Consider the following 105,286-nt stretch of genomic DNA (forward strand, 5'->3'; position numbering starts at 1 on the left):
TCAAAGCATGCCTCTCCTGGCAAGGCAGGCAACAGCCTCTGTCAGGATGGGCTGGGAATCTCTTTCAGCCAGTGCTGCTGCTGGCTTCCCCATGACCCAGGAAAGCCACAAGTGGATGGCCAGCAAAGGCATACATACTCCAGCATCTGGTGAGGCTCTGGCATGCTCAGCCATGGGCTCAGTGACAGCTGGGCTCAACCCAAAGTGCTGATTTGGCTGAATCCAGGCCAGGATATCTCCTACACTTCCAGCAAACCAAGAGGCTGAGAGTGACACAGACTTGGGGATCTGATGGCAAAGGCAGCATTCCACAAGACCCCTACTCCCTCCACCACCCTTCATGGGGCCACCCTGGCCTGAAGAGGAGTGGTGGGGTTGGGGTCTGGGAACACCCTCTCTGTGGCTTCCCTCCTAATAATGAGGGGATGACGCTAACTGTTCCTAAGGGAGGAATGTCCTTTCTTCCCTTGCCATGTCGCAGCTGGCTAAGTACAGGCCTTCAGCTCAGCAGCCTCCTCATGGCTTGCTGCTGTAAAGTGTGCCTTCCACATCTGGCCTGAATGTTCTACAGCTGCCAGGCCTGCCCTCTCTCTCTTCCAGCCCAATTGGGCCAGGCATCACCAAGACAGTGAGACCAGAAATACTGGCAGAGGCTGGGATGCAGTGGGAGGGGATAATGCTTTGTCTCCCACAGGGATGGGCTGGCACAGGGGACTCTCCCACAGGTGGAGGAATCCTGGGGTTGTCTGTCATATGCCTCAGACCACTAGAGCGGTCTTGCTTATATGGTTATAGGGCTCTTCCTGGTATAACTGTAAGGACCTCTGCTCATACAGCTATAGGGGGTACCCCTTTATACTCTGACAGGGATCTCTGCCCCAGGAGGCTGCCCACACTCATGCAGACATTTCTTCATACCCTTCTGCAGAGCAAGAGAGGAGGGGTTCCAGTTTAACAGTCTGCAGTTTCATGTGGAAGCTTCCCCTGCCCCTCCCACCCTCGGGACTGCCTTTATGGCCACATCCTTGCTGCCCAGGACTTTGATTTGCTGCCGTGAAAACGGCACGGGCTGGGTCATGCAAGCAGAGACTCTCGCTGGCTGCCCCACAGAAATGTTGCCAGTCCCTGCAGACCTCTCCTGCCAGTCCTTGCAGACCCGTTTGTCCCCCAAGGGGTGCCAGGCCGTTCCTCCAGCCGCCAGCAGCGCCGGGAGCACCGGGAGCTGGTCCGCGCTGCCGCGTCCCGGGCCAGGGGTGCGCGGCGCTGCGGGCGCAGCGCAGGTGTGCCGGCAGGTGCGTGTGCATCCACTGCCCTCTGCTGAGCTGTGCGGGCAGCTCGGCGGGGCTCAGCCGTGCGGGGCTGCCGCGACCGGACAGACACCGGCCACGGGCGCCGGCAGCTTCGGCAGGGGCTGATTTCGCTCTTTCTGCCCCTCTCATCTCTCACCGGGTGTTGTTTTCTGGCCCCAGTCCCCCGATGCCTCACTCTCAGCTCTTGCCCCCGTGCCACTCCCAGCCTTCCTTGCCATACCTTTCTTACTTTCTCGCTGAGCTTGGTCCCTCTCTACCCCTTTCCCATTATTCACTTGAAGTGTATATGCAGTTATCCTTCCAGCTTTTACCTCCCCCAGCCCCAGCCAAGTAGATCCATCTGAACTAATAACCAGGAGCTGGGAGGCACAAAGGAGCTGCCGGCAGCAGCTGGAGCTGTGGGATAGTGGTGTACCTGCCCAAGCCAGCCCTAGCGAGTGGTGATGCAGCTGCCAGCAGCACCCATGCTCCCCTGTGCCCTGCCCCAGACTTGGGAGGCACTTCTTCCCAGCCTTCATGCCCAGCTCATGCAGCAGTTGATTGCAACAAACCAGTGAGGTCTGGCCAGCCATGGCGCCCTGCGTGATGCTAAGAAGCATGTCAGCAGGGCCAGATTCAGACTCTCTGCAGCACCTCTACTTTTCTGAGGAGCTACAATCACATGCTTTGATGCCTGGAGGGTCTCTGCTGGGTCTGGGGTACATTAGCTGCCAGATATATTGAGGAGAAGCTGCTCCCCCCTCCACATACCTTCTATTCCCTTGCTGTCTCTCTGTAAACAGGCCACTTAATTCCAAGTCTGCAGAGGAAAGGAGTGGGAATCTCTGGTTATGTCAGCACTGGTAAAACAAACAGTCGCAGCCACAGCACTGCGATTGTCCCTATGGGAATTTTTAGCACTGTCCTTTTATGATTTTGTCTTGGGCCAGCTTGCAGTGATCCAGACAATTTTTGCTCATGGTTTAGGAGTTAGCCTGGGTCAGGGACAATCCCAGCAGGATCTGGCACACAGGCTGTCCATTTGCAGGATGCATTTCACAGCCTGAAGGAGGGCTGGTCCATGACAGAAGTCCCCAGGGGCAGAGAGAATTCCCGAGTTTGTTTAACTTAGCATAGGGCTGTAGAGAATCCTTCCCAGAGAGATTGGGAAAGGATACTTTGGAAATGCAGCCACATTGCCCCTGACATGTCTGCTCTAGGCATTTATAGGGGTCTCCGGGCACAGGATTTCCTAGGCCAGGGACAAGAAGTGTGATTCTTTTCTGCAGGCATTGTGCAGTTGGGGTTAGGATGAACATTAGGGAGCGTTTCCATGGCTGGACTGTGGGACTACAGGAAGGGGAAGGCTAGGGACAGAATCTGTTGGTGGGACAACATCCATCCATGACACCGGAGAGCCTCAACCCATTTCACCCCAAACCTGTCTCCCACATACATCAATAGCAACAAGATTTATTCACACATTCAGTGAAACACTAGAGTGACTCCAAAGGACTCCAAAAGACCCCTGGGTCTTTTCAGGCATCACTTGCCCTCTGCCATCATGGTCACACAATACCAGCTGCATTTGTACACTTGCTGAGCCTGAGGGGGTGAGGATGCACACACACACACGTGTGTGTGTGTGTACATGCATGTGTGTGTGTGCTCATGTGTGTCTGTGTGTGTGCTCATGTATGTGTGTGCACGTGTTTGTGCTCACATGTCTGTGTGTATATGCACGTGTGAGTGTGTGTGTGCTCACATGTGTGTGTGTGCTCACATGTGCGTGTGTGTGCTGGGCAGATGCCCCTGGCACGCCGTGTGCCTGTTTTTGCGCTGCATTTACCATCTGCATTTTGGGGCATGTGTGGGATCTGGCAGCCTGATGCGGGTGCTTGGCGTGGGCAGGGGGTGTTTTTCTCAACACCTGCCTTCACCTACGGCTGCAGTTTTGATGCAGAGGAAGACAGGCTTTTGATGTCTGCGTGCGTGTGCTCTGCGGGCATTTCACACGCCCTGCGTGAGGGCTGTTTGCACATGCATGTGTGTGTGCACGTGTGTGAAGTGTGAGATCAGTGTCTCAGATGGCCGCCGCTCCTGCTGGAATCCCTGCCTCCCAGGCCGAGTTATAGATGAATACACTTGAAAGCATTTTTTCCCCCTTAGCCATCAGATTTCACTGGGAGAAGAAAAGGAACTGGGCACTTTATCTTCATTAGCAGCTGGGAGGCTCTTGGGGCAGCTTTAGGCTGGGTGATGCTCCCTCCGCCCCAGCTCTTATCCCCTGTCCTCACTCATTAGCCCTTTCCAGAGGACAAAGGGGCTGGCTGCAGCTCTGCCATATCGCTGCTCCTGCTGACCACCGAGCCCTATGGCTTTCTCCAGCTGTCCCTAGGTAGCAGGTCTGGGAGGAAAGGGGAGACATCCTTTTCCTTCCTGTCCTGGAAAACCCCAGAATAATTTCAGACTCCAAGAAGCTCCTGCAGTTGCAAGCTGCTGCCATCTCCGGGTTTGGAGCTGGCTTAGGCCAGCACTGGTGCAGGGTCTGGAGCAATTGGGGATTGGCATGGTGGGGCTGCACGGCCAAGCCCCCATGGAAGGGCTGCAGCTGGGCAGGTTAAGGGCAGCCCTTTCCTTCTGGAGCTGCTCATCCCTGGGAAGCAGTCATGCCTGCATCCATTAATATCCAGTAACCATGACAACTGCTGTGGAGCCGCCATCCTGTCCCCAGGCCAGCCACCACAGGGTTCCTTTCAGAGGGGTCTCAGGACAGCAGCTTTCCTTGAATCACTGCTGTGTGTGAGGTGGTCTGTGGGCTGCACATTGCCCCACTGCCGAGGGCTGGGGTGTTCGGAGGGGATACAGCACCATTCCCTGCAGCGTGCCAGGGCATCCCTAGGCAGGGCCAGGGGTGCTGCTGACAGGAACTGGGTGGGATGCTGGGGCTACCATGGCTGTGGGGAAGACTTTAGGAGAGGACAGGAGCAGAGACAGTGGCTGCTCCCCTCTTGCAAGCCCAGATGCTAGGGTTTCAGTGAGACAGAGAGGCAGGGGTGTTGGGGGCAGACTGCCTTAGGTAACATTCCTTCCCACTTAAAAGAAGCCATAAATCACTCATTCTTTATTAAAAGCTCTGCCTGACCGGGAGAGAAATGTCAGGAGCATAAATCAACTCTACTGCTCTCTTGCAAGGGTCCTGGCTTGCCAAGGACTGCTCCCTCCACTGTCCCCAGGTAGAGCACAGCACAGCACATCCGTACTATTTATGCCCACTCCCATGGACGAGGGATGGGGTGCAGGTCAGGGGCCAGTGATGTGAGCTGTTGAAAACCTAGGCTTTCTGGGCCAATCCTTACCTGGGGAGATGTAAGGAATAAAAGCAGGGCCTATCTAGGGAGTATGGGCCCAACTCCTTTGCTTCCCCCTGCTTCTCAGGGCCACAGGGAGAACTGGGCAGTTCCCCGGCCCTCTGGGTGCAGGGATGCTACAGAGGTGCTCATGCAGCTGTGGGCAGAGAGCAGCCCCTCCTGGAGCCACCAGGAAAGAGATCCCCTTCTCCTTCCACCTGCCTGGCAGTGAGAAGGGCTGGCCTTCCCCAAACACACAGCCTTTGCTTAGGAACTGGAAGGTGCCAGCTGAAGTCTCTGGCAGCCTGCAGTTTTGCCCCAGAAGATGGGGACTGTCCCCGTTTTGCTGTTCCTGCCCACCTTGTAGCAGAGCTGGGGGATGGGGTGTTCAGCAGTTAGGAAAACACCCCATATGAAGCCCAAAGATGAGCTGTATGGCGGAAGGTGCCCATGCCTGCCTCTTGCCTGCATAAGGCCGGGCAGGGGGATAGAGGTAGGCAAGAACCCGAGCAGGAGGAGGACTCACACAGTTAAAGCATCTGTGGCCACTGAGGTAGCTGCTCTTGCTTCTCCGTCTCCTGTTTTTCCAGTTAGATGCGTGGCTTAATATAGCAGCACTTATGTTGTAAAACATCACTCATAAAGCAGAGAGGATGTGCTGTGTGGGAGCGTGTGGGAGCCAATCCCCAGCTGCTTTTTGATGTCGGCCTGGAAATTGCAGCGTCTTGGCAACGGCTGCTCGCTGGGTTTGTGTGCAGCAGGGCCAAACCTGCCCCGGGTGCGAACCCGCGGGGATCTCTGGATGGGCTCACAGGGTTTCCACCCACTGCAGGCTCTCTGTCCAGGGTACAAGGGATGGGAGCTACTGGGGGGTGCTGGAGGACATATGTGCACACCCCTGCAGATCTCAGCCCGGTGCCATGGGAGCCTGCCCTCAGCAGGTATGGCTAAATCTGGAGCCCAAGAGATGGGCAGCAGCCAGCAGCAAGTACCCATTGGCACTGCCAGCACTGACCGTGGATGCTGAGGAGGCAGCTGTGCATGCTGATTGTTTCTGCTGTGGTGGTGGGGGGAATGGCTGCCTTGGCTGCTCCCGACAGCACTGGCCTCCCCCCAGAGCGGGAGCAGGCTAATAAAGGAAGCTGGTGAGGCAAAATCAGACCAGGCTCAAGTAGTTTGCACACAGCCAGGCTTCCACATGTGGGAAGGCTGAACACTGAGGGCTTCAACCTGCATGGAAGCAAGGGCTTGACTCAGTGGGGTAGCACCAGGATGCACCAGGCAGCCAAGGATAGCTCATCTTCTTATCTCAGCCCAGGCCTCAGCTGGAGAGAGAATGGACTGTGAGGAGAAAGAAAGATGAGGGGGAAGGAGCTGGGACCTTCTTGCTTGGGAACTTGCCAGGACTCTTCCTTCAAAGGGAAGGAAGTCCTAAGCACAGGGCCACAGGATTTCATCAACCACTTGCTGCAAACCCTGAAACCCATGGGGCTGTTTATCCTGGCACAGGAGAGCCTGTAAGATGCAGCCCTGGTCTGGCCCAGAGAATGTGGCTTGCCTCCCTGCAGCAACACCAGCAGCAGGGCTGTGACAGCTCTCCAGGGCCATGCTCAGTCCCCCCACAGCCCTGGAGCTGCTCAGGCTCACCAGGTGTCTTGGGGTCCCATCTCAGCTACTCACAAACCTGAAATCAGGTCTCAGCCCAAGGGCGAGGAGACATGAGCAGGGCTGGGAGCTTGCCACCACGGCTCGCTGGCACCCCCAAAGGGTCTGATCTGTTAAGTGTGTCTCCCAGCTGGCCAAGGTGCCCGGTAGTTTCCCACGTTTCCTCCCACCTGCCACCCATCATATTTTGCATTTCTCCCTCTATCTTATCTCCTGCCAGCTCACCCCTTTGCAGCTGGTCTCTTGTTTTCCCTCTGTCCTGTCCCTTGCTCCTTGGCCTCACCTGCTCCAGCTCCAGCCCAGCTCCCATGCCGAAGGGCCTCGAGGCAGGTTCCTGATAAGGGCCAGACCAAACAAGAACCTTTTGTGCCATGCTGAGCTCATCCACAGGAACTGGGAGAAGACCTGGCCTGGGCAGGGCAAACAGCAATGTTCAGAGGGACAGGGTGGTTCAGTGCCTCCATGTGGTGTCTGACATACCACACGATTCTGCCTCAGTTTCCCAACTTCTCTGAAAATCTTTCTTCTGCCCCTGCTCAAAGAAGCTTACGTTCCTGGAGCGGGGCGGGGGGGGGAGGGGGAAGGGCCCATGGTGTGGGCTGAGCTGGGGAGGGAGGGCACACGTCGTGCTGAGAGATGCTGTCAGTGCTGAGCCCTGTGTGCACAGCGGGCCTGGCAGCCAGCAAGTGGAAGGAATAAAATTCTCCCCCCTCCCGACCCGCTGCCGGGTTAATATTCCCTCTAACGACAGACGGCTCCTTTTATCCTCTCTCGCACTCCCGCCAGTGATTTAATCTTGGAACAAGCCATGATTATTTCCTGTACAGCTGCCTCCCTCGCTTCCACCGCAGACCAGGCTTGACAGCATCCCACCAGGCAAGGAGCAGACTCTCCTCCAGGCCCCCAGTCTGGCCATGACCGAGGGCAGACAGACCTTCTCCAGCACTCTGCCTTCCCAGCCTTACACTGGGGTGCCATGGAAAGATGAGGGGCAGTCGGTGATGGGACCCTTTCATGGGTCTGGCAGGCATTAGGGGAGCAAAGAAGGTATGGTGGATTGCATGTGGAAGGTGGTGGATTGCTTGACCAGGGGATCTTTCAGGTCCCAGCTTCATGAGGCATGTCTGGGGCTGTCACAGGAGTCTGGTGGGTGTCAGACTATCTTTGGGAGTTATCATGGTATCATCACAGAAACAATTACCCCTGAACCCCTCAAAGCTAAGGCAGCTGGATCTCAGCTGCCAATCCTTGGTGCAGGTCTGCTGAGGACTGGCAAATGCGGGCTCTTCTCTCAGAGGTCCTCATGGTCCTTTTGATCTCACAGGGCTGCAGTGCTTGAGCAGATACACCTCGAGCACAGGGCCACAGGGCACACAACCTGGAATTCTCCATCACTGGTCACAGCAGAGTTGATGGCATGGCCAGCAGCAGCTCCAGAGGGTCAGGGGATCCTTGGGAACCCACACACAACTAAAATGGGCAAGAACCACTTTACATGAAGAGCTTGGCAGGAGCTGGGACTCGTTCCATCCTCTCTGTAGTGAATGCAGTTAGCCCCAAGCCCTGGAAAAATGTGAGGCCAGAACACCACTGAGGACAATCTCCTTGTGGTGCTGCTGGGGAGAAGGCTTCCAAAAGACTGTCAATCTCCACTGTCTATCCATTGCAAGCAGTCAATTACTGCTGGGCACGTGGGGCTAATGAGGGTCACCACTTGTCACCAGAGCATATGTACATGACATCATGCTTGTCCTTCGCATGTACATTACCTGGAGGGCTAGGGAAAGCCAGGGTCTTTCCTTGCCGGGAAAAGAAGCAGGAGACCAGGTCTGGCCCAGGGCCACCCCAGGAGCATCAAACCGTGGGGTGCAGCTCCACCTGGTGGACAGCCAGCCCCCCAAGTGTCGCCAGGCCTTTGGCCGCCAACGCAGACAAGGCAAGCCAAGAGCCGGAGCTTATGGCTCTGCCTTCCCAGCCACCATTGGGAAACAGAGCCAGGGGATGCAGCCCCTTCCCAGCACTTCGGAATGCTGAGGCAGCACTGACCTGTGGATGCACTTGCTGCTGCAAGTATGCAGCTGCACATGCACATGCACACAGCCGGGGCAGGGAGCACCAGGAGAGCTGATGCAGAGCCAGCTGTGCCCCTACAACCTGCCCTTGGCGTACTGAGCGTCCCACGTGCCTGCAGGACAGCTTAAAGAAAGGCAGCTGCCTGCCCTCCAGATGAAGCAGTCCCGAGGGACTGGATTGTTCAGCTCCTGCCAGCCAGGGAGATGTGGGAACAGCTCTCACCTGGAAACCAGGGGTGCTGGGCTCAACAACCAGCATCTACATCATCCTGGATAAATCTTTACTGACTGCCAAGGAGGACACTTGCACTGATGCTTTTGTTGCCTCGTGCTCCCCTTTGGCCTCTTCGTCCAGGATTCTCCACCCACACAGCATCCTGCGGCATCCCTTCCATGCCAGCACAGTCCTGAGCCCCTTCACTCCAGCCGTTTCACTGCCAGGAGGCTCCAGAGATGCTCCGAGCTTCTGGCCAACTGGGAGCTGCTGGGTCTGTGCAGGTGACAGAAGGCAAGAAGGAATCACAGTCACCAAGTGGACAACCAGAGGCTTTCCCTCAGAGCCGTGCGATGTTCCCACAGCTATGCCGGTGGCCCTGACAGCCATGCGGTATCCCCAGAGCGGAGGGGCGGGGAGAGGCAGGGAATTACGGGGGCGGGCTGGGCACACGGCCGCTGGAGACACATCCCGGAGCTGCGGGGGAGCCGAGCGCGCTGCGGGGGCGGCTGCCGCGAGAGGGCAGCGCAGCCCCGGCCCGGCCGCCCCCGAGCCCCCCGGAGCCGCCCCCGCGCCCGGCTCGCCCGCCCCCGCCTCGCCCCTCCGGGGGCTCCAGCGCAGAGACCACCGCCGCCTCCCCGTGCCGGGCTGGCAAGGAACCGCCCGACGGAGCCTGAAGTGGCTGCAGGGAGGATAATCAGCCCTTCATCTACCTCTATCACCCTGCGGCTGTGTGGATTTTCTCCTGCCACAAGACCTTACAGGTGTGCTGGCAGGCATTTAAGCAGCCCGTGGCGATACTTGGTACTTCCCAGTTATTCCTTCCTGTTCCACTCAGCGCTTAGAGGTTCTTCCCTAAGGGCTTTAGTGGCGGCAGTCCTGTGAGGGATGTAGGTTGGAAGCATCCCCTTGGTGGCATCAATCCTCACCTCTGTGTCAGCAAGGACCGCCTTGCTCTACCACCAGCAGCCCAGTGCTAGGACCCGTCTCTCTGCCCATAGATTAGGAAGCAGAGACGTGTTTTCATGTGGATTCAAGCCCGCCTCTGCCTTGCATGTTTTCCACGCAGAGAAGCTGCATTTCTCCAGCTCTCTGAGCCATTCCCATCACCACCGTTCAGCAAATGGCAGGACAAAAATAGCTTCTCTCCAGGGGCTGCAACAGGGCTGCTCAACCTGACTGTGCTCTGCTTCACTGTACTGTGTGAATCCAGGGCCGACTGTGGAGCAGGGGCTGCACAAGCTACTCCAGCCACCATAGGTAGGCACTGCTCCCTGCCCTGAGCCACACCAAGCAGGTATTGCAGGGTAAGCTTTGGTGGGCCCACAGCTGTAGCCCCCTGCCCTTGAGGGCTGGGACAGGAGACAGCTGGAAGGTAAACAGGAATGGAAAAGGGAGAGCTGCTTGGGCTGGGGCACCCAGCAGCACAAGCCAGCTTTCCTCCCTGGGCACTGCAGACATCCTGCCAGCCAGGTCCTCTGAGGCTTCCCAGCCCCAGGGCCACCAACACAGGCAGGACTTCTGCTGGAAGCTGTCTGCTGTGCAGCCTGGGGAGGGGGAGCATCAGGGCTGTCAGACCTGCTCACCGAGAGATGTACTGAGGCTGAGCTCCGTCTCCATGGGTAAGGCAGGGCAGGAGCTGGCTGGGCAGCTGCTGCCAGGGAGACAGTCCTTTCCCTGCCTGCCTTTGCCAGTACAGACAGACCACGGCACAGCAAGTGAGCTATTAAAGAACAGCTCTAGCCAGCCAGCAAACACATGCTCATTCATTATTCTGGAGCAGGCAGGGGGACGTGCCAACTGCTTTAAGCCAGGACCCATCACAAGCCACTCTCCAATGGCTCAGTAGCCTGGAAGCTGACTAGGGGGCCCTGGACCCTCCAAAATGCCTTTTATGTCATGGGGCTGCTGGAAGACCTGTCCTGCCCCAGGTTGAGAGTTTTTGTATTTCTGAGCCAGAGCTCCAGCATGGGAACATCATGCCAGAGACAGTTTGGAGAAGATGTGACAGTTGGCATGAGCCTAGCCAAGGCCTGAGCTGCCCCCCCCATTTCCACCTGAGCCAGGCAGACAGAGCTGCACAGCTCTGTGTGCTGGGAGCCTCAGGTCAGGTGAAGCAGTGAGGGACTGCCAGGCACCCGCAGGGAGCTGTGTGGATCCTGCAGCCCAGGGCTAGCTCACTCAAATACTTTTTACAGTACTACCTACAGGACTAGTTTTACACCAGCTTCTCTCCCCTGGTGCTGCTGTCTTCCCATCTGTCTCCATCTCTAGAGCCCAGTCAGCTGTGTTGGGAACCAGAGTGCTTCATCTTCCCGTCTGGAACACCCTTGATTCAGGACAGGGGTACCCCTTTACATAGCCTAGATTAGGGTCTTGGACAAGAAAGCATCCCTTTGTTGGTGCTAGCAGGTCACTGAAATATGTGTTGCCCTGCTAGAGTGACCCTTAGCCACACAGGATCTGTGTATGCCAACAGTGTCCCCACAAATCCACCCCACCAATAGCTGAAGATTTAGCCAAGGGCAGAAGTCTGAGAGCTTTGAGACTGTGCCTGAAGATCTACCTCATTCCTCCCTTTCATCTGAGGGCATGTCATTCCTGCTGCCTGGAGTGGGACTCCAAATTCCTTGGGGAAGGGAAATGCTGCCTTTCCCTCCTGCTTTATGCCTTTCCCTACCAGCTGACCAAAAAGAGGCCAAGAAGAGATGGTCTCAGGGATGTAGCTTGTGCTACAGCATTGCCTGCCAGCCTCAGGGCTTGAGCCTGAAGAATAAAACTAAAGGGTGGGGAAAAGATCCTCCTCTTTCACATGGAAGTGCAGCTGCCTCCCATGTAAGCTGCAAAGCTGCTTCTTTACCCACATAAGGAACATCCTGCTGTTCTTGTGGGGCTTGGGAAATTCCATAGTGCTTGCAGGAAGCTCTTGCCGCTGTCAGCAATGCTGTCTTGGAGAAGGACTAGGGGCCTGCTGACCTCCTCTACCCCAGAGCTGCTGCCGCAGCAGGACTCAAGCTGCAAGCAAGAAGGGAATAATGCCCTGGAGCTTTCTGCTGCTCATAGCTGAGGCCTCGAGCTGCATCACTAAACAGCCCTGAGCTGGATTTTTAAAGAGGCTTCAGCCAAGTGTCTCCTCCTGGGAGTGGCGGGAGGTGCACGCACACCGAGCAGAGTGGTGCAGCCACAAGTCCGGCCAGGGCTGGGGAATTCTCTGGCCTCTGCTGTGCAGTCCAGCTCATCACTGCCAAATAAGAAAAAGCTTATGAATGAGTTCTGGGAAGCCAGTTTGGGAGAGCTCACACAATGTGGGGCAGGCTTCGTGTGAAGTGATCTGAGAGCAATTTTACTTCAACAGGAACAAGAGTATGCAGAAAGGTCTCTGCTTCCTCACCTGAAAAATTCAGCTCTGGGTTTCTGATGAGACCACATGTGCACACCAGAAAATCCTTAAGCATGCAAAGAGAGCAAAGACAACATGCTCCTTCTGATACCCCCCCAGGGCTCCCCCATCTTCTTGGCTAGGTTGAAACCAGCTATGTATATCTAAAGGTGCTGACTTAATTGTCATCAGGAACCTTGTCCTGATTTTTTTCCTCTGTATTTATAACCCTTTACCAAATCCTTATGGTTACTTTAGCCCAGCCTAAGCTGGCCTTGAGTAAGTAATGCTGGCCCAGATCCACTTTGGTTCTGGCCACTCCCAAAGCAAACCTCTGCCTGTGAGTGTCTGTGTGTACATGTGCCTGTTCTTTGCAGATGCCACTGCAGGGATGGCGGCTGGCCACAGTGCAGGATATGTGGGAATGAAACTTTGCTCTACTTCCCTGCCATGGCCAGAGGGCATAGCCTCTCCACTGCCCCCAGAGGGGCAAGTCAGCCCGGAGCATCGGGAGGCCAGTCTAGAAGCCTGAAACATGGCTCTGAGTCTGCGCTTTCTTTGCAAACACCTCCAGCATCAGCAGTGCAGGAGGAAGTGGGGAGGGAGAGGGTGGGCTGGTTTAGCTCCTCCCAGCTGATAATTCATTACCGTCTGTTAGCCTGGATCCATCCTGCAGCAGCTACATCCTGGCAATGACATGTGTTCATTTCATACATAAAATGCTGTATCAAAATTCATCCTTGAGATATTCCCCTTGAAACCTTTTCCAGCTGCCTCTCCCAGTGCTTCGCTTGTGGGAGCAGTCCCTGCAATTGGGATGTTTTGTTCTTAATGGATGCTTGGCACCCATCATAGAATGCAGCTCATGAGAAATACAAGGGGAATCTTCCTGCACGGAGCAGAGAGGCAGCAACATCGATGGCATGCTCTGATCCATAGGGGGAGAAGCAGCAGCCATGCTCATGCACGTGGCTGGTTTATCGCACACCATTTGCAAAGATGTAGAAATGCAGCATCTCTTCCCCCCCTCCTTCCCTATGGGTTTGGGAGCTTTGGGCAGCAGAGATGGCTGGTCTTGCCTTGGGAACATGGAGGTGGTCTCATCCCGTTTCTCTGAGGTCGCTGACTGCTGCCTGATGCTGGTGACTGTCAGCCTGGTGGTAAATCTTCCTTCCACAGCTGAGCAGGAAGAGGCAGGGTGGGTGAAGGACCCCATGCTTGCACAGTGGGCCATGTGAGTGCTCGCCCGTGGCACCTTCTGACTCCCTGTGTGGCCATGCCTAGGGCTGGGCTGGTTCTCAGGAGAGATGAGGCTCAGCCACCAAGCCTAAACCTTTCATATTGGCTGCCAAGTCACAGCCAGCCTTGCACCCACCCCAAGCCTTCTCCAGCTTCCCTCTGAGCAACCGTTATTGATCCTCACGCCTCCTCAGCCTTTCCTCTAGCGTTTTCAAAGGATTCTTCCCCACCGTGTACCCCGAGCACCGCTGGGCCAGGGGGCTGTGCTGGTCTGGGAAGGTTCATCCCTCCCCTTGTAGGTAAGAAAACAGAGCAGGACTTGGCAGACACAGCTGAGTTCGGAAGCCCTCCCTAGACCCTTCCCATGTCCCCTGTCCTCTGGTCTCACCCCCAGACAAAGGGCTGGGGGTCAGTGACAGCATCGCGGGTCCCAGCCCGTCCGCGCTGGCGGGCGCGCCGAACGAGCCCCCCATGGGTGAAGGTCACGCCGGGGCGGCGGCCGCCGGGCACAGCCGCGCCGCGCTCTCCCCCCTCGCCGCCCACCGGCGAGGGGCGGGCGCACCGGGGGCCCGTGCGGCGGCGATTGGCTGTCGGCGGGGAGGCGGGGAGCGGCGGGGCCCGGCTGGCTGCAGCGGCGGGCGCGGAGCCCAGAGCGGGCGCGGCGGAGCATCTTCGGGCACCGCGGCCCCGGTGCGGGCCGCCTCCCCCGCAGTTCCCGGCCTCATATGGGCGGTGCCGGCGCCCCGGCCCCCGCACGCCCGTCCCGCTCGGCGTTAGCATGGGCACGGTGCTCTCCCTCTCCCCCGCCGCCTCCTCGGGCAAGGGCGGCGGCGGCGGGGGGCTGCTGGCCGAGAAGGCGCCGGGAAGGGTGCCGGGCAAGGGCGAGAGCCGGCTGAAGCGCCCCGGCGTGCTCATCTCGGCGCTAACCTGGAAGCGGCTGGTGGCCGCCTCGGCCAAGAAGAAGAAAAGCACCAAGAAGGTGACGCCGAAGCCCGGCGGCGGGGCCCCGGGGGTGGCCCCGGGCCAGCCCGACCCGCTGGTGGTGCAGCGCAACCGCGAGAACTTGCGCAAGTCGGTGGTGGGGCCGGCCGACGGTGCCAAGCAGGGCCCGCTGGCCGTGCCGGTGCCCACAGTGCCCTCGGCGCCGCAGGAGCTGCACCCGGGCTCCGGAGGGGGAAAGCCGCCGCCGCCACCGCCGCCGGCCGGCAGCCGCCCCCCGGGATCTCCGCGCCGCGTGGTGGTGCAGGCGTCCACCGGCGAGCTGCTGCGCTGCTTGGGGGACTTCGTGTGCCGCCGCTGCTACCGCCTGAAGGAGCTGAGCCCCGGCGAACTCATCTCATGGTTTCGCAGCGTGGACCGCTCGCTGCTGCTGCAGGGCTGGCAGGACCAGGGCTTCATCACCCCGGCCAACCTGGTGTTCGTCTACCTGCTGTGCCGGGAAGCGCTGCGGGGCGAAGACATCGGGAGCCAGGCGGAGCTGCAGGCCTCCTTCCTCACCTGTCTCTATCTCGCCTACTCCTACATGGGCAACGAGATCTCCTACCCGCTCAAGCCCTTCCTGGTGGAGGGAGACAAGGGGCGCTTCTGGGAGCGCTGCCTGGGCATCATCCAGCGCCTCAGCGCCAAGATGCTGCGAATCAACGCGGACCCGCACTACTTCACGCAACTCTTCCAGGACCTCAAGAGCGAGGGCGAGGGCGGAGACGGGTCCAAGCACTGGACGATCAGCCTGGACCGTTAGGGAGGTACCAGGCCCCCGGCGCCGGGGGCGGAAGGGGCCGCGCACCGAGGGGCGGGGGAGGCGAAGGACTGTCGGATTCCCCCCCCTGCCCCCGCATCCTCCTCGCCTTCCCCCTTCCCCGGCCGTCAGTTCCACGGAGACGCTGCTTGGACCCTCCCTGCTCCGGATCCGGCTGCCCTCCTCCCCCGCCTCCGACCTCAGCTGGGGGCTGCGCTCCGGAACACCGAGGCGGCGGCGAAGACCGGGGAGGGGGAGTGGTGCCGCTCCCACCCTCGCGAAGCGGGGGAGGGGGAGGCTGCGGAGGAGCGGAGGCTCCTGGATGTGCTTTCCCTAGAAAAAAAGGGTGAAAAAAGGGGTGTGGGGGCCGGGGGCAGGAGGGCTGTGGGGGGATTTTGGGGTGTGGCGGGCGGCCCAGGCAGAGGGTGCATGTGAACGGTGCGGGTCCCGCGCCTCCGCAGCGCTCCCGGCGCTGTCCGTGGTGCTGGAGCTGCCGCGCCGGAGCAGACAAAGGCGGGGATTGCGGGCACGGCTGGGGGGGCTTCTGTGGGCGACGCCTTCCTCCCCCCCGCCCACGTGTGGTATATGGGCCCCCTCCCCCAGCATGGGCGACTCTGCCCCTCACCCCGCGGGAGCCGCCCGCATACCCCTTTGTTCGAGCCGCTGGGGGGGCGCCCAGCCCCTCCCCTCGGGTAAATCCCTCCCGTGTGCCCCCCGAAACAGGGGGTGATGCCTCCCTCTCCTTGGCTTGCTGCGGGAAGAGGGGTCTGTGCCAGAGGTGGCCTAGGGTGTCCAAGCGCAGGGGGCCTGCTATGGGGGGGGGGGGGTGTCTCCTCTCCTCTTGCTTTGCTTCACTGGAGAATAAAGAGGTGGCCTGGATGGGCCTGGCAGTGGCTCCTGGACTTGCTGGGCTGTGGGGTGCAAGGGCAATTGGGATAACACCCCAAGCTCCTGGTCATGACCCACTCCTCCCCAAGAGGGACAGGGGGCCCTGCTTCCCAAAGGGGGTTTCACTCCCTGGTGTGAGTTTGGGGTCAAATTTTCAGCCCTCTTTGTGCCCAAGGCCAGTCCTGGTCCACCTGAGTGTCTCCTGGACCCTTGTGAGTTCTCCTGGCCTCCTCCATTCCAGATGGAAATTCCTGATGCCTGTCTGCCACACTGAATTTAAACAGGATGCCACAGTTTATGCCACCTCCATTTTTTTTTTCTATTTTAGTTTTCTTTTTCCTGAAGCTATGCCCTCCCTCACCTCACTCCTCCCCACCTCTGCTCTGCAGGGCTGGGCTCCCTTTTTCTGTTGGCAGCAGCAGGCTGTGGGAGCTGTGCTGCTTTCCCTGTTACCAGCCCTGTGCTTCTGCAGACCTCCAGGGAGAGGGGTGGAGCATGAGAAAGCTTTGCCTTTTTTAAAACTGGTTGCTACGCTTCAGGGTGCTGAATTTTCCAGGACTCCTTTAGCAGAAGCTGCCGCACATGCTCGCTGGCTGGGGTCTGCATCCAGTGCTTCACAGCCCCTCTGAGCCAGGCATTTGGGCTCCCCTCTGCTGGGAAGAGCTGTGCTGGCTCTGCAGGTCATGGAGGGTAAGCTGGATTCTCTCTACCTTTGTGTGCATCAGCAGAGCTGTTAATTAGGCCCAATCTGGCTCATTCAGGCAAAGCTGAGCTGCCAGGAAGACAGCACAGATGTCCCTGTGACGGGGGCTGACCTGGCAGGGCACTGGGCGAGGCTTTTCCGTGGCTGTGTAAACACAACAAGACCGATGCTGCTCCTGTCCTCCCTCTCCTAATGGATGCTCTTGTCTGTGCCTTTAGATTGACATTCATGTGACCTTGTAGCAAGTGTCTGGGCCACAAGGCATTCCCAACCCGCCCCAGATTTGGTCATATCCCCATCTTGTCATGGGAAGGGTAACTTTGGCTTAAACTGGTGGAATTGGAGCCTTATACCTCCTATAGGGCTGCTAGGAGAGCCCTGACTCTCCTGTACCAGTGTTTTAGAGCAAGGGAAACTGAGGCACAGTGAGATGAATACAGCAAGGTGGTCTGCACCACAGGGTGACACCTGAGCCATTAGTACCAGCTATTTCCACCCTGAGCTGTGGTGTTTGTCCAGTGATTTCTATTCCCTGCTGTAGGGCTTTATGGAGTCTCCTCCCAGAGCTGAACAACCTCCCAGCACTGGAGGATTTTCCCACCCTACAGATCTCCTTAGAGACACTCACAGGGTTATTCCAGCTTCAAGCCCCAGCCTTTTAAGTTGCTTCCAGCTGCATTGAGGCCTTGTCTTTCCCCTCCTCCCTTGTATTTCATTGATTAAGAGTCCTAGGCCTCACTGGGGGATTTAGGAAGAGCTAATTGCAGACTGGTAATTGAAGACAGCTTGGAGTCTCTGGAAATGTCAAGGAATGAGAGAAGAGCTTAGATGCTCCCATGCATTTAAATATACATCGTTGGCTCAGCCAGAGTCTTACTGGAGGGAGGCAGGGAGGGAGGCATGTCTGGTTTTCCCTACCCCAGAGGACCTTGTAGCGCTGCTGGGGGGAGCAAGGCAGGGGTAGCACTAATCTTACCTTGTCTGGGAGCTTCTGCTCTCCCCAGGGCAAAGGAGACATGTGAGAGAACACAAGTAGGGCTGGGTACTGAGGGGGAGAATCTCAGGCTAGGAAGCTTGGTTTTTGCCTTTTTAAAACCGTGCTTTGACATGCCAGACTCCTGTGCTGCTGCATGACTGATGGTCTGGCCTCAGGAGCCAGCTATTGGACAGCAGCAAGGGGAATGGATAGAGCTTGTGTCCAAAGTGGTGATCCCTGCAGCGCTCCCTGAGGAGCGGTGAGGAACTGAGACAGCCCGCTGTGCTGCCAGCCACAGGGTGTCTGGGGTTGTAGGGATGGGCAGATTCACATCGGGTTTGGGACTTGGAGGTAGAGCAACAGGGCCAAATCAGTGATCAATCGCCACAGAGATCCAGGTGAGAGATCCCGGTACTTTCCTAGTCTGAAATTCCTCCAGCAGCAGCACATCTCCTTTCCATGCCTCACAGTGGGTGCCCCATCTGCTCCACACTGCAGCAGCAGAGGTGGGCACTGCAGCCCGCGGTGGGTTCAGCCCCTCCTGCCCCAGGGAAGTCTCTTCTCAGGCCAAAGCACCTTATCTTCCTTCCTAAAGGTGCATGGGGCTCTTAGAAGAACCCTAAGTGGCAGTGGATCCCAGGGATGAATAGTCACATGTGAATAAGGGAGTTTCTACCTGGAGTCATGGAAAAAGCTAAATGGGACTTTCCTTGCCTGACTGCTCTGTCTGTGGAGCAAACTCCATGGGCTGGATGAGCTGGCCACAGCACTGGGGCAGGGAGAGCTAATAGGCAGCTGGAGCAGCCAGCCTGGCAAGCCATGCCTCTTCCATGTCAGACAAACAGCAGGGGAGCCGTGGTTTTACTATTAAGAGTTGTCACCATCCCCCAGAATAACTTGGAGATGCTCCATGGGAGGAAAATGTTCTGGATGATGCAGACCCAACACCTGCTTGGCTGCTGAAGGACCTGCCTTGGCCCAGCTTTCTGCACAAGCCTTTCCTCGTTTGCCTGCAAGGATGATGGATGCTGTTCCTGAGGCAGAGGGGAGTGGGAGGTCTCTTCTGCCGCTGTGGGAGCCACTCAAACGCTGGCTCCACTGCAGCCTTGGGCTGCTGCTACTGTGTTGAAATGGGGATGGCTTGTGGGTGCAGGTTTCTGCTCCGTGGCACTTCAGTCACAGCTGCTAACGGGGTGCCTGTGGGGGAGCACGTGGGCAAAATGACCCAGGGAGATGGCAGCAAATGGCAGAGAGAGGGTCAGAGGGTCCCAGACTAAACTCACTGATGAGGTATTTGTACTCAGGGAAGCGCAGGATGCTGCCACAGGGTCTCATCTGATGGAAGACACATCCAGGTTGGGTGGAAGGCTGCAAGAGCTCTGCATGTGCCTAGGGTGGCCCAGTGGAAGGCATGGGACTGAGAGAGGTGGGATGGCAAACATCCACTGTAGCCAAAACGTGGCCTGTGGCCTTGCCTGGCTGATGTGTTTGGAAGTGAGGAGCACAGACTGGGAAGAGCTCAGTGCCAGGAAGCTGGGGCAGGTGAGGAAGGGGAACTGGCTACCTTGGAGCCCTGCTTGGTTAATCCTTCTGCCACAGAGCTGGCAAGGCAGAGGCCAGGGCTGCATAGTCTGGGCCATTACCTCCAGCTCACTGAGAGCTGAGTGTGGAGGTTTCCCTGTGCAGTGTCCCCTGCCTGTCTCACAGTCCTTCATCACTTCTGAGGACTTAGCTCCTTAGGGCACAGCCAGGCAGAACCAAGCTGTGACCAGGGCAGATGTGGGGAGTCTGGCCCAGGGAGTGAGTGTCCCCTGGGCTGGAACAGGGACTGCTCCCTCATCAGGAGGCCTGCATTAGAGCATAATCTGGAATTAGTGCATTAATCCAGCCCTCCTGCTACTCAGCTCATGCCCTCAGCAAAGTCCACACCAAGGTCTCAGTGTACAACTGGGCAGCAGCAGCACCAGGACACTCTCCCTGGCCACCCCTGATGGGCACACCAGAGAGGTGGTGGCAGCAGGGATAAGGTTTGGGTTTTTGGTGGCAGTACAGCCCCAGCCCTCAGCACATTGCCAAGGGAGAAAGCATCTTGTGGAAACATCACCGTTGCTTTCTTGTAGGGACTTCACATGGGGTTTTGGAGCCTGACTGCCTGCACCTGCAGGCTCTGGCTGAGCCACACTCAGTCACAAAGCACTTTGCAGGGAGCCAGGCCAAAAGAAGGTGGTGTCTGGAGAGAGGATGTGAGTCAGCAGCTTGGGTGTAGGGGGCTGAGGAGCCAGTGCAGCTGGGACGAGGAGAGAAGGAAGTAGGTGGGAATTAGGAGAGCTGGAGAGGGTGCAGGAGTGGGCAGGGAGGCAGACTGTGTCCCCCAGGGCAGACATGGCCTGGCTGTACTGCAAAGGCTCTTCCCAGCATGAGAAATGAAGAAAGTGGCAACATGACTTCACTGAAATAGGAGAGGAACTAATCCATTCCCCATCTGATGCCCTACAGAGGGGCTGGAAGATTTTGGAGGAGTTGGAGTGGTCCCCCTATCATGCTGGCAAGAGGTCAGGGCAGCCCTCTTGCCAGCTGAGTAAAGCCAGATACAAAGATACATTTGTTGGTTTTTTTGTTTGTTTGTTTGTTTGGGTTTTTATTTGTTTGTTTTTGTTTTTGTTTTTGGTTTTTTTTTGTTTTTTTTTTTTTTAGTAGGAAAAAATATCCTTCTTCCTTTAATCACAGGGCAGCAGAGGAAGCTGCTCGGCCATGTGCTCTGCTCCCTCAGTCTTCCCAGCACAGGCTGAAGCCCTTTGGGACTGTGTTCCCCATTTCACCCTACACAGGGCACCCAAGGACTCCCCACAGGTAGGTTGGAACCCACAGGTGCACTGAGTGCAGCTGTCAGCCACACAAAAGAGGCTCCCAGCAGCTGGTGCACCCCACAGCCAGACACGGTGCTCCCCCATCTGTCCCCGGGCTGGGCACCCTGCTCAGGGCCGGGGATGGTGTTCCACGGTGAGCTGTGCTGAGCCCGGCCCCGCTTGCCCATTGGCAGGATTTTGCTGCAGTCTGCTCCGAGACGGTGATTTTGGTGACTGAAGAAACCTGCAGAAAGCAGCAGTGCTGGTGGATTGGGTCAGACAGGGCTCTGGGGAGGGGGGAGGCTGGGTTGGGTGAAGGTGGTGCTCTGCTCAGCCCTCCGATAAGCTCAGCATGTGAGGGGAGGTGGCTCGCAGCGGGGCCTGGGCACGGGAGCATCCCGAGTTGCCATGGTGACGCCGGCTGCATCCTCAGGCAGGCGAGAGCATCTCTGGTGCGGCCCCGCACGGGTGTCGCCCCGCTTCCTTCCCGGCTGTCGGCGGGCAGGGCAGCGCTGGTGCCCGCTCTGGGCGCTGTGCAGGGCACAGAGGATGGGCCCGTGCCAGCTGAGCTCCGAGCAGGGCGCAGCGAGGCGCAGCTGCCGCCTGTTGCACGGGGTGTGTGCGGCGGCCCTTCCCCTCCCGAAAAGGGAAATCCTCCTTTTCCCTGCAGTGTCCCGCCTCCCATCCATCAGGGATCCGGGCTGCAAGGTCGGGCGTGAGGCGGGGGGCGGACTCACCTGGGCTTCCCTGGTGCAGACCCTGGCAGAGGGACGGGAAGGGGGGGAAGGGAGGAGCTGCTAGTGACCCACATCCCTTAATCCGTGTCCTGCCCTGCGTCACGCAGTTACCTAAGCCCCAAAGCAGGCTCCTCCGGCAAGGGCACAGCCCTCTGCCCGTCTCTGAGGGAGCCAGTTGTGGCCATTTCCCCCATTTTGTCCTTGCAAAGTGAAACCTGAGGGCAGGGGATGTCTCCAGCCTATCTTGGTGCTGGTTGCGTGGGGGTAACTACTCCTTTTCCCCCTCACTTCATCTCCTGCCGTTCCTGGGAACCAGTCTGTGCAACACTTGGAAACCCTGGAGGTAGGGACAGCCTACCGCCCAGTCCCTTTTGCTCTCATGAGTTCTCTGCCAGCAGCATCAGGCCCTCCCACTTCACAGCCTGAGCCCTCCCCAGAGGACCAGAGGATACCAGATCCCACTCCCTTAAGCTGATTAGGGCCGTAGGGATGCATCGGAGCAGATGCCACCAAAGCTGTGAGAGTGACCAGACCCTGGAGGGATGCAGAAGGGGCAGTATGGAGCCCCCAGATTTGGGAACTGCTGTGGTCTGGGGCATGAAGGGAGAGGAGGTGGGGGCTGACCACTCCTTCCATGGGCTGGGGAGTTGCCCCTGCACAGCCAATGTGATCCCTGTTGCAAGCCTGGGAGCCTGAGAACAGCATATGCGGCTTTCCTGAAGGGGAGTCTCAAGTAATGCAGAGGTTTCCAGCCCTGTCCCATCTCTTGGGGATTGTAAGAACCAGAGGTGATGCCTGGAGAACAGATGATGCAGACAATGGCCACATCCTTCCCACCCCAGCCCTGAAGGTGTTCTGGCTCAGATGGGAGAGGATTTGCTGAGTGATTCCCCCTCTTACCAGCTCCCTTCAGACAGGAGAAGACACAGGTCACAGCACCTCTCTGGTTTATTGAACACCAATCCCACCCCCAGCCAGTGCAGAGCTCAGCGTGTCCAGCTCTTGTGCATCCACTGGGCCAAAGTCCTGCTCCAGAGGATGGGGGCAGCTCCTTGAACCCAGGGGAAGAGACCCAGGGCTGCCCCTTGATGCCTGGGGTTCTCAGGCCTGCTGTCATCCCTTCTTCTGCTCCACCACCCATGCTGCCTTGTCCCTGGGATGTTCTCATTTATGGAGAGTGTCCCACCAAGCCCTGCATGTGAGGAGCTAAAGCTGGAGTAAAACTGGAACATTAATCTAGGAAGTGATGAGCAGGACACGGGCTCATGTGCAGGGTGTCAGGGACTGTCTGTGGTGTGATCCTTGGGCACTGGGGAGAGGGCAGAGCTGCAGAGACCAGGCTATGCTGCCTCCAGGCTCTGGCCTTGCCCTGTGGACTGGCAGTGAGCCCCACACTTGTCCCTGGTGCCTCCCACCCCAGAGCCCTGCCCTGGGTCTGAGTGAACCCATAGAAAGCATCTGCTCTCCAGACCGAGGCTTCTCCTGAGGTCTGAAAGAAGCTGCCTTCAGGCAGCAGGTATAGGAGAGATGGAGGAAACAAAGCCTTTGGAGACAAAGGTGAGGGGACCAAGTGGTCAAGGAAGGTCTCCTTTCCTTGTCCCTGCTCAGTGGGACCCTCATTCATGGACACAGCTGCCCTGGGACCCCAGCTCTTGACTCTGCAGGAAACGGGGAGGGCAGGCACAGGCTGGAGGCAGAGCTAAGGGCACTCATGGCATGGGCAGCATGCTGCAAGGGAAAGGCGGGGCAATGTCCCTGTCAGGAGAGGAGCCCATGGTTTTTCCTTCCATTCACACCCTGCTTTAGGTATCCACATCCGTTTCCAGGATCATGGATACTTCTTCATCTTAAATTTAGATGGCTTCCCTCCTCCAGCCACCTACATCAGAGAATCAATCCAGCTATCCTGCAAGCACCCCCCACACCCCATCAAACATAAAAGGGGGGCAAGTGAGAGCAGGGCACAATCCCATCCCCCATCCCTCCCCTCTGAGCTTCCCAAATCCACAGCCCCATGCTGCCAGGGACATGGAGCATCCACTTGGCACAGCTGAGACCCTAATGGTAATGGTTGTTCATGTTGTTGAGGTGGGAGGCTGCCATGGCACTGAACGAGGCTGAGGGCTGGAGCCCATGCCCAGGGTAGAGGGATGGGCTGGAGCCAGGCCAGTAGGAGAAGCCAGCTGGTGTCACTCCCGAGGTCATGAGGTTGAGTTTGGAGATGCCCGAGAAGGGCAGCGGTGCCAGGTTGCCCTGGAATTTGTAGAGAGTGTGATCAGGGGTGGTTGGCTGGCACACCTGTGCCAGCCCGTGGAAGTCGAACTTGTAGGCGTAGCGCTTGCCATGGACCTTGGTCATGATGTTCTTGTCGTAGTAGTAGCGCAGCGCCCGGCTCAGCTTGTCGTAATTCATGTTGGGTTTGCTCTTCCGCTCGCCCCAGCGCCGCGCCACCTCGTCAGGGTCGATCAGCTTGAACTCCCCGTTTGTGCCTTCCCAGGCGATGCAGTTCAGGTTGGCCCGGTCCGAGAGCAGCTCCAGCAAGAACTGCCACAGCTGGATCTGCCCGCTGCCTGCAAGGCCGGGCCCCAGAGAGGTTAAAGCTCCCTCCCAGGGCACAAGGTGAGGGACAGGATGTGCCCCAGTCCCCTTAACCCACTGTTATGTTGCCCTCTCCCACACCCAGGTTTTGGCTGCACCTTGTTGCATCTTCCCTGCTTTAGACACATAAGATGGTAACAGGATTATGCCTCCTTTACAACATCCCAACCCCATCCTACACCCCCAGATAGGAGGAGAAGATGCCCCTGAACCTGGAGATGGAGTAGGAGTGCTCAGAGGCCAACACAGGTTGCAGTGGGTCTGGATCCGGAGTCCCCCCCATCCCTCCCACCCACATTCACACACCACTGAAGATGAATATCTGCTTGCTTGCTTTTGTGGGAGGACCTGGCCTTGTTCTTTTATAGGCAGCCCCAAGAAGGACATGTCTTGGCAGAACCCAGATTTATCCCAACAGAAATATTCCCCACTGCTTGAGACTGGGCTGGTCTCACAGCCCCTGCTCTAGGGACACTGTGCCCTGCACACATGTCTCCGTGGTCAGCTCAAGTCAGGGTGCAACACTGATCTGAACTACACCACAGAGAGACACAGACAGATGTAGGGATGGGAGAGACAAAGACACAGCATGACCTACTGTGACTTTGAATCAGGCATCAATGATGTTCCTTATTTCCAGAGGAAAAATGTCTTCCCTGAGCCATGGCCATTGCATCTGCAGCTTGCACCAAGGAGTATCCTCAGTGGGTGCCCATGGTGCCCCTGTGCCAGGCTGTGCACACACTGGAGCCTGGCACACCTCGACACACCCATGGTGAGGCACAAGGACATGCTCCATGGAGTCTGGCCAGAGGTCACAAGAGAAGAAGGAATCTGGACCTTGGGCAAGGAGGACTCCTACTGCTGGGACATGGCCACCCTGCAGAGCAGCCCTGCACTTACCTGGACACCCCACTGCCTCCTCTGAGCAGCATCCCCTGCACATCCCTGCTCCTGGTGCCAGTCCTTGCAGCACAGTCTCTTTCCAGAGCAGAGGATGTGCCTTTGCAGTTATCCCTGTGCTCTTCTAACATTATGTTGTCTAAAGGTGCTTGGATCCTATACAGAGGTTTAGCACCCATGACCTCAGTAACAAATCCTATAGCTCTGCTACATTTCCCACAAAAAACCATCTTGTTCTGCTTGTTTTAGATCCACCTATTTTATCTAGTGCTCCCTGTATCTTGCTCTAGAAGAAGCAGGGAACAGCCATTCCCCCTCCATTCCCCCTCCATTCCCATTCCACCAAAACCCACTCAGATCCTGATCCAGGCAGTTGAACCCAGGTCTTTCTAAGGTATTGTATTTCCTAATTTCCCACTCTGGGACCAAGGCAGGTGATCTCTCCTCCCTAGGGCGCATCTGCAGCCCTTGCCTCTTCTCCATCACCACAGCCCCCACCCTGGCCTCCAGGTATCTCCCACTCGTGGATGTTCCACCCCATGCAAGGAGGTCAGGGAGGTGTTGAGGGGTGCATCTGGGTGGGGTAGTGAGGCTCAATTCTGCCTGCCATGACAATGCACCTGAGCGCTCCCTAACGAAATATCCAGGCATCCAAAAAGATTCTTCTCACTGCGGCACAGTGTTTAGAGTATGGCTGGGCAGAGCCTGCAGTGCAGAGGCAAAAGGATTCCCCCAGTTCCATCTTTCTCCCCCTCCCACCACTAAACAAGGGCTCCATTTTTCCTGCTCAGAGGAGTCCCTGCCTCCTAGCAAAGATGCAAGCTACATGGCCCAAATACTACAGTGCTGTCTCCACGATGCCCAGTGCTGCTGCACTCCCATGCAGGTTCCAGGCTGTGCCCTGGCCAGCACTGGGAGCTCCAGCCTGCTCCCTGGCCAGCACTGGGAGCTCCAGGCTGCGCCCTGGCCAGCACTGGGAGCTCCAGGCTGTGCCCTGGCCAGCACCGGGAGCTCCAGGCTGCTCCCTGGCCAGCACTGGGAGCTCCAAGCTGTGCCCTGGCCAGCACTGGGAGCTCCAGGCTGTGCCCTGGCCAGCACTGGGAGCTCCAGGCTGCTCCCCGGCCAGCACTGGGAGCTCCAAGCTGCTCCCTGGCCAGCACTGGGAGCTCCAGCCTGCTCCCTGGCCAGCACTGGGAGCTCCAGCCTGCTCCCTGGCCAGCACTGGCCGATGTCCGTGGCCCCTGTGCCGGTTATTCCAGATGACTCCAGTTCCCGGGGTCATATCACCTCCGAGCTCTGTCCGAACCCCAGGATTTCACTGGCAGTTCCCTCACGAATAATGTCTCAACTCTCCTCTCCACTCGCAGGAGCAGATCTTCCGAGCCCGGATTAGCCCACCCCACTCCCGGGATGGCTGGCAGCTCCCTCCCGTCGGATGTCCCGGAGCTCCTGGGAGACCGGAGTTAGGACCCTGCACTCTCCCTGCTGCGGGGCTCGGGGGAATGCGTTCCCCGCATCTCTCTGATGCCACGGACGGGAGCTCCGACCGTCGGGGTTGGCCGCCGTCCCCGTGGGAACAGGCGGCGGGATGCTCCCAGCCGGAGGGAACGGGGCCCCGCGGTGGCCGCGTCCTGCAAGGGCAGTGCCCGGCAAAGGACGGGAAAGGGTCTCCAAGAGATAATGCGAGTGCCCCTGCTCCGTGGCGGCCAAGGGGAGCGGGGCCTGTCCAGGGGAAGGGGCAGCGGTGCTCTTACCTTTCTGCACGCCGGGGCTGAGAGACCCCCACGCCTGGCTCTTCCCGTCTTTGAACAAAGTTTCTCCGACTGGATCTGGGGGGAAAAGGGGACGCGGGCGGTGTGGAGGGAGGGCTGGAACCAGGCGGGACCGCGACAGCCCAGCGCCCACCCGCGGGCAGCGTCCCCGCAGCCCCCGGCCGCTCCCCCTTGCCTGCCCCGCCGCTGCGGCGAAGCCAGGAAACGCGTCCAGGAAAAAGGAAATCCGATTTCCGACCCAGCCGGGGAAGCTTTTAAATAGGAATAGACGATCCCGTGGGCTGGGGTAGGGAGGAGAAAGGGAGCGAGGGAGAGAGCTGTGGGGCAGGGGGAGAGGGAGAAGAGGCGGGTGGGTGGCAGGATGGGTGACAGGAGCGGCAGGTGGAAGCAAGGATGACTGTCGGCATTTGGGGAGTGGACTGCTGTGGAAAGGAGAGAGAAATGGATAGATGGATAGAAGGAAGGAAATGGGTGAATGGATGGAAGGACAGAAGAGACGATGGCGAGTGCGTAGGTGGAGGAAAGAAAGTGCAAGAGATCGATGGATGGAAGGGCAGGTAATGGATAAGATTACAGGAAAACAGGCTGATGGAAGGGACATTAGGTGGATGGAAGGGTTGGCTAATACCAGGGATGGAAAGGGGGATGCAGGGGCAAGTGGGTGGGATGGAAGGATGCATGGAAGCACAGGGGAAAAGTGGGTGGGTGGGTGGAAAGATGAGTTGGAAGAAAAGAAGGGTAGATGAAGAGATGGAAGGACAGGGTGATGGTGGGTTGATGAAGGATGGGAAGATGAGTGTGCGGGTGTGGAAAGCTGTGAGGGCAGCTGAAAGGAAGAAGGAAGGGATGGTTGTGGTGCTGGAAGGCAGGAAGAAAGAATGGACAGAGGGAGAGGGGATAACAGGGTGGGCGCTGGAAGGAGATGGGGCAGAGGAGAGCCCCAGGGCCTCAGCGGGACAGGGTGGGCAGGGGCTGGGCGCTGTGCGGGGCACGGCGCTGCGGTGGGGCAGCGGCCGAGGGATCCGCCCGTACCTGGCAGGTACATGTTGAGCAGCAGTGGCACCGCTCCGGTGCCGTGTCTCATGGCAGCTGTGGGGGCGGCCCGCGGGCTGCATGTTTTAATATTCCTGCCCCTATTATTATTATTATTATTCCACTTTATCAGGGAGCAGCTGATGGCGAATAAATGGCAGCGGGACGGGCAGGGGACGGGCAGGGGCCGGGGGAGGCGGGGGAAGGGGGAGTTTCCAGGCAACTCGCAGGGGCTGGGGCCCCGGCTCCAGCAATTTCCTCCGCTGTAATTAAAGCGGGCGCTGCCCCCCCCTCCCTCCCCCCGCTATCGGGCCCGCATCAGACTTTAATCACGGCCGCGGGTTTCTATGGAGAGCGGTTCGGGCCGCTTCCTGCCTCTTCCGCCTCCTTAACTCTTCGCAAACACGGCACTGACATCCCAGCTGGGAGCGGGCCCGGCCACTGCCTGGAGACCGCCCGGGCCCGGCCTCCGTGCGGCATCTCCTCCCTGATGCCGATCGCCGGCAGCGCCTCGGCCCCCCGCCCCTCGCTGCGCGGCACCGGCGGCAGCGCCGGCTCGGTCCCCCGGCGTCCGGCTCTGCGAGCCGCACGGCTGCTGGCCGGGGCGTCCGCGCCTGCCCCTTCCCAGCTCCAGCATCATCAGCGCAGTTCTGGGCTCTCCTTGCGCTTCACGGAGCCCTGGGGCGGGCCAGGTGAGTCCCCGCCAGGTCCCTCCACCTCCAGGACAATGGTCATGGGGTTCCTTCGCAGTGCCCAGAGATTTTGGGGGGGTAAGTGCATCTCCAGCAGTTGGTGGCGCCAGGTCATCCCACACCTCTGCCGCCTCCCTGGCTCCTCTGTGCTCTTCTGAATAGTCCCAGCCCCAGGGACAGCTAAGCCTGTGACCATCCCACAACACCCAGCCCTGTCCTGACCTGCTGCACATCTTTATTTGGATCCATAGAAGCTGGGAAAACCCCAACACCCAGACAAACCATGATGGCCCCATCTTCATCTGCTTGTCCTGGGCAGCGCTGGGTACCTTCTGAAGACAGGAGGACATTTCATGGAGAAACTTATGATGAAGAAAGGTGATACCAGCTCCAACAAGACACATCTGGCCAAGGTTTTCCCTGTCACCCATGGCTCCAGCTGTTATATGCACTTGTGGGGTGCTGTTAGAGTCTCTGTCCCCCAGGTCAGGAGTGGACCCTCCACAGGATCCCAGAGCTTGAGGCAATCAGGCAGTGTGCCAGCAGCTGTCACCAGTTCTACTCCATGAGTCCAACACTGTACAGCCAAGCTCACAACTTCTGTAGTGCTTCACTGACATCTGGCAAAAGGATGAGCTCTTATGCTGGATTTAGCTGCCTTTCTGGAAAGTGATCATTGCGATATGAACCTGATGGAAATCAGGATACAGCCATGGTAGACTCACAGTTATTATTTATACTGCAGCCAAAATATGCCTGCCCTGCATAAGAAGCTGCAGCCCAAGGAGAGCTATGCTCAATTGGGGTGGCACAGCCCAAGAGAGCTGGTGTCTCCTCTTGGCAGGGGGTGTCCAAAGTTAGGAAACAGGGGGTCCCTTGGTTACTGAGCTCCACCTCTGCTCCAGGTGCTCCACCTCTGCTGCCCATCTCCATCACGGACAAAGAGCAGATGCTGGCAAGGGGAGACATGAGCAGAGACCATGGTATTCCTCCAGAAATTCCCCAGCAATCCTGTTTGGAGGTAACAGCACCTAAAAAGCTTCTCTTCCCCCAACTTGTCTCCTGAGCTCCCCTGAACCTCTCAATGGGGTGTCCAGCTCTGTAGAGCCCAGCAGCCCTGGCTGCTCCCTGCATCCCTCTCCTCTCCCGCCCCTCAAAGTGCACTCTCCCAGCAGTGGCTCCGCAGCCTCCCAGACTTGCTTTCGCTGCCTGAGTCACTGAAACAAACCTCAGGCAACAGAAAACAAGCCCTGGAGACAGCGGGGTGAGGTGGGGAGAGTACCAGACCCACCAACCCCTCCTCTTCTGGTGGCCCAGGTGACCGTGATACTCCTGCAGCAAACCTGCATGGTGGAGGGCATGGAGGGGGGGTCTGGACTGAGGGACATTGCATCATTCCAGAGTGGGGAGGGGTGGGGGTGAGGTAGGGATCAGGCTGAGAAATAGGCTTAGGGAAACAGGAGCCAGAGAAGGGAGTGCTTTGGGGGGCACTGGGGATGGAGATGCCTGGGTCCCTGGGAAATGCAGTGGGCAGAGGGCTTAAAGTGGGATGTAAGGGGACTGGGGTCTTTGAGTGATCTGGGGTCAGAGGTGTGCAGAAGGACAGGGAGTGTCAGATCCTAAGAGCTGGCAATTCCTGTGTCCATGTGGAGCCTTGGGGACCTGAGTGATGTGACCCCAGGTTCATGGGGCAGACCCAGAGGATGAGGAAAGAAGGGTATATGAGAAATCCAGGAAACAGGGGCCCATGTCCATGGGGGAACAAGGGCCTGGGCTGCGGGTCTGAGGGGAATCTAGGAGATGAGGCTTCAGGTCTGTGGGGTACTGGGGATGGAGCCCAGACATGTGGAACACCGAGCTGGAAGCAGCTGCAGGTCCCTCCAGCTGCAGGAGGCAGTCTGCCCCCCACCCCCCACTCCAGTGCTCTCCTCCCACCCTAGGTGGAGCAATAAGGACCCTAAACTTTACAATGACCCCCACAGCCCACCCCTACCCCCCCACCACAGCCCTATGCGCAGTGCCCGGGAAAGCTTCACCTGTGAGCCGGCGTTGTGGAGCGGAGCCGAGCTGACGTGGCCCTGGGCTGGCTGCACCTGGCCAGGTGTGCCGGAATGTGTTTGTGCTGGGGGAGAGGCCGTGCTGGGTGGGGCCAGTGGGGACACGGAGGAGACAGGGGAGGGCTGGGGGCACTCCGCAGCCAGAATGCCATGTGGGGTGGGGATACACAGGCGCTGGGTCTTCTGCACAGCAACTGAGGGCTGGAGGGGAGAGGGGGCATGCAGGGAAACACTTGTGTGCTGAGTCGTGTGCAGCTCACTCACACACACACACACACACACACACACACACACACACACACACACGCACATGCTGACACATACACCAGGGCCACATTTCTGGGTGAGGGGTGTGCATAGACTGACCCCCAACCCAGTCTCCCAGCAGCCTTCTGGGACACTCCCTTTCTCAGGGCCAAGCATGCTCGTAGCAGGGTGGGCAGCAGGGAACCCAGGCATCTGAGGCACTCAGAGCTGTTCCACCATGCATCCATGTCCTGGGTGTGGGGAGTGCCTCAGGACCAAAAGCCTGAGCCCCAGGAGGGCTTTGGGGTGCCAGAGCAGGATAGAAGACAAGGAGGAGGGGACAGGAGGAGGAAGCTGGGTGCAGGGAGCACCTTGGGATGGGCAGCCTGCACCCCAGGCGGGTTCAGAGCCAGATGGAAAAGGAGAAGGCTGGAAAGGGTGCTGGAGGAGGAGGAGGAGGCTGGGTGGGGCTCCCAGTGTCCCGGAGCCGGATGCTGGCACGGATATGCTGGCGTGGCAAGGCTGGGGGAGGACACACACGCCTGAGAGCATCAAGCCAAGCCCCCTACCACCTGTGGAACACTACACACAGACCTCCTTCCCCTGACTCCTGCACAATCTGCCTCCCTCCCAGCCCCTCTGTACCAGCAGCAAATCTGACACAACTGTGCCCCCAGACCTGACACAACTGCGGCTGCCCCATCCGTTGCCAGAGTCCCGTCCTGCCCCACATGACCCCTATGTTCTTCCTCCTTCCCAGACCCGCAGCAGGCAGGGACACCCTTCTCTCTTCCAGAGGGGTGCAGAGGAAGGGGATCTTGAGTTCGCAGGCTTTGTAGCAATCGATTTCCCTGGCATTGATCCTGGGAGGAGAATCCAGGGTGCAGCCCTGCTGGATACCTCTTCCCAAGGCACAACCCTCTTGGTGCCCTCTCCCAGCACTCTCTTTACCCAGTAAATTCCCATTTTCCCAGCCAGATGCCACAGCAGTGGAACTGTGCATGGAGAGGTGGGGTGCAGAGAGCTCAGTCCAGGGTGGAGCTGGCCATGAGCCCAAAACTGCCTGGGGAAGGGGAAACCTTCCAGGTTGCCACCATGGTCCTCTCAGCATGGCAGCCCCCAGAGGAGCAGAGCAGAGGCAGGAGCACTCTTTTTTTGACAAATGCCTTTATTTGCTACTGGATAGAGGTCTATTGCACAGCAGCCTGGAGGCTGCAGGGCACACAGCCCTGCCCCTGTTCAGTGCTGGACACGGCGGATGGATTGGATCTGGTTGGTATGGGCCTGGCTGCTGTATTCATTGTACTTCTTGAACTCGCCGTTCTGTCTGTCCCGCTCCAGCACGTACTGGTAGCCCCTGTATCCTGGGTACTGGTATGCCACCCACCTGCAGGCAGACCCTTGGCTCAGAGCCCCAAGCCAAATCATCCCATCCCATCCCATCCCATCCCATCCCATCCCATCCCATCCCATCCCATCCCATCCCATCCCATCCCATCCCATCCCATCCCATCCCTCTGTGTGACTTGGGAGGAGAGGGACAGAAAATACCCAATGGCTTGTATTTTAAAGGAAAAGGTAGCAGGAAGGCATCCCTTTGCTGAGAGGGTTCCCCTTCCACATCCTGGGGTCTGTGCAGGTGTTTTATGCTAGGAGGTTCTTGCTGAGCCTCCGCTCCTGGCAGCCCCAGTCCCTGCCCCACCGCCGCACTCACGCTCCAGCGTTCACTTTGATGGATGCCACCTCCTTGTTGCCCCAGCCCATGGCCTGCAGCGAGGGATAGTCGTCACTCAGCTCGAACTTGTGACCCTGGAAGTTCTCAGCCTCATAGAGGATGACTTTGCTGTCATTGTGGTTCTGCGGAGAGAGAGAGCTGGAGGTCAGCAGGAATGGGTTGGCTTGCCCAGGGATGGGGGATGTGGCATCAGTGTGACGCACACCAAGGCACTTTGAGAGGCCAGGGATCATGATCATCTTTGGTGCAATGCATGGGGATGTCCTTTAACCTGGCACCCCCTTCATTGGGACACCCCAGAACTGCCCCAAGGGTGCTGCTCTCATGTCCCTGTGGTTCCAATGCACAGCTCTCAGTGAGAGTTAGTGGCTACAACCTCTGGACCCACACGGACTGATGCCCTCAGCATCACCACACTCCCCAAAGATGCAGGAGGGTTCAGGGCAGGGCAGGATGCTGAGAGAGGTTCCTTCAGCTCTGTGGGGCCTTTCTGGGTGCTGGACACGGTGGGGTTAATGGCTGGGACACTGAGTGATGCAGCACCGTCCCCCGTGCCCAGCCCCCACATGCATCTATCTGCACCGAGGAGCAGTCCTGCCAGCAAGGAGTGATCTTATCGCATCCCCTTTATTAAAGCCTGAACATATCTGCCTGGTGATTATTAAAAGTTGGGGGGGGGCCCCCGCTTGGAGGCGCAGACGTGCCGCTGCTGCGAGCACCAGTGTCTCTGCAGATGGAGCGATAGAGCCGCGTCTGCCTGGGCACGCCTCAGGTACCCCGGCTGGGAGGGGGACGGGCCCGGCACTCCGAGCATCCCTGCGGTCCTGCCAGCTCCTCTCTGTTCATCCCATCTCCGGGAATCAGGGCTCGTGGACAAGGCCTTGGAACCCCAGCCTGGGAGGTGGCTCTCCAAAGCACAAAGCAGGAGGAGTTGGAATTGTGGTTCAGGCTAAATTTTAGACCTAAAAAAATCCCAGGATCTTTGCAGGGAGGTGGGAGCTGGTGGGCGCAGCTACTCCTCCACTTCATGCGTACCTCTGTGAACACCTCACCCCTCTATCCCATGCCCCATGTAAGTCATCTTCCAGTCTGTCCCTCATCACCTCCACGCTGGGCTACCTGGAGGAGGCTCTGCCTGCCCTGAGCCCTCCCTCTGCAGTGTCCCAGTAACTCACTGCGCATTTGACAGGCCGGAAGGAGAGGAGGTGCTCGGTTCGGTAGCTGCTGTTCCCGCTCCAGGCCTCCCACCGGGGATAGTCACCCTTCTCCAGGATAAACTGCTGTCCCTGGTACTCAGGGTACTCGAAGCCTACCCAGCTGCAAGAAAGAGAAGGAAAACCCTCAGGGATATGTGACAGAGTCCCCAGGAACAGTCAGGGGTCAGCTTCTCCTTCCTGGGCAGGGGACAGAGACATCCTGGCAGGTTATAGGTCTCTCACATATGTTGGGGTCCTCACTAGCAGCAAATGTCCCTTTTGAAAGTGGGACCCCTCTCCCCAGAGCCATATCATTGCCTTCAACCTACACATTGCCTTGGTAAGGTCTCCCCGATTAGCAGATGGGAAAACCCAAGGAGCACAAGCAGGGAGGTTGCATGATGAGGCTGTGTCATAGCCGAGGAAGAACTTGGGTGTTCGGCTCCCTGGCAGCTCCCAACAGCTCCCTGGGAGCAGTGGGTTTGCTGGAGCGGGGTGTGCCAAGGGGCCGCGGGGCTGGCAGGGCACTTACGGGCCAGACTCCACCTTGATGGAGCGGATCTTGCGGAAGCCGCGCTCCATGATGCTGGGGCACTCCATGAGGAACTCGCAGCGCTTGCCCTGGAAGTTCTCCTCCTCCCACACCGTGATCTTGTACTGCCCCAGGGTGTCCATGGCTTCACTGCTGGTCATACGGGTCGCTCGGCTGCTGGCAGAGCCCCACGTATCACCCCAGGGCACCCACCATCAGCCCCCTGCCACCCTACCGCCTGCTGCTGAGCCTGGGATGCCCGTGGTGCTGCCCTCACACATCCCACGCCACTGGCCCCTTGCCCTCCCAGGCTGGCAGGGGGACACTTCCCATTCCCTTTCCTTCGGTGCTGGGGGATTTCTGTCCAGTGAACCCCAAGTTGCAGGGGGAATTTGCAGTGCCCCATCTCTCCATGTGATGTACCCAGGACTGCCTCAGTTTTTCTTCTCCTGAGCTTCCTGTGATGGCTCCAGGAGTTGTCTGGGTGCGGTGGCACTGTACCCACTGCTGGGAGGCGGCGGTGACCGCAGCTCAGATGCAGATGCAAGTGTAGCCCTGGGGCAGAGCAGCCCGGCTCCTCCATCCCTCCTGCCAGGGTCCCTCCTGCCCGCACAGGGCACCCCCGCTGTGCCACACAGCACCCCGCCACTCGCCCTTCCCTAGGGTGGGCGCTGGGTGGGGGCTTGGTGAAGGGAGCGGCAGTGCCCGTGCACGGGGGTCCTGGGGGCTCACAGCTGGTACTTACTTGGTCGGAGGGCAGGGCACAGAAGCGAAGGTGGCGGTGCCGGCGCCGGCTTTTCCCTTCGCCCTTTATAGGCGGGCGCTGGAGTGCCGATGGTGCAGGCGGTCAGGGCGCTGTGTCAGCAGGCAGGGATGGGGGGACGGGCGGCTCGCCCACCCCAGACTCCGGCTGTCCATTCCACTTAGGCAGTGTGGCGAGAGCGGCCCCCCCGCGCCCAGCGAGGCTGACAATGAAAGTGCTGGGCTGTGTTTGCGCAGGGGCTCAGGGCACAATGGGCAAAGGGCCTGACGCGCCGCTTTCCTTTCTGCCCCCGGACAATGTCCCCGCTTGGCCCAGGGATTAGGGACCCAGCCTTTCCCAGGGCATCCGCAGCCTTTGCCAGGGTTGAGGCTTGTGGGAAGGAGGTGCCAGGGTGAAGTGGGGATTTACCATCTGGGAGCTGAGGGGCACTAATGTCCTCATGCTGGAACACAGGGCTTATCTGGGGCTGCTTCTGCCCCTCCATGTGAGACTCTGCCACCGTGGGTTCCTTTTCCAGCCAGGCCCTGCAGGTGTTCCTGTGTTGGCTGCAGACGTGGGCGCTCATGGACCCCAGTTACGTGCTTGTAATGCCCTGGAGCATGAAAAAGAGCTCCCTGTGCTCCCACTTACCTCCCACTTGGGCAAGGGACACTATGCACAGCAGGAGGGGACCAGCTTTGGAACAGAGCTGTGTCCTTCACCTGGACAGGAGGACCATCCCTGCCTGGATATGCACCATGCCATGCAGCTATCCCCAGTGTCTCCTACCAGTACCTGGGGTGGACGAGGTCAACACAGGCTGGAAAGGAGGAAGAGTGCCCTGTTGAGCTGTGAAATCCTGGGTGTCTAGGCAGCTATATTTCTTGCAGCATCCTTGTGTAGTCTGTGGTGAGGCCGGGCACTCCCCACCTTCAGCTGGGCAGGTGGCATGCTGGCCACTGGGCAAGGGCCGGATCACAACACCTCAAACCTTCCCAGGAAAATTCCAGCCCTTCTGGGGATCCTGGGCATGGAGTCAACATCACACGACACACAGACATTGCTGGTTATGGAGAATGCAGTGTGAGCAGCTGGGGGTGGTCAGTACGCCTGGCATCAACAAGAATCGGGGACTGAGGGATGACAGCAAGGACGGGTTGGGGGTCGGACTCGGGGGTCCCCTTCGTGACTTTCCCGCTGCTCGACGGCCCCGAGGCTCGGTGCGAATCCGCGCCGATGCCTGCGGGCCCCAGCAGAGGGTGCAGCCTGGCAGCGCCTGGAGCAGGCTCCAGCTCAGGGACATTAGTGGCCCTTGGTAGGGGACAGGTGCTGGGGAGGCGACCCTCAGCTTGCGTTGCCTGAAGTGCTCCTAGCAGGGAGGGGGAGACCCTCTTGCAGCTGTCTGGGGAAGCAGAAGGTGGAGGGAAGGACAGGGATGCTCCCTGAGAAGGAAGAGCACCCTGGAGCAGCCTAGTGGCCTGGGGACATCTCTCAAAATGCTGGGAGACAGGTCTGGGCAGCATTTAGGGAATCCATCACTTTGGCAAAGATGCAAGAGGCAAATGAGGCAAGATGAGGCAAGATGCAGAGCTAGTGCACTGCAGGGTGTCCCCACGGTGCTGCCACCCCTTGCCTGTGCTGGGTGAACGGAGGTGTAGGGCACTGGTTAGTTTGGGGTGCTTGAGGCATCAGGGCAGGTGGGGACACTGAGGTGCAGGGCACTGTGGGGTGTACTACAGAGCCCCAGTACGTGAGGCACCACAGAATACACAGGATGCTGCAAGCTGTTCTAGGATGTGGAGTGGAGTGTGTGGGGCACTGTATGGTGTGCTACAGCATCCATGGGGCACGGGGGTGTGCCATGAGGAGCATGCATCCCCGTGCAACATTTTGGATAAAAGCACTGGAAGGTGAATGGTGCAGAGGAGGAACCCAGATGCAGGCTGTGCCCCTCCCCTGTTCCTCAGCACGTACTCACTGGGCTGTGCTTCACCTCCTGCTTGGTACATTCAGGGCAGCCATGTGGGAGCAACAGCCACATCACAGGGCACAGTGGATCAGTGGGGTCGCTCACAAGGAGCCTTCCCTGACTGCATCCCAGAATGCTGATGCAGCCTGTCCTCCATGGGCCATCTCCAGGTGGTCTCTGTCACCAGCCAGCATTCCCCTGGCTAGGTCACCTGCAAGCCCCCACCACACCTGCCCAGCCGGAGATGGGGCAGAGGGAGGCTGGTGCGGGGGCAGGCAGTGACTCTGCTCAAGGGCAGCTGCTAACACTGGCTCTGGGAGCTGGTTAGCACTCGCCCAGGGCCTCCTGCATAGGCTAATTTAATAAGGGCCCCTCGTAGCTCCCAGCTCAGCCTGTTCCCTGCACTAGCAAAACAGATCATGTTTCTCAGTGCCACTGGGCACAGCGTGGCAGCCCGGGGGCACGGTGGGAGCACAAGGTCACCCAAGTGCTCCATGCCAAGCCCAGACCATGCCAACCATGGGGCTGGACCCCATGCCTTGTGCAGGCACTGGGCCCAGGACAGTGCAGAGCCCAGGGAGCCGAGCAGGCTGAAGGGCAGCCACAGGAGAGGGGAGGCGGGTGCTACCTGAGGAATCCTGAGGTGACGCCGTGTCCGTGGCAATACACAACTGTACCCATTGATGTTAGGAATATCTGGGCTGGCTGACCAAGGCAACACAGCTGTGTGTGGTCCATCTGGCTGACACCATAGGCTGAGCCTTGGTCACACCCTGCAAGGACCTCCTAGCTGCTCTCTCCTTCTCCCCAGGCCTGCTGGGGGCTGGACCGGCACCCCAGGGGCCGGAGGTCTGGGGGCTGGGCCAAACAGGAGCAGATGGAGCTGGTGCCGGCCCCTGTTTGTCTTTCTTCCAGTTGCCTGGTGCTCTGTTTGTTCTAGGGATGGCTTCCTGCTGTCAGGGCCAAAACAGGTGGCTTTTATTTGCAGGGTCTGGCTGATTAGATCAGGGGTGGTGTATCACTGCCCCCACACAGCCCCACTGCTCTCTTTTTCCTCTGCTTTCTCCCCCAGACTAATTTCTGTGGGAAATCATCCTCCTTGACAAGGATGCAAACACCTTCCCTCTCTCTCCAGTCACCTGTGCTTTGGGGCTGCTCTGAATATGGCCACACCAGGACTGGTTAATCCCAGCCAAAACCCCTACTTCCACTTGTTGAATCCTGGATCCCATAGCCAAGAGGGTTGCTGGGATCCCCAGTGCTACTTGTCCCCTCCAGAAGCTTTGCTGGCCACATGAGCCGTACGTGTACAGGCACACATCTGCCTCCTCACGCTGGCACTGCCTTGCACAGGGAGCCCTGGCACTGGCCAGCTGCCCCCCACACGCAGCTGTGTCCCCTGTGCACAGCCATCCATCCCTGCAGCCAGAAGCTCCTGGCATGGCAGAGAGCCTGGCAGATGTTCTGGGATTAGCTCCCACGCAGGTGCACACGCACACCGTGGGCTGCCAGCTGCTCCGTGCCACTGACACCAGGGCCATCCCAGGCATGCTGCTCAGCCCCTCCTTGGGACTGCGGCTGCCCACTCTGCCCTGCGGCACCCACAGCTCTGCAGGTGCACCTGCAACAACCCACCAGGACAAGGATGCTCCCAGGGACACAGGTTCACCCTGTGCCACCATTCCCCACCCAGCTCTGGCTGTCCCCAGCATGGGGGTGTGCTCAGTCCCCACAAACTGCCCGGGGAGCTGTGGCTCACCTGCCTGCTCCCCACTGTTCCCATGGGGACTAATCCCACCTGAAGGTCAGGGAGGCTCCGCCAGCTGCTTTCCTCCTGCCTGTGGATTACAGCCTGGGTGTGAGCAGGTGGCAGAGGCTGCCTCCCCAGCTTAGCCCAGCCCTGGCAGGGAACTGACAGCAGCACAAAACCAAGCCAGACTGCTCCAAAAGGGAACCCAAAGTGGCATGTCCCTTTCAGCCTGAAGTGTCCCCTCTGTCACACCCTACCCAGCTGGGGATGCCAGGCACTGGGGCAGAGGAGCCAGTATCTGGTCCTCTGGTCCAGATCCTGACTTGGAAGGGAGCCCGCTGGTGCCAGCCACTGTGACCTCCTGCTTGTTACCACAGGTGACCTCAGCCTGGCACCTCCAGGGCACCCCATATCTTCAGTGCCCTGGAGAAGCTTGCTGGTCCTCACAGAGTCCCCAGTGCAGACCAGTTCCAGGGCTGTGGTGATGGAGACAGGGAAGCATGTCCCAACCCACGCCCAGCCTGGCCTGAATGCAGCTGCTGATGCATCTCCTCCAGCACATTGTGTCATTTTGGAGAGATCACAGGGTGAGCACAGCTTACCAGATGCCACTTTTACCTATAGCAGCTAGGGTGTTGTCATGGAGGTGCAGAGTGCAAGATTAAGGCTGGCAGCCCCTGGCAGCCTCAGAGCCAGGGGATACCAGCTCAGCTGGCACATGGCCAAGGTCCCACTCCACCCCAGTGCTCCTCCACTGTCCTGTTGGCCACGTCTGTAGTGGCAGGCACCCCAAGCCTGGGTGATGCTCATGCAGAAGGCAGATGTAAAGGTTGGCAGGGGTGGGTCCCTCCTCCAGCAGCTCTGAGGATCAGCACAGGCGGGGGCTGAGCCAGGCACTGCCACAAGAACAGAACATCCTGCCTCAGAGCTCCTGAAGCCAGCAATAGCTGGGCCAAGAGCAGCAGCCCTGGCAGCCTGCTCAGTGTCCATCCCCTGGGCAGGCTGCCCACGCACTTCCCAGAGGCACTGGCTGGGAAGAGAGGAGCCACATCACTCACCCCTTCCCTAGAGGCCCCGTGGGAGGATGGGGCTGATATGCTCCAGGATGCAGGACTAGTGTAAGCTCTGGGTTTTTCCTCCCCTGGTATCTTGAATCCTTCATCAGGGCTCTGATCATCCCTTTCTCTCATGGGGGTTCAATGATATTTTTTGGGGGCATTTGTAAAACATGTCCCCTCACCCCCGTGGTCTGTGGGTGCAGGGAGGAGGATGCCAGGCTGTACCTATGCTGTCCCTGATACTCCCCATGGCCAGGAATGGGTTGGAGTGTGCAGAATTCCTGTAGTTTCACCACAGCCTGGGACCCACCTGTCCCCTCCACCCTGTCTGACAGAGGGGGATAAGCATGTCCCAGAGCCCAGGCAGACTGGAGACTGCCTCTTCTTATTGTCTTCAGCTGGGGGTGGTGTGTGGGATGGATTCATCGCCTGGTGACTATCTGAAGCCTGGCAAAGGGAGTGCAGGACCCCAACACAGCGAGAGAGTCCCTGTGCTCCTTGCCCAGGTCTGGCCATGCCAGGAGCAGACTGGCCTCCAACATTAGCTCATCCCCAGCATCACAAGCAGCCTGTCTCCTTGTGTCTGGGTACCCACAGTGGTAGTGGGACAGACTTTGAGGGGCAGGGAGCTCCTGCTCTGCCTGGGCACCCCCTTCAGGCACAGCAGAGATGCACCAAACAGAATGAGTGGGGTCAGTTGAGGTCTAGGGATGCTCACACCACTCTGGTTCTCAGCCCCTGAGGTGCCCACAAAGCCCTGTGGGCTGGTCCCCGCCGGGGCACTGCCGTGCTGAGGACAGCCAGCTGCCTCTCCCACATCCTGAGGTAAAGCAGTGCCTGCCCCAGGATGGCACACCCCATCCGGGCTGGGCAGGACATGAGCAGCCCAGAGGCTGCCAGAGCAGTGCACACCTCTGCTCCCACCCACATCCTCCACTGCACACACCAGGAAAGAGCAGCAAGCACAGCAGGGGCATGGCCAGAACCAGCCGTTCAGCCCAGCAGAACACACACACGTGCACATCCAGGACAGGGATGCACCAGCTCTGCTCTGCTGCCAGGGAGGGCACACACATGGAAACACCTATGCAAATACACAGGCATGCATGCACATACACACCTGTGTGAAACTACACCTATGTGCAAATCCAAACCTGGGCACTTGCATCTCCCCAGTGCTCCTCCTGCACCCTGCCCTCTCCATGCAAATCCTCCTGGTGCGGAACTGTGCCATGGAAATCCCAAGGTCCCCAAAGCTGTGTCACTGGCCATGCAGAGCCTGGGGTTTGGGGAACAGCACTACTCAGCACAGACAGCAATACCCCACTGTGCCCCATCCCATGCCAGCCTTGGTACCCTTGATAGCAGCACTGGCTCTGACATGTAAAAGTGAGCCTCTGGCTCTGCCTATAATGAGCAGAAACTCACCCTTGGGTGCTAATCCTGCCAGAGAGTCATTCCTCAGCTAACACAGCCCTCGGGGTAATGTGGCTTCTGGGGGCCGTCCCACCTTTGAACAGGTTCACAGCTCCCCAGTGGCACTGGGCTGGCAGAGCTGGGGCAGTGAGAGCAGGCTGGGAAGGTGACAGATAGGGCATGAGGCAGCCCAGAGGTGCTGGAGCAACCAGGTGAAAGCAGAGGCGGCATGGCCACATTTCCACAGCCTTGCTCTGCCAGATACCATCTCCACCAGGCTCTGCACCCACAGGGACACACGTGCAGCAACTGGAGCACATGGACAGCAGGGTCTGGCTTTGCTCACGGTTATTAATCATGTTCTGTTTGATCCCAGCCTGAGCAGGACAGCTGCAGAGGTTGTGCATATCAGGGGATGTGTTGTGCTTTCTCAGCTTTTTGACTTTGCCAGTATTGGTAGCAGGGCATACAGAAACTGGAGACGCAGCCCCAAGGGCCCATGACCCCAGTGATGGCCAATCACTGCATCATCTTGGAGCTGTTCCCAGGCTAGGATAGACCCTTAGCTCTGGAGGGATGTAGGGAGTGTGGAGATGCTCTTTGATTTTGGCCCCTACCTACACCACTGGATGGAAACTTCCCAAATCATCTGCCCAAACAGGAAGCCTTAGTGCCTCATCTCTGCCCCTTGCAGGGGCACCCCAAGGAGCGAACAGGATTCTCCTGCTCTGGGACCAGGGCTGCTGAGCTTTGTCCTGCGCATAGCTGTATGGAGGTGAGGGAAAGCAGCAGGAATCATCCTGTCCCTTAGCACACTCCTGAGCTCCTTCACCTCCAACTTCTTCTCTATCCGCACTGGGTGGATGGGCTGAGCATTTTTGGTGGTTGCAAAGAGGCTGCAGATGGGCTCAGGATCCACCTGTAAACTCAGAGCATCCCTGAGCATGGTGGGACCAGAACTGGGTGCCTATGCCTGAGGGCAGGGCAGAAACAGATCAAAACAGCCAGAGAAATCGAAGGCAGAGCCCAGAGTAGACAGTAGGGGGGTGAGGGATCTTTCCATTCCCAAAAAATATCCTGAGGTGGGAGGAAAGCTGGTTTACTGTCCCATCTCCTAGCTCTCCATGACTCCCTGCAGCCTCCACGGTGCAGGGAGCAGCCCCAGGCTCTGAATGTCTCCTCTGGCTGCTGGGGGAGAAGGATGGGACAGATGTGGAATGGGATAGGAGTCCAGGTCAAGCACTTGTGCTTGGAGCATGGCAGGCAGTGAGCAGGGCTGTCCTGTAAGAGACCCAGCACCACCCCTCCATACCCTTCCACAGCAAGCATAGGCAGAGGGATTGCCACTGGCAGGATCTGGCACCCGGCCTGCAGACTTAGGGTGCACAGCAGGAAACACCTGCCCTGGATAGTCAGACAGCCATGGAAGGGCTGGGAAGTGCAGCCTGGGAGAGAATGAAGGCAGAGGAAGGTGAGAAAGGATGTGACACCCCTCATCCTCTGCCCTGCTCCTTGCTCCCTGCTCCTACCCTCCCTCCCTGCTGCTTCACTGTCAGCAGCCAAAGCTCCCTTGGTGCCAGCAGACCATTGAGACCTACCTGGGTGCTTGGCAGAGCCTGACAAACTCCACCCTGGGCCAGCACCGTGCCAGGGCTCTCTGTGCCTGCCATGGCTCTGCAGTGCTGCCAGGGCCAGGCTGCCCTTCCCCGGCAGGCTGCTACAAGCAGCAATCAGCCACGTAGGCAGGATCAGTGTGCCTAGTGTGTTACATATGCATGCCATGCCATGGGCACATGGACATGGGTCCTGCACGTCACCGAGTGCCAGAAATGCCGTGTGTACCAGTGTCACCTGGGTCCCAGGTCCCACAGCGCCATGTGGAAGTCCCATGGCGTTCACGCACGCTGTGTGTGGATTGCTTCATCTGTGTGCGCTGGCTGCTCACTGCTGCTTGTGTTGGGGTGAGATTGCGTGCTGTGCACGTCCCTTGTGCCCTTTGCTCCGCACGCAGCCTGGATGTGGAGCACGCAGGAGCTGCAAGCAGGCTGCGGGAGTGCGGGGTGCCGGGCTGCGCGGCAGCCCTGCCTCGCAGATGGGCTGGACCTGCCTAACGCGAGCCGAACGAACAAAACGTTCAGGTCAGGTATTGCACGTGGGGCTCGACGCCAGGCAAGTGCAGAGATGCTCCGACTTTGGATAGTGCGGGCTGGAGGGGTGCTCTGCCCTGGGCTGTCAGCAGCCCCTTCCTCCCGAGCTGGGTCCTTGCAGGCTGGGACACGGTGTCCTTTGCTGCACACGTTGCTCCAAACCAGCTCCTCTGGGGGTAAGGTCTGGAAAGTGGATGCTTGACACCTACTGCCTGGGAAAGCCAAACAGAGCAGGGGCAGGTTAACTGGCACGGCAGGGTGGAGAACAGGGAAGAAAAGAAGGAAGGAAGGAAGGAAGGAAGAAAGTAAATGCAGGAGGGGAGGAGAACAGAAAGGATTGGAAAATACAAGTGAGAGAGAAGAGTTAAGGAAAGGGGACAGGCTGGACGGTGTCCCCTGAGCCCGTCCCCTTCCTTCCCGGGAGTTCGGGTGTGTGACCGGACTCCCAGCACTTGCCTCGGAAAAGCCCCCAGGATGTTCTCCATGCCCAGCACCCTGTTCCCAGCCAGGCAGGCAGGATCCTGGCCAAGGTGTGCTGGGCTATAGCAGCTCACCTGGCTCCGGTGACACGCTGGCAGCTGTCAGGTGAGTGGCTTCGCCTTCCCCTGCTGGCTCACAAGCAGAAAATGACGGTGACGCTGGCTGGATGGGGCTTTTATAGTCCCGATAAAAATAGCGCTGGCTGGCCGGTGATCGGGGGGCCGGAGAGATGTGACTGAGCAGAGACAGGCAGGAGGGCTGGGCTGGCGGCAGCGAGCCTTCTCCCCAGCACACCTGTCACAGCTCTGTGTTTGCTCAGAGCAAATATTGACCCAGGGAAGGCAGGCTGGGCAAGGGAGGCGATTAGCCCACCTAGATTAGAGGCAGAGCAGGTCTCTATGCAAACTCTCCAGGGCTGCCTTTGTTAATGGGAGCCTGATGGGCTGATAGGATCCAGGAGCCTGGGTGCTGGGGTGGTGGGGAGGAGGAGGAGAGGGGGAGAGGAGGAGACATTCATTAACCTGCACTGGAACAACACCAGCTGTCACTTTTCCACCCACCTGCCTGGCTCACTTTGCAGCAGAGATGAGAGGAGAGCAGGGGGCCAGGGGAAGCAGGTGTGAGGATAACCTACCTGGGCAGCTCTAGGATGGCAGTGGCTTTCTTGAAGTGTTTTGGGCTGCTGAAAAGTCAGGGAGTTGTGAAGTCTCAGGGCAGAAAAGTAAATCTAGTGCCTACCCCAAGCAGTCTGAGTGACAGTGATAGAAAAGTCTTCTTTGTTCTTACCGCAGTCCCTCCACTCATGCTGAAAATCTCAGTGGCACACCAGCACAATGTTCACACACCATTGAGAGCAATCCACAGACTTCTGAGCTAGGCAGCAAAGCACAGCTCAACAAAACTTTGGGAGCACTCTCTTTGGGAGTGTTCCCTGCATGGCCACACAGGCCGGGAGCCAGCTGTCCTAATGCAGCAGCAAGAACACGATGTGTTTGACTCCATGTGCACATGATTCCCCGTGGGTCACTGCATCCCAGAGTCACAGCACCCTTGTGTCCCAGCTGTGTCACTGCCCAGCAGGTTAACCAGTGTAGATGTCCCTGTGCTGGCTCTGGGAGCAGAGCTCATGGAAGCCAGGAGAAGTTCAGACACACTCCTACCGTGCCCAGCCACGCTGCCCAGCCCTGACAGCCCTCTGCTGATCTCAGCCAGTGTCAGCAGGAGCTGGGCTCTCTCTCCAGTTAGTCTGGCACCCACAACTCCTCGGATAACAGAGCATGAAGTGCAGCAGCAGTGGCAGGAGAAGCTCCTTTGTGCAAGTGCAGTGGCCTGTTTGTTTGTGTAGATGGGTGTGCTTGTGGGTGGGGAAGGGGGTAACACTCCTTTAACCCCCACGGTGTACACCTGTTGGAATCCTGGTCCTAGGTGTGCTTTAGAAACCATCACCATTGCTCCCTCCAGAGCTGGAGTGTACTTGCAGATTGCAGTAAACGGATTCCCAAATGTAAGAGGATAGTGGCAGATCTGTAGGAACCACTGCCACCCAATTCTTCTTCCTTGAAGACTTGACCCTCTCACACTCAGGATTTTGAAAGGCAGGCTCCATCCCTCCCACCTCCTGCTGCCTCTGCAGGCTGAGGGAGCCCCAGGCCTGACACTGGGATGAGCTGGAGCGATGCCAACCTACTGCCCCTGCTCATCCTGGTCCTTTTTCAGCAGTTTTGGCAGCAAAAATACTCTGGGTTGTGGTGCAGTGAAGAAGTGTGATGTTCCCCCTCCTTTTGAGACTGTACAGGCTGTGATGTTTGGACTTTTCTCCTTTCCTCATATGGGAAGTGTGCTGGACAGGACTCCCACCCCTCCCTGCCCCAGCATGCAGCAGCATAGCAGAGCTACAGCTCCTGGCATAGGTTGATTTGCTGCCTCCTCTTTCTGGAGAAGCAAAAACCCCAAATACCACAGGTGCTGCTGCAATGCCAGCAGCCCTCTCCAAGCCTGTATGCTGTGCCAGAAATGCTCTTTCACCCCAGCCTCTCTCCTGCAAGGGCAGAGCTCCACGATTTGCTAAATAGCAGCAAATACTGTCCTTGCAAGGCTGCTTTACAGAAAACAGGAGAAAAGCAGGTCCCTTTAGCTTGCAGAGTGCCCTGCACTGCACTGCTACCCTGGAGAACATATTGCACCTGTTGTGGCATCTCTGGGGCAGCACCTACCAGTTTGTGCCCTTCCCTGTCAGGCAGGTGGGCAGCACTGGGACTGAGCTCTTAGTATGGCTGGCCTTGGAAAGGCAGTCTCAGCCTCCTCTTGCAACAGCCAAGGACTTGTGCTGCCTCACTGTCCCGTGAAGACTGACCGGGTCACATCAGAGCACATCTTGTGTCTATCAGGAGCCAGCATGGTGCCCTGGCCTGGTCTGAGCATGGCTCCCAATCCCAAACACCAAAAGTGACACAGCTCAGCCAGCACAGCCCAGTATCTCAGAGATGGGAGGGCAGGGGTAAAGGATCTGTCCAGTTTTGGTTGGACAAGGGTTTTGGAAGGATCACCCTCACACTTCTGCTCTTCAGACACTGCAAGCTGGTCAGGGCTGGACTTCTCCAGGTTCCTACCTCATGCACTGTACAGAGGGAGAAGGGGCTGCTTCCAACCAGGGAATGGTTGATTCTTTGTCCTCTAACACTGCTGCCTTCCCCACACTGACACAGAGACCCACCAAGGGGGGCTTTGCAGGAGATTCAGGTTCCCCAGCTGCAAAGGGACAGCAAAGCCTAGCAGACACCCTGTCAGGGAAGCCTAAGAGCAGCTTTGTTCCCTTTCCTTCCCTTCCCTTTATCTCGCACACAATGGCACGATTCAGCAGGTGTTAAATGTTTTAATGGGATTCAGGATAGCTTCTGTTGCCCACCTGCCCCAAGGCCATTTCACCCCTCCCTGGGAGCCAGGAGTAACAGCCCAGAAGAAAGTGCCTGTTGTGTGGTGCATTAACTGCCTGATCACTGAGTGCTCCCGATAATTCGCACAAGGAGAGGGGGAGTCCCATTAGCTTGCCAAGCTCCTGCTCAGCCATAGGCGTGCTGCCTGTATAGCTGCCGGGAGCCTGGCCTGGCTACCGACCCCAATCCCATGGGAACATCACCCATTTCACTGCCCAAACACCAGGGGGAAGAAGCAGGACCTGCACCTACAGTATTTCTGTTGGAGAGATGTGCAATAGAAACGTAGCTCTGTTGAGCAGTGGCCAAATCCAGACCTGGGAGACAGTACAAGAAGCTCAAACTTCCTTTTGCCTGAGACCCAAATGTCATTAGCAGACACGGGATTTCTCCCCTCTTTTGGTGCTGAGCTGGGCTGTGAGTCTATACTCCCACAAGTTCATTGCCCTTGGCAGTGGCTACCAACAAAACCTCTGGCTAAGAAAAAGTGCCTCCCTGCCAGCTCTGCACATCTCTGCCCCCCCCTCACCTCCCCATTGCCCCAAAGATCCGAGAGAGAGAAGCCCCTGGGTGAGAAACCCACACTGTAGGCTCCACACTATGCAGAGCTCACCCCCAGCACTATTTGGGAAAGTTGCTGTCTCTCTTTGCTAACAGGACAGTGATGTGGCCTGGTCAGACATTGGAGTGTTTTCCAAAACTAGGGTCAGGGTCTAGTTCCCAGTCTGAGAAGAGGAATTAGGAATTTCCCAAACCTGGAAAAGAGGCTGTCCCTGGTGAATTTATATTTTAGGATGAGGATAAAAGAAGAAAAGTGTGTGACAGCTGCTACTCTCTTTGCATACTGCACTCAGAGTGGTTCTGGTTGACAGGCACCAGAGAAGACCTACAACAGAGGTGACACACCACCCATCATCTCACAGCCTCTAAAAAGAGCTGAGAGAAGAAAAATTTCTCTCTCACAGGTGTAAATAGCTCTCAAATCTGTTTCCCTGACTCACCTGTTTAAGGCATCTTCTTTGAGACCTCACCTACTAGAGTGATGCTTATCAAACAAGTGAATTTCCCTCTAATAGTGCTCCAACAGGCAAGCAGAGTGTGACTTCTGTTTTCTCCAGGTCCAGGCTGGCAGCACAGGAAAGTGAGGAGAACAGGAGCTTTAATGGCATAAAAAATTCCCTGCACATTTGATAGCACTCAGGTTCTCACAATTTCTTTTTGGATGTTACACCAGACTAACACACAGCATTTCCCATGTCAGCTCCTCCAGGTAGTGGATGCAATGGTGCAGCTGCAGTGGTGCAGCCTAACGAGCATTAGATCACACAGCAGGTCTGAGGATGGACAAACTGACTGACCCTGTCTTCACTGCTGCATGCTGCCCTTGGGTACCCGGATTCAACCTGCTTTAGGGCAACAGCGAGTTTCTGCCCCTGCCTTTGCTATCCATTTGGGAACTTTCTTGCAGGACAGCAGAGCATCTGCAGAGAGCAAATCCTAGCAAGGAGTCTGGACAAAGAATAATCAGTCCAAGTGGACTGAACAGCCAGGCCCTGCTGCTGCCTTGAGGTGTGAAGGAAGGAAGTGATTCTGCATTACCTGTTCAGCACTAGGCAAAGCCCCAAGGAATACAGAAAGACTGCTGTGATGTTAGGAGACCTGGCATGCAGAATATTGGGAAGGGAGGAGAGGGTTTGCACTTCTCATGAGAAGGATCCAGGACCCATGTGAAGGCCCAAGGCACTCAGGCCGAGTTCAGGAGCTGGCAGTGCCTCGCTGTATCTCTGACAACAGGAACAGCTCAGCCCTGGGGCTTAGTAACAGTTACGCACACAGGGCTCCTGCACAGAGAGGAGCGCTGGGGTGAAGTTGGGTGAGCTGCAGTACCCCAGGCACAGCAGGCAACTGCCCTCTGCTGAGCGAGGCAAAAGCCTTCCACAGTGCCTTTTGCACAGTCTTCTCTTAAGATGCGAAGGAAGATGCAGCTCTGGTCTTGGCTGGGTCCTGGTACTGGGAAACAAGGCATGAGGGTTTGGAGGGAGACACCAAAACTGCACCCTCACCACAGCTGGGTGACTGCGTGAGCCTCATATTGCAGAGTCCATAGTGCAACGACAGAACAGGGGATGTGCACAGCTTGGCACAACCACCCTGCAGCTCCTGCCCGGGAGCAGCAGCTGGAACCCAGCACCAGCCTGTTCTGTGCTGGCCACTGGGATTTCTCACAACTCACGCTGCCACCTCCCGGCTGTGACAAACATGCTCCTTCACTGTGACACCCCTTGCAGCCTGACGGACTCGGCAGGCCAAGCCAAGGCTCAGAGGATCCCCCTCCCTAGGTGACAGCCTTGCAGTTTGGAAAGGGAAGACCTTGTCCAGGGCTCCCAAAGGCAGACGCATGAATTACGTATGTTACACACGGTGTCGGTGTCTGAAGGTCAAGTTGCTTTTATTGGCTTGCCGCGTGTACTGATTGTGCTGCAGCTGCCCCCTCGGGCTGCTCGCTGTAAAGGGAACCTGCAGTCACCACTGGAGCAAGGAGGGGAGGAGGATTCAGTACCTGCATCCTGCTGATCCCTTCACCTCATTGCCCAAATGTCAGTCCTTCCTCAGCTACATTCCAAAGCAGATTCCACTCCTCTCAGCCGGTGCAGGCTGAGGATAGTGGGAATTGTCATAGTGGTTGTCCATGTGCTCCCTGTAGCATAGAGTTCTTTTCCGATGATGTGGCCAGCCACAGAAAGGAGGGATCTCATGAACTTTGCTGTGGAGTTGTCAGAGGATTCAAATTGGTGCTGAGAACATAATCAGGACATACCTCCTCAGAGAAAGCCAGCATTCTGAGCTAAGGTCATGGTGTGGGAGGGTCCGAGTTGCTCTGGACATCACAGGGATGAAGAATGGAGAGAGCTGATGTGCTTGAGGAGCTTAAGCAGCACAGTATCCAGCAGTTATGCTCTGGAGGGTGGGGTTGCCGGGTTGGTGATTCTGAAGAAGAGATGGCAGCTCTGGAGATGACATCTACATCCAACAACCCCCTTCCATTAACCCTCAATCCCATCTCGCTGCACTTCTGCCCAAGCTAGGGCAAGCCCTTATGCTTTTCACTCAAAAGTGAATTTCACACAAATCTATTCTCCCCACCAGTGGCCATTCCCTCTACTAAATTAGATCCCACACCACCTTGGACTATGAAAACTTTGCTCCCTTTCTGCTATCAGAGGCTGTGCTGCCTGCTCCTTGACCCTTTTCCCAAAGGACCATCCTTTTGCTAGGCTCTCCAGAGCCTCAGGCCTACCATTCACCCATAGGGCCCTACCCCAGAGCTGTATGAGGGTCTCAAGTCCACAGAAAGGCTGTACTGTTACCACCTCTGCTCTGTGGCTCCGGACAAGCCAAGAGGGGGCAGAGACTTTGGAAGTGGATTCTTCATTTTGCACAGGCAGCCTTGGCATTGATAGGCAGGGATTCAGCTAACCCACATGGTCTAGAAAATGGGCTGTTCTTCAACCTGACATGTTAAAGACAGGTTCTGTCCCCCACCAGAGCACAGATACACTCTGCTACCTTCGGGAGGCGTTGGGGGGTAAAGCAATGACCCTGGGCTGGGCTGTCAGCACCACCTCCCCATGGCTGGCTTCGATCAGGATATTCTGCAGTATGTTTTCCAGCACGAGCTCCACAAGGTTCCCAACAGCTGGCTGCCTAGAAGGACAGAATTATAGCAGAGGACAGCTATCAGAAAGCAGATAAGGCAGGCTGCTTGCTGTGACTCCTGCCAGGAATCATCAGGCACAGCAGTGGAGCATACACTATTTCCTACACACTGAGACCAATGAACCAAAGACTTGAGCAATGGGTTGCTGACCCTTGTCCCAGAATTGTCACCAGCTGGTGTCAGGCTCTGACCTTAGACAAAGCTGGGTGACTATAGTTTTACTGGTTTCTCCCTCCAAGCTGTGCTGTAGCTGCTATTAGTAAATAATGCTTGTAGCTTGTAGAAGTCTACAAGGGAGCAGCCATAGCAAATGCAAGGTGGTGGAATACTGCAGTGAAAATAAGAGGTAAGGTAAGCACATACTGCACCCTAATATCTAATATGGCCTAGACTACCTGAGAGTAAAGTAGACATCATTCACTACCAGCATCCTGGCACTGCCCATGGCTCAACCCCAGACACAGTAAACCTCTCCCTACAAACCACATTTGGGAGAGGGTGTCTAGGTGGGCATCAACTTCCACCCAGGCAACACATAACATACCAGCAGAAATGCTGCAGGGCTGAAGGAGAAAAGGATTTCTGGCCAGACAGTGTGCTGCCATGGCTCTCCTGACTGTGCAGCTCTTGGCTTTTACATGTGAGATCTTCCTCACCTACTTATGATCTCCTTTTCCATCAACTCCTTATGGTGAAAAGTCTTGCAAGACTCTGGCAAATCACTGGGAGAAGTTTCCTGATTAATTTTTTTCCTCTCTCCATCCTTCTCAAGGTCAAGATCTGTCGAAGAAGAGACCCTGGAGGGGAACGTAGAGCCCTGTCTACTGTCCTGGAGCTCTGCTGATTTTGCAGACTGGAACTGGGAGAAATATGGAATAGGTTCATCTTGGATTTTTCTCACTGACCTCTGGAAGTGGCCATCCTCCAAGAGGCTTCTAGGAAGAAGAAAATAAAGGATAATTCCAGCAAATTTGCCTATCTGTATGACCCAGAGGATTATTACAAGACACCACAAATCAGAGGAGATCACTGACTGATGTCAGTGTTTAGTCTGTAGCTTCTTGCTTTCTGGGCCTAAGGGAAGCAGCAAGAGGCCTTAAGCAGTGAAACTACCTCTGTTTTCCCAGTGCTGGTTCTTTACAATTGTGCAGCTCACAAACCGAATAGGTGCACCCCAACGCAGCCTGCTCCCAAGATAAGAGTAGGTAGAGTTCCCTGGTTCCTGGGAACTCTGGAAAGATGGGCTCAGCTCCTGGCTGGGAAGGAAGCCCCTGCCTTGGCTGTCACTCCAGGATCAGAGCTCATAGTCCCAAGACAGCTTTTAGCAGGTGGATCCCCCATTCTGGCAACAAGAGTGCACAGATTCCTCTAGGATTAGCAGAGAGCTGACCATGCTGCACTCATTCTCTGGAGGACAGGGGCTCCAAACCAGGTGAGGGTGAAAGGACACACACCTGATGACACCTGTGAGTATGTCAGTCACCACCTCCAGCTCTTGTTTAGAAGCAGCAGCCAAGGACGGCTGTTTGAGCTCCACGTCTGTCCTGTTTCTGTGCCTACTTCCATCCACCAATTTGCTCTCTGAGGGCTGGGTGCTGAAAGGGCTGAGAAAGGAGGAGTTACTCAATCAGTGGCAGCATTACAGAACCAAGCTTTCAAAGACCAGCACCCTCCTAGCACTGCAGCAGCATGTCAGGCAAGCAGGGAAGGGGTGGGAGATGTCATATTTCTGACATGAGCAGGGACACTGTCATAAAAGTGGAACACTGAGCTCTGACAGCTGAGGTGGAGAGAGTAACAGGTCATGTCAGCTAATGCTGGGGAAAGCAAGACACCTTTTACTTAATTCTGAGGCACTGGAGAGGAGTAGAGTAGAGCACCAAGTTCAGTGCATATCAGAGCATGGACAGCCTTGGCTCAGATGAAGCTGCCAATCCAAAAAACTCTATCTCTTACCGGGATAAGAAGTATCTGTGAAAATCCAAGGCAAAGTTGCTGAGGAAGTCCTCAATAGCGTAGGACCTGGCTGACACATCTAGGTGTAAGGACAAGGGCATGGGAGGCTCTGGTTTGACCCACTCCTGGCTGGTGTCTTTGTCCAACAGCCCCTTGTCATTGTGTCCAGGTGGCTGACTGGGTGTAGGGTGGCTTTTAATAGGAGGTAATGTCTGTTGGAGGGAAAGAAATGGCAGGCATATAGTTGGTCCTCTGGCCACAAGTAGGCTGGTGTAGGTTTGAGCACAGGCATGAGAACTGAAAGCCCAGCAACCAGACCCACTAGAGTGGGTGTCAAAATTATCTTAACACCACAGTATAAACAGGCATGAGCAGCCATAGTGGAAATCAGGTCTCTTTCTTTCTCACTGACCAGTGTGCCAGCCCCAAGTGTCAACAGGGCTTCAGGGTCTCCCTAGGGTACTTGGGGCTGTTGTTCTCCAGTCCATCACAGTGGAAGCTCTTGCAAGCACACCGGGAGTGCTGCAGGAGAAGTGACGTACATGGATGGAATGCATTGGGAAATTGTCCTCCTCTAGACCTGAAGGGAAACCAGGAACTGACTCCAGCCACACTACACGGGCCAGCTTGGGGTTGCATTACCAGCAGTCAGCTTGGGGGAAATTTCTTAGAGTAGTAGCCAGGATGCCTGGGCCAGAAGGACACCACAGAGACCTGGAGAAGTCCTTGGGCATCACAGGACTTCAGTGATCTATTAAATGAAACTGTTTTTACCTTTCTGCAGCCATCCTTATGCTCATCCAGTGAGTGCTTTGACCTGCATCACTGAGCACACCAAACAGCACAGGGAAAACAGACCAAGCTAGAGTTGCCCTGGACTGATTCCTTCATGCAGAACAGTGCAAGGCATGCAAAAGCACCCATGGGGTCTCAGGAGCACTGTTACAGCCTCACTGTGGTGGCAATCCTGAGGTAACAAGCTACATCTCCTTGTTGCCTCAGTCCTCTCAGGCCAAGCCTCCCCTCAACTCCCCTAAATCTTTCCACATCTTGGGTTAGCTTTGAGCCCTGTCATTCCCACAGCACATCTTGCTGATGGCTATAGGCACTGCTGGCTCTTCCTTGGGGCCCAGGTAGGTCTGCAGAGCACTCACTGGGACCTTGTTTCACACCTTCCCACCACTGCTGGAAAAACTGTCCTATAGCAGTGCATGCAGTTGTGCACTTGAGTGAGAACTGATGAACCAGGCAAATTGAGCTTTAAAGCTTTCTGTGTATTTAAACTAAGACAGTTCCTGTCAGCAGCTTCTCCTGAGGAACAGAGCACAGCTCTTCTTGAGGTGAGGACAAGGTCTGCACCACGTTCTGCCAGGGTCCTGGTGCTTTCTGCTGTGGCAGACATTCCATTGTGACCCCAAAATGAAACCAGTACAGGTACCAATTGCCCTGCCTCTGTGCATTTTTTCTGCTTATTTGAAACCTTTCCCCATTTCTCCAGTCATGGGTGCACGTTTGATGCCAATTTCAGTTCCCATTCACCTCAGCTGGAAAGTTACTGGCCAGAGAACACAGCCAGACAGTGTGATTCTTCTGCCTCCTCCAAACAGTCTGTCTCTCAAAGCCTTGAAGCTACAAATCCTGCTGTTCTCTCTGTCCAGACTCCCACACTGTGATATCCAGCATTTGCCTCTTTTCTAAAGCAGTCAGTTTGATTCTACCACAATTGAGATAGGCCTGATTTACCTTGTATTTCCTGATCACAGCTGATGATTCAGGAAGATTTGCTGTTTCAGCAGAATCTGATAACCTCTGAAAAATAAAATAGAACATTACATTTAAAAAAAAAAAAGAGAAGAAGAATTACCATATGGGGACGATACAGAGCAGAACAAGACCTTAGGATTTTTTTTAAACTTTGTGCCAGCTGAGAGTTAATGATCTTATCCTCCATTCTTCACTTAGACCACATTCTTACTGCTAGCTACACATTTCTCTCCAGTGTTTATTCATGGTTAAAAACCCAACCATTGGTTTCCAGAGCCACTGGCTTTGTTTTTCCAAAGGCTTCTCATGCACTTTCAAATTTCAGATGGTCACTAGAAATTTCAGCTTGTAAGATGATTCTTGGCTAGAAAACAAGATCTCATTTTCTTCCTAACCACAGATCAGTTTTGAGGTCTTTAACAGATCAGTCTCATGTCCTCTTAACAACTGCCAAGGTTTTCCTAAAGAATGTTTCTTGTCAACACTAGCTGCTGTTTCTTGAGCAAAGCTAAGCTGGTGCAAGGTTGTGAGAGCACTTACCACTGAAGGTGACTTTAGCTTCTTCTTAATCCCAAGGTCCTTCTCTGTGATGGTGAATTCCACAGCCTGCCGTTCCTTCTCCTTTTCCCACTCATGCAGGTCCCTCTCATACTGAACCAGGGACTCCTGGATGTACACCTATGAAACAAACCATAACTGAAGGGAGCAGGGCTAGAAAAGAGTTGAAAATAGCAGTCCTTGGCTCAGGTCTATGCCGGTTTGTCCCCTTCAGGAGGTCTCAGGAAGAAACCCACTTGCTTTCCATGTATTCCAGTGGCAGGAAGAGGAAAGCACAGTGGTATTTTAAATCTCAGTCAGAGAAGATATACTCTCTTGCCAAAGAAAACTTGGAAAGTGTTGAGAGGGACACTACTGTTGGTCTGTTCCCCCAATATTATCAAAGCAGCGAGACTTGTTTTTTACAGCTATCAAGTTTTTGGCATCCACTGAAAGTCATTCCCATTCAAACCATCACTTCTAGCAGCTGGGCTCCCCCCACAAAGCCATGCATTGCACAATTACACTTCATCTAGTGAACCACAGAAGAAAGATGCTTAAAGCACCAGGAAGGATGAAGCTAGGTGTCTTCAGAAGTGAGAAGTGTGTATCAAAGAAGGATTCCTTCAGCTGGAAGCAGCAGACAGCTGACTGCTGGGGTCAGCCATTTGGGAACCACAGTAACATGCCCAGGTCATGGTAACTGGGTCTCACCTCACACACCAGATTTATTCTGCAGAAGTAGGGATTCCCTGTAGGCTGCAGTGTGACGAAGCAGGGGATACTCTCTCCAGGCTGTGCAACCCCTGACTCTGGAGCAACCTCCAACACCTGGGCAAAGGGCGGGAGGAGGAGAACAAAATTAAATTAAAAAAGAAAAAAAAACATATGAACTATTTCACTGTCCTGAGACCTTCCTGTGTGCTTTCTCTTCTCAGGGAACACACCTCTTCTCAGAGGTATGTGGCATGAGAGAGATGCAGTTGATATATTCCAAGAACAAACATAGCCTTTGATGGTGGACAGAGTCCTGAGGTTTGTTATCGCATTTTGTAGTTCCAACTTCACATAACCTCACCAAAGTCTTTGGATTGCCCTTCTGAATTCCTGTTGTTCCCTCTGTCCTAACCCTTGCCTTCACTTTTCCTTTCATCACCTAGGAGAAAGTCAGTTTCCTAGAACTGAGTGTTGTGTTGAAAATGGAGCTGTAAGGTCCTTTCATGGCACAACAGAGACAGCCAGGAAGGCTGTAGATCGAAGAGGACTCACCATTTCTTTACAGGAGTTTAACTGCCAGGTAAACACCACTGCCTTGCTCTTCGAGATATTGTTGAGAAAGACAAGTCGACCAGCTTTGGTGCAGTCTGGGATATTTCCAAGGCAAATCCTGTGATGGGACAAGGTGGCTGCCTGCAGGAAACAAGGAGAAACCTTGAGAAGGAACAGCAGGGAAGGAAGATGGGACCTAGCCATTGGGGAAGGGGAGTCATACAGTCATCTCTAAGTCATACTCTAAGTCCAGCAATTCACAGATAATATTAACCAGCTATCTTTACTATAATAACTTGAGAGAATGTAACAACTCTCACAATTTTGCTCTCGTTACAGTGACTTTACATCAAAAGGCCAGCTGTGTTGCAGTAGGATTGAGTGAGCAATGAATAAGACATAACACTGGTAGTGGACAGGAGAGGATCTCAGGAGCACAGAGGACCAGTAACGTCCTGATTCTCTCCACAGAACTGGCAGTCCAGGCCTTTTCCTACTTCAATTGAGAAACATGAGGTGTGTGCTTGTGCAATATCCCTATCAATCTGACTGTGAGTTTTAGGAAATTGATCCCTAATACACCTTGCCACTAGTATGCTACTAGTTTGTCCCATTCTCCAGGCACAATGCAATCTCTAATTAAGTACAGTAATCATTAGTACAGTACAGCAATCATTAGAGAAAGAAACTTGATTTCAGACAACAGAGCCTTGCAGAATGCCATCTTCATTGTCAGACTGAGGCAGTTTCCAATCACTTTCTCTTTGCTGTTCTCAGGAATATAATTTCCCTGCTGGAAGCAAAAGAGCATGTGAAGCTGTGGCTGGCTCCAAGGAAGGCATGCTAATGTCATACAGGTTCAATCTTTTACCTGCCAGGAGAAAGCCTCTGTTGCTGCTGTGTAATGCTCATTCACTGTGCTTGGATCTGTGGGTGAGTTTAACAACAGATTGTCCAGGCTGGCAGGCCAGCTCTAGCCAGGCCAGACAAGCTCCTGCTGAGCCAGCAGCAGGTCAAACAAGTGCATTCCTCTGCCTGTGCCTGAATAGGTGACCATCCATCCTGCAGTCAGCATTCAGGTTATGAATCACCTGAGTTTGGCTGGGAAATGGTGGCAGCCAAGCCCTGACAGAGTATGGCAGGAATATAATGGTCTTTTTGAGAATGATTTAGGAAAGAAAAAGATGTTATAGCTGCACAGAACAAAGGCAGCTGTGATGGGAAGTAACTTCCAAGGAAAAATTACATGAACAAACCCAAACTCGTTTTTGTTCTAATGGCTATGGAAGTGACAAGCTGGAAGGAAGACACCTTTCAGTTCCCATGAGTTAAGTTCTAGATCACCTGCTGGAAGGGAAATATCTTGTTCTGTCTCATGGTAAATGAATTCTCCTGAAACACAGACTACTGCAAGATGGTACCACTTGTAATTTTCAGTCTCTCACACACATTTCTGGACTGATTATATCACTTATATCCCACACTTGGGACTTACCTGACCAGGCACAGTTAGCTTGGCAGAACCTGGCATGACTGCAGAAGAAAAAAAATGTCTGGATGTAGCAGCCTCTCCTACAATATTTGGATTGTAGCCTACTCCCTGGAAAGTAATCTGGGTTGAGTCACCCTCCAGGATGTCGATGAGAACATCAACCTGCCTCGGACAAGACAGAAGTTTTAAGTCCAGAGTTGTATTTGGGAGAGATGTGCAGTAAGTAAGCATACTTGCTAATGGACTGGTCTAAATACACCCCATGCATGGATAAAGACAAATCCAGTCTTCTTTGCTCTTTCAGGCCTTGACCTTTCCTGCTAGCCCAGGAAAGCTGCTTAAGTAGTCAATTAGCCAGTTACAGTATGAGATGGACAGAGACTCCCTCTTGGAGCAAAGGTTGGAGTTTTAAAGTTAAATTTATTCATTTATCCATGCATTCACCACAGACTGAAGCAACAAGTAGTGCTACAGCTCTGGCCTTGCCTGCCTGCTGCAGCCCAGGACAGAGGTCTTTGGGAAGGCTGTTTTCAGAGGTTTGCAGCAGCATACACTGTAATGATAGAAGATACTGACTTCAGTCACTTTGATGGGAATTTCTGGAGGCCAACAATGAACCCCACAAATCTGAACAGATACTATTGATATCTCCAGTTACTGTTTGATACTTGAAAAACATATACTGGGATAACTCTGGGTATGGAAGATATCTCTTCTTGGGAAGAAAAAAATTATGAGGCAAATTTATCTGCTCCACTTCAGATCAGACCAGCTCTCAAGACTCTTTGCTTCTTGGAGGCATAGAGCTCAATTCAGCTGTAGCATTAAATGGACCAACCACCGGTAAGGAACCTAAAGAATTTTAGGTCAACAAGAGAAATCAGTTGTTGAATGTTTCAGTCATGAGGAGGCTCTTACCGTGTATGTTTTAGCTTCCAGTGGTGAGAAGATCCACTCAATGTGCCCCGCTTCACCAGGGGGGATTTCTCCTCTAGGAGTTAGGCAGACAAACACAGGATGCTGAAAATTCTCCTCCTTTATCTTCACAATGTTGTCCAGCTGAACCTCAAATGTCACAGGCATGGAGCCACCATTGTAGAGTTTATAAATCTGAAGTGAGTAGGAAAGAGCAGTGCTTTTTATACTAGATACAAGTTAAACTAGTTAACACTTCCCCAGAGGATGCTGATAAGCATTAATATTTAATTAATCAGCTTATCTCCTAAGAATGAGGAGACCTCATAGTGTCAAGATTTAACACTAAGGCTCTGATAGGTAGCTGTGCTGAAGGTTTATCACCAAACATGTACATTGATAACCAAAGTGCCTCTCCAAATGGTGTCCTGCCAAGTCAGACTAGGGGAAAATTAATACAGATTAGCTAAAGGGATCACTGTAAAGCGGATTACATATAATGCAAAAACACTTGTATTAAAGTGCTCTTAATTAAATTCAGACTTTTTCGCTTCCCAAGTAAATTAGGCAGAACAGAATCAATAAGTGTTTTTGCTGAGTAAGTGTTTAAGGAAGTTAAATTAATTTACTAAAAAACTAATTAGGGTTTATTTCTAGAGTACTTGGAGCAGCTAGGCAAGTTTTCACTCAGATACAATGCAAGATAATATGTGAACAGCCCAACATGCCTCATAAGCATTGTGATTATAGAGTAGACATCAAATCTTGTCAAACTGCAGATGGTGAGAAGTACTTTCCCTGTTTCTGTCCCAGCAGCTATTTCCAAACTCTGCCTAGAACTATCCTCAAAGTTATCCTGCGATGCTTCACTATGGAAGCCATTCCATTTTCTGAGCATTGCCTCAGACACTGCCAGTCCTTGGGACACAGCAGTAACTAGCTCCTTCCCTACACTTGCTGCTGGGTTTGGCTCCAAAATGCTCACCTGTGTAGGGGGTTGGGAGCGCCCAACAGCGACGGGTGCGAAGACGTGCTTAGTGGACGCAAAATGAACGTACCGCTGGTCGTGTTCCACTGTCACACCGCTGAAGGTCAGCTACAGCGGAAAGAAATGCAGTCACTTTCTCACAGGGCCTTGGTCCCATCACTAACAACTGCATAAGGACCCTGAAGTACTTTGCAAATGGAAGGCCACACAGTTACAAACTTTAATTGGTAATACCAGCATAGCGGGTCCTAAGGAAAAAAAATCAAGGAGATGGAGAACCTGCTCCAGATTTTCTCTGAAATGTTCCCTTCTTGTATCAGAAAGACTGTACTTTTCTCTCTGCTCTGCCAGCATCAGCATCAGTGCTTCTCTGTGCAAGTGCATGGTGGAAATTCCCGATGAATGAAAGCGTCTGGACTGTATATAGGAGAGTGTGCAACTTTCACAGCCAAATACTTTGGAAAGACAGGATTTAGGTAAGTATTGGCCTCCTCTTGGGAAGGATCATCTGGATATCCTCTAGAGTGCTCCCAGAATGTGTCTATCAGCCCAAAAGCTATAAGCAAGTCTAAAAGCAAGAAGATTCCAGCCGAACTTTAAGTGATCAAGTGATGATCAACAGTATCCTGTTGGCAAAGCAGCTACCAGGCACTCCAAGCAAAGTGGAGATATTTACAGAGTTATTTCACAGAAAGGATTGTGCATTCACACAGGCTCCTGCATTTTGAGAAAACCACAATCAGGCTGAAGATGCACTGATGATGCACTATTTCCTGCAGGATCACCCCAAAGTACCCCTGAGCTGTCTGCTTTGAGGTGGAGGCTGCAAAGCAGTCACCTAGTAATGTCTGCATGGGCTAGTAGGAGCCAAGTTGCTGCAGTTCACAATAAATTAAGCCTGAAGCATGGCTATTTTTCAAACAGATGTGTAAAAGACAGAAAAGATAGACACTTGCAGGAGATACTGTATCAGCTACTTTAAAAAGAGCAGAGAATGACAACTCCTTTACAAAAACCCATGGGATCTTTTTAAAGCACTACATGAGTATTCAGCCTCCTGAGAACCACAGCTTGCCAGATGAAGTGAAAGTAGGAGAAAGACAAAAGCTTTGCTTTCAAACTTCAAGTGATAAAGGGATAGGAACCTCCCTGAGCTTTGGGAGTGAAGCATCCATTTATATAACTTTGATCAAAAAGCCACCTTGCATTCCAACAGACCAGAACTGCTCAGAAAAAACTGTCATCAGTTTCCACCTGACACAGGATATGGCATTTAGAGGATTATCAGTTAAAGAGAGACAAATGGAGAAAAGTGAAGACTTGCTGCAATCAATTCTCCTTCTAGAGTGCACAGACTTCATCCCACAGTGAAGACTTAAGAGTATAAGAGGGATGCCGGCTTCCCCAGGGAGAAGAGCTGCCTGGAGAACACATGCTGCAGGTGATGACATCTCACAATACCAAACTAGCAACTATGAAGTGCAAACACTTGCAGTTCATAAAACTTGTGCACTCAGGAATTCTCTCCAGGGAGTTCTGTGAGCCAACCTACCTCAGCCTGCAACACATGCATCTGGCTGGGCTTTTCCTACTAAAACTGCTGGGAGCTGCAAATTCTGTCTGACCAAAGGATCTCAGAGCTCTGAGAACAAGCAGTCTCACAGGTGAAGAGGCAAAGGACAATCTGTGAAAGCATTAGCCAGTGGGAGGCCTTGTTTCCCTGCTACACAAGGATAACACAGAATCCTACAGATATCTCTGCCTACATCCAGAAGAAATTGCCAATAGGAAATCAGTCTGGGTTCTTCAGAGTACCTATAAATCATCAGAGGCCTAAAAATTGGCCGCTAAATGGGGAAAGAACAGAGAAGAAGCTTCTCCTGAAAATTAAGTTGGGGAAACAGAGGAGCAGGATGTCAAAATCTATCCATGTAGGTAAAGTCATCACAGAAGTAAATTTAAACCCAAAGGAAAAACAGGCATTGGCTTGCAGGTGGCTAACCACACAGCTCTGAAGCCAAATAATTTGGAATTTGATAGAGTAACCAAGCAATACCCAAGCCAAATGGGCTCCTCCTCTGTTCATTGCTGCTTTCGGAAATTTCCAAAACTTAACTTTTGGAGTGACACTACAGCATTTGCTCAAGATTAACATATGCTAAAGGTTAGCACATGCTCTGCATATTTCACCAGAATCACAGGTGAGGATTTGCTCAGCCCTGGAATGTGAACACAGGGCAGTTTCTGCCCCAAGAGCTGGAAAATCTGTGCACTTCATGTCACGACTGCAAGGAAAGCAGGCACACTGTGTTCAGCCCCTCAGCTGCCCTCTCTGCAGAAGAAGTATCTCCTATTCCTACTTGCTGAATATCAGCAGTTCAGCAGTGGCACTGCATCTCTGCAGGTTGCAACCACCTGCACTGCTCTAGGTCCCTGGACTGGCTTCTGCAGCTCCTGTTGCCAGAGCAAAAAGGTACCAAGGGATCTTTTCATCCCCAAGGTATCCCACACTTTTCTAGCCCCTTCTGCAGTGACAGCATGATGGAAGGTGTGGTCCTCTGGTAGTCACCAAAGCCACTGGCTATATGGCAAGAGAGGATGTATGCCCTATAGTCTTCTGGTGCTCCAAAACCTCTTCCCTCACTGGCCAACTGGTGAAAGGCTCACAGTCACTCTCAGGATTGTGCCAGGCAGGCAGAGCACAGGGAGCCTGTCCAAGGGCTTTGAGGGAAGGCACAGTTAAGCCACTGTTTGAACAGCTTGGTCAAAGGGTTGGATTTTCAGCTGACAACAGTCCTGAAAGAAAAGAAAAATAAAAGAGATATGTGAACACAGTGGTCTCATAGGAAACTTCAGAGACAGACAGAAAGGCTCAGCTGGGCATGAGTGGTGCCTGGCAGAGCACAAGGTGACTGTGACTCTAATTGACAGTTTGAGAGAGGGAGAGAGAGAAATTAGTTCCAAGCCTGAGGAGATGCTCCAGGAAAACACACCACAGATCAGCTCTGGGATGCTTTAGAAACAGCGAAGCAGGAAGAATGAGTAAGAATCATCTCTATCATTGGTAGGAGAAATATGTGGGTGGACAAAGGCTGCAGCCAACCAGGAACCCAGGGAGTATGTTCTGGGCTTGGGGAAAGAGCTGACCCTGTAAACCCAGAGCTGCAGGATGTTCTGCCACCCTGTGCAATCCCAAACTACCATCACAGTAGGGGATGGTGGTATATTTGGAGAAAAGCACATTCCAGTGGGGGTTGAAGCATACAGAGGGTTGAGGAGTTGGAGAGATTCAGGAAAGCTGCATGGGAGAGAAGCAGGATGGGCCACAGATCTGAACTCCAGGAACTGCATGGAACAACTCACAGTGAGGCAGATGAAATGAGGGGAAGCATGCATAGGAATCCTGATCATAAGCTACACCAGAGTGTGGAAAACATGCAGGGACCATAAAACCTGAGAAGGCTGTTTTGGACTTGGAGTTGTCTTGAAGGAAGAAGCAATTCTGCACTAACATTAATAGAATACAAAGGTTAATAATAAATAAATAGTAGTCCTCTTGCTGAAGAACCCAACAGATGCAACATCCAAGGGCCATTCTGCCAGTGTACTGCCCACATCACTCTGTGCTGAAACCACAAGTTTGTCAGAACATCGTTTTTATGACTCTGCTTGGTCCTCTGTTACTGCCTGGCTAGTGCAAATTCCAGGGGAAGGCCACAGCCCCCTGTACACTATGCAGCTTCTGGGGAAAATACCTCTTAATTCAGTTCCAACCAATTTTGTTGTTCTGCAAATGGAAGGAAGGGACACCTGCTATCTTACCAGAATCTCATGGCCATAGGAAATCTTCAGCAGGACAGGGAGGCGATCAGTGCCAATGAAATCATGTCTAGCAGTGAAAAAGGAGAGGAAAACAGTAGAAATCAACCTGGTGCCCAGAATGATAGAGTCAGTCACACAGAACAGAGTGATTAATTTTAGAGACCATTCACTTCCCAGCCAAAGAGTTGCTGCTGCATAAGGGCTGCGGGGAGGTGGGGGGGAACTCACTTGTGTTTGGGTGGGAGTGAGCGATACAATCTTGATTTTAGTCAAACACATATTTAGGGATGCAAATTTCTAGGCCAACAAAATGCCAGTATTTCTCATATATGGTCTGCTTTGAAAAGGAAGAGTTCAGATTTCTTCATACCTTCTACAGGCACGCAAGGGCAAGCAGCTCTAGCTGATGACAAAATAAAGAATATCACTACATAATCAAAAGCACAGGAAGTGCAGCATCTTGTTCATCTCCTCAACTGTCAGGTCAAGGCAGACCACTGTCTCCAGATGTTACACTAAATGACTTCTGCTCTGCAGTGTCAAAGGACATTAAAACATTCTCCTGAGGAAGACAAGCTCTGTGGGGTCCAGAAACTGGACATGTTCAGGAACTTTTTACTTGCCCAGCCTCTGCTGAGGAACATGTGATGAGGAAGGAAAATCTAGCAGGGAAACTCAGGGCCTGATGGCATGCGTTGTTCTGGCACACAGCATGAAGCTCTGAAGAACAGGTGCTTGTCATCACCTGTGTGAGAGCTGGACAGATTTCTCCTGCCCTGGAAGAAGTGTTCCTGACTTTGGGGAAACACTGAAGAGCTGGTTATCCTGAATGCTCATCTGGTGCAACTCCTGGGGGGTAAAGTCAGCATCTTCCGCCCAGCGCTCCACGTCCATCTTCTGATCAGAAGGAAACAAGAAGGCCCTAGGGAACCAATCAGCTGGTCAGCAACAAGCAACTTCCCCAGGGCCATGGTCAGCATATTCAACCCAAATGGGCTTAGCCCAGCTGCTGGCCACATGACATTTCATCAGGTCTGATCTGCATCTCCCTGATTGCTTCCCCACCTAGACTCATCAACAGATCTCAGCTGCAGCTGTACCTACAAAACCCACCCTATTAATCCGCAAATTTCTCACAGCCCTTCAAGCACTTCCAGACCCCTAAAAAGAAGGCTGAGCTCCACTGAGCACTGCTTACCAGTCCACAGGTACCACACCCTTGTTTTCCAGCATAAGCATCACAATGGTAGGTTCTGAGTCCACTGGGGCAGACCCAAAGTCAAAATCCAGCAGGAGAGGGGTATACACTGGAGGGATCAAGCATGTGCTGGTCACAGGAGAGAAAGAAGATATTAAAATGGAACAGGAGGAAGGGTCATCAGGGCAAGACAGGGGAAATGTCATTCCACATTGGTTATCTTCCTTATAATTCTTGTCAGACCTTATGTCCCTTATGTCCTTGGCCCTTTTGAGTGAAAGGATACTGGGCATAAGGCAGACCTGATTTTCTTTTCAAAATCTTTTATGTATGTCTAATGAGAGTGAGTGACATAAGAGAGTTCTGCTTAGCCTGAAGTCTCTCTTTAGCTCCCCAGTATTAGAAAGTCACTGACACACTGGAGCAGGCCCAATGGCAGGCCACTAAAATGGCTGAGAGCTGGAGCACATTGGCCAGGCTGGATGAGACTCTGAGCAACTTGGTCTAGTGGAAGGCATCCCTGCCCATGGCAGAAGGGTTGGAACTAGATGATTTGTAAGGTCCCTTCCAATCCAAACCATTTTATGATTACAAAGATGGACAAAGGGACCTGGATTTGTTCAGCGTTATGAAGCAAGGGGTCAGGGATGGCAACTGCACAAGTTGCAATACAAGATATTCTGATGAGATACTAGGAAAAAGGTTTTTACCATGGAAATGGTTAAACAGGAGCTCAGACAAGCTGTGGCTTCTCCATTCTCAGAGATATTCAGCACTGAATTGAATAAGGTCCTGGGTAACCTGATCTGTATGTCCCTGCTTTGAGCAAGGGGCTACACCAGAGAGCTTTGGAGGCCTATTGCAATTAATTATTGTCTGTTTCTGTGGCTCCTTTCAAGGGAGCTTAAGAAGGGAAATGGAGGTGAGCAACTGCCTGCAGCAGTTAGGATGGAATAACAGGGTGCCACACAGCAAGGAGCTACAACACGTGCCAATAAACCACAGCATCTCTGTCTGGCTCATGCAAGGGACTCAAAGATCCTCTGAGCTATTTCCTCATCTCACCTGTGCCTTGTGGGAACTTTGTAGGTGAGCTCGCCAGGAACTGGGTCTCGCGCCAAGAATTCATTCAGTGTGTCCAAGGAGAAGAGCTTCCAGATGTGCATCCTGCTGTTACTGCTGGCAGTCCCTATTGTACAAGCATCTGTGATGCACAAAGTTGGGTAGACGCCTGTTGCAACAATGCAGCAGAGGAACTGCTGCTGCTTCTCTTTTGCACTTGCAAGATCTGCAGCTTGGGAGAGAAAGAAACACCAGAAAGTAGTCATGTACCATTAAGGGACTGCTGCCTAGGTCATTTTGACTGCAACAAAGAGGAAAGAGGACCTACCAAGAACAAAGAATGGGCATTGTACATAATCTTGTTTGGCAGCTTCTCAAAACCCCTAAACCACTGACTTCTAGCTGTACTTTAACTTCTGCATTTAGACATCAACAAAGGACTATGAATGCGATCCTTTTTAACAGTGCATTTACAAAATTTAGTTTTGCACTATGTGAGAAAAACCCATTTTGATTTAAGCCTACAGCTTAAACATTCTATGAAGTGCCTCTTGTTTTCACACTGAAAAATCATAAACAGTTATTTATATCTTGTGCTCCAATTTCATTCATATGATATTACATTTTTCACCTTCCAAGCTGAAAACTCCTTGTCTTGCTAGTCTCTTCTTTTACAAACACTGTCCCCCATCTCTCAACATCCCAAAACATCCATCTCACCTCTGGCTGTGCAAAGAGCATATTTGATTAACCAGGTGTAACACAGCCGACGGGCTGGCCTTACTTTTACTTGGACACAAACTTTTGATCTTGCGGGGACTGTTCCTCTGGAGTGTTCCAGCTCTAGAGCTGTAGGATACAAGAAGCAGAATAAGCTCTTGGCATTACTGTCTCTCACACCACACATGTTGTGGCACAGAGATCAGTAAGTCTACCTGAACTCTAGCCACTGCCACCCCTTGTCTAACAGGATTAGCTTCAGGTGTTGAACTTGGGATTCCCAGACTACAGCTGTAGGCAGCTCATTGGGAGTACCCAGATTGTCTCTGGCCAGCAAAGAACAGGGAACTTCCCAACTGGAGGTCCTCTAGAAAAGCAGCTAAGAGCTGAGCTCCAACATTTCTTCTAAGGTCCTTTATTTAACTTCCTCCTCTGCTGGGAAATTGTATCTTATTTCAAGGTCCAGATTGGTCTAACTTCAATTGTCAGACCTGGATTATGCTTTTTCCAGCAAGATAGAAAAGTCACATCCTATGCAAAGGGGCAGACAACTTAAGGTTTGAGAGAATCAGTGTAAGCCAACCAGCAAGCAGTCTGACCTCCAAGTTAATTCTAGACTGGTTTTGGAGAAAAGAGGGAAAAACTAAGGTCCTGTCCCATGTTAATTCCTTTACAGTACCTGGTAGATCACTGAGGACCTCCTCATGGTCACAGGGCCCTGTGAAGAGTCGTTCCACACTGAGGATGTAATTCAGAGTACAGATCCCATCGTTTAGGAGTACAATACTGCAACTTTTCTGATCACCAACTAGAATATTTCCAAGGTCCAGATGCTCCTTTTGTGCCTGGAATACAAACCCACCATTGAGGTCACTTTAACATGTCAAGCACAGTGTTTGAGTGTAGTCACCACTTATCTCACCACATGCTGATCCCTTGGCACGTGCAGTGCAGTGCAAAGGACTCCCTGCTTTGTGTAGGACCTGGCATGCCCTGGGAGATAGAATTTTTAAGGTTAGAAAAGATCTCTAAGATCACTGAGTCTAACCATTGGCCTCACACTGCCAATGCCACCACTAAATCATGCCCCTGAGTACCACATCTACATGTTTTTTAAATACTTCCAGGAATAATGACTCAACCACTTAATTTGGCAACCCATTCCAATAAGTGACAACCCCTTTCCTGAAGAAATTTTTCCGAGCATCCAATCTAAACCTCCCCTGGTGCACTTTTAAGTCATTTATTCTTGCCTTATTGCTTATTACTCAGGAGAAGAGACCAATACCCACTTTGCTACAAACTCCTTTCAGGTAGTTGGAGCACTATAAAATGTGGAACACATCTACAAGGACTCAATCCCTCCTCCAAATGCTTTCTCCTACTGTTTTTTAGGCTGTTTGCTGGGTAGGATGTAGCATATTCAGGGCTGTGAGAACATTAGCTGGTCAGCTGCACTTGGGTCCAGGCTGAGAGATATTTGCTGACCCTTTTGTAACTACTTAAAGAGTGCCCCTCTCTTTTGGCTAGTTTTGCACTCACATACAATTTATAATGACTACATATCTTGAAGACATTATCACCCATCAATCAACATGATTGACATTGGGCAACGACTTACAAAGTTTTATTTTATTTACCTCTGGTTCATTAAGAAACATGACTAAAAATGAAAGTGGCTGCAAGACCTGCAGATAACAGGAGGAAAGCCACGTGGAGGTGTACTGGCTATACCACTTTAAAATGTCCACTACATTTAGAAATCAGACTAATAGCAAAACAAATGGAGAAGGAGAACAGACAGAATGAGAGGAGAGAACCATGATTCCCAAGGAGCCAAATTACTTGCTTGGTTCAGTCTGGAACAAAGAAATCCCAGAGGATTTGTTAAGGTTGTATTTGAACTGGCAGGACATCTACAACACGTTGCCATTAGGCCACTAGAATGAGTACTATCATTTACTCTGAAAACAGTGTCTGGGAATTTTGCTGTGAATCCTTATTGGCTGCCTCCAGTACAGATTATGCAAAAAGGGAAAGTCCAAGACCCCCATCCCACCCTGGTGCCCCCTACTAATACTCAGTGGGCCCCCGTTCCTTACCCTGATGGTGCCCAGTGCCCCTTCTCCAATGATCCGTAAGACATAATGGACATCTTTGGGAGACACAGGGTCTGGGCTTTTCCACCTCACAAACACCATAGCGTGCAGCACATACTTGGTTTTCTTGTCAGGAGTAAAAGTCCATGTCTGAGCCTGCAATCACAAGAGGGAAGAGTACTCACAGAACCTCCAGTACAGAGATAAAGCCATACACCTCAACAATTGCATTTAATGCACAGCCTCTTCCTCCATTATAGCTAACCTAGTTCTCTACAGAAACACCAACTCCATCCGTGTCAAAGATTCACACTGGGAATGGACATCCAGCTATTCAAAGCCAGGCTGAGGTTGTGTTGTAGAGAGCAAACTACAACTGTGGTAGAACTTGAACTTACCATGGTTTCATAGGGCTGGAGGATCCCTGCAGTGGGGCTGACAGACAGGATCTTACTGTCTGACCGACGGATCTTCCATGTGAAAACCATGGGTAGACTTGTGCAGTTTTTAATGGTGTACATTCGTGTAGAGGAGGTCCCCACATGGAGAGGTTTGAAGTAGAGAATTCCATCACCTTCTAAGAGCAAAAGAAGAGACTGCCCACAACTCTGGAGAACAATCTCCTGTGGAATTAAGAGAAAAAGTAACAGATATTAGCTAGATGTCTCAGCTGCCTCTGGAGGAACCTTGCAAAGATGTTGTTTCTTCCAAGAGGGAAGCAAGAACAAACTGGATCTTAATTAGGAGGTGAAGGGCTTTAGGCTGTGCTTTCAAGTCGGGCCTTTAGCATAATACAGTGTATTCCAAGAGATGGAAATGGAAGGAACAAGGGGTAAAGGATGTTTGGCACCACAAAGGCCTTTTTTCTGCAATGATGACTCCATAGTAAATGTTGAAAATATTCTTTCATTCCTATTTCCAAAGAGAAAAATCGAAACTAACCATTAGGAGATGTAATAAGCATCACAGTGCAAGTCACTGTGAAAAGGGAAGACTACAAGGGAACAAAACTTTGCTCACCATCTTCCACTTCCCTCTCCTTACCTTGGTGTATGCAGGATAAGAGTTCAGCTCCAAAGGCAGGACATGCTGCTGCAGGACTGTGTTAACTGGGTGAGTGGAGAGAAAGAAGATCTGGTGGCCTCCTGGAATGACATGTCCTAAGCTGGGCTTGACCAAAACAGAGGGACAGGCAGTTTGGTTCACACTAAAGGTTATCAAAGAGGTGCTCGGGTTGGACAACAGCATGCTGCAGTAGGTATCAGTGTCACAAGCCACAGAAGGAAAAATCTGGTGGAGACAAGCAAAAAGGGTTGCTTTCACTGGGTTTAAAAATCAGTTTAAAGAAAATGTTTTCATTATATTCAATTCCAGGTTCCAATAAGCACTATCCTGAGTCTATGGAGAACTTTCTAACTGCTTCTTTTCAAGAAAAGAAATGGAACCACCCAAGGGTACACAAGTGATAGTCTTTTCCCTCCCCACAGTGGCCCTCGTGGGCTCATGGTACTGGTGAACCTATTTTCCATCATGCCATGCTTTATGTCCATCCAGTAAGTGAGTTGCTTGCTGGTGCCTGCATGGATAGTGACATCCTGGATGAAGAATTCAAGCAGGCTAGAATTTGCTCCACTTCATGCACATCAAATAAAGGCTGCATGGCCTAGATTAGCTCAGGAGATTTCATAAGAGGTTCTCAAGACTATTCTTACGTCTTAGGATCAGATTTCACTTTACCTCACAGGAAAAATAATTTACTGTGCTAGAGAAACAGCAGGAAGAGAGAGAGAACCTTCCCCTCTATCTTACAACCACATCTCTTTCATAACTGGGGATTCTGTTTGCCCAAGTGCATGCAGTTTTTGAGGCTCCTGGGAGGGGACTGAACAACTTTTTTACCTACAATGTCTACCTAAACAGAAAGGAAGGTGATCCCAACAGCTTTTCTCTCAGAGCTAATGAGATGGTCAGTATAGCTGACATGGTGGAAGCTGGGAAGCTAATACAGGAGAAACAGATACTGCTTTTGTACCACTGAAGGAGCCTCCACACCTCAGAGACCACCAAAGACACATCTCAATGCAATGGGAGACAAAGTAAAGAATTCAGAGACAAACAGAGTGTTCTGCAAAGATCCAAAGGTCAATCAGTTACCCACTTTGGGGACATCCAGGACGTACTGTGGAATGATGTGCTCCTGTTTTGCTTCATATGTGTGTGCTCTCAGCCTCACAGTCAGGCACCATGACGGACAGATGGTGGCATCATTCTCAATGTTGGTGTAGTGTCTCATCACCTGCAGACACACAAGGGACAACACAGTGTGTGCAGGAAGGGAGTGTGGCAAGGTGCCTTCACAGAATCACAGATGAATCTGAGTTGGAAGAGACTGAGCGCACATACTACCTCAAGCAGCTGCTTGTTCAATGACATTCCTGGGGCTAAGGAACTGACATTTTCAGGGAAGAAAGACTGACCAGTGCCAAATGAGAAACAAAGAGAGAGAGACTGGAAATGCTAAGTTTCACTTACCAGGACATTTCTGGGTGCTAAATCTTCTATAACTGCAGTCTTGTGTAAAGTGAATCCCACTTCACTTGGGAGAGACAGTGCCCTCAGCAGCTTTTCTTGTGGAGGCCCAGACACAAAGACCAAGTTCTTGCCCATCACCCAGCTCACAATAACCATTCTTGTGCAAGCTCACATCTACACTAATAATGGAATAATTCATAGTAATTCCTCCTTCAGTGAGGTGTACCATGCTTCATGTTTCCTAGGGGTTAAGAGCAAGTGTACCTGTGCACAAGCATGAGCTGTGACTTGTTCTGTCATTTGTGTGCCAGGACACAGGTGAAAGAGACTTTAACCCATCAGGGTATCAAAACAGTGGCCAAAAGAGTTAATAGAGGTGCTACTTTTTCAAATTCAAAATTAAGAATTTAAACTGAATTTTAACTCCCCTAAAATACTTTATTCTGCAAAAAGTTGCTTGCTAGGTCATCTCTGGTCTTAGTAATTCCTACTCACCTTATAAACAGCAAAACCTTCCAGCTCTGCTGCATAAAGACTGTTGAGCTGAGTGGGCCTGCAAAAGACATAGAAGGTTGAAGACTTCAACGGTGGGATGTCACAGATTTCGGGGTGCACTTGGAAGGCACTGCCATGGCTTGGAGTCCAGGCAACAATGATACTTCCTTTGGTGTGGTTGGTCACACAGAGAGAAAGAGATTCTGCCTTGTGTGGTGGCATGCAGCATCCAAAATCATACACCCTGGGGCTGACACTAACATGAGCAGGAAACAAGGCCAGGTCACTGCTTACACCATCGTAGAAATATTCAGCCATGGCATTGGGTTCCAAGTATTCCTTGGGTGGCTGGTCCTCAGAAATCTACAGGATGGAAATATCTCAGTGTGAGTAGGCAAAGTGTGCCTGTGGGAGACACCAGATGCTGACTGCCTTCATGAGCAAGAGGGCATGCAAGATGCACTTCAGCAAGAGTTCCTAGAACAGCTCAAAGTCTAGGCTTCAAGGAGGCTTCTCTTTGTAAGCCTCAATCTGAAACTAAAGAAGAAGCAAAAAATGACTCTGTGATTGAGTTAAAGCCAGAAAGAAGCTTTGGGGCTGAGATAGGGAAAAGCCAGCTGACAAAGATAGTGTTGGTGTGTACTGGGAACATCAACAGCATAAATACTAAAGAAATCAGTTTGGCATTTGCAAGCCCTTTTAGATCTGTCTTCTGTACAACAGATACGCAGCATATATAGAGATGAGCTGAAAGTGTCTTAGATTACAGGGAGGGCAGCTCATACCTCAGGGGGCAGCATGAGGGCTCCCTTTTCATCCATCTGCAACTTCCCATTTTTCAGCATTTCATTCAGGATATCAGGGGGGTAGAAGGTCAGTCCCCTCACCATGTTGGTTCGGTACCAGGAGAGGTGCCTTTTCTGAAGAGTGGTTGGCTTAGCTGTGTCTGAATGGCAGGTACCAAAAAAGTCCACATAGAGGGGTTCCTGGGAAAACACAATTCAGGATAATAAGAAATAAACTGTCCTGTGATTGCTTTGAGAGTTTCACCACGCCAGTATCTCGCTTCCAAAACCATGCTGGGAAAGGCTTAGCATCTGCAGTTTTAGGCTGCCATTTACTTTATGTCTCGATGTGAAACAAGAACTTTCTTGAAACTGGAGTGAAAATTGAAGGCACTTGGTGCACAGCTATGCAGCTAAAGTTAGGAGAGAGACCTAAACGGACAAGAGCCACAGAGGATGCATGTCACCCTATCCACAGGTATTACTGACTGTCCACATCCTATTGCTGATAGGAACCTGCACCATGGGGATTCTGCTTAACAAGAGTCCAGATCCTGCACTTGGGTCACAATAACCCCAGGCACCATTACAAGCTTGGGGCAGAGTGGTTGGAAAGTTGCTCATCAGAAAAGCACCTGTGGGTGACAGCTGACAGCAGCTGAACATGAGCTAGCTTGTGCCTGGGTGGCCCAAGAAGGTCAAGGGCATCCTGGCTTGTATCAAAAATTATGTGGCAAGCAGGACCAGGGCAGTGATTGTTCCCCTGTACTCAGCAATCGTGAGACTGTGTCTTGACAATTATGTTCATTTTGTGCCCCTCAGTACAAGAAAAACATTGAGGAGCTGGAGTGTGTCCAGAGAAGGGCAATGAAGCTGATCAGGGGTCTGGAGCACAAGTCTTATGAGGAATGGCAGAGGGAGTTGGGGGTGTTTAGCCTGGGGGAAAAAAAAAAAAAAAAAGGCTCACAGGGAATTTTATTGCTCTCTACAACTACCTGAGAGTGTAGCTATGTGGAGGCTGGTCTCTTCTCCCAAGTAAGAAGTGATAGGACAAGAGGAAATTACTTCAAGCTGTGTTTGGGTAGTGGTTAGATTGGAAAATGGGAAAAATGTGTTCATCAAAATGGTTGCCACCCCAGGCTGCCCAGGGATGTAGTTGAATCATCATCCCTGGAATTATTTGAAAGACATGTAGATGTGGCACTTGGGGACATGCTTAGTGGTGGACTTGGCAGTGCTGGGTTAATCGCTGGACTCAATGATCTTAGAAGTCTTTTCCAATCTTAATGATTCAATGATAGCAATCAATGAAAATGCAGTGGGAAGAGCTTTGCAGGGACTAAGTGAGACAGGCCAGTCCTGTTGGATTACACTCGAAGATGCCCCTAAAGTGTCACAGCAATGAAACCACCCTTTGCCTCTCATACCTGGTGGTGGACAAGGCACACGACTCTGCGGTGATAATTCATCGGGTGAGAAGGTCGAAAGATCACCTTCAGTGTCAGTGTTGTTGCACCCTCCAAGACACCACAGGGGCGATCCAAGGAGAAGACACTCCCTTTGCAATCAATATCAAATTGATAATAGGCCGGGACATCTGACGTGTTGCTGATCTTCAGTGTCCGCATCATACTTTCTCCAAGATTGATCCAGTCAAAGTTCACAGAATGCTGGTGCAGGGACACAGAAGGACCTAGCACAACATGCAAGATCCTGGACCTGTCACAGCTGTTTATTCCAACATGTCACAAGACACTGCTGCACTTAACTGATATTCCCAAACAGATTCAACTTTTCAGCAAACCCCCTAGTCCTAGCAAACGGCTGGACATTCACTTAAAACAGTGAAGCAAGTAAAAATCCCAAAGGGTACACCAGGGACAGCCAGATTCCAGCAGGAGTTTAGTCTGTAACTGCAGGCTATGATAGCTCCTAGTCCTTCCCCAAGCACTAACCTTTTCCCTCCAGTGGTAAGAAGCTGACAGGGAGAAACAGGAAAGGCTTTCATACCTTTACATGAACCAGCCACTTTCAGAACAGTCTTCAAGTGGCATGCAGCAGATGTGATAGTGAAATAGTCAGTACTGTGCTCTCCTACTACTTGGGGCTGAAACCGTATGCGCAAGACCAGCTTCCCTTTGGCAGGAACAACATCATGGGACACATCGCAGGAGAAACCATAATCATGAAGCAGAGGGTCTTCTGCTTGTTCTATTCTAAATGGTGCATCAACCTGCAAGTAGAAAAGAAACAGGTTAACCAAGGAGCCAACACGAGCCAGGATGACTCTGAATGAAGGACAAATCAGATAAGAACCATAGTTTTCAGCAGTGCTGAACACCACCAAGAACACCAAGGCCACCACAAAATCACTGTGCAGCAAACCTCTGCCATCTTGTTCTGGTGGAGAACGGATGGCAACAAGCTCCCTCAACATGTTCAGAAATTAGCAGGCTGCAGCAAAACTCTCTGTGATCTCTGGGGTTGGAGTGCCTCTCCTGGTAGGTGGAAAGATGGCTCAAGGTGTCCTAGGGGCCAAAATAGCATAAATGACTGCTGTGACCAGGAGAATATGCAGGCAGGTAAATTATTTCCCTCTATCCACAGTTCCACCTTTTTTATGGGTCTTCTTTTCCCAAAAAAAACCAAAGCTGGTGCTCTGATACTTTACTCAAGACCTTTAAAAAACTGTCCGGATCCTTGCCTGGCAATGCTGAGCATCACTGCAGTGTCTTTTAATTAAAATTAGTGTGTCTTTTCCACTCCCAAGGGCCTATGGAGGAGTCAGCACTGATGTCATCCATGTCAGGAGTCTCTGAGTACACCCATCACTTAAGAGGCTGGGATGGGCTGAGCTGGCACAGGTAACAAGTGCTCAAATCCATTTGACTTTTTGAGCAATTCATTGAGCTGCATTCCACAGAGGGCACTGAAAGATCCATCAGTTACCTGGGACACACACACACACACACACACACACACACACCCCAATTTGAGAGTGACACAATTGCCACACAGGATTTATGGACTGGTCCAGGGTGGGCAGGAGAGCTGCAGGATGCAAAGGACATGGTGATGTGGACCAAGCACAGCAGGGAAGCCGGGGGAAACTGCAATACCACACAGCACATGGCTAAGTTGCTAGCATTGTAGCTGGAAGGCAAGGGTGAATGGCATGGTTGGTAGGGGAAGGCTCATCACCTCTGCTTCATTCATATTCACACTTAGGTTACTTTCACAGCATTAAGGGAGATACACAAGACCACATATCCCAGAGAAATGTGTCAGCTTGCTAGCTTCTCACAAGAAGTCAATCTCCCCATACCACAGACATGTTGATGATTTCCACACACTTCTCCACAGTTTTCCCCGCTGGTACTGATCCAAAACACAGGGCATCCTGAAACTTTCCAGGCTGTACACCTTCAGACTTCTTTCCTGTCACGCTCACACACAGGCAGGGGTATTTGGCTGTTAAAGAGAATAGTATACTATATTAGGAAAGACAGGTGGAACCTTTACTCTTGAATATTCAACACTCAACTGGACAAAGTCTGAAGAACCTCAGATGAGTCTGAAGTTAGATCTGCCTCCAAATTTGGCCCTGATTTGAACCAAATAAACTCCCTTCTAGCCCTTCATAATCACATTTCATGATTGCCAGTGGCCATACAAGTCACTTCAGGCATGGACTTGTTAATTAAATCATTGCTTATTTTAGCTTGCATCCAGAAAGCTTTAAAAATTTCCCTCTGCTTCTCTGTCTAGCACAGACGACAGGAGACACTGATTGCAGACAAAGCCAGAAGTTTGTGGAGGCTTTTTCCAGTGAATTCCTCTCATTTCTTCCCCTCTGTCAACTTAAACAGGCCTTGGAAATGCTGGTTTGGCAAAAGCATGCCACAGGGCACATTGGACCCTCTGTCTCTTCAGATAACACTTCCAAATTGGCAAAAGTACATTAGAGAATTCCACAAGGCACTTTCAAACTGTGAGCTTCAATTGCTCGTCACTGGGTTGAGCCAAGTGTGACAGAGCCTCAGCGTACAGACCCTCCATATATCCCTGTGGAATGCTATTCTGCAGTTAGGGGCAATACACATTTCTTTGAGTGTTAAACGCAAGACAGACTCACCCAGGGCTTTTAGCTTGATTGTCCTCATTTGTTTCACTTCACCTCCAAACCAGCATGTTGCTGCTGCATAATGCACCCCAGCCACCTTGGGCTTGAAGATCACCTTGACCATGCACTCACCACCTGGGTTCAGTGTGCCAAACATAGGATCCATGGAGAAAGGACTTGATGTCTCCCAGGCAAAGATGCTAACAAGATCACTAGGAAATGGAGATACATTTTAAGCAGATCAATGGATCATTTGCTGCTTGTGCAATCGTGCATAGGGTGGGCCTTTCCTATTAGGATATTCAGTTGGGATGTGAAGCAACCAGTGCTGAATTGAAGAATCCCAAATGTAGCTGGACAAATACGTGATGCTATGAAGAAATCTGTCTCTAGTCTCTGCAAATGCTCTGTTAACACTTTAATGAATTTTAGTTATTAAGCTAAGAACTTTATTATTGACTATAAGGTGATAGCAAGCCAATCAGTTCCACAATTAAATATTTGCTTTTCCTGTATCTAAATTTGCAGCAACTTAATTTAAATGACTATTTGTTCCTCTGTTATATGCTCAAGTGAGAAAAGAGAATTGAGCCATTTCCCTAATACCTTAATCAATTTTCCAGAACCCCTTTTACTTGTTTGATTTCTGCAAAGAACATGATATGCCATCAGCTTTTTCTATTTTATTGATCTAAGCTACGTGCTGCTTACCATCCTTACCCTCCAACATCCTGGGCCTATCACTTGTAGCAAATTTTTTCTCCAAGTGGAGGCTGAAACACTTGAAATGGTTGGAATCCCTCCTCCTTGCCTGGGAGTTTCACTGCATTTCTTTCTACAGTACTGTCCTTCCTCATTAAAATAGGACAAACCTTGGTAACTGGGAGCCCCTTGCTCCTAAATTACTAAAATGTTTCCAGCTGGTAGCTCATCTCTCCTTGTTCATGTTGGGCAGGTTGCCTTTGGTTAAACAAAAGCCCAGGCCTCTCCAGTGAATGTGGGGTGTCCTCAGTGGGACACTGTGCTGGTCCCCACCCAGTTCCTGTGCGTGAATGGTTCTCAACATATGCTGGCAACAAACAGATGTGAAATGCCAAGATGTGCTCACAGTGACCTGTATTACCATTCTCCTGCCTTTTCTGCCATGACCTTAGGGAAGGCAGAGTTTTGCCTGTTGTTAAGGCAGCCAACAGAACTAATAACCACTGGAATGAGCTACATTCACAGTCCAGGAAAGTGGCAAAATACCAGACAAAACAGAAAGAGTGCCTGCTTAGCTGCACTCACCCGACGTTGCGCACAGGAAACGCCGCCTCTGTAGCACTGTGGACAGCACAGACAGGCACCTGGACAGCGGCCGGGATGGACAGACAGAAGCGTGGAAGCATAGCATGCAGGGTAACAGAGAACTCACCCTCAGCCTTCATAAAGAAGATGTTGTCTTCATAATCCATCTGCACAGAAAAGCAAAGGGAGACAGCTGTTAGATGGATTCCACCTTGCAGGGGCTGCAGCTCCACCCATGAATACCTGTCACCTTCACCACTGCAAGTGTTGGGGAAAATAATGTTGGCAACAGAGGCACCAGTGGAGGCTTCTGTGCAGGACAGAGAGCATATGAATCACTCAGAAAAGGCAGGCAGTGTGGAAGGTACTCGGGCATACTCCTCTGTCAGGGAACTCACAAACACCGTCAAAGAGAGCAGCTGAAGGCCACATTAGTTTCACCTGGTTTGGTTCAATGCAGATGGATTCCTTTCAGTGTTTTCAAGATCCCAGTTCAGCTGAACTGAAGCATGTACCACTTTTCTTTGAGCTCCATGAGCACAGAAGTATCAATCTTTGACTAAATGCTTTGTCAGCTAGAGATCCAAGCAGATAACACACAAATTAAAGATGCAGCGTTGACAGCACTGTGTACAAATAGCCTCAGGACATCTGCTAACAAGCCAAGATAGAAAGAATTGAAAGATATGTGTTTTCTATGCTTCCCATTTGTCAGCTCTCCTGAGTAACACTCATACAGGTAAGGAGAAACCTTGGACACTGCAGCACACACAGTCCTTGCTCTCTCTAAGAAAGGCAGACTCCTGCTTTAACAGTTTGTCTCTGCTGCAGACAAACTATTCACTGAAAATGGAACAAAGCCAGCAGCTTATTTCATAAAGGGAACACTGAACAGTCATCAGAAAATCATGATACTAAGAGAGCAGGGTACTGGGAATTTGTCCAATGACCATGCTCTATGGCTAGGACAGAGGTACACATCAAAGACATACAGCTATCGACAGGAGCCAGAGATCAACACTCAGAGCCAAGACAGACACTACAAACAACTTGAAAAATAAGAAAAAGGTCTGGATAAAAAGAATCATTGCTGTTTAAAAGAAAAGCTTACAGAAATACCCTCCATCCAAAAGAAAGGAGGCTCCTGACATATTCCCTTAGAAAACTGGTAGCCCTTGAATGTAGAGGCTTTGGACTCTCCTGTAGGAAGGCAAAAAGTGAACCCCTCAACCCAAGGTTCTGCACTAAAGCCACCCAGATGTGTTTCCTTGGGATCAAACCAGATGTGGACAGTTTAAGCATTTTATCTTACTGAGTTGAAAGGCAGAAGTAGTATGTGAGAAACTGGGAATAACACTTTTTGCGAGGATTCCTCTCATAACTACTGGCAAACTTTGCAGAGAAGTCAGGGATGAGGGCTCTCTCAGGCAACAAAGATGTGGAGAGATCAGGAAGGCCATTCTGCCCACTCCTTCTATGCTAGAATTTCCCCAAAGACTCATGCATTCAAGTGAAAACAAATCAGAAAGGACACAAGAGGCAGAGGCCCACTGCTCTCCCTGAGCACTGAGAGCAGTTGTGATGTTGCTGCTTTACCTTTTTACTGGGCCGGAAAACGATGGGCAGAGTTACAGACATGCCAGGGTTCAGAGTGATCGGCTGCGGGAAAACAGTGAAGAAGAATGGCGTGGAAGGAGCCCTAGGCAACAAAATCAAAACAAGAGATTTTATCTGAGGGTGGGCAGCTTAAGTTAACAGAAAAGAATAAATAACCAACACTTCCGGACCCCACACTGGACCCCAAGGGTACTTTGGCAGCAAAATAGTAGAGAGAGGCAGAACCCAGCTGTCCTGAAAACCTATTCCCAGCTTGAAGTACCTACTCCTTCCTTGAACAACATTTTATGTTTTCAGGACATGCAGTATGAGCAAAACACATAGGGCAGACACATTTGAGTTTCAGGGCAGGGAGGGTCACAGGGACTGCTGGAATGGCTCAACACCCAGAGGGACTCCGGGAGCAGGTTTTAGGTCACACTAGTGACTGGCTGGCATACATCCACAATTAAAATCTCACTAGACTGGAAATGCCTCACAGACAGAAGTATCAGCAAAACAGAATTTAAAACAAGGCATTTAATTTAACAGACTTCTGCCAGGAACAAGGCCTCTGTTTCTGAATTAGCAGGTTTCTGTCCTGCAACGTAAGGGTGCACACATTGTCTCCAGCACAGCACTCAAGGGGAGAGAGGGAAGGTGAATCTGAGAAAACGTGCTGATGTGACTGATACAGCAGGAGGAGTGAAGATGCAGAGAGAGCATGAGGAGTACCAAGGACAAACAAACTTCCCACGCACCTGTAACGCAGCTTCTGGACTTTCCCATGAACATTTTTCAAGGTCAGGTGTTTGATCATCTCTTTTCCAAGTTCCCAGCCATGCCAACTGAGTGTTTCAGGCACCTCAATGCCCCAGAATACGACTTTCTTCTTTGCCTTTCTTGCGGACACTTTAGGGAAGTAGCAATTCTGGACGAAGGGAGGAGAAATCACTCAAACAAACAGCCCTTTCTCTATGCTAAGGGTTTCTGACTCTAGACACGGATGAGAGGAGCCACCGTGCGGCAAAACTCCAGGAGTCTCCAAAAGCCCTGCTCCAGGGTCCAGAGAGGACACCTCCTGGCCACAGCCCAAACAGCAGATACTAAAACGTGTGACGAAGGACGATTTTTTGCTTCTGTCCTCACCCTGCCTGCCAGACAATCCACCCAAGTCAGCAGCACTCTTTGCTCCTCCACTCACCTTACTGTCATAGACACTCTTCCGAGAAGAGTCAGAGGTTTCGGGCTCGTCAGGCACCTGAGCAAGCATCTGAGAAACAAGAGGGGAAAGTCCTCACACATGCTGTCCCCTCACCCACAAAGCCTTCGCTGCCAATGGCCGGGCACTCCAGCGACCCGACGGCGCTGCTCAGGCTGCTGGCGGCGGAGCCCTCCCCGCAGGGAGCAGCTCGGCTGTGTCCCCAGCTCACAGCCCCGCTGTGTCCCCAGCTGGCAGCCCCGCTGTGTCCCCAGCTCGAAGCTCGGCTGTGTCCCCAGCTGGCAGCCCCGCTGTGTCTCCAGCTCGAAGCTCGGCTGTGTCCCCAGCTCACAGCCCTGCTGTGTCCCCAGCTCGCAGCCCCGCTGTGTCCCAGCTCGCAGCCCCGCGGTGTCCCCAGCTCGTAGCTCGGCTGTATCCCCAGCTCGCAGCCCCGCTGTGTCCCCAGCTCGCAGCCCCGCTGTGTCCCCAGCTCGAAGCTCGGCTGTGTCCCCAGCTCGAAGCTCGGCTGTGTCCCCAGCTCGCAGCCCCGCTGTGTCCCCAGCTCGAAGCTCGGCTGTATCCCCAGCTCGCAGCCCCGCTGTGTCCCAGCTCGCAGCCTGGCTGTGTCCCCAGCTCACAGCCCCGCTGTGTCCCAGCTCGCAGCCCCGCTGTGTCCCAGCTCGCAGCCTGGCTGTGTCCCCAGCTCGCAGCCCCGCTGTGTCCCAGCTCGCAGCCCTGCTGTGTTCCCAGCTGACAGCCCCGCTGTGTCCCAGCTCGCAGCCCCGCTGTGTCCCCAGCTCACAGCCCTGCTGTGTCCCAGCTCGCAGCCTGGCTGTGTCCCAGCTCGCAGCCCCGCGGTGTCCCCAGCTCACAGCCCTGCTGTGTCCCCAGCTCGTAGCTCGGCTGTGTCCCCAGCTCGCAGCCTGGCTGTGTCCCCAGCTCGCAGCCCCGCTGTGTCCCCAGCTCGCAGCTCGGCTGTGTCCCCAGCTCGTAGCTCGGCTGTGTCCCCAGCTCGCAGCCTGGCTGTGTCCCCAGCTCGCAGCCCCGCTGTGTCCCCAGCTCGCAGCTCGGCTGTGTCCCCAGCTCGAAGCTCGGCTGTATCCCCAGCTCGCAGCCCCGCTGTGTCCCCAGCTCGCAGCTCGGCTGTGTCCCCAGCTCGAAGCTCGGCTGTGTCCCCAGCTCGCAGCTCGGCTGTGTCCCCAGCTCGCAGCCTGGCTGTGTCCCCAGCTCACAGCCCTGCTGTGTCCCCAGCTGGCAGCCCCGCTGTGTCCCCAGCTCGCAGCCCGGCTGTGTCCCAGCTCGCAGCCCGGCTGTGTCCCCAGCTCGTAGCTCGGCTGTGTCCCCAGCTCGCAGCCTGGCTGTGTCCCAGCTCGCAGCCGGCTGCAGCCCTCTCCAGAGCACGGCTGTCCCCATGACCTGCGGGTCACGACTCAGCCCGGCCCCTGTGGAAGCGCTCTCCTTGGCACAGCCCTGCCCACTATCGGCCCGCGGGGCTCAGTACGGCCAGGCTGTGCTCTGCAGCCCGGCCTGGCCCCCTCGAGCCCCGCACGGTGCGTGTGGCAGGACCTGTTCCCCACGCGAGCTCCTGCCCAGCTCCCTGGGCACGGCGCGCTCCAGCATGACCCCGCTTGCACCCGGAGCGCAGCAGAACCCGGGCCCCGAGTCACCATCGCCCTCGGGCCTGGCCGACTCCCTCGATCCCAGCCCGGCCCCCCAAAGCAGCGGGAGTCCGGCACACCTCGGGACCGGGACCGGGACCGGGGCCGGGGCCGGGGCCGGGGCGCGTTGCCATGGAGAACGGACGCGCCTGCAGCGGCTCCCGCAGGGGCGACGGCGGCCGGCTCGGGTCAATCCCCGCGGGCAGCGGCGGCCGCCAGGGGGCGGCGGAGGGACGCGCAGGGAGCGGGAGCGGGGCAGGGAGCGGGAGATGGAGCGGGGCAGGGATAGGGACGGGGAGATGGAGCGGGAGCGGGGCAGGGATGGGGAGATGGAGCGGGACAGGGATGGGGAGATGGAGCGGGATGGGGAGATGGAGCGGGATCAGGGCAGGGAGGGGGAGATGGAGCGGGAGCAGGGCAGGGATGGGGAGATGGAGCGGGAGTGGGGCAGGGACAGGGAGATGGAGCGGGAGCGGGGCAGGGATAGGAAGATGGAGCGAGAGCGGGGCGGGGAGAGCGCAGAGGGCTGAAGGAGGCGGTGAGGAGTTCTCAGGGGTGCAGGGAGGAGACAGAGATCAAGGGCAGATGGGACGTTCAGGGGCAAGGAGATGGCGGAGGGCGGGAGGAAGAGGGAGGGTTGCAGGGGTGCAGGAGAGAGCGTGGGGCGAGGGGTGTTGAGGATGAGTGCGGAGGGGACGGCAGCATAAAGCTGAGCCAGCAAACCGGGGCCGTGAAGTCCGTGGGTGCCTCGGATGGATGAGCGAGGATAGTGCGGGGATTGCAGGGTGGCAAGGCTGCAGCAGGCTAGAGAGTGCTCTCATAGGGATGGAGTGACACCTTAATGAGCCAAGTCACCCTAAGCTCCTTGGAGCGTTGGTGGCTCAAGTAACAAGTTATCATTGCCAAAAGTAGTTATGGGGCCAAGACCAGCAAGGGCAGAGAGGATGGGAAGCCCTGGCTGCATAAGCCCATCAGGTATCATTCTCATTATACCACCACCACCATGGGACAGTCCTACATCTTCCCAGTGCCCTGGATGACCCTCAAGGAGACAGGACCTTCATTTTTCTGGTGGGGAGGGACAGATAGTGCCTCCAGGGTGTGCAGGCAGCTCCGTGGTGGAGAGTGGCTGTATCAAACCACACAGGGAGGGTGCCCAAGCAGAGGCAGGAAGGAGATGCAGCTTTAATGGCATTTGTCAATGTTCACAAATGAGTCATCCAGCTAAACAGCCCAGCTGTAAATCAGCACTCTAATTCTTCCAGCATCAGTTGCGTCCCCTCCTCTGTCCCCCTAACTCTGGACAAGTGCCTGGCTCCTCCAGAAACAACCTCATAAATAACAGCAACAAAACAAACCCTCCTGCAGCCACGGTGGGCCTGAGTGCAGCAGGCTCGAGATGAACGCCTCCCATCCATCACTTTAATGATTGTACTCTGCAAATTAAACCTGTCACGGCCCATCAAGGTGAATGTTTTAAGCCTGTGACATGCCTTCAGCTCCCCTCCTCCTTCCTGGCACTTTTGTTGCTTTCCTTCTTGCCTTTTCCTCTCTGCCTCTACCATTCCTGTCCCCCCATTTCAGCCCTGCTCTAGTGTGTGCTAGTCCCTGTGGTCTCCTGCTGAGCCATGTTGCATTTCAGGTGATAGATGTCTTTGGCCCTGCTGCTGCTGCAGCCATGAGCTGGCAGGTACCAGCATTTCTGTGCCCAGCCCTGTGTTTTTGCTGGGAGCTGACACAACTCTCCTGGAGCAACGGGTCTCTCCTCCTCTGTTGTTCCCACATGGGAATGGCAGGGAATTAGGTACCAAACTTTCATGCTTCCCCATCCCTTCTCCTTTCCTTGTATTTTCCCCTGCTACACCACATTTATTTCTCTCTTGCCCCACGTTACACCAACCACAGCAGGCTCCTGGCACCTGCTGCTACCCTAGCTCATACCTACCCCCTTGCAGCAAGGGCTGCAGCCTCCCCAGAACCAGAGGTCCCCACGGGGCAATTCCAGGGGTCTAGACACCTGCATGTCTTGAGATGGACAGCCTGGGAGAGGGATCCTGGGCAGTGAGGATGCCATGTACCCAGGGGGGACCTGCTGAGCTGCCAGCAGCCACTGTGGGTCACTGTGCCCCCACACAGACCATCATCCACCCGTCCGTGCGGCTCCGTGCTCCTCTCTCCCGTCACCTGCTTGCCCTGCCCACCTCTCTGTCCCAAAACCATCGCCTCTGTGCCCCTGCCCAGGGTGCTGCCCCCCAGACACTGACAAGCTTTCCCCAGCCTTGGGATGTGGGACAGCCCCGCACCAGCGCTTCCCTGTCCCTTCCAGCACTGACTGCCAGGGATGTCCAGGATTCCACAGGGGCTGTTGTGCTTCAGCAATTCCCACCCCCACCACAAGTCCCGGGCCAGGCAGCCCTCCCTGCCGCTCTCAGGCAGAGACAGGCAGAGGAGAGGACAGGAGGGACATCGTGGTCTTTCTGGGAACGGGTCACCCACCCCGGCCCAGCCTGCTCCACCCCTGTAGCCCCTCGCGCACTGGAGTGAAGCAGGGCTGTCTCCTCTGCCTTCACGGCCATCTCAGCACCCCAAGGGGAGACCCAGTAAGTGCACAGGAAGCATGGGAGATCTATAGGGCCTTCCAGAACCCTCCAGCATCCTGTGAGGACATGGGCAGCCTGCTTACTTAAGGGGAGTCAGTGCTTAACCCTAGTGTTGATTGGGAAGTGGTAGAGGGTGTCAGTCACCATCCTGCTACCAAGGGTCGATTTCAGCCCTGTCAGAGTGTGCAAGTTCCCAAGAGCATAATGAAACAAGCCCACAAAAGAACTTGGAGAGGTTAAGCATCACCATGGGAAAAGGGGAGCTCACCACAGCCTGAGCACTTTCCTGCCTCCCTTCCCCCCTGCTTATTTGAGACATTGCCACATCAATGAAAACAGGCTAACTGCTGCTTCTCAGGACAGTTTTGCCCTACAAAGCACAGACCATAGCAGGGATGTACAGGTGCAGGAGGAGGCAAGGCAGGCTGGCATGCAACATGGCCATCCTTCCCAGCTCTTCATGCCACCAAGGGGAAGGACAAGCTGGCACCACACTGGGATGTGCTTCTCCTGGCACTGTCAGATCCGTAGGGAAGTGGCAGTGCAGTCAAAGAAGGGTCTGGAGTCTCCCTCTTCCAGCTGTGCCAGCAGGCTGCCAGCTGTCCAAGTTTGCTCTCCCCACCTTTTTCCCCAGTGACTTGGTAAGACAGCACAGTAGCAGGACAGGGGATTTTCCCATCCCCTAAGGAAAAGCACAGGCATCCAGATAACAGCTTTATAGGGGAGGGATCTGGGGAATCCTCCAGATACACACAGAGGAATAATTACAAGTTAAATAGGATCCAAACATACATAAGTTAAAGCATAGCAGGTGCCCTGCAGCCCCCTGCTCCTTCCAGGCACAGTCTGTGTCTGCCAGCAAAGAGAACAACACCCCAACACAGCCTGGCCACTCTCCCCAGCTGGCTCCATTTGCCTTTCACAACACAGAGCCGATCTTCCTCTCTGTGGCACCCATCTCGTCCTCCTCCTCTTCCTCGCCCCCCGAGCAAGACGAGTCCGGGCCATAGCTCAGCTCGGCGGTGCTGCAGTGCAGGAAGCCCGAGTCAGGGCTGTGCCCCATGAACTCGGGGCTTTCGGCAGCTTGTCCCTGGGGCTCGCTGGGCAGCAGCTTCTCACAGGTTTTGCTGAGCCCTCGTTGCTTCTCAGCTTCCAACTGAGCTCCCTGCTCCTTGGCCTTGCGACTCCGTTTCCACTTCATGCGGCGGTTCTGGAACCAGATCTTCACCTGCCAAGGGAAAGCCCCAGGGGAGAGGATGTATCCTGCTGCATCCTGTCCCCACTCACCCCCTCAACATTCCTGCATGGAGGGTCCCCCCAAAACCTCTTCATTGTGGGGCATCACGTGGTGCTACAAGTATGTACAAAGAGGCTGAGGTTGTCATGGCGAGAGGAATATTGGGGGCTGCTGCCTTTCTCCCCTCCAGCCTCCAGCCAAGGATATGCACAGGGACATTTTCATATTAGTCCCACAGAAAGACCCCTCCCACAGCATGCTGAAGGATGGGAAGGCTCTGAAACCCAAGCTGGGGCTGCCAGCTGAAAAGAGGAGAAGTATTTCTGGGGTGCCCTTCACAAGAGAAGAGCCTGGAGCCCACCAGGCAGATCTCTGCAGGAGATGCCCTGGAAGGGGCACTGATGGGAGTAGTGGGGAGTGGGGCTGATGGCGTTAGCATTGCCCATGAATTTGACTTGCCCCCATGGCAGCTCCATGGTGCTATGCTCCATCCCCCCAGGGCCAAGGTACCTGTGTCTCAGTGAGCATCAGCGACGTGGCCACCTCAAAACGCTTGGGTCTGGACAGATACTTGTTGAGCTTGAACTGGTTCTCCAGCTCCAGGAGCTGCTGGCTGGTGAATGCTGTGCGGGGCCGACGGCACTTCCCCATCAAACCAGACTGTGGGGCAGCTGTAGAGCAGACAGTGGGGGGGGGGGGGGGGGGGTGGTCAGGGGACAGCAGACTGGTAGGGGGACAACCCTTCAGCAAACTCAGGATGAGGAGGAAGGTGAATGTCTCCATCATCTCCCACCCCAATAATGGCTTTATTGCCTGATAGGAACCAGTGAGATATGTTATCGGGCCTCGGTGTACAACTGGGATCAGTGCTGTGACTGAAATTAATTCTCTTTTTTTATTGCTGGGCCGCACAGGTGGCAGCTCAACGGCCAGGGGCTGTGCTGGGGCTGCCCGGGAGCTCCACTATCTTGCCTGCAGCCCTTGAAGGCAGAGCGGCACTGAATCAGGAGGCAGCAGAACAAAGGGACCTTTGAGAGTCCAGCATGGGGTGGCTGCTGCGCTCTGTTTGATCCTTGCTTATCTCCTCTGCACTGGCTTTATTGTCCCCCTGGGGTTCAGCTTTTACTGCTTCTCCCAGCACCAGCGGCAATCAAACCCAGGGGTTTGCAGCTGGGAATAAAGTGCTGGAGGAGCAGGGAGAGGTGTGGGGGAGAATGGGGGAGGTGGTGGTGGTGGGCACTAATGCAAAAGGGCCTTGGCACATCCCTGCTGACACATCTTGGGCAACAAGATCCTGGAGCATCCTGGCCCCAGAAGCGTGTCGTGCTTGGCAAGGGCCACTCCAACTCACCCACTTTGCTGGGCATGGGGTACCATTCATGTTATCTCCCCCAGATTCCAGCTTTGATCCAACCTGCCCATCTCCTGAGGTGTCCACCGAGCCCTTCACAAACACAGCGATGACGCATGAGGCAGGAATTTATGAAAGAACTATTAACTGATCACATCACAGGTTTGATCCCAAGTACCTGGATGCTCGGTCAAACAGACAGAACGCAGGCTGTGCAAACAGCTCATGGGAGCAGGATAGACACAACCCCTTCTTCTGCCTGTAGCCCCTCAGTGGCAGGAGTGACAGTCTCTGGGACCCACCTTGTAGCCACTGGGCAGTTAACAAGGGACTGACTGAACAGAGACACACTGTGCCAATGATTCTGACATGATGCATTATTTTGCATATGAAACATATTCAAGGCTAAAACCGAATGAGGGGTTCAAAAGATTTCCAGGACAAATACAGATGAAAGATGTCTCAGCTCTGCAGAATTCAGCAGCCATCTCCGCTCTGACTGGCTGTGGATGTTCGGGCTGTACAAATCCTCCATGGAGACTTGGGACCAAACAGCTCTGTAAAGGCTTCCTCTGGCTAAGAAAAGGAGGTGTTATGGGAACTGGCATCTGCAGGGATGGGGCAGCCCAAGCTAACACCCTCTGCAGCTTCTTGGGGAGGGAAACGCCAGAGATGCATCAGAGAGAACTGGAGGGGAAATTCATTGTGTTGGTGGGGGCACAACACAAAGCAGCCCTGGGCAGTGTCCAGCAGCCCAAGGACTCTGGGTCCCAGTGAGCCTCCTTTGCTGACAGAGACAGGGGGGTGGCTGGAGGGAGCCACCAGAATCCCTCCCTGCAATGAGGCTGCACTGTGCAGTTTGGCTGTACCAGGTCAGAGAAAGCCCCTTTGAGCAGTTCCTTTTTCTGAGCATGGTCTGTAGAGAGAGAATGTTTTGGGGAAAGATAAGGGAAGAGGTTGTGCCCTCTCAGCATCCAATAATCCAGGAGTTCTGTGCTTTCTGGAGCTGGAAGGTCCAGGAGTGAAGAGACATCATATTCCCAGTCTGAATTCCCCACTCCAAAGCAGAGAGCCCAGGGCTCAGCTCCTAGATCATTGTGTCCTGGTTCCAGGGAGCACAGAATTCCTTCAGATCAACCTGAAAGGCTCCTCTGTGCCTCCTCTAGCAAGGTCATATGTGACCGACTAAAACCAGATGCAGGAAGAGTAGAGGCAAGGAAGTGCCTCACAGAAGAATCTTAATCCTGAAAGCAATGCAAGTTTGGTCTGTCCAGCTTCAGAGAAGCCTGGAAGGCAGCCTACTTTGACAACACCCTCAGGAGACTCATTTTTCCCCAGGTGAGCTGCTGAGGACTGCTTGGTCTATCAGGGAAAAGAAGAACAGAAAGTTTGTCCAAAAGTCAAATAAACCCAAACAGGATATATCCCAAATAACTACCAATCCAGGGGATTGATTTCTGGAGTGTGGTCCTGCTGCCAGCCCTGATTTCTCCTTCTCAGAGGCCAATTCAGCTTCAGTGCAGTGTGCCCATTACAAATATTAGAGCCCATTACAATATGTACAGAGCCTGACTTCCTTGGAAACTCACCCTGCCTCCTGCCCCAGTGCTGACAAAAACAACAACAAAAAAACCCACAACCAAAACAAAACAAAAAAAAACAAACCCAACCAACCAAAAAAAAAAAAAAAACCAAAAAAAACACCAAAAAAAAAACCACCAAAAAACAAGCCTCAATCCCCTCTGTGGTGCTGTCATGCAGTTTGAGCCACCACCATACAGACTATAGAATGTGGCTGGCCACCTAATCTGTGACCTCTTCTGACAATACACCCTTCAGCAGGTATAATTATCCATCACCACTGCTCCCCACTGTGACTCGTTCAAGATTTGGCCTCCACACCAGGTGGAGTAAGCCCAAGCCAATACAGCTGACCTTCAGCCACCCACAGCAGCAGGTTTTCATGGACGTGAATGATCAGCATCTCTGGCATCAGCTCTGCTGTTACCTTTCCTAAAGGGTCTTTTGTGTGGAGAGAGTATGGCAGAAGAGGATCTGCAGATTCTCACTGGGAAAAGGAAAAAGGAAGAAGGTAGAAGCTGAAACTGCCAGCATGCTCTGCTGAGTCCCATCCCTCCCTGTCCTGTGGCAGGCTGCCACATGGAAAAAGAATTCTCCCAAGGGGTGCACAGCAAGCATGCGTCTCAGGGCTTACCTTCTGCAGTCAACTGAGCCATAAACCCATCCCAATCACAATCAGCATCTCAGAAAGTATTACCCTTTGGGAAGACTGTCCATCTTATCCAGCTTCTACCAGAAGATCAGTGACTCACCTTTGCTTGCCAAAGGATTTATTTTCTGCTCAGCCATCTCCTCCAGCACTCCATCCAGGATCAGAGCTTGTCTCAACATCCCTTCAGCCTGGCAGGGCTTGGACCCCCTGATGGGTGCCTGGCATCTGGCTAGAGTATCAGTAAATAAATGGCTTGGCCTGGGGCCAGGAATGCCCTCTGAGTCTGAGGCCAGGAGCTCTGCAAGGCAGCTGCCTCCTGGATAATTAGATAAAGCTTATAAAGAATTGTTGGTTTATTTGATACAGTTCCGCCTACTTGATAACAAGGGTAATCCTAGGTTGATATTAACTCACTTGTTTTTAATTTGGTTTGTTTAACTATAGTTCACTTAACTTTGTGGTCTGCCAGATAAAGGAGAGGAAATTAACACCCTGACTGCTTTAAGTGTTTCTCTGTGTACCAGGGCTGGAAGGGAAGGAAGTAGCCTCAGCATCAGGGTCATCATCAGAGGTTTTTCTGATCTGCCAGCAGCCCTGGCCATTATCAGTGGGGCAGCATGTGTAAGGGCACTTGCTAGCTCTGCAAGCCCCTTACTTGCTCCACCATTAAACTTCAATTGCTGCTTGCCAGCTGTTTCCCAGCCCATATTTCCAGCTGACGCCAGACCACTGTACACCTGGTGAGCCTTGGAAGGCATTGCTTTTTGAACAAGTTTGATAAGATTTATCCTGCCTGTTCTCCTACCCCAGCACAGCCCATCAGCAAGCTCTCTGCCATCATGGGCAGGATCTGATCTGGGCTCCAGGCCTTCAAGTTAGTGAGTGGGTGATGCAAGGAAATGATGTGCAAGGAAAGCCATATAAGCACCGGCTCCGTCAGAGGGGATCCTCTTCTCTTCCTGAGAGTCTATAGCTGTATGCCACTGCTCCCCACTCTACAGCTCTCAGCTGCAGTGGGTCTCTGCACTGGCTCCCACCACTGCACCACATTTCCACACTGACAAGGCAAATAAATCACAGCTCCCAGAAAAACTAATAGGCCTGGCACTCCAGTGCCCAATGCTACCCCTGGGTAGTTCAGGAGGTGCTCAAAACCCCAGGATAGGGATCCAGGATGGGGATAGCAGAACCTGGGCAGGCAGCATCCCTGCTTGCTGCAGCAAGGGCACGCCTGCTCCTGCACCCAGGCCTTCCACAGCCCCCTCAGTCCGCATTGCAGCACAGGCAGCCACGCAGCACATGCAGCTCTGCACAGGCAGCTGGTGAGGGAGACACTCACCCTGCCTCACAGCAGGGCACTGCTCTCAGTGAGCCCAGCAGCCCAGCCCAGGCCAGGTCCCTGAGGGTACAACTGTCTCAGACTGCCTGCCTGGCATCCTTCCTCCCCACACACAGGTGATAGCAGGGAGAATGTGTGCAATGAATACCCACAGAGCTTACAGTTCATGGGCTGTCTTGCTGCTTCCCCCTCCCTGACTGTCCCCAGGAAATCAAACTAGACCACACCTGCAAAACATTGCTACACATGCACCCAAAGAAGGAATTTATTCCAGAATTTAGTCCTGGAATTCCCTTTAAATAAATCCCAAGGGCGATTGCTCCCTGGAATGATCCAAGGTATGTCCTAGAAGGCTTTCAGATTCATCTCTTACAGCCATCTGTCCACTGCTCCTGGGAGAGTGAAACATGGCTGGCACCAGCAGCCTCAACACTGGTGCTCAGTCACTCTGGAAACTTCAGCCAGGGAGGTCCGTCCATCTGTCTGTCTAGGCTGGGTGGTGGGACAGGGACTCCCACAAACTACAGGCAGCCCAGGAGCCCTGTGCCAGCAATGGAAGTCTCCTGCCCAGCCCACCATGCTCCTTAGAGAGATGAGGAAGGGCTGTGGAGGCAGCACATCCTATAGTGCCCTTTCCTGTCCCTGTCCCTACAACATGGCCAGCACACCGGCGCAAGCTGAGCCCGGACACAGCCACAGCATGCAGCTGGAGCAGTCCTGCTAAGCACAAGGAGAAGACTTGCTGCAAATGACCCTGATTTCAGAGCTTCAGTGAGCCCGCAAGAGCAAGGGCTGAAGACACAATAGACAACTCTAAGGTTGCCAATGGACAGAAATAAGGATGTGAAGATGGGTAAGGTTCTCTTCTGCACAGCAGAAGAATTGCTGAAGTATTTAAGACACTCTGGAGAGAAAGAATCCCCACTGGGATCCCCAAAGGGCTCCCCAGAATTGGGAACAAACACCTCTTAGCAAGGACACGGACTGAGGCAGTGGTCATCCTGATTTAAAAATTTACAGTTATGGCAGCTTTTGCTGTGCCCTTATTTTACCTCCACGTGTCTACTCTGCTTTGGGATCTCCAGAAACCAGATAAGTAATAACTGGGTCAGAAACTGCTTTTCTTCCCTTTGAACTTCCACAGGAGCCCTGCTCAGTGTTTCCCACAAGACCCTTTGACATTCTGGCCAGCACATTCTGCAGAGTTCCCTTCACAAGCAGTTCTCATGCTAATAGTTTGGGATTTGTTTCCTTTTGGTGAGGTTTTGGATACAATCAACTGAAGATCATATCCTGCCTTTGAGAAGAAGGTGGCTGATGTACAAATATCTCTATGTTATCCCAGCAAGAAGCTGCACTCAGGGCTACAGGACCAGATGCAGTGGAGCATTCCCACTCTGGTGAAACACAACCCTGTATGAAGCAACCAGGATGCTGAGATACACCAACAGACCCAGACGCTTCAAAGATAACATAGCCTCTGCAGAGGAGTAGGAAGATGTAATAAATAATTAAGATTTCTAACTAATAAAGATTTATTTTTATTTGTCTTAGTGACATGTTTAAAGACTGCACATAACCCATAGCACTGGAGGCTTATTCTACACCTCTAGATTTACACATGGACCTTTCCTAAAGTCTAGGGAAAGCCAGGTAACAGGAGACAGCGTGGGGAAAAAATAGCCTGTTTCCCATTAACCTGACCAGGAATAGCTTGAGGTAGGAATAATATATGTGCTTTTTCAAGTAATTATCTGTAAATTTTTGTACTGTTATTTATCCAGCCTTTTAAAATTATTGTTATTTTGCAAATGGGCTTTCAGATTTTTAGGATTTTTTTTTTATGCTAACAAATCTGGATACTCTGACGGGGCTTCATGAACCAATTACTCTCGGTTTAATGTCCATCTTTCCACCGACCAGCACAGGGCAGGGTCCGGGCCGCACTGCCAGGGGTGCCAGACCGCAGCGGGACAAGTGCCTGAAGTCAGCTCTTGTTCCGTGCGTGCCCTGCAGGACCCACCGCAGCAGCGCGGGAGCCGGAGCCTGCCCGCAGCGCTGGAGGTGCCCAGCAGGAGGGAGCGGGGCAGGGCTGGAGCCGAGCACGCTGTCGGCTCCCGCAGCTGCCGCCAGCAATGCACTCACCGGCCCCTCAGCCCCGGGAGGCGAGCAGGACCCGGAGCGCCGGCCCGGCCCTGCACGGGGCTCGATCCGGCCGCGCATCCTGCAGGACTGGGGCGAGTTCGTTCCCAGCCGCACCGAGAGGGATTTATTCGTTTCCCAGCGCAGGTTTTTGCGGCCGTTGCTTTCTTTTCGTTTCCTCCCCGCCCCGCAGGAGCCCAAGGAGCCCGCGGCGCCGTGCGGGGCTGGCAGCCCGGGTAGGCGCGGCTCGGCTCTGCCGGCGGCGGCGCGGGCAGTGCTTTTCGGGGCTGTGCCGGAACGCCGGGCCGGCGTAAGGCGAGACTTTGCCCTTCGGACATGTTCCCCAGCGCCTCACAGCCCTCGGAGGTCTCCGGAGGGCGAGTCATGTCCCCCCAGCAGTGGGACACCTCACCTCCCCACTGCAGCCCTGCCGGGCTAGGAAGCGGGTCTGGGTACAGGGAGAGCCACGCATCGGGCTCAGCCCGGAGGGCTCCATGTCCCTGCGGGGTCCCGACCCGAACCACCGGAGGGCCTCGAAGGGGTGGGGTCGGGAAACCTCAGTCCCGGGTTGCCGAAGGGACCCGTACCCTGATGTGGCGGCGGACGCCCGCAGAAGCTGGAAGGGCCCAGAGCCGCGTTCCGCCTGTCGGGAGGGTCAGTCCCCGGGTCACTCACCATTGAAGTCGGAGAGCCTCGGCACCAGCATCCCGGCTCGGATCCAGTGCTCCAGCGGGAAGGAGCCGGCCACGGCCGCCTTCAGGTGCTCTGCGCCGGGCGGCGGCAGGTGCGGGATGCCGGTGTAGGCGAACGCGGGGTGCTGGCCCCCCAGGGTGGGGAGCGGGTACACGGCGGGAGGGTAGAGGGTCGGCAGGGCGCCGAGCCCGGGGCCAGAGAGGTGCAGCAAGCCGGGCTTGGGGACGAAGCCGGCCGGGGCGAGGGGCGCAGCGGCCGGGGGTGCCCGCGGTGAGGGGGTGTCGGAGCGCCCGGCGGGGCCGGGGCTCGACGCGGGGCTCCCGGGGCTCAGCCCCGGCGGGGAGGCGCTCCGCGCCGGCTCTTCAGCCAGGAGCGCTTCGATGCGGAAGTTTTGGGACTTCTCCATGGACTTGTGCATGGCCTTACCCCGTGCGGAGCCGTCGAGCCCCCGCTGCCCCACCGCTCCCCTGCCAGGGCGCAGCCCGGCCGGCCAGCCCCGGGCGAGCCCCGGCACCGGCGGGCATTCACCCGCGGGGCCGCGCCGCGCTCAGCGGGGCTGCCCTCGAGGGCAGCCCTCCTCTCCGCTCCGCCTCCCGGGCACTCGCTCGCCCGAAGGCGCTGGGGTGGGTTTTAACCCCCTCTCCACCTACCCCAGCTCCCCATTGGCTCCGCTCCGGCCCCCCGCCCCGCCGCCCTCCTCCGGCTCCTGCAGCCCCCGGACACGGCATTGGGCGCACGCCAGGGACTGACCCGGGCTGCTCTGCCCCTTCCCCAGCCCCTCCACACCCAGAGGTCCCCCCAGGCGGCAGGACCCACCCAGGGCTCTGAGCCCATTCTCCTGATCCAGAGCCCCATGGCAGGGAAGCACATCGATGGTTGCAGCAGCCATAGGAGGAGGAGGTCTGGAGAGACCAGACAGGCTTCAGCACATGTAGGCAAAGCCCTGCTGGGCTCCTGTGCTGCGCTGGCACCGTGGAGCCCCCAGGCACTTGGAGGGCAGAGTGCTTAACTGGGAGGCCAGAGAGGTGCTCACTCACCAGCAGGCTCCTCTGTATCCTGTGCGCTGGGATCACCTGTGCCCAGCTGTGCTGTTTCCCATTGCATTGCTGCAATCCAGGGAGATCAACAGACCTGAGCTGGACACACAAAGGATCGCCACCTGCCATCACCCACGCCTGTCCAAGATGCCAACCCAGCAGGTGCACACAGGCAGATTGTTACTCCCTTGCCTGATCTTACCTTTCCTAAGCAAGATACAGCTTAGAGAATAACACCTGGGAAGGATAGAGAGGAAAGCTTTGGCTGGTCTGGGAAAGATGGGTAACAGGAGCAGAGCTGGTCCAGATCCCCTGGCATTGGCCTTCAGGGCCAGGCAAAGTGCATGTGAGTGCTTTAGGAATCTCTGCCATTAAAGGTCTGCACATGTGTGTCTCTGGTTCCAACTTTTTTGTGTCCTTTTGAAGCAGTGACAGAAGCCTCTGATTTTTTGTGCCCTGTGATGGCTCCTGCTCTTAGGAAGGAAAGTAAGGCAGTTGCTCTTGCCCTGTCTAAATGTAATAATGGCTAAAGGAGATCCCTGTCCCTGTATTTCTTGTCCCTTCAGCATTTCCAGCGCTGCTCTATTCCCTGAGCAAGAGATGGGTCCACCCCACTGAATCCTGTGTGTCACAGAGGGGGCAAGCAGATGCCCAGAGAAGAGAAAGGCAGGAGCATATGGGGCTTTCCTCAGCCTCTTATGCTTTCTCTGCCCTGTAACCCCAGGGACTTCTCTTCCCAGCACCAACAGAGTCTGGTATGCTGCCTGCGAATCTCCCTGCATACTCATCACCCTGCTGAAGGGAGCTGCAAAGTTCCAATGTGTGCAACAACTTCTTCCTTCAATTTCCTGAGCCCAGCACCAAACAGCTTCACTGAGTGGCCCAAGACCCTTCTGTGGGAAGACACGCAATATCCCTTTTCCAGATGCTTCCCTGGGAGACAGAAGGGCAGGAATGAGCCCCATGGAAAGCTCAGAGCTGGATTTGCTCAGAAGGGGATTTGGGGTGGATGTCACCCCAGTGACAGGAACAGTGCTCCTTTTCCCCTCAGCTCAGCTGTGCATGCTGCTCCAACCTGTCTGTCATCAGAGAGGCTGTAGGGTTCCCCTCTTCTCCCCCCACTCCATCCCCCTCTGCTCTCCCAGAACACAAGCCAATGTCCCCCAAGACAAAAGGACACCTTTTCACAGGCAAAAAAGACATACTTTCTCTCTCCTGCCATAGGAAGTGCCAGCACAGCCAAGCAGCAGGCACAGATGGGACAAGACCAGGGGAGGAATGGAGCAGACTGACTCCTAAGACCAGGGGGAAACTACGATAAATATCCAGGGAACAGAGAGCACAGTGAAGGTAGGACAACTCTTCCACTGTAGATCAATAGCCTACATGGGAAGGGGGGAGCCAGAACAGAGAAATCAGCGCCTCAGTCACCCCCATGGGGTAACAGACAGACAGGTAGACAGCCCAGGAAAGCCCAGGCAACCCCTGGCAAGCCCTGAGACCATTTGTGACTGTATCCAGTGTATAGCTCAGACTGTGGGAGCAGGGCTTGAATGAGGGCTCTGGGTCACAGCTCTTAGTCACAGCCTTACTGTCCTCATGGAAGTCCCCTACACTACCCAAGGAGGTTTTCCAAAGACAAGCAACTCTCCCAAGGATCAGCAGCTCACACTAGTGCCCAATTCACTGAAACCAGCGTGATGCAAGTACAACCAGCCAAGCTGCAGCCTTTAAATTGCACAAGCAAGAAATCTTTGCTGACATAGCCATAGAACCTGGCTTATTACTTTATTGGAAATACCTGAATAAAGAAATCTAGAGAAATCATGGAGGGATGATGAGTGGAGATATTTAGACCAGACCCTGAAGCTCTCTAAGAGGGTTGTCCAGGAGCACAGCAGCTGGCACACAGCCCATGCTATGCTGGGCAGAGAAATGGTGTCCACAGTTGTGTGCAGATGAGCTGAGCTGGGTGGTGGACAGCAGAAGGGGCAGGATGCAAAGCAGTGATAGATGCCAGGGTACTGATGAGTTCACAGTCTTCAGGGTCATTAATCAGATCAGAGCTGGATTAAGGTGTCTGAGGTCTGATTAGCTTCATTTCCCGCCTCAGGAAGGAGGGAACTCTCTTTCCCATCCATCAAATCCTCCAGTGACAGCTCACCTGGTTGCTAACTAAATCAGAGGATTGTAATAAGTGAATGTGACTGTGGCCTGGCCCCTCACCTCTGCCCAGCTTCCTTCCTGCACAGGAGGTTGTAAGGCAGCCCTGAACATCAGCCACAGGTGGCAGACCCCACAATACCAGCCAGAGACAGAGTTCATTCCTCCCTTCTGAGGGTTCAGGGCCCTTTGAACAGAAACTCTCCCAGGAAACCACCCCAGTTCAGGATGAGGTAGAGTTCAAGGGGATATGCTCCCAGTCAGCATCATATTGGTCCCAGTCCCCCCACAGCTCCTCTGTGCTAAAACCTACCCCATCAACATCTCCATTTGTCCCTGCCTCATGCACCTCGGGTTCAATGTGCTCTAAAGGTACCTCGTTTTTAACCACTTAGACTATTTCTGTCCAGAAAGTGCCGACCAGCAAGAGGTCCATGCTGCCCAGGCAGCAGTAAAGTTCCTCAGCTCCCTCACCTCTCTGGGGCTGACCCTCATCATAGCATCCCACACTGGGCAATGGGCATCACCAGGAGTGTTCACACAGCCCAGAGCTTCCTGGGATTCTTTCATTTGCCTAGATATTTTGGGGAGAATTTTCTGGATGTGCCTCAGCTGGACATTCAGAGCTCAGTCCTCCCTCAGTGACCTGATAGCTGCACTCACAGCAGCACCCCTGCAGGTACACAGCCCTGCAAAGCCTTTTACTGCTGATGGGAAGGTACACAGCTAGACAACTGGAGCTCTTTACTGTGCCCATAGCCTCTAGTGAATAGACTCCATTGTGATTCCCATCCATGTGAGATCAAGCACCAGGAATAAAACTAGAAGAGCAAACCCCCACATGGCCACCAAAGACACCCAGGTCTGGTGTACACAAGTTTTCAGCAGCTCTAGAGTCCCACAACACTACCAACAGCACTTCATATACTTCCCCAATTTGTTGCCAGCAGTACCTGAGTCCTCAGAAACAAGCCATGGGAATCACAGGTAGTATTTGGGAGCACAGTTCAGTTTTACAGCCCCACTACTTCCTCAGTATCACCTTGGGAAGCAACGTCATGTCCCTCAACAAATCCAACTGCCCCAAGATCAAAGCCAAGAGTGCCGAGGAAAATACATACCCTGATAAAAAAATTCCCAACTGGGATGAGACTTCCATTTTCCCAGGATCGAGCCTTCATCCCAGACACAATATGTGACATGACCTATGCTGGAGTGTCTTGATTTTCACCTAACCTTTCATTTTGGATTTTCCTAGATGGACAATTTAGCATCAGGTCCTTCTGTCAGCTTTGGGTCACCTCCTGCCTTGAGTCAATAGAAGTTACCTTTGACACAGAGACTGTGCAGGAATCAGTGCTTAGCCCATCCCAGAGAGATGACAGAAACCGATTTCTAACCAAGTCATTTAGGCTTTTAGGTGTTGAAAGAGCTCCCTGTCTGTCTCCAGGATGGCTGTACCTGTTTGCTAAGCATTAACTACTCACCAGGTCACAGCCCCAAGAGCTTTCCACCTTTAGAAATTACTTCACAGTAAGAAACCCACAGTGTGTCAACCTTGCTTAAAGCATCTCGGAGGAAGCAGAGATCTTGCTGCTCTGGACCTGGTGCCTCAGGTCATCTTGTGCCATTCCGAAGTCTGTAGCCAGCTAGTGGAGAAATACAGCCTGGAGTCACCACTGACACTGGAGACAGGATGGAAGCATGCTCAGAAGTGTTTTTCTAGCTCTTCCCCCATGAGAGAGGCTGTAGGAGCACCCCACTCTCATCCCCAAGCAGGCAGAGCCCCTGGTAAATGCTAGGTGCAGGAGTCCCTTTTAGGGGTGTCCCAGGTTTTGTGGGAGCCCTGGCTACTGCCCACAGCAGGATGGTGTCTTTGCCCTGCCCCTTACAGCCTGGCCACCCGCTATCTCCAGAGTCTGGGAAGCCACAGGAGGCTGGTGGGGAAGGTAAATAAACTGCCAGCCCAGCGATGATTTGTGGCTAAATGAACAGTCTAAGTCACCTGTGAGTGGCTTGGGGCCATTAACCAACCAGATAATAGGTCTTAATCAGCCCTGCAGTGGTGGGAGCAGAGTCTACCTTGTGTCAGACTGGCACAGCCAGCTCCGAGGTCCCAGCTTGCTTGGGGGCTGTCCCCTCTGCAGAATCATTAGTAGAGGCATCCACACGGCTGCCATGGGAGCAGAGCAGCTGTCTGCAGAAATGCTCCCACGGCATTCTCATAGGACTTTTCATCTTTAGGGGATTCTCCCTGTTCTGACGGTGACAGAGGACAAGACAGAGAAGCCACCTCAATGCCTGCTTCCAAAGTCCTGTACTCAGTCACTGCCATGCTCTGTGCCTGCCTGGATCCTCTCTCACATGAGCTGGCCTAATCCTACCCACCTCAGAGACTTCCAAGCCAGCCACAGGCTCCTGAGGGTTTCTTCATCCTGCCACATCAGCTGCTCAGTCCAACAGGTGGGGATCTGTCCTGGAATGCAGAACTCCCCGTGCTTCCATGCCCCTGCCCACCCTACCCAACACCCTCCCTCCCTCCCTCCACATGGAGTCCCAGGAACCAGCCCCCAGCGAAGGGGTTAACAGGCAAAGCAAACACGGCTCAGTCCCTCCCAGACAGGCCTCCTGCAGGGATTTCTGGGCAGCTGTTTATTTAGCCAAGCAATTCCTCAAATAAGCAGCCTCATCTCTGATGGGACATGGCAAGGCTGAGCAGAAAAACGTGTTACCAGCTCCCACTCTGGAGCAGGGGGATAGCAAGCCAGCACAGGAAAGCTGGCAGGGCAGGGAGGGTGCCTGTCCTAGCAGAAACAGCCAGGGCAGCTCTGGAGTGCCACCCCTGATCTCACCACACTGCCAGCAGCAGCACCCCTCAGGACAGCCACAGGGCTGCAGAGGATGCCCTGGGGCTGTTAGGTTCCCAGCATTCAGCAACGCACTGCAAAAGTACTCCAGTGTGGAGACAGAGGACTTGTCCCCTTGTAAACATATGGGGATGGAGTGACACATCCACACATGGTTTGGAGTGACAGGGACACAGTCATCTTGGATCTATTTCTTACAAGCACCCAGAGTATAACCACTCAATTTCCAGTCCTGTTAGCCCCTGACCAGTCTGCAGCATCTGATTCTGAAACACCATGAGCACACAGCATCCACAGAGAGATCTCCTTCATCCTACTGCCCCCAAAGGAGGGAGCAGCACCTTGGCTCATCCTCAGTGTTTGTCCTCACCCCAGGCCTTTTCTTTTGTGGGGAAAGACTAAACAAGCCAGCCTCTTCCATAGCTCAGCATCATCCAGGAAAGCAGGGAAGTGACTGACTGCACCGTGTCCCTCCTGCTGCTTCCCCACACCCCCACTCCACAGCCCTTGCCCTGCACAGCACCTCAGCACATTGTGTCCAGTGTCACACAGCTCTGGCACAGCCAGGCTTACCTCCCCCTGGCACCTGGGGGATCCCCCAGCTTTGATTTTTCCTGTCACCTCCACAGCCTTCTGTTTCGGCTTCACTGTGTTTTATCCCAAAGCCAGAGCTGCTGCCTGTGGGAGGACAGAGCTAACTTTGGGGTCTGGGGGTGAAGGAGTGAGAGGAAGGAGCACCCTCACACACACCACTTCCCCCCAAAACCTGACCTCTTCACTGTTAATGGCCTTTCCATGGAGTCAGCACCTAACCTGCTCCCGGGATGACAGAATAAATCAGCTGCTCCTCCCAGGACCTTGGGCTCTAATTAATGTCAGCTCATTAACAAGATAACGGCCATTTATTACCCTGTCTCCCTGGCTGCTGATTAACCCTTTCCCAAGATGGGGGCAGGGGATGGTGATGCCATGGGACAGGAATGGTGATGGTGACGTCTCTGCAGTGAGACCCAGGGACACCAGGGAGGGGGGAGATGAAGGCATTGGCAAACAGGACTGCAGAAGAGCCTGAGTGAGGAAAAGGGGAGTGTCTTTCCCCAGCAGTCTGGCAAGGGCTCACTGGTAAAAGCCTTGAAGGAACTACCAAGAGTCGTGGGCCCCCTTGGATTGGCGCTGTCACCTCTAGCAAATCCCTGTGCCTCAGTATCCCCAAGTGTCCCTACCCCAGCCCACGGGGGACAAGAGGATGAGACTAGAGCTCAGCACAAAGGCTCTGCACAACTCTGGTCCTCAGCTCCTATTTTGATAAGGTGCCACACCGACTCGCAGGTGGTGGGAAGCCACCAGTGTGTCCATCCCTGCCTCCAGCGTCAAAACCAGCCCCAGCTTCATGTTCCTGGGTACTGTCCATGCCAGAGAGCCACGGGGCAGGATAATCTGTCCTGGGGCAAGAGGGAGCTTTTTGACATGCCCTTGACCACGGCCTGGGTAGGGAGTGCAGGAGCAAAGGGTGTGGGGAGGGCACGGTGCTGCCATGCAGCAGTCTGGCACCAGGCTGGGGGCCGATGCTCTCAGCATCAATCACGCTGCTCGGCGGCTCCTGTTAGCGCTGCTTAATCAGGCTGAGCGCTTCGGCTCGTTAAGCTGACACCTCCCTTGTGAGAGTGAGGCATGGGGGCAAGCAAGGTGCCACTTATTTATTTTCTTCTTTCCCAGGGAATATATTAAACAAATTAAATTCCTGGAGTGTTGGGTCAGCACAGCCGGCTCCGCGCCTGTCCCAGCTCCACCTAGCTCAGGCGTGGGGAGGGGACTGTGCTGCCCAGCCCGCAGCAAAGCCGGGCACTGCTGCAGGGCCCTGCCTCTGCCGTGCCTCCCCAGCTCCCTGCAGGAAGGCACAGCCCCTCTAATCCCCCTGTTTCACTCCTGGGCTCTGCTGCAGTCGGCATTGCTTGGCAGTGCTGGGGATGGTTGGGAGAGCAGGTTTGCAGGAAATGCAGTCCATGATTTCATATGGAAAGTCCCCCAGGAACCCACCTGCTGTTCCTCAATGGGTTTCCTTGGCCCCGCAGGGAGCGGAGCTGTGACACAGCCCTGGCTGCTTTCGGGACAGCTTGCAATGCTGCCATGTAGAGCCAGGGACTGACTTCACCCACAGCACCAAGAATTCTTCTTTCCACTCTGGTACTGGGGACATTGGGCTGGTGGCAGATTGACACTGGAAGGTCTCTCTGCAAGAGGGAGAAAATTGGAGGGAGAGTGCATTGTTCTCTGTAAAGCAGGGAGAGCTGGGAGGGAGTGCACTTGTTCTGTAAAAAAAGTCTCCATCACAGGACTGCAGGAGCTGGGCATTTTGAAAAAAATACTGTGTATCCCAAGAACAGCTTTATGCCACAAAACATATTAACATCTTTGGTGTTGGCCTTGAATTATACAAAGACATGAGAACAAGAGCCTTTGCTGAAGCAATCCCCTACGCTAGGCCTTTTGCCTACTTCAGCATCAGCCACCTCTTCACAGTCTATTGCTGTCCCTGCTCAAATTCCCTGAGGGCTGGGATGCTGTTTCCTTTCTGCTGGGCTTTGCTGCTCCATCCCAACACCAGCTGTGTTTCAGCCCTGCTCCAGGTCTAGTTAGGTGACGGGGATGGATGGAAAACTCACAGAAATTAGTCATTAGTCCGTGGAGTTGTTTATTTATTGACCATTTGCAACTCTTCCCTCCATCACCACTTTTTCCCTCCCTATTTTTCCAGCAAAGTCAATGGCAGCCTGTTCTCCTTCTCTGTCCCACCCCATCCCATCACATAATCTCTTACATCAGTCCCTTCTACCTAACCTCAGTCCTTCAAGCCTCTTCATTTCAAGAATGGACCTATCTTTTGCTGGTGGAAGGGTGACTCCCTGGAGGTTAGTGAAGAATTAGAAATAATTTAATTTACCTCCCTGTTCGGGTGCTTTGATGAGCTGAAAGGCCCCTTGTCAGGAAGCAAATCCATCTTCTTCCAGCCTTACATCAAATTTCATTCACTAATTAGAAACTCCTGCCCTAGACCATGCTGCCCCCACCCCGGCCACCCCTTCTCCCCACCAGCACCATTATGAAAATAAATTGTTCCATTAGCTGCATTGTTGTGGCTGTGGGGCCCAGTGCTGGGAGTTATTAGAGCAGGAGGGAGGGCGTTGGATTAAGACAAATGATTTATTACGGAAAAGGACCCTGATTAGATTCTTAGTCGTCCCCAGCGTGTGGCTGCATACTCACACACCCCCCATCCCGACACCCCCTGTGGCACCACACAGCGGCCCGTGGGGGTCAGTACCGGATGGCGGTGAGGTTTCTCCCGGGCTGGATCCTGCTGACTGCTTTCAGAGCACCGGGAGTCCCAGCTCGTACTGAGACATGAGGTAGCAACTGATGCCAGCTGCCCCCTGCACTGTCCCGAGCTGCCCCGCCTGCTTCTCACTTCTTTGGAGGGTGGGGACCACCAGCATCACCCCCAGTTCTGCCAATTCTGCAGCAAGGACCCACTGTGGGCACTGAGTGTGTCCTGGTGACTGGGGAGGGGGGAAGGGAAAAGATGGCTTTGATATGTTAGCTGAGTACCCCACACTGTGGGAGTGGGAGCTAAGCGTGTCCCACCAGCAGGAGGCTTGACAGGGTTCACCATGTGTGGTGGGAGAGGTTGTCAGGCCCCTCCAAGGGTCCAGAGTACTCTCTGCACCTGGCAGACGTGGGGTGGGCATGGCTGCAGGGGTGGGTATGGCTGCAGGGGTGGGCACTGCCACGGTGTGCCCATGTCTTGTTGTCCTCACAGTGCCTTGCTGTCACTATAGTAACATGTACCCTCCAGCTTATTCCTGGAGGGGACAGAGATCAGGGACACGGGGATATAAAGGATACAAACTGAAAATGAAGTAATTCATGGCATCGGATGGTGATTCTGAGAGCTGATGGGTGTCTGGCAGGTGTCCAGTGCGATGGTGGGCAGGTGTCTGTCCAGGGGATAAAGGTATGCGTAGGGGGCGGCATGCCTGCATCTGTCTGTGTCCGCGCTGTTCATACAGGCGCAGCAGGCTCTGGTCGACACCCAGAGGCTGTTGCCTGCTAAAACACCTCCGTCCCTGCCCGGGAGAAGCTGCCACGCACAGGCAGAGGGGTTCTGCAGCACCTGTAGTGGGGGCATGTTCCCAACGCTGCTGTCACACAGGTGCCGCGGTTGAGAGAGGGGCAAGAAGTGGGGGGCTGGGGACAGAGGGGGTGGCGGAGGAGGAGTTCGGGGTGCAGGAATAGGCTCCGCAGCACACATCACGCTGCCCCCGGGGCTCCGTAGGCTCGGGGACGGTGTCTTGGGACAGCCCGGCTCCCCCGACAACAGCGCTGCAGAGAGCGGGGTCCTGCCCGGCTCCCGGGGCAGCAGCACTCCGAAAAGCCATCAGGGTTAGTGAGGCTAAAGCAGGAGAGAGCGGGGACAGGTACCTGTCCCTGCCGGCGGGCAGCGGGCAGGGCTGGCAGCTGCTCCCGGCATTTTTGGAGGCCGGCTATGGTCGGTCATCCCTCGCTGGGAGGAGGATCCTGCAAGCTGCTGTACCGATGTCCACAGGCACAGATATTTTGGGGTGACCGCACCCCCCCCTCTATCACGTCAGAGCTTGGGCCATGGGGATGTGACTGGACCCAGAGCTCAGGGACGATGGGGACATGCCACCACCATGCCCGCAGACATGGCCCCTCTGCAGGGCAGCTTCGGCAGTGTCCCACCCTGCTGTCGTGGCACTCCAAACTGCTCCGAACAGGGGATTCTTTCAGCCCCCAAGCCCCGATGCTCCGCTGGAGCTCCGTTGCCCGGGCCCCAGCATCCAGCGGGCCAGCCGGGAGCTTGGCCGGCGCTGCCGCGGCAGAAGGCGTGGAGTGAGGGACAGACGGGAGAGGCGGGGACGGGGACCATGTCCCCCCTTGTTAACAGCGCCGGACCCTGTAGCCTTTTCAAGGCTCTGAATAGGGGGTGGTACCTCTCTTCTGCTGAATTAGAGGCCGGGGGTTGTTGGAGCTGGTTTAACACGCTCAGACAGGGTTGGAAGGATGTTGGGGAGGACATGCTACCCCAGATGGGAACATGTGGGGGGGTGTCTCCTGTCGCCACATGCCCTTCCTCTCCCTCCCACCCACCATTTATATGGTAATGAGGACAAATTGATGGAGAGACATCCATTGTGGGACCCTCCAGCCCGGCCCTTCTGCCGGCCACCCACCAGCATCCCCATCCATCACTGCCCAGCTGGGAGCACCCCTCGCCTGGCACTGGCACGCTGGGAGATGGGACTGCTTCCCGTGCCCACCGGCAGTGGGGCAGCTCCCAGGCTGTCCTGGTGCTCCGGGGGCTGAGTGACAAGACAGAGGATGACATCCAAGCAAGGAAGAAACTCCATAAGTCCTGTCCGTCAGCTGGGCATAATTTTGTCCTCAGCGTTCTTTTCATGTGGGGTTATGGAGCTGTGGGGGAGTTAATGGAGCTTCAGAAAGACTCTAGCTTCTTACTTATGGATGTTTTCCCTCCCTCTCACTGCCCTGAAGACAGCTCAGAGCCAGGTCCTCCCTGCTTTCCCTGCCTCCATCCCAAAGCAGCTGCCATATACCCTGCAGCATCCTAATGGGGCAAAGAATTCTTCCCCCACACTCACCGATTCCCTAAAAAGCTGGACCTGGAGACGGTCTCCCACAGCGGGCACCCCAAAGAGCTTATCCCTTCTTTATGCATCCTCTGCCTCTGGCTCCCCCTGCCTGCGACGACAGCCTGATTGAAACTTCACTCCATAAAGCACTTCTCGAAAGCCTGACCCCGTGCTCCCCCCGGGGACCAATTTGTCCTTCTCTGTAATAAGAACCTAATTAAATTAGCTCTGCCGCCTTGCAGAGCCCTTAAATTAGCCCGGTGATGAGGGCCCTCGCTGACAGCCTGCTGCCGAATTGCTTCACACTTGCCGTGCTGGGAGGTCCAGGGAAAGCCCTAGGGAGACCCTGATCCCAGCATGGCCCAGGAGAGCATGGCAGGG

The 105,286-nt window shown here is 54.1% G+C and overlaps 5 protein-coding genes across 5 annotated transcripts; 1 reads left to right on the top strand and 4 right to left on the bottom strand.

The window, feature by feature from the left end:
- The first annotated feature begins 13,873 nt into the window (after window positions 1-13,873).
- On the top strand, window positions 13,874-15,298 carry CDK5R2 (cyclin dependent kinase 5 regulatory subunit 2). The gene has a single exon (XM_021526325.3). It carries the CDS (start codon window positions 13,987-13,989, stop codon window positions 14,947-14,949), a length of 963 nt encoding a protein of 320 aa, XP_021382000.1. The 5' UTR covers window positions 13,874-13,986; the 3' UTR covers window positions 14,950-15,298.
- Window positions 15,299-23,077: 7,779 nt separating this feature from the next.
- On the bottom strand, window positions 23,078-27,491 carry FEV (FEV transcription factor, ETS family member). The gene is made up of 3 exons (XM_077784984.1): window positions 27,402-27,491; window positions 26,352-26,426; window positions 23,078-23,666 (listed from the first exon to the last, which is right to left on the bottom strand). Exons 1-3 carry the CDS (start codon window positions 27,451-27,453, stop codon window positions 23,155-23,157), a joined length of 639 nt encoding a protein of 212 aa, XP_077641110.1. The 5' UTR covers window positions 27,454-27,491; the 3' UTR covers window positions 23,078-23,154.
- Window positions 27,492-31,603: 4,112 nt separating this feature from the next.
- On the bottom strand, window positions 31,604-34,084 carry CRYBA2 (crystallin beta A2). The gene is made up of 4 exons (XM_031505438.2): window positions 33,860-34,084; window positions 33,307-33,448; window positions 32,111-32,253; window positions 31,604-31,783 (listed from the first exon to the last, which is right to left on the bottom strand). Exons 1-4 carry the CDS (start codon window positions 34,018-34,020, stop codon window positions 31,636-31,638), a joined length of 594 nt encoding a protein of 197 aa, XP_031361298.2. The 5' UTR covers window positions 34,021-34,084; the 3' UTR covers window positions 31,604-31,635.
- Window positions 34,085-48,778: 14,694 nt separating this feature from the next.
- CFAP65 (cilia and flagella associated protein 65) lies at window positions 48,779-81,613 on the bottom strand. Its single transcript, XM_077784985.1, has 33 exons — window positions 81,581-81,613; window positions 79,917-79,985; window positions 79,474-79,643; window positions 78,713-78,815; window positions 77,117-77,283; window positions 75,842-76,041; window positions 75,032-75,177; window positions 73,717-73,939; window positions 73,134-73,399; window positions 71,707-71,907; window positions 70,922-71,284; window positions 70,053-70,190; window positions 68,939-69,184; window positions 68,293-68,517; window positions 67,898-68,050; window positions 66,475-66,640; window positions 65,796-65,924; window positions 65,079-65,307; window positions 64,014-64,142; window positions 63,561-63,737; window positions 62,816-62,882; window positions 58,991-59,101; window positions 58,009-58,200; window positions 57,094-57,252; window positions 55,599-55,739; window positions 55,044-55,160; window positions 54,333-54,470; window positions 53,772-53,837; window positions 52,029-52,240; window positions 51,527-51,676; window positions 50,729-51,007; window positions 49,922-50,059; window positions 48,779-49,342 (listed from the first exon to the last, which is right to left on the bottom strand). Exons 1-33 carry the CDS (start codon window positions 81,581-81,583, stop codon window positions 49,306-49,308), a joined length of 5,310 nt encoding a protein of 1,769 aa, XP_077641111.1. The 5' UTR covers window positions 81,584-81,613; the 3' UTR covers window positions 48,779-49,305.
- A 3,414-nt stretch (window positions 81,614-85,027) lies between these two features.
- Window positions 85,028-93,690, bottom strand: LOC110468407 (uncharacterized). The gene is given in 5 exon segments (XM_021526327.3): window positions 85,028-85,399; window positions 85,919-86,079; window positions 93,149-93,625; window positions 93,628-93,651; window positions 93,654-93,690. Coding segments are annotated over 5 exon segments (1,008 nt in total). The 3' UTR covers window positions 85,028-85,090.
- Between the last annotated feature and the right edge of the window lie 11,596 nt (window positions 93,691-105,286).

This window comes from Lonchura striata, chromosome 8, assembly GCF_046129695.1.
Source record: "Lonchura striata isolate bLonStr1 chromosome 8, bLonStr1.mat, whole genome shotgun sequence".
NCBI classification, from domain to species: domain Eukaryota; kingdom Metazoa; phylum Chordata; class Aves; order Passeriformes; family Estrildidae; genus Lonchura; species Lonchura striata.

Bases quoted from the DNA above. Each gene is read 5' to 3' on its own strand.
- CDK5R2 (XM_021526325.3), top strand. From the start codon at position 13,987: ATGGGCACGGTGCTCTCCCTCTCCCCCGCCGCCTCCTCGGGCAAGGGC.
- FEV (XM_077784984.1), bottom strand. From the start codon at position 27,453: ATGAGACACGGCACCGGAGCGGTGCCACTGCTGCTCAACATGTACCTG. The intron at 26,427-27,401 runs GTACGGGCGGAT...TTTTCCCCCCAG, and splicing joins GCTCAACATGTACCTGCCAG to ATCCAGTCGGAGAAACTTTG. The intron at 23,667-26,351 runs GTAAGAGCACCG...CCGGCCTTGCAG, and splicing joins CAGCCCCGGCGTGCAGAAAG to GCAGCGGGCAGATCCAGCTG.
- CRYBA2 (XM_031505438.2), bottom strand. From the start codon at position 34,020: ATGACCAGCAGTGAAGCCATGGACACCCTGGGGCAGTACAAGATCACG. The intron at 33,449-33,859 runs GTAAGTGCCCTG...TCTTTCTTGCAG, and splicing joins ATCAAGGTGGAGTCTGGCCC to CTGGGTAGGCTTCGAGTACC. The intron at 31,784-32,110 runs GTGAGTGCGGCG...GTCTGCCTGCAG, and splicing joins ATCAAAGTGAACGCTGGAGC to GTGGGTGGCATACCAGTACC.
- CFAP65 (XM_077784985.1), bottom strand. The intron at 76,042-77,116 runs GTGAGTGCAGCT...TCCATTTCCTAG, and splicing joins TTTCCTGTGCGCAACGTCGG to TGATCTTGTTAGCATCTTTG. The intron at 51,008-51,526 runs GTGTGTGTCCTT...TCTTCTTCCTAG, and splicing joins ATACTCACAGGTGTCATCAG to AAGCCTCTTGGAGGATGGCC.